This window comes from Raphanus sativus, chromosome 1 (assembly GCF_000801105.2).
Source record: "Raphanus sativus cultivar WK10039 chromosome 1, ASM80110v3, whole genome shotgun sequence".
NCBI classification, from domain to species: domain Eukaryota; kingdom Viridiplantae; phylum Streptophyta; class Magnoliopsida; order Brassicales; family Brassicaceae; genus Raphanus; species Raphanus sativus.
This window is the reverse complement of record NC_079511.1, coordinates 25,550,383-25,689,216: the sequence shown is the minus strand read 5'-3', so window position 1 is coordinate 25,689,216 and position 138,834 is coordinate 25,550,383. Positions and strand designations below refer to the sequence as shown.

The window sequence follows — 138,834 nt, the reverse complement described above, 5'->3', positions numbered from 1 at the left end:
CAAGGTGCAGCGAGCAGGTGGAGCGGGCAGTCGGGGTCGCTGGCTCGAGGTCGCTCCAAGGGATGAGGCGCAGCGAGCAGGTGGAGTCGCTCCGTATGGTCGCTGCAAAGAAGACGAGCGACCGGCTAGAGTCGCTGAGGTGGAGCCGCTCCAGGATGGTGAAGTCGCAGCGGGCGGTGGGAGTCGCTGGGGTGAGGCCGCTCCAGGTCATGAGGTCGGAGCGATCGACAGGACCCGCTGCACTAGGTCGCTGTGGCTTTGGTCGTTTCTAAATCACTCCTTTTGCCTCTTTTGAGTCCCCAATGCATCCCAAATGCTCCATGTGGTACTCCAACACCTGATAAAGACTTATGTATGCAAAATGCAACCTAAACATGCCTAAATCCTATTCTAGATGATCAAAATGCATGCGAATATGAAGATAAAACAATGGGAATATGCAAGACATCAACTCCCCCAAACTTGTTCTTTACTTGTCCTCAAGTGAACTTGCAAGAACTCATAGGGAGAGAGGTTTGAAGTTGGGAGCTCATAGCCAAAAGAAATACTTCCTAACACTCAACTTGACACCCTAAAGAAACATAGCAAGTAGCAAAAGCACACTCTCATGTTATACTCTAGCTTCTCTAGGCCTATCAATACCCTTATGCCTTTACACAAGATGCAATACTCATTAACCAACAAGTCTTCCTAACCAGCTCTCACATTAGTTCACACACACACACAAGGAGGATTCTCACAAATGGGCAGATGATCTCAATCATTTGGCTAGGTAAACAAATGGTCTAAAGTGAATGAAGAGAAGGGTTCAGATGCATCATTTAAAGTGGTTATCACTCAAGAACAAGGAGCTTGATCATTATGCAAAATTTATCTAAGATTAGAAGCAACTCATGCATACATGGATCCATTCTCATCATTCTACCCTTTTCCTAAGTGATTTCAAGTTCTACCCCTATTCACTTCATTTCACAACCCAAATAGCAACTCATTTTTCATGACTAGCCCAATGAACAAGCTATTTCTCTTTACTACTAGGGACAATTTTTGCCTAGGTTAGCTCTTCTACTTCTCTTTTCCCTTCCCCACTATCTTATTGATTCTTTTTATCATTCCCTTTTTTTTTTTTTGCTTTCTTTTTCTTTTTTTTCTTTTTTTTTTTTTTTTTTTTTTTATTTTTAGGGGGAAGGAGTCAAATAGCACAATCTAGAGCTTTCTTTTCTTTTCATTCTAAGGTCCCTAAAGCTTATCTTTCTCACTACCCAAACCCAAGATACAAACTCATTTAGGACATGCACCCAACCATCATCCTAGAAGCTAGCTCAAATAATGATCATATGCTAGCGAGAGATGAGAACAAATCCATGTCGCCTCCAATACTCTCAAGATTTTGCACATGACAAGCTATCAGAAAAGGCCTCACTCAAGCAAATCAATGTTGGCTTCAAAGAAAGGTAAGGGCTCAAGGGTGAAGGAGTTCCATTTGGGTTAACAAAGAGTGGTACAATGGACAAAGATAACCCAAATGTGAATGAGAACCATGATCAAGTATGCAAATGCCCATAAGTGAGAGAAATTAAGTTCATTTAAGCCTAGTTCAGATTGGAGCTGGTTTTCAGAACAATGTCAATGACAAGCAAGCACACAAGTTTCAAGAAGAATTTTCAAGGCTCGAAGCGTGCAAGGCTTTTAAGAGATGCTTAGGCTACTTGATATGCTTAACTAGGGTGTCACTTTGAGTGCTAAACAAGCTCTTTGCAAGGCATTTCAAATCATTGCTCCCTATGCAGATGGATGCAACCTATATGAATGCTTCTAGACTCAAACCTAAAGGATGCTGATGCAACTACATGCTTCATTTTTTTTTTTTTATCGGATTTTTCAAATTTTTTTTTTTTTTTTTTTATGCAAATAGATATGTACAATGCATGGACTCAATGCAGGACCATCAAAGCAAACACGATTAAATACTTGGTACCTCCCCCAAACTTAAGTCACACAGTCTCTGTGTTATTAAGCTGAGAGAGGTACCGAAAAGAAATCCTAAAAAAATCAAAGAAAAACTAGTATATACAAGAGAAGGTGACAGAGTACCTCCTATCGGTAGCGAGTAGAGCCAGATGGCTCGGACTCATCGGTGTCTGGCGGAAACGTGGTGTAGTAGCCGCCTGGCATGGTGCTGTGCTCCTCAAATCGTGGCTGGCTAGAGATCTCTTCGATCTCGATCTCCTCCTCAGAATCAGCAAGGGAGGGTGATTTGTTGCCCGAGGAAGAGGGTAGGATGGGTGGGTTTCTCCAGCGACGCTGCTGCTGCCTTTCAGTTAGAGGGAAGCCAAGGGCTGAGGGATTTGGTGGAGGCTGGGGTACTGGGTCGTCTGGGAACTCGAAGTCCGCTCTGCTACATCCCGCAAAACCTCCCCTAGTCAAGACATCAGCTATCTTTCTCAAGATCTTGGATGTTGACTTCGCTTTCCTCTTCGCTGTCTTGCTCATTTCCTTACACTTCTTCTTGAGCTTCTCAATCGTCCTATCCTGAGCCTTGTTCCATCTCTGGAGCCTACTGATATGATCGTGGGCGTCGCGAAGGGCACCAGGGGGAAGGGTTCCGGAGTATGGTGTGAAAGTGTAGCGACGCTGCCCATAGATTGGCTCAGCGCCCTCATCTTCCACTGGCTCAGCGTCTGGCATAGCTCTCCCCATAGTCTCTTCTGCTTCCGTGCAAGGGCCGATGGGATCAAGGGACCCGTGCTCACCAAGGAAAGCACCCGTAGGAATGATGAAGCTGACACCGCAGGGCCCATTTAGGTTTGTCAGCTCTCTGTTTGGGAGAACTACCTCGGCCTTTTTGCCCCCGATCTTGTAGTGGTATACGTAATCACCCTTGTATCTCCCACTAAAGTAAGTGGCTTGTCTCAAGTAAGCAGCATCCAAGAAGATCGGTGATGTCGCGTCGTTTCCCAACGAGATACCCTTGAACTCAAGCAAGGGTGTGATCAAACTTCCAATCCCAATCTTTGGTGAGGAGTCACCGGTGGTCCAAGCCCAATCTCTGTAGTGCTTAAGACGTGCCACAAAGAACCTGACCCATCCAACCTCTGAGTAGAGCTCCATGGAGAAAGGGAGCTGCGCGTGTGTGGCGTAGGGCTGAATGGCTGGGAAGAATAAGTACATGTCTTCATCCGTGATGGTGCCAACTTCCTTTCGTGGGTAGAAGATATGGACGAGTAACCTGTGTAGGTAACGCACTGAGGGATGCCTGATATGAGAGTTCTTGTCCTTTCCAGTAGAGCGTTCGTTACCACTGATCAGCTTCCAGAGCTTCTGGGGGAGGTTGTCGGTCTTCTCAGGAAAGGAGTACCTCTGGTCTGGAAAACCCATCACTCTCTCGATTTCTTTGAAGCTCATGGTGTAGCTTCTCCCATGCACTGTGAATGCGATCTTTCCCCATCCTTCCCTTGCGTGCTTGGTTTTGTGAACAGTGACGAATAGGGAGGAGAGGAACTGGCATGAAACTTCTTTGTAGAGAGGATATGCCATGGTGTAGAGCTTCGGCATCCTCAAATGAACCAGCATTGTCTCGATATCAGCTTCGAGACCCAGCTGTCGCAGCAACTGGATGTCTGCAAACCTCGTTGGCATCCAAGTCATCTCATTCTTCAGAACGTCATAGAGTTGCTCAACAGTTGGTTTCTTTTCTCTGTCTCTTTCAACCGCAACTCCTTTTCCCTTAGACGTTTTAGCTTTCTTTGCTGGAGCAGGCTCATCTTCACTTTCATAGTCGCTCTCTTCAATCTCAGGAACTGCTACACTCTTTCCCGCTCTCTTCTCCGCTGCCAACTTTTTCTTTTCAGCTGCTGTAGCTTGTCTCTGTGTCAACTGTGTTCCCGAGCCAGATGCGGGTGCTTTCCCTCGAGCGGCTTGCTCCTTAATCTCTTTCGCTGTCTTGCTTGTCTTAGTCATTGTACCTAAACACAAGACAAACTTGGAGAGGAGTAAGTTGAATGAAGCAAGAATCACACTTTTCAAATTCTCAATAGATGAAAGTTAAGATGAACAATGTGATTCTAGAGTCAAAAGAGTTTCAGCTCAAACTTCTAAACAACTTATCAAGCAAACCCAACCACAAACACACTTAATTAGAACCCAATTCGAAAATCCCCAAAGTCCATGAACCCTAATTTGCTAAAGTTCAAATTCAACTCAATTTCACCATGGAATCAACAACCCAACTTAATGTATAAGCTTTCCCTAGTCTATTTCACCACAATCAAGCAAGAAAAAGTCCAAATTTTGATTTTGAAAATTTAGGGTTCATGGACTTACGAAATTGGTTTCAAGAACACAATACCTTGCTTTGGATGGATGGAAAAGGTGAATAGGTGTGGGGAATTAGACTACAGGGGCGAAAGCTTGGATGTGAGTGAAAGAATGAGGTGATTTGGTGAAGATTTGAGTGAGATATGAGGTTTGGAGTGGTGAGAGCTTGAGAGAGTTTGTGTGTTTGGTGAGGGATGAGAGTGAGGGAGAAGATGTCGATGGGGGGGGGAATTGGGTAGGTCTAGGGTCGGGTGGTTCGGTTAGGTTGGTTAGGGTCGGTTCAATTAGAGTGAACCGGGTTTTCAGATCAAAGACTTACCTGACCGGAGGCCACAGCGACCGACCATACCCGCTCGACGAGGTCGCTCCGCAAAAGACGAGCGACCGGCTTGACCCGCTGGGAGCGAGGCGCTGCGGGCTGGAGCGACTGGGAGACCCGCTGCCCCTTGGTCGCTCCGCAAAAGACGAGCGACCGGCTTGACCCGCTGGGAGCGAGGCGCTGCGGGCTGGAGCGACTGGAGACCCGCTGCCCTTGGTCGCTCTGGACCTGCGACACTGTTCAAGTATTTTTTTTTTTTTTTTTTTTTTTTTTTTTTTTTTTTTTTTTTAGATGAATAAGTGAAAAGTATTAAAATGAAAATATAAATGCAATATGTGCAAGGATAGACATGGGACTTCCTCCCAAGTGAGCTTGTTTAAAGTCTCTAGCTTGACTTTACCTCCTTCGGGGTTAGGCCGGGGTGGGATCAGAAAGTGGAGTTGAGACTCCATCTTCCTTTGGTGCTGTGGCCATGTAGAGCTTAACTCTTTGCCCGTTGACTGTGAAGTCTCTTTCATCAGTACCCCACAAAACAATAGCCCCATAAGGTCTGATCTCCTTGACCTTGAATGGACCGGACCATCTTGACTTGAGCTTTCCTGGAAACAACTTCAGCCTAGAGTTGTAAAGAAGAACTTGGTCTCCTTCCTTGAACTCTCTCTTCAGAATGCTCTTGTCATGGAAAGCCTTGGTCTTTTCCTTGTAGATCCTCGAATTCTCAAAAGCATCCATCCTTATCTCATCAAGTTCATGGAGTTGAAAAAGTCTTTTTTCCTTGGCACTCTTGATGTCAAAGTTCAGCAACTTTACTGCCCATAGTGCTTTGTACTCAAGCTCCACTGGCAAATGACAAGACTTCCCATAGACAAGGTTGAAAGGTGTGGTTCCCAAGGGTGTCTTGTAAGCTGTCCTATAAGCCCATAGTGCATCATCAAGTTTAGTAGACCAATCCTTCCTTGTAATCCCCACAATCTTCTCCAAAATGGACTTGATCTCTCTGTTAGAAACCTCAACTTGACCACTTGTCTGAGGATGGTAAGGAGTTGCTACCTTGTGCTTCACACCCTTCTTCTTGAGAAGCCCTTCAATCAGTTTGTTAATGAAGTGGGAGCCTCCATCACTGATCACCACCCTTGGGACTCCAAACCTTGGAAAGATGACACTCTTGAACATCTTGGTTACCACCTTAGCATCATTGGTGGGACTTGCTATGGCTTCCACCCATTTTGAAACATAATCAACAGCCACAAGGATGTATTTGTTGCCATGAGATGATGGGAATGGTCCCATGAAGTCAATACCCCACACGTCAAACACTTCAACTTCAAGGATAGGGTTCTGAGGCATCTCATTCCTCTTAGTAATGTTTCCTCTTCTTTGGCATGAATCACATCTCAAAACAAAATCTTGTGTATCCTTGAACATGTGTGGCCACCAGAATCCTGCTTGTAGCACTTTTGCAACAGTCTTGAAGGTGGCAAAGTGACCTCCATAAGATGATCCATGACAGTGTGTAAGGATCCCTTCAACTTCTTCATTGGCAACCACTCTTCTGTAGAGCTGATCCTTGCAGAGAATGTAGAGGTAAGGCTCGTCCCAATAGTATCTCTTCACATCCTTGAAGAACTTCTTCTTGGCATAGCCCACAAGATTCAAAGGTTCTTTTCCTGTGGCTAAGTAGTTCACCAAATCAGCATACCAAGGTTCTTTCTCTTCAGTAGCTTTAACCTCTTCAAGCTTTCTACCAGTCTCACAAGCTGCCATTACTGCTCCAATAGCCATGATCTGCTCTTCTGGAAGTCCCTCATCAATGGGAACACCACATTCTATTTTCAGTCTAGACAAGTGATCAGCTACACCATTTTCAACTCCAGGCTTGTCTCTAATCTCCAAATCAAACTCTTGGAGCAAAAGGATCCATCTCAGAAGCCTCGGTTTTGCATCCTTCTTGGCCAAAAGGTGTCTCAAAGCTGCATGATCTGTATAGACAATGACTTTAGACCCCACCAAATAGCTCCTGAACTTCTCAAATGCAAATACAATGGCTAGCATCTCCTTCTCTGTTGTGGCATACTTCATCTGAGCATCATTCAAGGTTTGGCTCGCATAGTAGATCACATGAGTCTTACCATCTTTCTTCTGGCCCAAAACAGCTCCCACAGCATAGTCACTAGCATCACACATGATCTCAAAGGGTAGACTCCAATCTGGTGGCTGGACAATGGGAGCATTTACAAGCTCATTCTTCAACTTCTTGAAAGCTTCTAGACATTCCTTACCAAAGAGAAAGATCTCTTCCTTGCATAACAGTCTAGTGAGTGGCCTGGCGATCTTGGAGAAGTCCTGAATGAACCTTCTATAGAAACCAGCATGCCCCAAGAAGCTCCTGATGTCTTTCACTGTCTTTGGTGGAGCCAAACTGACCATCACATCAATCTTTGCTTTGTCCACCTCAATCCCCTTCTCTGATATCTTGTGTCCAAGAACAATCCCTTCTTTAACCATGAAGTGACACTTCTCCCAGTTGAGCACAAGGTTGGTGTCTTCACATCTCTGTAGGACCCTGCACAAATTAGACAAACAAGCAGAAAACAAAGATCCGTAGACAGAGAAGTCATCCATAAATACCTCCACAACATCTTCAATAAGATCAGAGAAAATTGACATCATGCACCTTTGAAAGGTGGCTGGAGCATTGCACAGCCCAAATGGCATCCTTCGATAAGCAAAGGTACCATAGGGGCATGTGAATGTCGTTTTCTCTTGATCATTGGGATGTATGGGTATTTGGAAGAACCCTGAATACCCGTCAAGAAAACAATAGAATGGATGATTTGCAAGTCTCTCAAGCATTTGATCAATAAATGGCAGTGGAAAATGATCCTTTCTAGATGCAGAGTTCAGTTTTCGGTAATCAATGCACATTCTATGTCCTGTGATGGTTCTTGTGGGTATTAGTTCATCCTTATCATTTTTCACCACAGTGATCCCACCCTTCTTTGGAACCACATGCACAGGAGATACCCATTTAGAATCTGAAATAGGGTAAATCACACCAGCATCTAAGAGTTTAAGAATCTCTTTCTTTACAACATCCTTCAGGTTAGGATTTAACCTTCTTTGATGCTCGATAGAAGTCATTGATTCATCCTCAAGATGTATCCTATGCATGCACAAAGTGGGTGAGATCCCTTTGATATCATCAAGGGAGTAGCCTATTGCTTTTCTAAACCTTTTAAGTGTTTTCAAAAGTTCAGCAAGTTCAGGTTCATTAAGTTCACTACTCACAATGACAGGATAGGTCTCATTAGGGCCAAGGAATGCATACCTTACACCATGGGGGAGTGGTTTGAGCTCCACCTTGGGTGCCTTAAGCTCGCTCCAGTCATCTTGCTGGGTGTTCTCTTGTTGAGTCACTGAAGCTACTTGATGGACCATTTGTGGCAGCTCTTCGTACTGACCCTTACTCTCAAACCCCTTGTGTGAATCCAGCATCATCCCATAGGCTGTACTCTCCAGGTTCTCAATCACTTCAGCCCCTTTCTCCACTGTCAAAGCCAGCTGTAGAGGATCTTCTAGAGACAGCTCTTCAAGGAGTTCATCAGCCAGAGCATCCATCTCTTCAATGTAGAAGATTTGTCCTTGCACAGTTGGTTTCTTCATAACCTCCTTGATGTCAAAGTGGAGAATGTGTCTCTTACCCAAGTGGAGATCAATCTTGCCTTCTTTCACATTCACAATAGCTCCAGCAGTAGCTAAGAAAGGTCTCCCAAGGATTAGGGGATCTTGAGCTTCTTCACCCATCTCAAGTACTACAAAATCTGTAGGGACTTCACAGTTTCCGACCATAAGAGGAAGGTCTTCCAAGATGCCGACAGGGTACTTCACTGAACGATCAGCCAACACCAATGAGAGTCTACACTTCTTGTACTGAGTGAAACCAAGCTTCTTGGCAACTGACAAAGGCATCAAGCTGACACTAGCTCCCAAATCGCAGAGACATCTTTCAAAAACCATAGGTCCAAGGGCACAAGGCAGTGTGAAGCATCCTGGGTCCTCTAGTTTCTTTGGAACATCAAGTCTCTGAATGATGGCATTACACTCATGAGTGAGGATCATCATACCTTGCATCTCCTTCTTCTTTGCAGCTACAGCATCTTTGAGGAACTTGCTGTATTGAGGAACCAGCATGAAAGCATCAATGATGGGCATCGTAATCTGAACTTCACTCATCTGCTTTTCAAACAAGGCTTTATACTTCTCCAGCAGCTGCTTCTTGAACCTTCCAGGGAATGGAAGTTTGGGCTCATAAGGGGGGGGAACAAAAGGATTCTCAGTTGCTGGAGCAGCAGCTTGACCATCTTTCACTGTTTGCTTCTCTTCTCCCACCTTTCCTTTGCCTTTGGCTTCCACAATCTTCTCTAAGATCTCATCATTGATCTTCTCATCCACAATCACAACCTCATCATCAATGTTGATGGCTACCCCCCCACCTTGTTTCTCAGCATCCTTGGTGAGAGTTGGAGGAGGCAACTGCTTGCCACTCCTAAGGGTAACAGCCTTCATTGTTTCTTTGGGATTTTGCTCAGGCTTTCCAGGTAGAGAACCTTGCTGGCGGTTTTGGTGAGTAGTCAAGGAAGCAAACTGGTTCTCCAAAGCCTTGAACTTGTTGTTGAGCTCATTGTAGCTACCATCAATCTTGTTGTGGAGATTCTTGAGTTCATAGCCAACATGCTTTTCACTTCTAGTTTGGGAGTCCAAGATTTGTTTCAGTAGAATATCTGTGCTGCTGGCTGGAGGAGCAGAACTAGAAGGATGAGCTTGCTGCTGAGAAGATGGGTTTCCTTTGTTGGGAAAACCTGGTGGAGGATTCTGCTGAGGCTGAGAGTTGCCTTGCTGGTTGCTCCTAGGCTGGTAACCATTCTGCTGGTTGTTTGGGTAAGATCGCTGTTGGTAGTTGTTGTACTGAAAATTGGGCTCCTTCTTGTACCAACTGCCATTGTTGTTGATGAAACATAGCTCTTCTTGACCCTCTAAACCATCAACTTCATTAGCACCAGGAGGTGCTTCTTGTGCTGGGTTACCAACGAAGTTCAGCTGCTCTTGTGTAGCCTTATCAGCAATCAGAATGTCGATCTTATCCTGTAGGGCCTTTAACTCTTTCCTCGTCTGCTTGTCATCAGTTCTATCTCCTCTGTCATGGTCTCCACTGTAGACTGCGTCACTCTTCACCATGTTGTCAACCAGCTCCTCTGCATCTGCTTCAGTTCTCCCCAAGAAGAACCCGTTACTTGCAGTATCCAATCTGGATCTGTACTTAGGAAGTGCACCCCTGTAGAAGGTACTCAGCAAGCTCTCTTTTGAGAAACCATGGTGTGGACACTGAGCTTGGTAGCCCTTGAATCTCTCCCAAGCTTCACTGAAGCCTTCCAAGTTCTTCTGCTGGAAACTGGATATCTCGTTTCTTAGCTTAGCAGTTCTTGAAGTAGAGAAGAACTTCTCCAAGAATGCTCTCTTGCAGTCATCCCAGGTGGTAATGGAGTCGCTAGGTAGAGACTTCTCCCACTGACGTGCCTTATCTCCCAGAGAGAAAGGGAATAGCTTGAGTTTGAAGGCATCCTCGGACACACCATTGGTCTTTGACAAACCACAGTAGCTGTCAAACTTGTCCAAGTGATCGAATGGGTCTTCGACAGCCAAGCCATGATACTTGTTGTTCTCGATCACGTTAAGGAGTCCTGGTTTGACCTCAAAGTTGTTAGCCTCCACAGCTGGGGCTCTGATGCCAAGCCTATGACCATTGATGTTGGGACGGTCATAGGTACCAATCGGTCGAGCAGGTCGCGGAGGGTGCTGAGGGTTGACCCCTTGACCGTTTGCAGGTGGATCCATATCGATATCCTGCTGAGCTCTTCTCTGTCTTGATATACCCCTTTCAAGTGCTCTGATGTCAGGTACAAGTGGAACTAGGTCTGATGTGCCCTTGCTCCTCAAGTTCATACACCTGAAATTAAAAGAGGGATGAAAGTGTAGAATCAGTAAACAGAAAAAGAAAAATGACTTAGTCTCAAGCAAGTGACTAAATCTTAATGTTTAAATCAACTCGGAATTTGGCAACGGCGCCAATTTGATGCTAGGAATTTCAAAGTTCCTAAAACAAATGTTGTAATATGAGTGAAATGTCGAACCAATTCCAAGGGATTCAAAGCACCAAGAATGCAAGTACTTCCTTAATCTAAGCGCAATCGAAGATTTGATGATTTCTAGAACCTAATAAGCAATAACTTAAACAATAAAAACAGTAAATCAATGAACTTTCTTTTATGAGAAAGGAGAACTCATGGGTATAGGAATTTAGACTTTGGGTGATCAAGCTCCGAACTAAGGATGGCAACAGTCAATCAAACTAATCAACCTTAAGCTTAGACACAATCTTAAACAAACTCTATGTCTAGATGAATGCTCATTTGCTAACATATTTCAGACATCAAATGTCTTTGGCTGAATAATACAAAAGCAATCATTAACAAACAAGTCTATTGGCTATCTTAACACCCTTAACAACAAATGCCTTTGGTAAAGTGTGTTAAGAGCTTAGGAGAGTTGACTCAGACATATCATCGAACACCTTGCGGGTGGGATATGTCTAAAGATCAACTTTTGAGAGGCCAACTCAATAGATGCATAACGATTACTCTCCTAGGCAAAGAATAAGGTTTGATTAATACTAAAACATCCTAGAACTAACTTAATCACCCTAAATCTTCCTAACCCATGAATTCAATGGTGGATTACTCACTAAGGTTCATGATCATTCTTGAACTCATTTTGAGTTTCAGATTGATCATAAACAGGGATGTGAGAACTGAATTCAACAAGAAAATAAGATAAGAACAAGAGAATCAATGATTAAAAGATGAAATCTCCAATAGTTTTTTGATGTTTACCAAGTAACAAAGATAGATCAGCCTTTGGTGGCTAACACAATACTTAAACTTAGGTTTTTGAACAGAAAAACGTGCATACAAATGACTAAAATGCCCCTGAGAAATGTTAATCTTCGAGCTGGAGCGGGTGCGGAGCGACCAGGCAGGGTCGCTCCGGGTGGTCGCTGCGGAGAAGACGAGCGAGCAGTCGGAGTCGCTCTCTCGGGGTCGCTCCAAGGGACAAGGTGCAGCGAGCAGGTGGAGCGGGCAGTCGGGGTCGCTGGCTCGAGGTCGCTCCAAGGGATGAGGCGCAGCGAGCAGGTGGAGTCGCTCCGTATGGTCGCTGCAAAGAAGACGAGCGACCGGCTAGAGTCGCTGAGGTGGAGCCGCTCCAGGATGGTGAAGTCGCAGCGGGCGGTGGGAGTCGCTGGGGTGAGGCCGCTCCAGGTCATGAGGTCGGAGCGATCGACAGGACCCGCTGCACTAGGTCGCTGTGGCTTTGGTCGTTTCTAAATCACTCCTTTTGCCTCTTTTGAGTCCCCAATGCATCCCAAATGCTCCATGTGGTACTCCAACACCTGATAAAGACTTATGTATGCAAAATGCAACCTAAACATGCCTAAATCCTATTCTAGATGATCAAAATGCATGCGAATATGAAGATAAAACAATGGGAATATGCAAGACATCAATGCGAATGAACAAAGGTTTGATTATTGGTTTCAATCCTTTAGACAAATCCGGATTTAAGGCCGGATCATATAGGAGAAAGGTAGAGCCGATTTATGGCTTACAAACCAAGAAGGGGATTTAGGATTTAACATTTTATTTTATAAGAATTTTATAATCAAGATTCATATAGATCTTTAAATATTTTAATCTGATTTGAGATATTTAGAACCTTTAGAGAATTACAACTTTTATGGATTCAAAATAATTCAGAATCAAGTTTCTTATGGATCAATGGATCACAGAAACAAGTTTAATATTATGGATTCATATAGATCCTTAGATTTCTTTTCAAATATAATGGTGTTCTTAGATTTTATGGATAGATTAGTTTACCATTTTACACCAAAAGAATCTGAATGGACCACCATGAGAGAGAGTTGATCCACAGATGAGCTTCTTGAGAGAGAGGTGGAGGAGCTGGCCGGAAAAACCATGAGTCGGCGGCGCGGATAGTTTATGCGATTCACGATGCGTCAGAGATCGGATCGACAAGCCGTCTTCGGCAACGGATTCTTCTCGTCTTGGGCTTCAGATTGATAGGTGGATCGTCGTCTGGATCCACAGGGTTTGAGAGATACGGCGGTTTAAAGTTGCGCCTGGATTTAGGATTTTGTGGCCGGAAAAGAGAGCTCCGGTGGAGAGAGATTGCTCAGGTAGAGAGAGTGTTCTCGTGCTGATAACGTGTTATAAACTAAAGAGAATGTGGAGAGTGATTTGTGAGAAAGTTGTGTGTATTTCTCATTAGCCAACACCACAATATATAGTGGTTTGATACAAGGGTTTACAAATGCTTTACAAGGAATAAAATCTACACATTGATTACATTGACTACATTGATGTCATAGAGAAGACTTGGTCATGGTGATATCTCCAAGGTTGACTGAGTCTTCTGATCTCGGTCCGGTTTGTAGATGAACCGATGTAGACCGGATGTAAACCTCCTTGCACTTCCTCTTGTACTTGTTGGACTTGTCTAGTACTTGGTTAAGTACTTGGTTATGGTCCATCCACACAATGGATTTTGTAACAATATGTGATTTCTTTAAACAGTCCCAAATCATGATCTCACTCTAAAGGATTTGAAACATAATTCATCCCAAATGGGAAATCTGAATATGTTATTGGTTCTAGAGTGGGATTCAGTACGAGATTTTAGACATGGAGTGTCATCATCTCGAGGGGGGGGGGGAATTAAAGAATCCTAGTGAGTGGAACAATGAGAATATTCTGTTCACTCGAAAAAGTACTTGATAAAGTAAATTCAAATAAGATGATTCCCATGATCGGGTGTAAACATGCATTTATGCATGTAATAGAGCCATATACAATCCAAAAGGGATGAAGTATATGGACTAATCAGAAATATGCTCGCAAGGTTGCTGGAAGTATATAAGCAGCTGATGGAATGAGATATGAGAAATGGATTATCATGAAAGTTATATAAGACAATCCATTCATAAAATGCCTGCCAGATATTTTGATAAAATAATGATCTCATATTCCAGCTGAAAATGCTCCAATAAGAAAATGTGTCCTAAAAGGACGATATATGAGTCTATGACACGCTAGAGACGTGATAGACCACTTTGGTTCCAAAGAGTCCTCAAAATGGAGCAAATATATGAATAGAGGACGAATCTCTTAAAGAGACCGTTGATATGGGTTAATGTGAAGTCAGGTACCTGGATAAATCATCGATGATGATAAAGAGATCTCGATTAACCATATCAGTACGAGTAAAAAGATGGAACCAAAGAGAAAATAGATTGTCGACAATAAATAAAAATAAAAAGCGCTATATAAATGTCGATCCTGAATCTACCTCTATATACGAGGATAGAGTGAATTGATTAGCCAAAGAGTGAATAAGGCAATCAATTTGATATAAAGATCGTTAAAAAAACGAGAAGGCTTTGGACTAGAAGTCCAAGCATATTTCTCCAGAGAATGAAAAGAAAGATGACCATGAGAAATGAAAAACGGCTTGTTCCAAGGTCACTGGAGAAATTTTAATGCAGTATATTGATATGTCTGGCAGGATATAAACGACTTGAGCTGCATCTTGATATTTAGTATTCCCTGGAGAATTAAAAATATTCTCGGGAATGATAAAACTCTGAAAGAGTTAGAACAGGCCGTAAATGAGATATCTGGAACCAGTAACTGGTGATATGTCTACGGAACAGTTTGCCGATTGCCATGAATTCCAGCGTTAGGAAAAGGAATTAGAGGAATTCCTAAAAGAGATTACATGGTGTACACAGTTGTTGTTACACCTTGATCCCCCTACAAATTAAAGAGAGTTGGAAGTTTAAAAAATTGTGCATTTGCATTATTTGGCAAATCAGTTACCAGATGCGTTCACAGATACGAAAAGAATGACAAAATCATATATATACCCGCTGAAAATATTCCATCAAGAGTGGTTGTTCTTGGGGAACAAACTGATGGAAACAAAATGAATGAACCTAGGGTTCAGTTAAAGAGGGGGAGATCAGCTGGTTCGAAAGATAAAATCCCCGAAAAATGTCTGAAAGAAGACATAAGTAGAAAAGTTCCAGAAGAACATGTATTGAAAATATATTGTTTAAAAGATTCTGGTAAGATCTTATATAAATAAGTACTTTGGAGATGCTAATGGTCATAAAGCATATAACGACGTCGCGAACATATATGTTCTCTCCAAGGTACATATTGATTTTGGGTTAATTTGTTCTAGAAAACCCGAGTTTGGTATGGTTTTGCAGATACATTCAAAGGCAAAACGAATATGGTTTTACAATTGGTGAAACCGCGGTCACATGGAGTTTCGAGAAATGATCATGGGTTTCAACTTTTTCGAAGCATATCGAATATGTGTGTGGTTAAAGTCAATGAGTCACCAGATACAAGATTCAAGTGGAGTAGTTAACAAGAAAGAGCCGACGAAATTTTTTGAAGATAACTCGGCTTACTTCACTCAACTCAAAGAAGGTTATATCAAGAGCAATAGAACAAAGCACATCCCTCCAAGATTTTTCTCGTACATTCGGGAGCTCGAGAAAAATAAAGAAGTAGACATCGAATATGTACGGTCATGCAACAATCCGGCTGACTTGTTCACCAAAGCTCTTCCGATTACAACATTTTGAAAACACGTCAATGGTATCGGGATGCGGCGTTTGCGTGACCTATAAAGAAAAGCTACGTCCAATACTCTCAGGAGGAGATTACGTCAGTGTACTCTTTTTCCCTCGTCATGGTTTTTATCCCACTGGATTTTTCCGTGACTAGGATTTTAATGAGGCACTACGTAATACTAGATGGATAATCAAAGGGGAGTGTTAAATAATGGTGATCATCCATCTGGCAAACACGTGTGATGACATTACAATTTATATCATTGTCATCAATTACACATGTCTTCGTATGTGTTAAAGAGAAGATGACTAATCTTTTCTTCTTCTAGTATAAATAGCTTGTACATGATACAACATTGATAAGTGAATACATCTCTCTCCTTTGCTCTTTATGACTTTCTCTCTCTCACGTTTTTGTTCTTCTCCAAAAACACCAACAAAATTATAATAAACATAAATCATATTATAACCAAGGATGCATTTGAGCTAATAGTTCACAACAAAACTCGAAATTTAAGTAATTTCGAATTTATTTAGCACAAGGAATGAATCGTATTAGGTTGTGGCATTAAATATAATATGAAAAATGATTGATGACTACATGTAGTATTGGTCATCATATGTATTGGTCCTCACATGGTTAACCATGCAAATTAAACTAATAAATATTTAGCTACACGAAGTATATATTATGCATAATAACATTCTTCTACTTTGTGATGTTATGTAATTAAAATCACAAGTTTAATTTCATTCATCCAAAAAATTGATGTTTATGACAGAGACCGTTTAAATTTCTCGTTTTATCAATTAAAATATTACGTACCTAATGGTGATTTAAGTAAATAAGATTTTGATATGTGTTTTAAAAGTGTAAGAATGTTTTTAACAAAAACTAACATTTTTATTTTAGTGTATTTAACATTTTTATTTAGTATATTTGAAAATAAAATAATTATATTAAATATAGAAGTTATATAAGATATTATTTTAGTTTTTAATTACTTTAATATGTTTTTGCTATGAACTTTTAATAAAATGTCTGTAATTCATTTGATTAATTGTGTGACATATTTTACTGAAGAATCAAGACTGATTAAGTGAGTGTGAATCTTCGCACTCGCTGAATGGTTGCACTGTCTGGCCATTGATTTGGGCAGACTTCAAGCTCCAAGCACTTAGGCTCAAGACATCAACATTCTGAGTTCCTTTGTTGAAAACAAAGAGATTTGCATTTTCTCCAATTGCTAATTTTGGATACACTCTCGAAGTTATACATACCTTGCCTCCTACACCATAACTCTCTACAATAGAGTGATCAATCTACAAATTCATAGAAAAAAACACTGATCATTTACGTATCATGATGCGTGATGCTTCTATTGCCACAAAGTCCTATTGCCACAAAAGACTTACCAAAGTCCTAAGAGAAATTGTTTCATGTGAAGGGTCTATTGCCACAAAAGCACCAAACGTGGCTTTATCATTTTCTTCATTCAACGAAGATCTGCATGCGAATGCCATAACAAAAAAAAAAATTAGCAGTTTATGTAAATACTCTAAATGTGTCTTTTAATTGATTTATAGAGATCACATACCTGCTTTGGTCACTGCACATCAGCACTACGTACTTGGTATTCTTGTTTGTACCATTTGACTTGAAGATTCTGAAGTAAACTGAAGTGTACTCCTCCATGTCATTTGATGCCAACACCATCAAACCAAATGGCCCCAAACCGGATTTAACCGATAAATCTTCCTGACTACAGATCCTTTGAGGGTCTGTCCAACTTGGTTCAATCACATCTGCTTTTTCCAAATCCTTCACTTTGAATGATACATCAACATCAGCCTGCTCAATACCAAAGAACGATTCTTATTTGATGTGGATTAATCATTATAAATCTGATGGAGTTAAGGATGGATTCCTACTTGTGCAGCAGTGACACCAGGAACTTGGATAGTAGATCCTGCTTTAAGAACCTTGTTGCCCCATTTGACTTGTGACTCACGCAAGGTCTCAATCTCTTCAATCGGCCATTGTAGTAGCTCATTTCCAGATTCACCAAGCCATATTTTTCTTGGAAATGACTGTTAAATTACGAAAATAAACCGGTTACTAGATTTCAGTGGATCGGATGCTCAAGACAATGTTCTAAAAATCGGTTTAGACAAATTCCACGATTAAAAAAAAAAAAAATTTTATCTACAACTATAGATTTAGACAGGGTCTAAACAATGGCTTACAGGGTAATCTTCTATAAAGCTTAACTATTAGATATATCTTGAACATTGGTCAGAAATTAACCTAGGGGAAAGTAAATGTTACCTGAAGACCAGACCAACCCTTCTCAATATCATCCTTAGCAGGTGAAGACTCATTAACCCAACCCCACAAGACCCTTCGTTTCTTGACATCATCGTAAAACGTTTTCGAGGCATAAAACTTCCCGTAGTCCAACCTCGGAGCCGAACCATCTTGCACAAACCCAAGATCCGGTACGTAAACATCCTTCTCACGATCGTAACTCCCAATCGTGTAATAATCATGCAACGTCTCGATCAAACTCACTTTCAGCACGTGCTTCACCTCACCAAACGACGACGTTTCCACACCTTCCGATCCGGTTAGCGAAACCGGGAAAAAATCAGGACATTCCCACATTCCGGTTAAGTCTTCGTGGTGAAGAGGCTTCGCCGCTTGCGTCCAGTTGAAGAAGTCTCTGCTCTTGTAAAGAACCGCTAATCCCCGACGATCGTCCGTTGAGCTTCCGACGATGACTCTCCATTCTCCGTCGTGTCCTAGCCACGCGGTGGTCGGATCTCGGAACCGGTCGGGGTTGATTCCGTTGACGGCGTTCGGAGCCATCAGAGGATTTGCCGACGACTTTGACCATTCTCGGAGATATGGATCGGAGACGTTAACCGGAACGGCGACGTTTTGGACTTGACTTTTGTTTTGGTCGATGCCGGTGTAGAGGATCACCGGTGTGCCGTTTGGTAGAATCGTGACGGAGCCTGACCAGCAACCGTTGATATCTGACGGTTGAGATGGACTGAAAGCTGGTGGCTGTGGGGTCCAGTTAACTAAATCAAGTGACGTGGAGTGACCCCACACGATTCTTACATCCCAGACGGCACCGTATGGGTTATACTGGTAGAAAAGATGGTAGATTCCCTTGTATACCATTGGTCCTACACAAAAAAAAAAATACGTATTTTTAGAAGTATATATTAAGAAAAATGAATAAAATTTAATAAAGAGAACTAACCATTAGGATCTGGAGTAGGGATCGATCATTTGGTCGTATCAGATTATCATCGAACATAACAGAGTCAACAGGAAATAAAACGACGTTAATAGATGAATAGAGATCAGATCAAGATGGGTACTGTACATACCATTCATCCAATTACTGGGAGGTTGAAAGTGATAACCGGTCCGGTAAGGTTGGTTGAGATCTTGGCGTGAAGCTTCAAGATCGATGATAAAGCTGCAGAGTAATAAGGACAGCAGTAACTGTGTTTTCCCCATTGTTGTTCTGTTTCTTGTTTCTCTCTCTCTCTCTCTCTCTCTCTCTCTCTCTCTCTCTCTCTCTCTCTCTCTCTCTCTCTCTCTCTCTCTCTCTCTCTCTCTCTCTCTCTCTCTTTTTGTGGTTGGGTTAGGCCTAGACTGTAGATATATATTAGTACCAGGTGTTAACAGCTAATCTTATATTAAACAACGACTTACATAGCTAATTAGATTGTTTATTTAACTATTAGAATTTGAAAAACTCGCATAATGTTCGTTTTCGACATGATTCAAGGGACTAATAATGTACAAGTTGGCATGTAATTCCATTTATAAATCTATTTATCTTTTTTTTTTTAGTAACACATAAATAAAATCTTTACTGTAGAAGCTGATTTGAGCATTGATTTCTAGTTATACTAGTGATAATTTTCTTTTAATTTTAAAAAGAAACTTCTTCTAACTCAATCAGTTTCTTTGTTAATGTGCTACTACTTTGGTTTTATAATTCCCATTTTGTAACTTGAGTGAGGGCAAAGACTTGTATTGTTACGGCTTGCAAACGTATAAACCAAAACATTTTTTTTTTACCAAAACATTAAGGACCTATAAGATATTTGGAAATTATTTAAGATATTTTTATTGATAGGTCATATAAACAACCAACTTTTTCATCTTTTTATTTTTTGTTTTTCCCTTCAAACTGAAAATCAAAAACTCTGTCAACAACTTAGTGTTTTTATTTTGTGGTTATCGGGAGTTGATTAATTATTAAGATTCATCATTTAAGTTACAACAGAGATGGAGATCCTATACAATCACTTAGAAAACATAGATGAGTTTTAAATCAAGGTTATATTACTATTTTCCAAACAAAGACTTCACCAAAATAGAACTGAAGCCAATATGTTGAGCGTCCTCTGTTTTTAGTTTGAAGAGTGCATGGAGGTTGAAAACAGTGCTGAAAATGCATTGTCGAGGAGACCTTCGATGGTCATATATTTATTTACCTCATACAACTGAGTTAAAAATATGGTAGATGCAATCAGTTGCAGGGAGAAGAGTAGTGTATGAATTCTGAATTATCATCTGACATATTATATCAATTTAATTGGCCGTAGGAGATCAACCGTATTGCTCTGTTTTATGTCTCTCTAACACAACGGCGACGGATGCTTCTCTCCGGCTGAATTAAAATAAAGAGTCGACATTGACTGAAAAAGATCAGAATCTACAAACGACAAATAAAGAAAACTAACTTATTGACGTTGGTAACAAACTTAACTTGCCCAATTGGACAGATTGAGGATTTTGACAACGCAGCGGGGAGAGCCTTCTTGCATATTCATGTACTTACTCCTAAATACCTTACAATCTATTCCATCTCACAGGCGTATTCACCAGCTTCGACCCCACTTCCCATTAAGGTTCAGTTACAATTTCGAGCAAAGGAGCTCCTCCTCTATTCAGATCTACCTGCACAATAAGAGCAATGAAACATTAAGAAAAAATAAGCTCTTTTGCAGGTTTTTTTTAAACCCCAAAAATCTAAAACCAAGAATCTGATTGCATAGCATATTTGCTTGAACATTGGTAATACTGTTAGCACATATAGTATACTATCAATTCTGGTCATGTCATCTTACATGAATGAGAAATCATATATTTGGAATTGTATTCTGCTACAGGAAGACGTGTGCACAAAAATAAGCGAAAGTAGAATGAACCAACAACTTGTCTTGTTTGTACTACGACATTGACTTTGCAAAAAAAAATTCATATTGAAACATTCTAAGGACGTCTTTAGTGCTTCATGCAAACATTCCAAGAGAAAAAACAAGTCAGTCTCGCTAATAGAGCACATGGTAGAACGTGAAATGTAGTAAGAGCAGGAAGACGTTCATCCCTTTCCATTACCCTAAATTTTAGTTTTATATATACAATAACAAATCACCCTTTTTCAAGCAAACACTAAGCATATATGACCCTTCATCAAGAATGACCACCTGCTTTGATACAATAAGGCCATAGTAATTAAGCAAGAATGGTACAAAGGAAGTTCAGAAGTGGTAGGTACTTAGCTACTTGTTCACACTATACTAACAGCCTGATTAAGCAACAATACAGAATCCGAGAATTTGAGAGGACGTTGCTGGTGTTTGTAGTTAAGCCTGAGTATAAGTCTCAGACATCAACTCGCCACAGCGATTAACTTTCCTTGCTTCCCAAGAGTTGAAACAGTTGCACGGTGGAAGAACAATGGGCGAGTGACACCGTTATCTAAGCTTGGTTCTCCTCCGTCAATTTATCTTTTATACCGATTAGTTTAAAAGCTACTTAACGCCGTGAATCCCAACAGACGCCGTGGATGAACAATGTCCAGACTTCAGATCAGCAAGAATGGTAAATGAGTTAGCCATTATACTTAGAACAAAGTTTCGATTTGGTGAGGATGGTGTTGATGGGAAGAAGACATACCTTTTTATAGGTGAAATTTCACAGTATTGAATGAGAGATGTTAATGGCGATGAACCAGTTATTCCCGTAACGTGGCAGAAACGATGAACCAACCAAACGACACGAAAGAGACCGACATACAGATCCCACTCGTATATTTGACACAAATAACCTCCATTGGAATTTCACCTAATGGCTCAGAATAAGGACCACCCTAGAATCCATCGAAGAAGATAAATGGTGATGAAGATCAGACGTCGCCATAGAGCAGAGAAGAGATACAAACCTAAAACTCCATTTCTTGGCGTCAATACACAATTCAAGCCCAAAAACACTATCAATCCCATCACGAAATTAATTCAGTGAAAGCTCTGCGTTTTGGGAGAAGTGGGACACGTGTCGCAACAGGAGAGCACAAATTTCCATGCTGGATCCTAGCTGTCATGCCTCCGGAGAAATTAAACTCTTTTTTATATATAAGAAAACTAGGATTAAACCCGTCATACGGGTGAAATAATAATATACAAATAATTTAAATATATTTAAAATATTTTCATTTATACCTAAAAAATAAATTAATTTTTATCAAGGATAGACACTTACGTTGGGATAGCGATTTTAGGACCTGACATGATTTCTTAGTTATTGTTCATTACTCCTTACTGTTATTCCAAAAAGTTGTAACTCAATATATTTTCTTTGTTTTTTGTTCTTAGGGAAGAATGATTATTACTCATTTTTGTGATAAACTGAAAGGACTGAAAACAATCATGTACCCATATTTTCATTTTTTTTCTAGCCATTCTCTTCATCTTACTGGTTTGGAAAAAATTATATGTTTATCCAAAATACAGTCTTTGTTCTATATTTCCGTCGCACTTGCAAACGCTATAACCATAGGATTGAATAATGGTATTTTTTTGCATTTCTATGTTTTTTTTGTTTATGATCATTGTATTGCATACTCTTATTAGAAATCGTTTTCTATTAAGTATGAATTAGTGGTCTGAGACTATTGGAGATAAAATGATTTTTGGGAGTGATATTCTTTCACCAACATGTGTACATGTGACTATTTCACCTTCGATAGCTTGTTTTGTCATATGAGTCATGATGAGTCTTGTTTCATTGCAAAAGCATTTATAATGATGTGCTTGAGAGCGAGATAAACAGTTTTCATCTAAAATATTTGAAAATAAAAAAATGTAAAACTATATATTTTTCGGATAAATGTTTAATTTAGATAGATGTTTAATATAGTTTCCTATTTCTAATTCTCTTACTTTTATATCAAATGTAATATTACGATATATGTTTAATGTCATATTTCAGTTTCTTATATTGTATATTTATTTCACTATAATTTTTTCACATAGATGTTTAATATAGTTTTTTCTTTCTTATATTGTACATATAACTAATATTTATTTTTATTATATAGTTTATTTACGTATCTAATATAACAATAGATGTTTAATGTATTATCTATATTTTTATATTGTATATTTACTATAAATTTTTCAGACAAATGTTGAGTTTAGTTTTTCAATTTTATATTGTAAATTTACTTATTATTTATTTTTCGTATTTTTTATATTTACTTATTCTAAATTTATTACTTTTATATCAAATGATAATATTATGATATATGTTTAATGTAACATTTTTATTTCTTATTATAGTATATTTAATTATTATTTATTTTTCTTATATTGTATATTTATTTATTTTAATATTACCGATAGATGTTTAATGTAATATTTCTATTTCTTGTATCTTTTTCTTATATTGTAATTTACTCATAAAAATATTTGAAAATAATAAAATGTAAAGCTATATATTTTTCAGATAGATGTTATCACCCCTTGGACATAATGAGCCAAAGAGAATGCGGTTGAGTACAGTTTTGTACATGTAGCTAAGAATTTACAACATAGGCATTTAACTACAAGCCTAAACAAGATCGGATCATATATATAGCCTATCCAAAACAGCGATTAGAAACCACGCGCCCTCAACTCTTTTTAGTCAAGATTAGGCGATTAGCTACTGAGTGATGCATTAACTTAGCTCTTCTCCCCTTCTTTGTTGTTGGTGTTGGCGTGGCTTGTTAGTTTGGATTGGAATTGCAGGTTTATACGAGCTGGGTTGTGGAGATTCTTCGTTTTCTTAGAGCTCTGGGTAACACTTTGCGATTGGAGGAGGTAGTAAGACTCGGGAGGTGGTGATGCTGCCCCTTTCTCTGTACAGGCTTAGAGGGCGAGTACGGTCGAGTTAGTTGAGAGCTATTAAGCATCCGTAGTATGTGTTGTCATGTCTATTTCTGGAATCCGGGTTTAGTTCTTTCCCAGTCCGGACCTAGAGGACAGTCCTTGAGCGGGAATGTTTCTGTCCTTCGGAGTAAAGCAACTTTTACAGGCAGTCGTTGAATCCACTTCCCATTGGCATTGTGTTCTTTGTATTCTAATTTCTCGGGTCTCTCCTTTCAAGCCCATCTCGGCTCAACCTTCCATCTGGCTACTAGAAGTCTGTATCGAGACTTGTTGTCATGTTCGCCCCAAAGTAGAACGGTTTCAAGTTCGATTGATTTCTGTTTCCATGTTTTTTACCTTTTTGCCTTGGAAGTAAGTTTTAAAGGTCTTATAGTTTGTTAATCACATCTTGTAAACCTCATCAGTTTATTTCTGAAATGATATTTACAATTTAGCAAAAAAAAACTACAAGCCTAAACTGACCTGCCTTCAGTTGAGCAAGGGGAAGAGGAAGAAGAGAGGTCGACTCCTAGGTCAAGCGCCTATACTTAACATAATCACGACTACGATGGCCGAAGCAATGATGATGAGAAATCGTGGTATTTCTAACAATTTCTCATAATTTAAGGTTTAGTGTACGTTTATATGTGATATAAGAAAAATACATATTGGTTTATGATAATATATTTTAATATATTAGAATATCAACATATTAAATATAATAAAATAAATAGTTGTGTGTTCTTTGCACATAAATATATTTATTTGTCACCAAAATTATAAAATTCCATTAAGTTGGAAACCATACAGATATTAAAAAAATTGTTTTTAAATTTGAATGAGCAACGGATGATACATCAATTTTCGTTGATGGATATTCATGTTTTAAGTAATAACTAGATCTTAATCCGCCCAACTGGGCGGGTCTTTATTTTTATGATATACTAAAGTGTATATTAGTTCAAAATTGTTAGATTTAAACGGATGTGAAAATATTTAGGAATAATTTATGGCAATTGAGTGTTAGTAACCTCTATTCTGTTTTCGTGGGGATGAAGTGTTGGATTTTGATTTAAATGAGAAGATCTCCAAGTGAAATCTTTCTAAAATTTAGGAACAAATATGTAAACTTCTTTTTGATAAATAATTATGATAATATATCTGAATCCAAGCAGGTGCGGCAAAGCCCATTCGTTTTAATGTGAAAATCAATTATAGGCCCACTCGTTTTAATGTCTAAATAATCAAGTATTATTGTGATACCAATAGGCCCAGTCCTCATTAATTATTAGTGTACTATCAAAGTTGCCAAACAATTTTTGTTAATTCATATCCTTGTATCCAAACAAAAGCTTAAAGTACTTCTACTTTAATAAGATAGATGTTCTATATTTCCGTCGCACTTGCAAACGCTATAACCATAGGATTGAATAATGGTATTTTTTTGCATTTCTATGTTTTTTTTGTTTATGATCATTGTATTGCATACTCTTATTAGAAATCGTTTTCTATTAAGTATGAATTAGTGGTCTGAGACTATTGGAGATAAAATGATTTTTGGGAGTGATATTCTTTCACCAACATGTGTACATGTGACTATTTCACCTTCGATAGCTTGTTTTGTCATATGAGTCATGATGAGTCTTGTTTCATTGCAAAAGCATTTATAATGATGTGCTTGAGAGCGAGATAAACAGTTTTCATCTAAAATATTTGAAAATAAAAAAATGTAAAACTATATATTTTTCGGATAAATGTTTAATTTAGATAGATGTTTAATATAGTTTCCTATTTCTAATTCTCTTACTTTTATATCAAATGTAATATTACGATATATGTTTAATGTCATATTTCAGTTTCTTATATTGTATATTTATTTCACTATAATTTTTTCACATAGATGTTTAATATAGTTTTTTCTTTCTTATATTGTACATATAACTAATATTTATTTTTATTATATAGTTTATTTACGTATCTAATATAACAATAGATGTTTAATGTATTATCTATATTTTTATATTGTATATTTACTATAAATTTTTCAGACAAATGTTGAGTTTAGTTTTTCAATTTTATATTGTAAATTTACTTATTATTTATTTTTCGTATTTTTTATATTTACTTATTCTAAATTTATTACTTTTATATCAAATGATAATATTATGATATATGTTTAATGTAACATTTTTATTTCTTATTATAGTATATTTAATTATTATTTATTTTTCTTATATTGTATATTTATTTATTTTAATATTACCGATAGATGTTTAATGTAATATTTCTATTTCTTGTATCTTTTTCTTATATTGTAATTTACTCATAAAAATATTTGAAAATAATAAAATGTAAAGCTATATATTTTTCAGATAGATGTTATCACCCCTTGGACATAATGAGCCAAAGAGAATGCGGTTGAGTACAGTTTTGTACATGTAGCTAAGAATTTACAACATAGGCATTTAACTACAAGCCTAAACAAGATCGGATCATATATATAGCCTATCCAAAACAGCGATTAGAAACCACGCGCCCTCAACTCTTTTTAGTCAAGATTAGGCGATTAGCTACTGAGTGATGCATTAACTTAGCTCTTCTCCCCTTCTTTGTTGTTGGTGTTGGCGTGGCTTGTTAGTTTGGATTGGAATTGCAGGTTTATACGAGCTGGGTTGTGGAGATTCTTCGTTTTCTTAGAGCTCTGGGTAACACTTTGCGATTGGAGGAGGTAGTAAGACTCGGGAGGTGGTGATGCTGCCCCTTTCTCTGTACAGGCTTAGAGGGCGAGTACGGTCGAGTTAGTTGAGAGCTATTAAGCATCCGTAGTATGTGTTGTCATGTCTATTTCTGGAATCCGGGTTTAGTTCTTTCCCAGTCCGGACCTAGAGGACAGTCCTTGAGCGGGAATGTTTCTGTCCTTCGGAGTAAAGCAACTTTTACAGGCAGTCGTTGAATCCACTTCCCATTGGCATTGTGTTCTTTGTATTCTAATTTCTCGGGTCTCTCCTTTCAAGCCCATCTCGGCTCAACCTTCCATCTGGCTACTAGAAGTCTGTATCGAGACTTGTTGTCATGTTCGCCCCAAAGTAGAACGGTTTCAAGTTCGATTGATTTCTGTTTCCATGTTTTTTACCTTTTTGCCTTGGAAGTAAGTTTTAAAGGTCTTATAGTTTGTTAATCACATCTTGTAAACCTCATCAGTTTATTTCTGAAATGATATTTACAATTTAGCAAAAAAAAACTACAAGCCTAAACTGACCTGCCTTCAGTTGAGCAAGGGGAAGAGGAAGAAGAGAGGTCGACTCCTAGGTCAAGCGCCTATACTTAACATAATCACGACTACGATGGCCGAAGCAATGATGATGAGAAATCGTGGTATTTCTAACAATTTCTCATAATTTAAGGTTTAGTGTACGTTTATATGTGATATAAGAAAAATACATATTGGTTTATGATAATATATTTTAATATATTAGAATATCAACATATTAAATATAATAAAATAAATAGTTGTGTGTTCTTTGCACATAAATATATTTATTTGTCACCAAAATTATAAAATTCCATTAAGTTGGAAACCATACAGATATTAAAAAAATTGTTTTTAAATTTGAATGAGCAACGGATGATACATCAATTTTCGTTGATGGATATTCATGTTTTAAGTAATAACTAGATCTTAATCCGCCCAACTGGGCGGGTCTTTATTTTTATGATATACTAAAGTGTATATTAGTTCAAAATTGTTAGATTTAAACGGATGTGAAAATATTTAGGAATAATTTATGGCAATTGAGTGTTAGTAACCTCTATTCTGTTTTCGTGGGGATGAAGTGTTGGATTTTGATTTAAATGAGAAGATCTCCAAGTGAAATCTTTCTAAAATTTAGGAACAAATATGTAAACTTCTTTTTGATAAATAATTATGATAATATATCTGAATCCAAGCAGGTGCGGCAAAGCCCATTCGTTTTAATGTGAAAATCAATTATAGGCCCACTCGTTTTAATGTCTAAATAATCAAGTATTATTGTGATACCAATAGGCCCAGTCCTCATTAATTATTAGTGTACTATCAAAGTTGCCAAACAATTTTTGTTAATTCATATCCTTGTATCCAAACAAAAGCTTAAAGTACTTCTACTTTAATAAGATAGATATGTATCTTTCTTATGCATTTTACCCTTTAGAAAGCTTAGAAGAGTTGAACCGGAGAGAAAATATTGGATAACATGTGTAAAATTATAATCAAACAATATATTGTGCATTATGGTTTAACACTGAATATGATTTTGGTTGAAGTAAGGGTACACATTTAATTCCTAATATTTTGATCCATACAATATTGTACAATGTTTTATCATTTTCTTGTTCCATTGGTCTGAAGAGATAAGAAAGCGCCATAAACAATTGATTGATGTTTACAATTATTTACTTAAGAGAAGAACTTTGAAAGAGATAGAAGATTTTGTTCAAATCGCAGAACTATATGATTCACAGCAAAAATATCACCCTAATATAGTTTGGTTTATCATATTGAGTATTATAAAAAGTTAAAATGATAAATGATTAACGTTTTGAGACTCAATGTTTGTCATTTTGTCGAAAGTAAAAGATTTTCAAATACGATCCAAAAAATGTAAACTTGTATGACCAAATAATTCTTATTATTATTTTAATACACCAATTCTTTAATTTTACATAAATAATAAATGTAGTAGTTCAATTTTTATTTACCGTTTTAATTATCAAATCTAGAATTATCATTTGTTTTACAATATATACAAATTTTACTTGTTGGTTGATGATCTCACATTGAAATAATGGTTGCGGTTGCATCTCTATCCTTTTATAAATCTTCTTAATCTTTTACTATCTTATACAAAGTTCGAGCTATATTTAATAACACCGTGATAATTTATTTTATAAAAAGTAGGGATGGGCAAATAAATTGAACCCGAAAATCCGAACCGAATCCGACCCGATAAAAATGAATCCGAACCGATCCGAACCCGACATAAATACCGAATGGACCTTATTTTTTGGTATTTCGGGTTATGGGTATTATCCGAACCGAACCCGAATCTAAATGGATATCCGATAGAACCCGAAACATTCAACTAGAAAGATTTTATACCATACATGATCTCAATTCCTAATATGTATTCAAAATACATTAAGATATATTGAACATCTAAAATACTTATGTATTACATAAAGGTTGGTGGTTCTATTACATGAAGATTGATGGTTAAAGGTGACTGTTGAATTTTGAAAATTTTGATTTAGATTTTGTTTTCATCAAACAATGTTTCTCATTTCATGAGGTCGTGGTTTTCGTTTTATGATTTCATTCATTTGGTTTTTTTTATCAATAAATATGTTTTCCTTTCGTTTGATTTTGAATTATCATGGTTGATGTTCGTTTCTTATTTTTAAATCGATTTTATTTATATTTTAGTTAAAAAAGATACAAAATAGGTATTTGAAGCCAAAACAAACTAATTTTACTTATGTTTTGATTATAAAGTAGGTACAAATCAGATATTTTTAACCCGAAGAACCGATTGGGATCCGAACCCGAAAGTACATTGGGTTGTACCGGTTCTTTGAAGATTTACTAACCCCGACCCAAACCCGATAGAACCCGAACCGGTCCCGAACCGAACTTTCAAATAATCCGAATGGGGCTGATTTTGATAAACCCGAAAAACCGAAACCCGATTAGATAAAACCGAAATCCGATTGGGACCCCGAATATCCATGCCTAATAAAAAGTCCATTCTTGTTATTCACAACTATATTTATCTAAAATTCATATTATTATTTATTATAATTAAATCCACAAATCTTAAAACATATATTTAATACTTTAGTTGTCAAAAAAAAATACTTTGTTGTCATTTTTCGAGCAACTACTTTATTGTCATATCAATATAAATATGTAGATATTTATTGTTAAAAAGTCAATATATAATTTTGGTTGGACATTATATTCCTTACACTTATCGAGAACCCTTGCAAACAGCTTGGCATTGACAAAATCCCGTAAGCACCCGTTCACAAACAGCTATACCAGCATATCCATATATCTTTGTACAAAAAGAAGCACAATGTGGATCACAAGACTTGCTTGTCTCAACTGGGACATGATACGTACACCTTCTTCTTTTTTGCGCAACTGCCATCGTTCCTGTTAGAGGTAAAAATCTTAAATTTTGTATGGAAGAATAACTATAGATTTTTTTCTGAAATACAGAACTTATTTAACAACAAAAATCTGCTTAATACATTTTTGTTTTAAGTATCATAAAGAAAAAGACACAGATATTTTTCTCAGTAAACAAGAAATGAGCATATGATTTGATCAAAATGTTAAATTTTTTTGTGAAAAATATTTTTAAGAATTGTGTTTATATTAATAAATACTACATATAATTTTTTGATGTTTTAGGAAAAATTACTGTAAATATTGGAAAAGCACAATATATTAACTATAAAATATAAAAACATTTAATTCAAAATATTTCATTACTTTACATAAGAACTATAGTTCATCCATACTATGAAAAATGGTTGTTAACATATTTGAGAGTGAAAGGAAAATGTAGAGAAATATATGATAAAATGAAGATACCTAAAATTGTTTTGTGATGGTATTTCTTCATCATCTATAAAGACTATACATTGAAAAAAAACTAAAAATGGACTAAAATATAATAAATAATTTTTAAAATACTTTAGGGATGATCTTTTTAGGTTTAACAAAAATCCCAAAAATATTTGACTCAGTTTCTATATTTTCTAGCCATCTAGGTATTTATGAATTTTACACAAAAATATAATTTAATACTATATTTTATATAGTAAAAATTTATTACATGGTGTTTACAATATATTAAATATAAAATTTAGAGGATCTAAGTATAATAATTAATTTATTAGAAGAAATAAACGCAATATATTAAGATGTAAATACAAACCTAGTGAGAGAATGATAAACATAAGTAAGAAGGGGAACAAGAGTTGGAGGGATTTACTCATCTTGGATTTTAGAAATGGATTGATATTGAATTAAAAATTTAGAAAGAAGATGAATTTTATTCTATTTTTTCACAAGATAAGGAGAAGTATTCTTACATATATACATAATAAAAATATCTAATTTAACATACTCACATTTTTATGTTCCGATTTAAACGAATCTAATTTAGAAAAATTCTAACGTTTTGGTCATATAATACGTGAAAGCTGTAGACTCGTTCGCATTCCTATAAATAAATGTAAGGATGCTTGTCATACGAGTGAACTTAACTTTGATGTTCTCAAACAATTATTGCTATTTTGAGAATTATGAATTTACTTAAGGGAATTGTCAATAAAATACTTTCTGAAACATTATTACTTAAATATACAGTTATTAGGTGGATGGTCCACATATAATGTAATTTATAGATTATACTCCTCTATTTCTAATTGTAAATAGTTTTGGTTAAAAGCGCGGATATTTAGAAATTGTTATTTATTAAAAAGGTATCATTTAATCAATTAATTCAACCAATTATAAAAAACCTAACATTATTTTATTGGTCACATAATATTTAATAAATGAAAAGTGCATTAAAATATGTAAATTACTTATATAATGAAACAAACATTTTTGCTAGAACTATTTACAATTCGAAACAGAGGGAGTATATAAGTTTATAAAAGTTATACAATTTGTATGTCCATTTCATAGGAGTTGTATGTATGTATAGTTTACGATTTAATGTATGTTTATATATGAAAATAAGAAAAATATCGAGGAGTTCTTTCAAAAATAACCTAGAAATTCAAGTCAATCCCAAAACCAACTTCTTTTTTTTTCATTACTATTCACCATTGAAAGTTCCTATTCATCCATATGTTTTGAAAATATTACAGAATTGCCATTATTAATTAATTTTTTAATTATTTCGAAAATGCTAAAAAAACCTATAACACCCTAAATATTTCTTCTTATTTATAACCATGCCATTATCATCAATTCTTCAACCACCATTAACAACCATTTTTAAGCTCTTTATACCTCTATCATTCAATTCTCAACCATTTTTGTGTTTCTAAATAAACAAATCTTCATTTTTTTCTCTCATTTCCTTTCCATTTTCATCTAAAAACTCAAATAAATTTTATTTTCATAAGTACAACTTCAAATTTTCGAGTGTTATCTTTTAAGGGTCGTCAAAGTTCCTTCTTTTTGCTCATATTTGGAGTTTGGACGGTGGAAACGAGTTTCACACCGCAAAAAGATAACTATTGACATAGTTTTCATCATATTTCAGATCTGTGTCACGAATGTAGACAACTTTGTACGTCTACGGCTATACGTAGACTTACATTGCGGTCTACAAGTCAACGCACATGTTAGTTTTGCAATTGACCAAAATGCTAAAAAACCTATAAAGTAAACTTCCTTGGAAGTCTACGACTTTTCCTTTGATAACAAAAAAAATAGCGCGTGAGCTTACCAAAAAGTCTACGTAAAGATGTTAGTTTTTTGCATTTGACCGAACTTTTGATTTTTCAAAGTAGATTTCTCAAACAGTCTACAATATGTAGACTGCTATGGAAGTCTACATAAGGTTTATTTTGTATTTGACCCAAACTTTGACTCCGTTGATTAAGTTAGTTTTGTATTTGACTAAAATTATAAAAAGTTGACCAGGATGGAAAAAAAGTGTAGATTTCTTATTCAATCTACTGAACTCAAGAAAAATAAAGTAGATTGCATATGAAGTCTACTATTGTATTTTGGTCAGTCTACTATTGTATTTTGGTCAAATGCAAAACTAACCTAGCGGATTAAAGCGTAGACTTCATATAACATCTACACATTTGTAGACGTTCGTGTAAGTCTATTTTTTGAAAGTCAACTAGGTCAACTGCAAAAACTAACCTGTTCTAAAAATAAAAAAAACTGTAAACTGTTTTTAAAGTCTACTTTTAACTGTAGACTGTTTCTTAAGTCTACTTTTTAAACTCAAATTTGGGATGAGTTCTGGTCAATTGCAAAAACCAACCTTTTCAAGATGTAGACCAAAAACAAAGTCTACTTGTATAAAATCACAACAATTTTTTAAATACAGATAGTAACCCGTGAAATTTGCTATTGCAAAAACTAACCTAAACTGTAGACCTATATGAGAGTCTACATTTTTAAATTGATAAGAAAGTCTACGTTATTGTTGACAGAAACGAAATTCTACTCTTGAAAATCTATAAAAAGTGAATTTGTGTATTATTCATAATATATTTTCAAGATTTTTTATTTGAAATTGTGTATTAGTTAATACTAATTGTTCTTAACTATTTTTAAAAGATAATCTTTTATAATTAGAAAACTATCACATTTTTGGTTTGAGTATGTAGTTAGCTTTACATGTGTAGACGTCTTTGAAAGTCTACGTTTATAATTTTATCAAACATAAAATTATTGTCACAAGTGCATTTTCAAGGTGACAGAAACAACATAAAGACTAGCAACATCGCAGGATCTATTAACTCTGCACTTAAGCCAGCCAGAGGATTCCCCATCCATCTCTCTGTCCTCACCGCGAGATAGCATATGCAGCATGTATGATAGTGCTTAAATTACCCAGTAGAGCTTACTCTCTCAAATAAGAGGTACAGCTGTAGTACTTAGGGATCGAATCACGAGGAGCTAGGAAACCAATTAAATAAAATCTACTAATCAATCCTAGGTGAAGTTGGTTTTAATGATGGAAATAAAAATAGCAATTCCTAAAATGAATAAGGTAGTTGCTCTAACTAACAATATGATGGGTTGTTTAAATGTGATAAAGAGTGCTAGACATAGGGCTTCTATTCAGAAATGGAGATTATAATTTCTATAAATGCTTTAACAAGTTGCTTGCATGATACTATAAATCTCAGCCGCTTAACTCTAGTGATGTATCACTGGTTAAATAATCTAGATCTCTGGCCTCAACTGTCGTATGTTGACACCGAATAAGAGTCAATTGACATCCTTTTGAGATATCGATCAATACACCTTTCGCTCAGCGATCGATTCACCTGTCGGGATATGATCGACGGCTTCTAGATATGCCTAGGCGCGAGCCGATAATGAACACTAGGTCTCAAGGAGGAGCTGTCGCTCTTCTCAACGGGAGACAAGCTAGTTCAAATGGATAATTCAAGATAATCAAAGATCCTAGTGATCTATGTTCTAGTTAGCTAATCTAGAACAAGCATAGGGTGCAATCCACTTGATGAGTACCACAACTTAGCAATTATAGTTTGGGGCTAATCCCACAAACCTATTTAAACCCTAGATCTAACAAGTAGACTACTCAGACATATCTAAGCAATTCATGACAATGGACAAATGAAAGAATTGCATAGATAGAAATAGGTGAAAATACAAAAGGAGATGAGAAATCTCTCCAATCTCTCAAAACAGAATAAAATTCTAGTCTCTCTCTCACACTCTCTGCTTTTCTCTTTAGCTGTCAAAAGCTTGCTTCTTTCGAAGGTTGCCGTCAAAAGACACTTAGCAGGCTTGGTGAAGTCTTGGTGAAGTAGTCGGCTAAACCATTTCGTCCTCGATATCGATCGACAACACAGGATGTGTATCGATCGATTATAATCTTCTAGTACGCGGATCTTCTCAGCTACATCGATCGACAACTCTGATGAGTATCGATCGATTATAATCGTAATGTTGACTTCCGACTTGGTCTTGAATGGTCAACTCGGGTGTATCATCTCTTGTACTCCAAAATGCTCCAAAACATCACTTTCTCACAAAATGCTCCTGAACCTGAAAACATACCTAACAGGCTAGAAAACAGATTAAATATATAATAAAATACTAGTATACCATGGTTAAAAACGGGTAAAATCCATGGTATATCAACTCCCCCAGACTTACTCCTTTGCTTGTCCTCAAGCAAAAACAGTAGTCTTTGGAAAATGTTTGAAAACAGCAGGAACTCAAAGATTCAAAATATTGAAGTCATCACTCTATGGGTTTGCCATTCATGTTTAAACATCTTAATCACAGAAGTTCATTATGCCTTATCCTAACTTAGCAAACAAACTCATCTAGTCAACAACTTAGCAAATCTCATCTGACATTCCCCTCTACTAACCTCATTTCTTAACATAAAATAAAAGTGCAGGCTTTACCTTGGGAGTATCGATCAAAAGACACATGGATTCAACTCAAACAAGTATCTGAACACACATGTAGTCTTCTATGATCCCTTTCTCCCCTCATTTCTCTTCTCTGAATCTCTTATTAGTTTCAATTTCAACAGGTTTCGATGCCACATAGGTCATCTAGTCCATCTCATTGACATTTGCATTGTAACTCATACATTTTTGGCAAAGTGTAACAAATAATGGGGTTTGGTACTCAACCTATCCCTCGTTTCCACAATGTGTGATCATCCTTGAGATTTAGAATACTGGGGTCGCAGGAGACACTCCTACCCCTCTGCCTCTCAAGAAATCATTTCAATCTTTTATAACATAAACTTAGATCTTTAGACGCTGAAGAGAGAGAAGGAAAGGAACCAGAAACACACAGACTTTTTACCTTCCAGACTTGTAAGAGGATTCCGATCCAGTGATTTCCAAGCCCCAAGACAAGCAAATAAATCAGTATTAGTGTTGGAGGTCAGCTTTGGTTCCTTCAAACAATCTTAGCTAGTGAATATAGATGACAGGTTGATCCACTTTAGCATCTTTAGTACTATCTGCAATCAGTAATTTAGAATGGTGCTAAAGAGTGGTGAGACAATCAAATATAAATCTATATCAATATTCCTATTTAATATTTATGCGAAAAATAATTTTGAAAAACAATTTGAATAAAAACCAAAATAAAAACACATATTAGTAAACTACCCCCAGACTTAAATTACACTGTCCCAGTGTAACACAGCCGGTGGTGAGGTAAATAAAATAAAACATAATTAATAAATATAACAAGTTAGAATGATTAAACATGATCGACAAGGTGTCGATCGATTCGTAGTGGTGTACGTCGATCGTTAGTAATGGTCGTGTGGTGTCGAGCGATATGAATGGTAAATGTCGATCGACGGAGTCATCATTCTACTCGGATCTTATAAAAACTGCAAAATAAATCCCAAAAATAAAAGCAAAAATGAAAAATAAATAAAATAAAGAAAAATAAAAGAAATCCTAATAGTGGGTTGCCTCCCACTCATCGCTTTGTTATAGTCATTTAGCTTGACTGTGGTAGGTGAGTGACTCATGGGGTGCAGTGGGGGTTGTTATTTGCTGGTGGGCAAACATTTCCCTCATCTTTGGACTCAGCAGCAGTGAAGCTTCTTGTGGCATCATCTGAGCCTGTCCTTTTAGGATATATCTTTGCTAAATTTGCTTTGATGACTTGCAACCTTCTGTCCAAATTTTCCATGTCTAACTGATGCTGATAGAAATCAAATCTTGAATGCTCAGGTAGTTCTACATGTTGTTCTTTGTCGTGCTGGTCTTGAATCTGTTGATCTTGATCTGCCAAGGATTCTGTATCGATCGATGCTACAACTTGTGCGTCGGTCGTTTCGCTGGGAGTTCTGTCGGTCGACTCAGTATCAACTGTGTCGATCGATTCTGAACGTTGGCCTTGGTACTCAAGATTTCTCTGCATACTGCGTATCTCATTCTTCAATAGACCAGTAGCTCTGCAAAGGTTGGTCACTCTTTCGTTGAGAGTGTCGTCAATGTCATCACTTCTTTCGTTGAGTCTTTTCTCCATAGAATTCATAGCTTCGTACAGCTCATTTTGATCTCATCAACTTCTGCTGTAGTGCATGCTCTCTTCGCTGGTGGTGGCTCGATGTCGATCGATATTGGTCTAGACCTGTCGATCGATGTTGCGTTTCTGTCACGAAGACCAAGATGATCTTGAACTATGCTCATGTCTTGTTGTAGCTCGTTCAGCTGCTGTGACAGTGTGTCCTGGAATCGCAGGATAGGTGAACTGAAATCGTCATGTTTTGTCTCGTATGTTTTCATCCTATCTTCCAGTGCTGCGAACCTTGTGTCGATCGACGGTGAAGATTGTGTGTCGATCGATGGAAAAGTAGCATTCTTAGCTTGATCTTTCTTACGAATTGATGCTAGCTCTTTCTGTAGAAGATCGATCCTCTTGCTTAACCATTCATCATTGTTGTTGAGAGGGCTGTAGACGTCTCCAATCCGTGTATTGATGTAAGCAACCTCCCATTCATCTTTCTTAGGTGATGAACATTCTGGTCGGTCCTTGGATGTAGTCTTGCCGATGTCGATCGATGGTACAGGTACTCTGTCGGTCGATATTGGTGGCGTAGCCTCCTTCTCAAGCATGGTTAATATGTTTCCAAGCTCCACTCTTATCTCAGCCATATCATTCTGGGAGTCCTTGTAACTGACATCCAAAGGCTGGAAAGTGTCTTCCACCAATGTGTGCATGTTTGCCTCAAGGTGTGCCTGAGCTCTCCATACATCAGTCACAATATCATCTATCTCCTCTCTACTGTAGGGTACTCGTGGTGGTATGTATGCATGGTAAGGTCGTGTGTGTACTAGAAGGCGTAAGCAACCTCTGTGAAAAAGGGATGCTCTATCCAGAATTCTCTTTACTTGCTCATTGGTAACATGGACGATTTCACCATCAACTCCTCTAGCATAGCCAAACTCATCTATATAGACACCATATTCATCCTTTGCTTCCCGTTTGAATCTCCTGGATCCATCAGTATTGAAGGCACGTCGTCCAAACTCCAATCGTCTGTCGGGCGATCTGACTCTTGGTCTGTCGATCAACCCGAGATATCCGCCGTCGATCGACGGTGATGAAATGATGTCGATCGATGGTGAACTCTTGGGTTGACCGAAGTGTTGAGGAATTGTATCCTCCCTTGTGTTGACGTTGTGGTTGTCCTGGACGTGAGCTAGGATGTCTGGATGGCTACGTTGCTGTGTGAACAGGTTCTCTTGTCCATTAGCTACTTGGAGGATGTCTGCTATGTCTTCTCTGGTTATGTGCAGAACTCTTCCATCCATTGCTCTTGCATAGCCATCTGTGTCCCTGAAAATTCCAAATTCATCAGGTGTTAGTGAAACGTTCATGAAATCGAGATTGAGCTCTGTTGAAGGCGTCGATAGATGGTGATGTGGTGGTGGCGATCGACGGTGCACATCTAGATGCACGGTTGGATCGATTGTTCATGTTGTTGCAGTCCTCCATTGATAAGTTTCTGAATGCTGGAAGCTGCTGGGTAAAAGGTGAAGAATTTTGAATTTTCGTGGCTTGAGTTGTCAACCTTTTATACCAATGTGTTGCCCTAATCGGTGAAATTCTGATTTTGTCCTTTAAGTCGTTCGGGTTAATATCGATCGATGTGATACTGGTGATGTCGATCGATGGACGATGTCATTTTGCTAGATGAAGTAGATAATCGATCGATGGTGGGAATCGATTTGCAAATCTATCATTCTCCAAGTAGTTTTCCCAAGCTCTCTCTTCCCAGTAGTCTGCATCATGTTCTTCACTGTGGTCTCCACTATGGGAAGAGGTGGCTATGTCTACTGCAAAACTCTCATGAAATCCGCTATCTGCCCAAATCCTTACTGAGTAATCATCTTCCTTTCGGCTGGATGGGATGGTGAAATTCGGGTAGCAATGATCTGGTAGATCGAGTTCATCATCTGGTGGGTCTCTGTCGATCGATGATCGATGTTTGTTGTCAATTTCCTCTGACTTGCGGGTGTCGACCGATGAAGTTAAGGTGCTGTCGATCGATCCCGAGTACTCTCTCTCGTACTCGACTTCACAATGACAAACTGCAATGATACCATATCATCTTCTTTTACCACTGATTTGGCCGGTGGTTTCCCAAGCTTGACAGGGTCGTAGTGGATGTCTGGATCTATCAGAGTCAAGCACATCCTGTTGGTGTTCATGTTACATATGGCTACTACTGTAGCCATAAATGCTCTTCCAAGTAAGAGGGAAGAGTTCCAATTTAGCTTGATTTCTAGGACATGAAAATCCGTAGGGACAATAGCGTTACCAATATGTACTTCCAGGTCTCTGATCAAGCCCCCAGAGTTTTTATGAGTGTAATCCACAAATGTAAAGATCTCTGGTGAAGGTTCTACTTGCAGGCCCAGATGGTCTGCCATGACCTTTGGTAAGATGTTGACTGATGAACCAGTGTCACATAGTGCATGAGGAAATTCAATCCCTTGTACTACACAGGGTATTGCAAACTTACCAGGATCACTCTTCTTCTGCAAAGTAATCCTTTTCCTCATATCTTCTCTGACATTGTCAAACCTTCTTCTAATGTCATTTTCAGTCTCCCTTGTTTCTCTGAAGAACATCCACAATCTGCTTGTGAAGTAAACCTCCTCAAAAGGTTTCTCTGGTGGGATTCTGATAACTCTCTTAGTGAAACCATCAATCTCCTTTTCATTAGCTTCCCTCTTAAGGTTCTTAGGAATCTTCTCCTTCCTACTCCTTAACCTTCTTCCTCCAGTTCCCTCTGATGTAGGTGTAGTGTCTAAAGGGTTACCAGTAATCTCTGTAGGGTTAGCTTGTGGTTTCAGTGTGGGTCTGAGTGCATTGATTCGGTTGCTATCTATCGATGGTAGTTGCACTCGGTATGTGAGAGGTGCGTGTCGATCGATAGGTGGAGAAAAGGGTCGATCGATACGTTTCTCGTCTTTGTGTCGATCGATGAGTGGCTCGTCTCGTCGGTCGATATCTTCGTAGGTGTGGGTAGGTGGGTATGGATGAGAAGCCGTGAATTCAGCATGTGTCAATATCCTAATCGCGTTGTAATCTGCAGTCGTATCCGGAAATGACATCGTTGGTGTCGATCGATGTGGACTAGTTGGTGTCGATCGACACCATTGTGATCCACCGAAACTTAGTGAACTTTCCACTTCAAAGTCTCCTTCTTGTAGCTTCTCCTGTTTCACCACTTTCTAGAAATCGTCATCTATAATGGCATTCATGTGGTGTTTCCTATTTCCTTCCCCTACTTCCTTAGAAGTTCCAATTCTCCTGATAGAGTCTTCAGTCTGGACAATCTGTGTCTCAAGTTTCTTAACTTGAGTGCAAATGGTGTTTATCCTTGTGGTCAGATTGTTGAAGACAGAGTCAATCTTCCCATTGAAGTCTACTGTAAGCTTCTGCTGACCTTCCAGAACTCTATCAATCATGGCATCAAACTTACTCTCCTGGGTGGGTGGTGGTGGGTTTTGGTAAGCTGAGTTGCCGTAGTTCCTTGTGTTGGTAAAGGGTTTCTGATATTGTGAACTCTGATTGTAGTTACTCTTCTGACCACTGCCAAAAAAGTTTTTGTTTCCACTCTGGTTTCCATATCTCTGAAATCCAGTCCCTCCAATGTAGTTCACATCTTCCTCTGTATCATCTTCTCTAGCCTCTTCTTCCTCATCTGAGCAGACTGGCTGCCCCAGAAATGCATGTAAAGCATCTATCTTGGCTCTGACTTCATTCATCTGGTCTTCCTCGATGGCTGCAACCGATTTCTTCTTGTCAGAGTCAGTGTTCTTGGTGCTGCTGCTGTTGGCTAGGTTCTCAATAAGTCTCATAGCCTCTATTGGATTCCTAGTGTTGAAGTTCCCCTCACTAGCAGTATCAAGAGCCATCTGATACCTCAAGACGATACCTCTGTAGAAAGCGCTTAGCAGCTGTAATTCATTGAATCCATGGTGTGGACACTCTCGTTGGAAAAACTTAAATCTGATCCACGCGTCTTTAAAAGTCTCACTAGGCTTTTGCGCGAAAGTGACGATTTTGCTCCTTAAGTCTTCAGCGCGCGCCTCAACAAATAAATTACGCAGGAAGGCATTTTTGATGTCGGCCCAGGATGTTAGTGATCCTGCAGGTAGCTGCTTGAGCCAGTGCGAAGCTTCTCCAATTAGTGAGTATTTGAAGAGCTTGCAGAGTAGGTAGTCCTCAGGGACTCCATCCATACGAATAGCAGTGATAAGATCCTCGAACCTCTCCAGATGGTCCATAGGATGCTCGTGTGATAGCCCAGAATAAGGTATCTGAGACACGAGAGAGTAGTACTGAGGCTTGAGCTCGAAGTTCAGCTTCTGAATCTCTGGAAGTAGAATAGCTGATTTGTTGGTGTAGTACTCGTCTGGACGGTTATAGTCTACCAACGATCGTGTTTGAGCTTCTCATGTAGCTTCAGCTTCAGGCTCAGGGATTTGTTTCTCTGTGCATCTAGCTTCTGACCTGTAGCATTACGCAGATGACCATCTTGGTCATACATGTTTCCATTCTCGCCCTGCGTGAGAATAACAATCGCGACCATGCTTCGCGGAGTAGTGTCGATCGATATACGGTTAGTAGTATCGAACTATGTGGATCGGCGAACGGTATTGGTCGACGGTGCTGTCTGAGTGTCAGTCGATTGTTGAACGTGGATGTCAGTCGACGGTAATGCGGTTCTGTCGATCGATGCGGAGCGTAGGTCTTTGCGGATTGAGCGTTCCAAGTTTGCAGGATCTTCTGAGAATAATAGTTGATTTCCCCTGTTGCTTCTGGTACTGCTGGGCATGTACCTGAAAAGACAAGAAAAATTTTAATCAGAAAGGGGGTAAAAAGAAAAACCTAAGATTAATAAGATTAAATCTTGGCGATCAAAGCTCCCCGGCAATGGCGCCAAATTTGATAGTGCTCAAATTACCCAGTAGAGTTTACTCTCTCAAATAAGAGGTACATCTGTAGTACTTAGGGATCGAATCACGAGGAGTTAGGGAACCAATTAAATAAAATCTACTAATCAATCCTAGGTGAAGTTGGTTTTAATGATGGAAATAAAAATAGCAATTCCTAAAATGAGCAAGGTAGTTGCTCTAACTAACAATATGATGGGTTGTTTAAATGTGATAAAGAGTGCTAGACATAGGGCTTCTATTCAGGAATGAAGATTATAATTTCTATAAATGCTTTAACAAGTTGCTTGCATGATACTATAGATCTCAGCCGCTTAACTTTAGTGATGTATCACTGGTTAAATAATCTAGATCTCTGGCCTCAACTGTCGTATGTCGACACAGAAAAAGAGTCGATCGACATCCTTTTGAGATATCGATCGATACACCTTTTGCTCGGCGATCGATTCACCTTTCGCTCGGCGATCGATTCACCTGTCGGGATATCGATCGACGGCTTCTAGATATGCCTAGGCGCGAGCCGATAATGAACACTAGGTCTCAAGGAGGAGCTGTCGCTCTTCTCAATGGGAGACAAGCTAGTTCAAATGGATAATTCAAGATAATCAAAGATCCTAGTGATCTATTTTCTAGTTAGCTAATCTAGAACAAGCATAGGGTGAAATCCACTTGATGAGTACCACAACTTAGCAATTATTGTTTGGGGCTAATCCAACAAACCTATTTAAACCCTTGATCTAACAAGTAGACTACTCAGACATAGCTAAGAAATTCATGACAATGGATAGATGAAAGAATTGCATAGATAGAAATATGTGACAATGGATAGATGAAAGAATTGCATAGATAGAAATAGCTGTCAAAAGCTTGCTTCTTTCGAAGGTTGCCGTCAAAAGACACTTAGCAGGAATATTTAAGCATTTCCATTAGGTTAAAAACTCGTCAGGAGCAATCTCGTAATTTGGTGAAGTCTTGGTGAAGTAGTCGGCTAAACCATTTCGTCCTCGATATCGATCGACAACACATGATGTGTATCGATCGATTATAATCTTCTAGTACGCGGATCTTCTCAGCTACATCGATCGACAACTCTGATGAGTATCGATCGATTATAATCGTAATGTTGACTTCCGACTTGGTCTTGAATGGTCAACTCGGGTGTATCATCTCTTGCACTCCAAAATGCTCCAAAACATCACTTTCTCACAAAATGCTTCTGAACCTGAAAACATACCTAACAGACTGGAAAACAGATTAAATATATAATAAAATACTAGTATACCATGGTTAAAAACGGGTAAAATCCATGGTATATCAATGTACGGCAGCATGTGCGCAATAGGCTTATGTCATATGTGTTGAACTTATGACTTGTATTGTTGCTTTGCATGTTGTCTTATGTACGGCAGCATGTAGGCAACATCTACACTTTTTTTCATCCTGGTCAACTTTTTAAAATTATAGTCAAATACAAAACTAATTTAATCAACGGAGTCAAAGTTTGGGCCAAATGCAAAACTGACCTTCTGTAGACTTCACTAGCAGTCTACACAGTGTAGACTGTTTGAGAAATCTATTTTGAAAAGTCAAAAGTTCGGTCAAATGCAAAAACTAACAACTTTACGTAGACTTCTTGGTAAGTTTACGCACTATTTTTTTTTGTTATCAAAGGAAAAGTCATAGACTACCAAGGAAGTCTACTTTATAAGGTTTTTAGCATTTTGGTCAATTGCAAAACTAACATGTGCGTTGACTTGTAGACCGCAATGTAAGTCTATGTATAGCTGTAGACGTACAAAGTTGTCTACATTTGTGATACAGATCTGAAATATGACGAAAACTATGTCAATATTTACCTTTTTGCGGTGTGAAACTCGTTTTCACCCTTTTCCACCATCCAAACTCCAAATATAAGCAAAAAGAATGAACTTTGACGATCCACAAGAGATAACACTCGAAAATTTGAAGTTGTGCTTATGAAAATGAAAGTTATGTGAGTTTTTTAGATGAGAATGGAAAGGAAATAAGAGGAAATGAAGATTTGTTTGTTTAGAAACACAAAAAATGGTTGAGAATTGAATGATAAAGGTATAAAGAGCTCAAAATGGTTGTTAATGGTGGTTGAAGAATTGATGATAATGGCATGGTTATAAATAAGAAGAAATATTTAGGGTGTTATAGGTGTTTTTAGCATTTTCAAAATAATTAAAAAATAATTAATAATAGAAATTCTGTAAATATTTCAAAAACATATGAATAGATAGGAATTTTCAATGGTGAATAGTAATGACAGTGTTTCAAAAAAAAAAAATAGTAATGAAAAAGGAGAGGTTGGTTTTGGGGTTGAATTGAATTTTTAGGTTGGTTTTGAAAGAACCCCTATTCTATTTAATGTTATTCCATTGTTAAGAGAAATATATTTTCTTAGTCTGAGTACGTTACTATCATTTCAGGTGTCTTGTTAAATCCCCTGTTCTAAAACTCGCCCGCTTCACCGATTACCCGGCCGAGAATACGTTGTTCGGAGGTGCATCGTGGCGAATTAGGGCTGCTCGGCCATATTAGGCGGTGAGACGATTTGTATCCGTCTTGTGCCGTTATCTGGTAAACTGGACGAGTTAATTTTGTTTTCGTTACATAGCAACTGAAGAAGATGATCACGTGCAATCATGTGTGTGTACAGATTTTTAATTTTTTTTTTTTGTTTTTGTATTCTTAAAGGCCCAACTAATTATCTTTTCTAGAAGTCCAGTTGAATAAAAGTGTAATTTTGTAGTTATGACTAGTTAATCGATTTATTTTAAATAAACATATTATCATTTTATTTTTTAACAGGGTTTTACTTAGGTAAGAAGTAGTTTTATACGTAAAATGTTAATTTTATATGTATATAATATGAAACCATAGATATGTATCTTAAAATGTTAATTTATTGGTATAAAATATAGTATTATACGTATAAAATACGAAAAATTCTTCCCTGCATACTCTCCGATTTTTTCCCGCTTTTTCAATAAATCGCTAGGCCCATGTGTACTGCACGCGTTAAATCCATAGTTTGATTCACTGAGATTCATGTGGATACATGTTCATGAATGTTTGGTGTAAATGACATATGAATGGGTTAAAAGACTCTCTAGGAAGAGAAAGTTTTCACAAAAGTAAACTGACAAAATTACTAGACAATTTATAAACGTTGTTCTTACGATTTAATACATATATATTTTGCCCTTATCCAATAGAACAATATCAGATCACAGTACTGAGTCTATTGATTCTCGAGTGTAATCCTAGATAGCTATAAAACTCTTATATAGACACTGCACCAATCATGTTTCATTGTAACAACCACTACTTAAAAGAGTATTTTTGAAGAACTACGGAGCCGTTCGTTTTGAAGGAATTGTTGATGTACCTATCTGTGCAAGTTGAACTTAAATACAGCCCGATCCCAGGGACTTGATTTCAAGAAAACTTTATTTATAAACATTGCACCAACTATGTTTCCTTAATTCTTTGTAGGGAAAGTTAAAAAGGTAAAAGTGAAAAAAAAGGTAACAGTAAAGAAAAAGAAAATGTGATAGAGAAGAGGTAGCAAACTTTTAACAAGATCAAATGGTCAATGACTCAACGATTTTATTTTTATGCACTTAAAAATAAATTTGATTTATTGATGATTAATTTTTTATTTATTTATTTAATTCTGTTCTTAGAAAAAAAAATCAACTTACATGAATTTTTTTGGTTATTTTATTTCTATTTAGACAGATTTTCAGATTAATATCATTAGCAAATATTATTGGGAGCTATAAATGTTAATTAATATTAAAATTAATGATATTTGGAAATCAAAATTGCATAACATATAATCAGACTGTAGAAAAATTATATTGAATTTACATAAACTATTTTTACTATAGTTGTTGATAAAAATCTAATAAAATATTACAAAGTCACATTTATATTTTAAATAATAAAATAATCAAAATATCAAAAGATATCAATCTGTTTATTTAGAGGAGATATAACAAATAATCAAAATAACAAAAGATATCAATCTGTTTAATAGAAAAAGTTTTAGAAAAAAAAAACAAATAAAATGTGTATTCAATATTGAAAAACAAAAAAAAACATATTACTACGTGTCAAAAATATAATAAATACTATGTATCAAAGTAAAAAAATTATATGTATCCGCGAATTCGTGTACAACCACCTAGTATAATACTACCTCCATTCCCAAAAATAAGATTTTCTAAAGTTTTCACATTTAATAAAAATTAGATTTTTGATCTTCACGTCCGTGAAGGTGTATATTTTTATAAAATATGTTATTTTCATGTCAATATTAGAGTTGGACAAAAGATTCGAATCTAAAAAATCGAACCGATCCAAAAAGAAGTACAAAATCCGAACCGAAATTGATTAAATATCAAAATTTGTTTTTTATCTTGTATATGTACTTATTCTAATTTTATTTCTTTTATATCAAATTTTAATATTACGATAGATGTTTATGTAATATTTATATTTCTTATATTTTACATTTAATTATTATTCCTTTTCTTTATATTTCATATTTACTTATTTTTTTAATAATGTCAGGTGGCATCTTTTGGGAAATATTACATTTAGTTTTTTTTAGAAATAATAAAAATGTAAAACTAAATGTAAAAAATTTAATACTACCATTTCTTATATTGTATATATTTTTATTCTAATTTTCGAATTTATTTATTCAACTTTTAAATATGAAATATTAATAATACATTATGGACATTTTAATGTAATATTTCTTATATTATATTTTTTTAAAAAATAGTGACATGTAGCATCTTTTTCGAAAAGTTTGTGTCGCTGATGTGGACGCTCCCTAGAGCTTCAAAAGCGAACTTTTTATAGTATAGATTAGATATAATAAATGTTTACAATTTAATTTACTAATTATTTTTCTATATACTTTCCAATAACTATCCACTAATAAAATTTAATCAATTCAAATATTCACAGTTAATATTTCTCAAAAGTATACAAAAGTACCTTTAAATATATAGGAAAACTATCTTTGTGGAACGGGAACGGAGGGAGTATAAATAAATTAACAATGTAGGAAGTAACCAAATGCACTCACAAATAACAATGACACTAGGATAAGATCCGCGTCTTGCGCGGGATGAAGTTGTTATTTTTATTATGTTTTGGAGAATGAAACAATAGTTCGGTTTCATTTAGATTAGGAGTGTTCAATCCGGATATCGGGTTGGTTTCGGTTATGTTCGGTTTTTACTGTATTTCGGTTAGTAAAATATAACTACTATTCTAAATCCATATTTACTTCGGTTCGATTTGGCTTATATACTGTCGGTTTTCAGTTTATTCGGTTTTATACCAAAAAATAATTATTTAGTTTGAGATCATATTATATATTATACGAATTTTAGAGTAATGTTGTCAAAAAGTCATTTATTAAAAAATATTATATATTTAAATAAAATAATAAAAAATGCTTCTATCATCTATTAAAATAATCAAATCTAGAATTAATATCAAAGCTCTAAATTTTGAAAATAAAAATAAAAGACAAAACTGAAGCATGAAATAAAAGCTTTTATATTCTTCCATATTTAGTGTTCATCAAATTAATATGTTTTCGATTGAATACAGTTCTGTTTGTTTAAAGATAAAAAAAAAAGTTGTAAAGAATTTCAACTAATTGTTGATCAAATTTATAATCTTTACTTCAATTTAGTTATTGTTAAAATAAAGCAAAAATATCAAAAAAGAAAGACTAAGAAAATAAGAAGCCTCAGTTGTAGTAAATTGTTACTTAATTATAATTCAAGTGATTCAAGTGATTTACAAATTATAATTATGGTTCAACTCATATAACAAATAGATATTCATGCGTCGTTATAAATATATACATATTTACATGTTTCAGTTTAATCGGTTATAAATCAAACCATATCCAAATCCTACGGTTTTTATAAAATTACATCCATTTGGTTACGACGGTATATACCAAAACAAAACCATATTATCTATTTCTGTTCGGTTCGATACTCTTCGGTTTAGCATATTGAACAACCCTAATTTGAATATTAGTTGGTTTTGGATTGTTTTTTACCATATATTAATATCCTATCGTAGAATTGGATTTTAAATTCATATTTTTTGGAACCTTACACGTGAATTTTATATTAAAAATAAAACATAAAATACATAGTTTGAACACATTTATGTAGAGTGTGAAAAAAATTATTAGAGTGTGAATGTTCATTCTTAAATAATTGTGAGACTGCCACATTCCATTATAGTGTGAATAAATTTCTTAAAATGTTTCTCCTTTAATATATATACTAGATTTTGACTGGCGCTTTCAAAGCGCGGATTTATTTCCTTTATTTTTTTTAAATTGACAAATATTTAGGAAATGTCATATTTTCATATATTTGTTTTTTTATAAAAAACTTAAGCTTTTTATCTTTCTTTATCGTGTTTCATTTTAAAAGAGTATAGCCACGAGCACAATATCCGGACCCGAAGAACTAATCCGAAACCGACCCAAAAATCAGGGTCCCGAACCCGGACAGACCCGGGGTAAATATTCGAATGAGTTCTAAATTACTATATCCGAAGAACCGGTCCCGAGCCCGATCCAAACCGAGAACCGAATGAGTACCCGAAGATATTCGAAATGTGAATATATATCTAAAAGTATATGTTATAATTATATTTATAATTATTTTAATTTAATATTATAAGTTAACTATAGTAGTTATTTTCGGTACTTTGAGTATTTTGGAATAAAATATGATAGTTTGAATAATAGTTTACCCAAAAAACTGTATAGAATGGATATTTTTGGTTATTTTTGGTTACTTTTGAGTAATTTGGATACAAAAATTTGAACCGAATCAGATACTTTGGTTACTTTGAGTACAAATAACCGGACCCGTTTTAGATACCTTGGTTATTTGATTATTTTTCAGGTTCTTATGCATGAGAACCGAACCCACCCGGACCCGAAATTTTATAATACCCGAATGGGGTTTAATTTCAAAACCCGAAAAACCCGATACCCAAAAGAACCAATCCGTACCCGAATGTGTATCCGAACGTCCAGGTCTAATGAGTATTTATGTTTAGAAAATTAAACTTTAATGAATTAAGTTGATATAACTCTGATAAATTAGTTTTATTATGTGCTCAATCTTTTAATAAAAAAAATTATATACTTTTAATAAAGATTTTTATGAATTCTTAAATTATATTAAAATAAAAATATAATAATTAATTGATTAATTTTTGTTCACTACACAAAATATTAAGAATGATTGAAAATAAATTATCTGAACTTGGAGAAAAAATAAGAATTGAATCTGATTTCTTAATTGGCCCAAATGGCCCAAGAGAGATGATGTGGGCAGTGGGCTGGATCCAAAAAAAAAAACCCAACATAGATGTGTTATTAATATTAGTTGATTGCCCTTAATGAAATATGTAATGTTAGTAAATAAAAGGGTATTTTTAGTAAAAAGATCAATATGATCCTGCTTTAATAGTATAGATACAATGAAACCTCTATAAATTAATAATTTTGGGACTACACCAAAATTATAAATTTTATTAATTTATAGAGATTATTACTTTATCGATATACTAATTGAACCAAAAACTCAATTTGAGATTATAAAATTATATTAATTTACATAGATTTTTAGTGTATATTAATTTATTGATTATTAATTTAAAGATGTTATACTGTATATAGGAGATATGTTGGGTTAAACATTTGTAATTGTAATTGTGTACTGAAATCTATTTTGAATTTATGATGAGTCTGATCAATTTGGGCTTAAATTTTTTATCACCATGTTTATATCTATAAAAACTGTAATATGGTCAATAAGTCATTTTTATTACAAAAACATGTTTTACAATTTTTTAATATTTAACTTTCACATCATTGAGAACTATTTTAATGATTTTAGAACCATCATTTTATTGTTTCCAAAATTGAATTACTTTGACTTTAGTCTTCCACATAGTTTTGAAAGCTTTCAACTGAACGAATAAAATTGATGCATCCAATATATATATATATAATATATATATATATATATATATATATATATATATATATATAATTTAATTTGAATATTTATAAAATAAAAATTCATGTTAATACAATTTTATAATTATTTGTATCTTATTATAACAAAACAAATTAAGCTATTGATCACAAAATTTTCAAAGTGATATATTCAAATTTCTAATAATTTATAAACGTTTTGAAAAATTCAAATAATAACATATAAGAAAAAATCTAAATGTTTTTATTATATAGTTAATGTGATTTTTAATATCTTTTAATAATATAAATAAAAAACTAAGATACAAAAATTGCTATCAAATATTCACTATTCATAATAATTAATTTTCATATATACATTAATTATATTAGCTAATTTCATAGCTTTTATTTAAGGAAAGTGCGAGATTGTTTTTGTACATTATTTATCAATTCGATAGTTAGTTTAATAAAAAATGTAATATAAGTTAAGATGGACCAATTTACTTTTCTAAGAATTATATATTTTATATATTATATTTTATATAGTTATTTATTAAATGAAACTTCACAATCATACGGTTCTATGATCATTTATATCGTTTTATAACAAAATATTTAAATCATTGATAACAAAATTTTCAATGTGAAAATTTTAATAAGTTTATAATTTATAAATGTTCTTGAAAACTCATTGAAAGATTTGAAATTAAAATATTTATGTAATCTTATATGGTATATAGTTTAATCTATATATTTATTTGTTTTATTATTAAATGATACTTTTTACTCATATGGTTTTAAAATCATGTGTATCTTTTTATAATAAAAGTGTTAAACCATTGATCATTAATTTTGAACATAATAGTTTAATAGTTTTAGTCATTATTGTCATTTTTTTTTAAATTCAAAATATAACATATACGAAAAATCTAAATTTTAATTTTATAGCTAATTCGATTGTTTAATTTATTTTAATAATATAAAATTAAACAAAAAAATGATGGAGGAGATATAAATTGTTATCAAATATATATTATTAGATACATTCATTGTCATATATATATATTAGTCATTTATGGTAATTTCGTAGGTTTTATTTAAGGAAAAAAAAATAGTAATTATATCTAGCGGAACAATCATAAATGCTTCTATCGTAAATATCATATCATATCATATAGTTTGACCAAAGAATGTATCTAGCGACATATAAAGTCGAATGTATCTAGCGACATATAAAAATCGAATGTGGGTTCAAAATCATGTGTATCTTTTTATAATAAAAATGTTAAACCATTGATCATTAATTTTTAACATAATAATTTTAATAGTTTTAGTCATTTATTGTCATTTTTAAAAAATTCAAAATATAACATATACGAAAAAATCTAAATTTTAATTTTATAGCTAATACAATTATTTAATTTATTTTAATAATATAAAATGAAACTATGGAGGAGATATAAATTGTTATCAAATCTTTATTATTAGAAACATTAATTGTCATATATATATATATATATATATATATATATATATATATTAGTCATTATGGTAATTCCGTAGGTTTTATTTAAGGAAATAAAATAAAATAGTAATTATATCTAGCGGAACAATCATAAATGCTTCTATTATAAATATCATATCATATCATCATATCATATAGTTTGACCAACGAATGTATCTAGCAATATATAAAAATCTAATGTTGACCTACTTATTTTTCAATTGAATGTAATTGACTATCTAATTGAGTGACACCTAAGCATTGGGGTCTTTTTTAATTATTACAAAATTGAGGTTACAATTTTTCAAATGTTTCTCAATTAATATATAGGAGATTTTTTTGGTCAGATATCATCATTGAGAAACAAGCGCTCAAACTACAGAATATAAAAACCATTCTTACACATAAAAAGAAACTAGATTTTTATGTAACAATTTAAAACGTACGAACATAAGTTTGTTATTGCATAATAGCAAACTTTTAACAAGATCAAATGATAACTCAATGTCCCACTCAAAAAGTAAACCTACTGGTAGTAGTTAGTGTTGTTTTTGTTGGTTTCTAACACCAACTTTATACAAATCAGTGACACACAAAGATGTTATTAGTTTCATTACTGGTACTCTAAACTTCCACTTTGGGTTGAAACATAAGAGGTTAAGGTAAAGATGATCATTACAGACCTGCGCTTGGGTCACCGGAGTTTGCTGCTACGACTCCTCCTTGGCCGGAGCTTGCTTCTTCTTCTTCCGGGAAAGCAACAGTTTCGCCATTTAAGTCGTCAACAATCTCGTCGATCTTTTTGAACTGGTATGGCCATTTGCTGTTGTACAGAAACTGCCTCAGATCAAACCTGTTGTCCTCTGGGGAGTAACTCTGCAACAAAAATCACAATGAGTTCTCTCTCGAGACCAGATTTTTAACATGATCACAAAGAGTAGTAGTGTACCTCAGCGTGGTAGGATGGTGTAAGGACAGTCATCTTGTGTCGATTGATCGAATAGTACTTGAAGAAGTACTTCACTTTCTCAGCTACTTCTGCTGGGCTTACCTTTGTTCCCCACTTGTAACATAGATTCTACAGACAAAAAAAGTCAGTTTCAGTGCATATCATGATTTAATGACATTTGTCTGAATATCAGAACTCAAACCTTGAACATGGAAACTGGGCCACACCGGAATATTTTCCTCATTCTTCCATACGACTGAAAGTTCTTCTATGTCATTCCCATGTCAACTTCATCAACCTATTTTTCACAGCTCAAGAATTTTAAATAGATACTTAGTTGGCTTTAGCTATAGGCACGCAAACAGTTTTGTTATTTACCTGAGTATAGTCAGAACGAATGGGCTCAAGCTCGGCTGTTGGTGGAGCAGCTTCTATGTCCGCCAAAGATTGATAACCGAGATTGGTTGCAGCCCATCTTAAGAATTCAATTGTCTAAACAAATTAGTCACAATATATATACATCATCACAGAAAGTAAAACCAGAGGATAACTGTAGGGATACCGCATCTAGATCCACTTGGGAAACAATGACTTCAACGTCCTTGAGTGAAAACTGTGAGCCTTGAGATACAACATGCATGCCCGTTTACAACAATGCATGCATATCCATCTACAAAAGAGTAGATAAAAATAATCACTTAAAATGACAATCTCAATCCTCCAAGGTTCTTTGAATATACCGTAGTATAAGCGGCCACCATCGCATCCCTGTTGATTACTGTACATATAAACCCCACCACGAGTGTGAGTATCCCCCATGAAAGCATTCAAGCGAATATCTAGCTTTCTTAGTTGGTGATGACTCCCACTTGCATTCATGAGGAGGGACTGGACTATATAAACTCTTTATAGTTAAGAGATAAAGAGCCTCAAAGAGAAGGGATCTGTGCTCAACCAACATAGAAGACAAGATTAGCCATGTTCGTTCAAGGGACTAAAATTTGTTCGTAATACTATTCTTCTGCACTGGTCACTGCAAAGGCTACCGGTCATATATTACATTAACCTTTTTTGTAATCTAAAAAAAAGTATTAAATTAACTTCCCCCGAATATTTTTGTATTGAAAGTCTAAACATGACAGCCAAATGATGAATTATTAAATTTAACTTCCCCCGAGTCTTTTCTTTTTCCGTGGAAGTATCTCCACCCTATATAAACGACAGCCAAGGACGTGTATACTCGCTCACATCACCAAAACATTGAAGAATGAAGAAGAGGATGAGACAAGTTGCCGATTAAAAGAAGATGAGAGACAAGTTGCCGAAAAAAAGTGTATACTCACTTACTGGATTTTTAAACTGCATAAAAATCCAGTAAAACACTAGTTACATAAGCTTCACATGCTCTACATAGTTTGAAAACATGTATAACAGACTCCATTTCAAGCACTCAAACCCTGGACCTTCAACTCTTACTCTTACGACACTGTTGCTCTCCAGATTGTAGTAACAAATGTAGAAAGGAGATTTTACTCCATACTTTGGGGAGCACACAACTTCATCTCTATCAGTCACTCCAACAATGTTTCCATAAGAAGCACGTAATGTCCTCCACGGAAGAGACTTTTCATAGACATGCTTTGACCATTCACGTTCCACTAAAACCCACACCACAAAGTGGTCATCATCATTATCAACCGCACCTAGTTTACCCTTGTAGTTTATCAGATTACATGATCTCCATGAGATAAGATCAAATATCTCAGACCTAACATCAAAGCAAACTATCATTTTCTTCTTGTCCACTCTTGTTGGATAATACAAAACACCATTGATGTTGCATTTCCCTTTACTACCAACTTCAGTTTGACCATTAATGCAACATTCTATGTTCCTCCACGATAGATCTCTACCTCCATTCTCTAACGTGAGAACTTGATGCTGAGGATCTTTTTCACCACACACCCATGTTATAGACAAGACCTTGAACTGTTTCTCGATTGGATCATACCCTAAGTAGACTTTTGCCTCATCCACTTTCTTAGTTGTCAGTTTAGGCAAAATCATAGACTCTCCTGTGATGGGATTAGAAACCACCAAGACTATAGAATCATCTCCGACATGTTGTTGACAGAACAATCCATTGACAGGGCCAGACAGTTTCATCCTATCTTTGATGGGCATCCTATGATGAAGAGTGGCTACAAGAGATGATGAACCTTCGTCTGGATTTAGATTTTTAGGCTGAGGTGACGTGTAGAAGAACAACTTTCCTTGATCGACCAAGATGAAAAGGAGCCTCGGTGGATCTGGAGGTTTGGTCGGGAACAACACCTTGTAATATGGACTGCGAATTATCGAACTCCAGAGCTTGGACACGCAGCGACACTTTGCCATAGACTTGGTCGACGACATCTTCGAAAAGATTTTGACGACAAGATCAATAGGGATCTTATCAAAGTACTCTCTGTTGTCTTCCAGAGATCGAACATTGTTTATTTGATCTGGTGCTGTTAGGTTTACCTCCGAGACCTGCAGCTTCTGATTTCTCATCATCCAGGCTGAGTCTTGTGCGGTTAAGTTTAACAAAAGGGTATTTCTCCACGGATCCTTCGGTTTCAGTAAACCCTATCTCTCTATGCTTAATACAAGGAACAGCTTGTGCCTTTATTAGGGCCCAATAAGCTTTTTAAAAAATTGAAGTGAAGATAAGACAGCAAGAAGACGAGTGTGGGAGGGGAATGAATTAAACACTTTTATGGTTGAAATAGTGATGAATATAATTGTGTATTTTTTTGTTCTTGTTAAATTGATTGGAAAGCTAATTTTATTTTATCATGTTTGTTTGGTGAAATTAATAAAAGATCCGTTTGCTGATGCAAATGCTGAGGACGCTGGACACATGTTATATTGTTTACAATGATTTGGTTGGTTGTTGATGCATTCCCATAGTCTGGTACGTGTGGAATGTTTCATTTCTTTGTGCTACATACATTGTCCTCTTATAGTTTTGGTGTTGTGAATTGCTCTAAGTTTCTGAAGCATTATATGTCCTGACAAAAGATGTTTTTTTCGATTTCCACTGCAATCAATACTTTGCTCTTTAAAACAGAAATATGGAGCTTTGATCATGCTCATTGGATAGTAACACTGCTGCGAGTGCAGTAGCATCCTGGTGACATTTTATAATGTCAAGCTTTTCTTTTATTTACAGCAGAAGCTTATTTTAAAGTTCTTGCGGTGCCTACTAGCATTTTTATTTTTATAATATTATGTGTATTTTTGTATGTTGTTGATCCTGATTGTGGATCCAACAAACATTTTGGTTTGGAATAAAATTCTGCGTAAAAAAGATTGAGTGACATCCAAAAACCAAAAACTTCCCATACCGGTTCTTGAACCATTTGCATCAGTACTAAAGATTTAACGTAAACCGTTCAGCATCAGTGTGTTTATCACATTGGATGGTGACGATTGTTGCATGAGATGTTTAATTTTTTTTTGAGGGAGGAGAGATTATATATTGCAAGAACAGAAAGAAAAAAATTGCATTAGATTGAAATGAAAAATACTCAGATGAGACATACAGTATGTTCCAAAGAGCTGGTGAATAATAATACTAAAAGACAGATGGGTCAAGAATCAAAATAAGAAGCTTGCGAAACAAGTAACTTTTCCTTCTTCTCCAGCTAACAACGGTGGTTTTCTTTTCTTTCTTCAAAGCAGGTCGGCGATTTTTGATGGAAGCTCCGCAACAACAACATTGTAGAAGTTCTGAATATCAGTAAGCATTCTCTCATCATCACGAGTCACAAAGTTAATCGCCATACCTTTCCTCCCAAACCTTCCACTTCTTCCAATACGGTGAAGGTAGTTCTCAGGCTGAGTTGGGAGGTCATAGTTGATGACAATAGACACTTGCTGCACATCGATACCACGAGCCAAGAGATCAGTTGTGATGAGAACACGAGAAGAACCAGACCTGAACTCTCTCATGATAATGTCCCTCGTGTTTTGGTCCATGTCTCCGTGAGTGGCCGAGACCGTGTGGTCACGGCTTCTCATTTGGTCTGTTAGCCAGTCCACCTTGCGACGTGTGTTGACGAAGATGACACTCTGAGTGATGGGTACGGTCTCGTAGAGGTCACAGAGAGTTTCGAGCTTCCAGTCTTCTTTCTCCACGTTCACGTAGAACTGCTTGATACCTTCAAGTGTTAGTTCGTCACGTTGCACCAAGATTCTCACTGGTTTGCTCATGAACTTCTTTGTGATCTCGAGAGCTTCCGGTGGCATTGTAGCTGAGAACACTCCTACCTGAATCTTTGGTGGGAGAAGCTGGAATATGTCATATATCTGCAAATTCACCACAAAGAAAAAACATTATAACCAATGTTCAAAAAATAGCTAGGCGGCTTATTAGGCGCGTCCCAAACATTAATATTGTTTATTATTTAGGCGCCTAGATAGATTTTTTTTTTTTGCCGCCTGGTAGGGTGCCTACTTGGTGCCTAGACCAGACTTTTAGAACACTGGTTATAACCAAGTCAAGATCAGAGTTCAAAACTAAAGAGGAAAGATTCAAACCTGATCCTTGAAACCACGGGAGAGCATTTCATCAGCTTCATCAAGAACAAACATCTTGATGCAGTCAGAGGGAAGATATTCCCTTCTGAGCATGTCAAAGACACGACCGGGCGTTCCAACAACAACATGGACACCAGCTTGGAGAATACGCTGATCGTCACGAACACTGGTTCCACCAACACAGACATGAACCTTGACCCCAAGGTAATCTCCTAGAGCACGCATGACCTTTTCAATCTGCTGAGCAAGCTCTCTGGTGGGAGCCAGGACTAGAGCTTGGCACTGGACAAGGGTGATGTCAAGCTGCTGCAAGACACCAGAGCAGAACGTGGCGGTTTTTCCAGTACCGGACTGTGCCTGCTGGATCACATCAAGACCGTTGCAAAAGGGTACGATTCCTCTTTGCTGAATAGCCGAAGGCTTTTCAAAACCTAGAAAAAAATCAAGAGAAGGAGCACAACACATTATGAGATAAAGCTAACAAGAAACAACAACAAAAAAACATGTTAGTAAGATTCATATTAAAAGAAAAAAAAGACCATCTTCTTCACTTACCATAAGCATAGATACCCCTAAGAAGGTTCTCTTGCAAACCCATGGCATCAAAACTCTCATGAACCTCATCATACGAGGTGAAGAACTCATTCTGTCCCTCCAGGCTGCACCTCAAATAGAGATACCAATTAGCCAAATACAACCAAAAGAAAAAAAAAACAAGAGTAGACAAAGTATTAAAAGTACAAATCTTAAAAACTTACACTTCATTGAGCCTTTGGTCAAACTGACGCGTATCAAACTGTTTACCTTCTGGTGCCGATCCTGCCATGACTATAACAAACAGACCGAGCAAAAAAATACAACTTTTAGATTAAAAAAGACAACCAAATAGCTTAAAAAATAACGTACATACAAGCATGTAACATAATAGCCAAACTTCAGAATCCATATAGAGAGGAAAAGAAGCATTAATATCTGAATTAATATATTAATGTCAGGAGAGAAACAAAGCTAATGGTTCATCCAAAATCATAGATACCATCCAAAATCATACATATATCTCTCCATAAAAGCATATAGTAACACAGGTTATGACCAAGTACAGATATAAAGGGTGTTTCAGCCACTAGTTTATTCATGTAACGTTGACCCACGACAAAGTATGGGTTTACACGAACCAATCACAGAGAGAGAAAAATTGGAAAAAAAAAAACAGATATTTCCAAACCTTGAGGTTGAGTAAGAGCAAAAGTGAAAGATTTTCTTAAGAGTGATTGAAATATTCTTCGTTGTTCGGATTTGAAACCGAATGGGAAGAGAAAGAGCGATTTCGAAGGAGACAGAGAGCAATAAAATTTTGAGTTGGAATGAGAGGGGTGTTAGACAACACATTATATAGTCCCCTCCAGGGCCGGCTTAACGTTTTCTTTTGTTAACAGTCTGGGGCCTAGGCAAAACTTTTTTTTTACCCTTTAATATTTATGTTTATTTAGGGTTTTCAATTTTTTTCTTGTTTCTATAATTTAGTCAGTAATATTTTTTTTATTTTGTGAAGAAAACAAACAATATATACACACATAAAATAGTTTTGGACCCCTTTTCAATTTTGTTTATAACTGTTTTTTTTTTGTTTTTTATGTAAAAACGTATTTATAAAAAAATTGAACCCCTTAATTAATGATTTATGGAGGATTCAGATTTGAACCAAAGGTGGTCGCAGTGTTTGGCCCCCTAATTAACCGGCACTATCCTTTTTTTTTCTTTCTCTACGGTGGTCTTTAGAGTTTCTTCTTTGACATTGTTCTCTTTTCTTTTTCTTTTTTCTTTTTTGTCACTAAAAAAGAAAAGGAGAACAATGCCAAAATAATTAATATATATTTATTCAGTGGAAATATATATGACTATTTAATAATATTTCGTATTATATTTTATGAGAAAAACAATTAATATATATTTATGAATTGAACTAGACCATATTTTACATTATGACAAAGCCATTGTTTTCAGATTTTGTATTAACTAAATTGTTTTTTGTTGTTAAAATATTGACATGTGGATCTATTTTATTCTTTTCATATTTGAAGAAATTTATGTAGTATATTTTCTTCTATAATTTTGATCATAATATTTTAGACATATTTTTATTTATTATTCCATTTTTAATATTTTTATTAGTTTTTTTTATTTTGTTAACGAAGTATTTTCAAACAGAAACAAATTAGTTACAATACTTTTTGTTTATTAAATCAAAAACTTTGCAATTCTTTGAGGTTTTGTGACACATCATTATGTGTAATGTTAGTATTCTTACTACCATCACACACATCTATCAAGAGCATGTTAGGATTTAATTGTAATAAGGATTTAATTCTTCCCTTCATTCTTAATTTAACACATTTCTATTACAGTTGTTATTTGTAACTAATTAAATTTGGTGAATGATAGATATTAAAGACTTCTGTAAAAGTAGAAAGAAATCTTTTATGAGGAAAAGTAATGTAGACTTTGAGAGAAAACAATTAAAACTTGATGAAAAAGCAATCAAAACTTGATGAGAAAGTCATCAAAACTTGATGAGAAAGTTTGGTCACTCACCCCAAATATAGTAAAAAGAAACAAAAAAAAAATCTTTATGAATTGAATGAACTACATTACAAAGTCAATGTTTTCAGATTTTGTACTAATTAAATTGATTTTTTTGGTTAACTTATTGACATGTTGATCTGTTTTATTTTTTCATATTTGAAGAAATTTATGAAGTAATATTTTCTTCTATAATTCTGATGAAAATAAATTAAACAAATGTTCATTTCTTATCATTCAATTTTTTAAACATTTTCTTCTTAGTTTGTTGTTTTTTTTAACAAAGTTACACGTTATTTTTCAAACAGAAATAGATAATTATAATATTCTTTGTTTATTGAATTAAATTTCTTTTAGAAATCATCTCTCCCTGCAACTTTTTGAGGTTTTATGGCATATCATTCTGTGTAATATTAGTTTTCCAACTACCATCACAAACAGCTAATCAAGAGCACACAAAAACACAAAGATGGATGATAAATCACTTATCCACGTCTCTTACTCAACAACTGGTCCGCATATCTAAAACTGAACCAAACCAGAAAGTAACGCTATTTACTTGAGTGGTTTACTGGTTTTACAATTGTGGTCAACTACTAAAAGTTCGAGTAGGAGATGGAAAAAATCACTGATCCACTCCGAATGCAAGAACCCAGAAATATCGAAACTTGCAGAAGTAAATATTTAAGTTTTATTTTTCAATTGAAAAAATAACCTCAAACGATTTACATTGGAAGTCGTCTAATTATAATAAAATATTGAGTTTTCTTTCGAACCACTTACAAGTAAGTAGTCCAAGAATTTCTGTCATAATCTAGTCAAATGCAAAACTAAAATCATAGACGACTTATTGGAAAGTTTTTTCTGATATTTTTTGAGTTTTTTTTGTTAACAAAGAAAAGTGAACGATTTCCATAGAAGTCGTCTCTTAAAACATATATAAAAGTCAATTGCAAAACTAACTTCTGCATTGACCAGAAGACTTCCGTGTAAGTTTTTTACTGCCAGAAGACTTACACGGAAGTCGTCTAACGAACATATCTGAAAAAAAAAACTGATTTCATAAATTCAACCAGTGAGATAACTTGTTTAGTACACATAAGTCTTCTTCAAGCACCCGAAGTCTCAATGGCTCTATGAACTATAAAAAAATAGAATCAAAATCTTGAATTTTTTGGATGAACATGGAGAGAAAGTGAAAGAAATTTTTATTTTAGTTCATAAGAATTGAGAAAGAAAAATATAATCGATTTGAGGTGCATTAAGAGTTTCAATTTGGTTGTTCATGGTGGTTGGTTTATTGATGACAATGATAATCTTATAAATATTTGAAAATGATGAGGTTCAGAGAGTAAAAAAAACCATTTTGAAAATGAAAAAAAAATTAATGACATTTTTGTGGATAATATGAATTTGTAAGGTATATAAGAAAAATGAAATTTCAAAAAAAAAAAGCATAGGTTAGTTTTGTGTTTAAATTTTGAGTTTTGAGTAAATTTTGGAAACAGCTATCAAATCAAATTTTTGTGGTACCTCTCGTATTATTTCTTGCAATTGATCAAATTAAAAACAATAATAACAGTTTTAACTTGAATCAAATGTAATCATATATATTCTTGACGTGATGATAATAATATCGTAAGAAGAGAACATGATGGTAGATTATTTACGGAGAACTTATTTCTACAACCTTAGAGGTAGGCCTGGGCACGGATCGGATATTCGGGTTTTTGAAGGTATTTGTGATTTGCTTCGAATGTTACGGATATCTGATTTTTCGATTTGCTTTGCTTCGGAAAAATACGGATATTCGGAAAAACGGATATCCGGAAAATAAATAGATATTTGCGGATATTCGCGGATACTTACGGATCTCTCATTTGTTTTGATTAATACAAATAATCTTAAAAATTTGATACAAATTTGTTTTGTAAAATATATTTTTTGCATGATATAAAAGATAAAAATTAAAAAAAGCAATGAATCTTCATATTTTGTAAATTTTTAAACTTAGTTAAAATTATAATAACACAAAACTTAAAAAAAAATTATAATTATCGTAAATATTTTCTCTTCTTTTTATGTAATACTTTTATATAAGTAATAATATGAATAGAATCTATCAAATAATATATTAGAATAATAATTATATAATTTTATACATTTAGAACTTTAAATATAATCAAAATATACATGTATTTATATATTGACGGATCGGATCGGATATTCGCTTCCCAAAATTTTAATATTTGTGATTTGCTTCGATTTTGACGGATATTGAATTTTAGTATTTGCTTTGCTTCGAAAGCTTACGGATATTCGGAATTTTCGAATCGAATAGCAACGGATAACGAATCGAATCAAATTTAACGGATAAAATGCCCAGCCCTACTTAGAGGTTTACCAACTGATTGTTCAAATAACTCCTAATTTATATGTGTCATGATTAGTAATGGAGTAGAGAAGAAGACAATTTCAATTGGTAGAAGAAACTGTCTCTTTGTCTGTAATTTTTATGTCCTTTAACTCCTTATTAAAGAGAGAGAGAGAGAAAGAGATTTTAGCCTTGCAATAATCGAAAAGCTCATCAAAATAAACACCGTTTCCATCATTGATTGTTGGTATAGTCTTAATGATCAAATCAGCATCAGAATACCTTTACAAAGAACGAAAAAAAAAAGAAGAGAGCGGGAAGGAATCTGTTCAAAAGCGTAGAGAGACAAAACCCAGGGGCAGTAGCATCATCATCTGAAGAAGACGAAGAACTTGCAGGATCATCCATTGCCACTGAGAAAAAATGATTGAACTTTCGCATGAGGAGAAAGAAAACGCAAATATCGTATTTATTATATAAGCATTTCAGACAGGGCCGTTACAGGGCTATTAATGGGCCTATATCAAGTACGATAAGAAAAAAGGTCAAATCGTAGTCAACTTTTAAACTCGACCGTAGGATGATAAAGCCGCCCTACTCACCAGTCACTGGCTCGGATCACAGATTCTCTTCTTCTCGGTAAATCAGAAGAAATCTTTACCTTACCTGAGAGAGAGAGAAACAAAATTAAAAATAAAAACCCTAACAGTCATCGCTCGTACCAACAGAAGAAAAAAAAAAAAACATTCTTCGTCCTTCCTTCCAAAGCGCACACACAGGGAAAGAGAAATCGGATCGGCTTTAAAAGCAGACTCCGATAAATGGCTTACGCGTCACGTATCCTCAATCAGTCCAACAAGGTTACTCTTTTCTCAATTCCATTTTCACATTCCTTATTGTGTTGTCTGCTTGCGAAATTGAATTTGTATTTGAATTGAATTCTGCGTTCATCTTATTTTGTAACGGTTTTTGTTTTTTCTTTTTTAATATATAGTTGAAGGATGTTTCCATTTTATTGAGGAGAGGGCACGCTGCATCAATCCGCTACTTCTCCAGCACTAATAGGGCTCCTCTGAACAGAGATGGTAATGTTTTGAAAATTTTGTCCACATTTACCTTTGTGTTGGGCTCTTTAAGACTCTCTGCTTGTGGTTTCTTTTTATTGGTCTTCAGATGCTTCCGGTGCCCGTCCTGGCTTCTCACCTGTGGAGAGGATGACCAAGTGTAGCACAGACATAGTTAGTCCTTACTGTTGTTCTCTGTAGTTCTGTCTTTCTCTTTGAGCCTATATTAAACTGTAGAGATTTATTCGGTCTTTGTATAGGTGCCATTGTCTATTAGTTTTTCAACACTAAGCAGTACAATGGGAAGGCCAAGACTTGGACAAGACTTTTCATGGTTTCATCTCTTACCCTTACTCTTATGTTGAACATGTGCATTAGCCTTTTTTGCCTACTTGTATTCTTATCTTTTTGTCCTAACTATTAGCTTCTCTTTTTTTTTTTTTCCGGCATGCCAGTTCGATGAAATCAGTTAGAGGATTTTCGTCGGGTTCAGGTAGTTTCCACCTTCTTCTAATATACATCTTTGCCTTCTCTAATTTATCTCTCTTGCATTGCCATTCACCTGGTTTTACATAAGCGATATCGAATTTATAATTGTCCTTGAAAAAAGTCATTCCGTTGAAATGCTAATTATGTAACTTTGATAATGTTTTAAGGGCTTCACTGCAAACTCCATCCTAAGATAGTTGTGTAGTGCTTAATGGTGTTGTGCTTTACATTGGCTCATTTTTTACCTAAATTTCTGAAAATTTGTTTCAGATCTGCCTGCCCACCAAGAGATTGGGATGCCTTCTCTCTCGCCAACGATGACCGAGGCATGGACCTCCTTTTACCTCTTGATCAAAACTTATGTCCGTTTGTCTATATGTTCTAATAAGCCACCTTTTCTGATTTTCAGGGTAACATTGCCAGGTGGCTGAAAAAAGAAGGTGATAAAGTTGCTCCTGGTGAAGTACTCTGTGAAGTTGAAACTGTAATGCTTATCTAGATTGTACCCATCTTGTATTTTTATATCCATGTTGAGAAATAACTCTTAACTATGTTCTGTGCTTTAGGACAAAGCAACCGTCGAAATGGAATGCATGGAAGAGGGATATCTCGCTAAAATTGTTAAGGCGGAGGGGTCAAAAGAAATTCAAGTCGGAGAGGTATGAAACTTTTCTGGTTTCTGTACAGTTATGTAATTATCAGCCTTTCTTGATTTTTGGGATCCATTTGTGGGAATGTGCACATGTTTAAATCATGTAAAATGTATTTTGCCTTCAAGTAGGTAATTGCTATTACAGTCGAAGATGAAGAGGACATTGGAAAGTTCAAAGACTACATCCCATCATCGCCTGCTGATGCAACTCCTCCTAAGGAAGAACCAGCTCCTCCTAAAACAGAACCAGCTCCTCCCCCACCAAAGGAAGAGAAGGCATCGCCTTCGGAACCAAAGACGTCCAAGCCTAGCCCACCTCCCACGGGAGATCGTGTTTTTGCTAGCCCTCTTGCAAGAAAGTTGGCTGAAGACAGTAATGTTAGTTTTCACAACGTCTAGGATATTATTTTTTTTCTTAATCTTCATGCTGGTTTATCTTCTCATTTTCTTTAAAATATACTTCAGGTGCCTCTTTCAAGCATCAAAGGCACAGGTCCTGAAGGAAGGATAGTGAAGGCTGATATCGAGGATTATTTAGGTATTAGTAACTCCTTGGCGCTTCCTTTTTCTTTCAGACCTTTCTTGCCTCTGTTTTACATTATTTCATGTATTATTTTGTCCTAATGGATCTTCTAATGGTTTCAGCGTCAGGTGGTAAAGAAGCTACTGCGAAGCAATCCAAGGCCACTGATTCTAAGGTTCCAGCTTTGGACTATGTTGACATCCCTCATTCCCAGATACGAAAGGTAAAAGCTTTTTGTAATCCTTGCGCAGTTAGTAACAAGTTACAAGAGGATCAAGGGTTCTGAAAAACTCTTTTTGACTGTATAATTATGACAGGTCACAGCCTCACGTTTGACATTCTCCAAGCAAACTATCCCTCACTATTACCTAACTGTTGATGCATGTGTTGACAAACTTATGGGGTAAGTATTAAGTTTCCGATGATTTATGTTTAGTCGTTGTCAATGAGTAAGCTTGACAAATCGGTTTTTGTATATGCAGTCTCAGGAGTCAACTCAATTCGTTCCAAGAAGCTTCTGGTGGGAAACGGATATCTGTCAATGATCTTGTTGTTAAGGTACATCTTACGTCTGTATACTAGCAATCAAGCCAATAGATCTTCTGAAATAACTTGTCGTCTGCATTTGTTTCAGGCTGCTGCGTTAGCTCTCAGGAAAGTTCCTCAATGCAATAGTTCGTGGACTGATGATTACATCCGCCAGTAAGTACATCGATGACAAACTTTTGAATATCTTTGGCTTAGCAGACATCTTAACCATTTTCTCTTGTAGGTTCAGAAACGTAAACATCAACGTGGCAGTGCAGACAGAAAATGGGCTGTATGTTCCTGTGGTGAAGGTGTGCAAAACACACTCAATATAACCACCGTTCACTGCTGCACACATTTCAGATTGCTTAATTATATCAATTGCTTGATTCTAGGACGCAGACAAGAAAGGTCTGTCCACAATTGGAGAAGAAGTTCGGTCATTGGCTCAAAAAGCAAAAGAGAACAGCTTAAAGCCAGAAGATTATGAGGTAAGAGAGTTCACTCACATACTCACTGATTATATCCATCTTTCGGAAAAAAAGACAGCTGATAATAATGTCTTCTTTCACAGGGAGGGACATTTACAGTGTCTAACTTGGGAGGACCTTTTGGAATCAAGCAGTTCTGTGCAGTGGTAAATCCCCCTCAAGCAGCCATTCTAGCTGTTGGATCTGGTTAGCTCTCTCTCTCTCTCTCTCTCTCATAACAGAAGAGTGCACATGTTACTATCTTCCCGAAGATCCAATAACTGATTGATGTAATGTATCTTAATCAGCTGAGAAGAGAGTTGTTCCTGGTAACGGCCCAGATGAATTCAACTTTGCTTCTTACATGCCTGTAACACTGAGCTGTGACCATCGCGTAGTAGACGGTAAAGTTTATCTATCATCATACATTCAAAATGAAATAGTTAAACCGAGTCTAATCATCTGCTATCTGCAGGTGCCATTGGAGCTGAATGGTTGAAAGCATTCAAAGGCTACATTGAGAACCCTGAATCCATGTTGCTTTAAGGGAGAAGGAACTACACAATGACCAAAACACGTCAAAGCTCATAGGAGTCTCTGATCCCTCATTTCTTTGTTTTAAACACTATGTACCAATTTAATTTCGCTGTGTTTTTTTGTACCAATAAATATGGAGGGTTCTAATTGATCATGGGGGATGGGTAAAATAAAACCCCATTGTTTATTTTGTTAATCGAAATAATATTTTGAGTTTTATGAATCAATAAAAGATAAAACCTCTAAGAGACCATACATTGTTCTTCTTTTGTTACTCTTTTAAGTACAGCAGGCGGTCATGTCTAACAATCGAGCTTGTTACTGTCTACAAACATATCCCGAAAACTCTCAAGTTTGAGCATTGTTTGAAGCTCATGAGTTGCATCACTTTATCAGCAAAATAGATCAAACACATGCAGCAATCATTATCATCGGCTTTGGTGAGCAAGTACCTCCCTGGAGACGTCAAGAATAAAGATGTGAAGCTCCTTAAGTAATCAGCTGTACAAGAGTATCTTGTCTTGCCAATAATGTTATGCATTTCACGATAAACGCTACCCTTCTCCCCAGTGTTTCTCTCACCCGCTCAAAAGAACTTTCTAGATCTCTCTCTCTCTCTATGACATTAAGGTATGTACCGTACTTGCTTTCTTTTCTGCGCTCCTTATATACTCTGCTCTATTGGATAGATTCGCTGACCACTTGACCTTACAGCTCACGAATCTCCAACAACCTTGCACATGGCTTTTTTCTTCACTTTTCTTGTGTGATAAGCAAAAACGCAGAGCATCAGCTTCTTAGACCTTATCCGAAGATGAATCTCCTTCTAGACCTCCACATAATCATATGTCTCGGCCCAATCCTTCTATCTTCAGCCGAAACCCAAACCCGGAAATACTAAACCATACACGAAAAATCTCCATCTTGTTTTTCAATTTCTGACCGAACAAAAAAAAAGTTTTCCAGCTCCTTTCTCTCTCTTCCAACAATTTACCTTGTCAAAAGAACAAACCCTAGATTGACGAATCAACCTAGCTCGAGTCGCTGAGAACCCTAAGACGACTTCTTCCTTCTTCAAACTTCTTTACCATTGATATAATTTTCATATGTATACATACAATAAAATGTCATGTCGGTTTCGGTTTGTATAGATTACAAATCTTGAATATGAAGACTGTTTTGTTTAATATTTTCAGCATAAACTACATAGTGAAACATGGGTTTGCCACTAATCACGAATATTGTACTAATAATCTTAAGAAAATATAGCTAAAATGCGAAATTTTTAATGTTATACTAGGTAGATATCCGTGATTCTGCGGGTCTGAATGTTTTGTAACAATATATTTATTGTAATTTTTTAAATATGTTTTTATCATTATCTGTTTTTTGTTAAATATTTTTGTAAGTTTTTTCTTTTTGAAAAAGATAAATATGACTATTTTTAATATTTTTTATTGATAATTATATTAAATTTGTTATATATAATGTTCATGATTAAGTTTTTAATAAAATTACTTAATTTTTGAAGGTATGTAATATTTAAACTTTTGACTTTTAAATAACTTGTAGCTAAAAGTTTTATGTCTTTAATAAGTTTTAAAAATTAAAACAATATAATTGTTAGTACATTCAATACATATTCATAACCAACATCATAGTAATATAAAACTACTATATCAATTCTATAAATTATTTTTGAAATATTTTATATAGTTTATAAATACTTAATTGCTAAAAAAGATTTTATGAAGCATTGTATATACTATATAAATAACATATTTAATTACCATAAATTAGTATGTGCAATATATTTAGGTCGTTTGAATACAGATAAAAGGTTGTTCTTGACTGATTTTCGCACTCATAAAGGAAATAAACGGTTTACAAAAATTGTGTGATTGTATTTTAGAAATCATATTATATAAATAAAATATAGTGTATTAAATTTGTTTTGCTGTAATTGAAAGATATAGTCAAACAAATATATTCAAAATAAATAAAACATTTCAATAATACTACCTAATTATGAACTATTTTTAGTCAATAGAACATATATCAGTCTGTGTTATTTAATTATTTTATGTAATTATCTAAGAAAATAGTTAGATATATAAAAAAATATTTCTATTACTTTGAAAAATATATATTTTGTATTGTTAAAATTATGAATCACATTTTATACAAATACATATATATATATATATATATATATATATCATCTAAGAAAATATAGATATAAATAAATATTTTATTACTTTAACAGTATATTTTATGTTATTTAAAAATATTTTTAAATTTAATTTTCTATTTTGTGGATTTCTTTTTTAATGAAATCATATTGTATATACATATATTTTCGGTTTTGAATTTTTTCTTAAACTTTATAAATGTTAATGTTACCTTTTTATTATATATGTTATTTGAAAAAAATTTAAAAAGAAATTAAATAAAAATTTAATAATAGTATTTAAATGTAATAATTTTAATTCATTAAAGATATCAATGTAATCAATCATTATAAGAATTAACGTGAGCGCGGCACGTAGGAAAGTGATTTCTCAAATAATATTATATATATATTTTTGGTCCATTAGAAGATTTGGAAAGGAGATCCACCTGTGAATTGTATCTTTTCTTAGAGATTAGCTTGGACTTTGGTCCGATATACTTTCAGATTAAACAAAAGATATCCTAGATTAAAAAAAACTAGCACAATAAAACAAGGATATTAACACTAATGATTCATCTATTATGGAAACCAAATCCCTCTCGTTAAAATTCAATATCGTCACATGATTCTGTAGATTTGACCATATCTTTTTTTATGGGAGTTTAAAATTTTCCAAAGGTTCATCGAATTTTCATTCCATGATCTCGTGTTAAATCATTTCGAAGATGGAAATATATATTCTATTAAAATAGAAAGTTATGATTTCTTTCATCTGTGATATTTTTATATGGATCATTTTTTAGAAAAATCATTTTATTAAAATAGAAGTCATGACTTCTTTTATGCGTGATATTTTTATTTGGACCTTCTTTTAAAAAAATTATTAAATGTATTTCCTTTATGCTAATATTATATCATCTTTTTAACTACTTTAATACTTTTGAGAAACTAAATACTTTAATCATAATATTTTTTGATATTTTTATTTTTTAAAGTATATATTTTAAAAATTCTAAAAAATTGAAAAGATTATAATAAGATCTTAATTGTAAAAATTGAATATAATACTTTCAAAAATTTCGTAATTGATAGTGAAATGTTTTCAGTTATATTTTATAAAATGAAAAGAATACAATTCTATCCTATTTTGTCCATTTTATAAGAATATCTATCATTTTAAAATAAACCATTATATTGAACTAAATATGATAAAAATATTTTAAATTAATAAGTTATTTTATTTTCATAAATACAAACCTTATTCTAAAAATATAATATTTTAGTAGAAGGGTTTAACATTAATAAACTATATAATACATGTATGAAAAATTAATTTATCTTAAACTTTTATATATATAGAGTAGTTATTATACAAAAAAATAAGCAAAAAAATTGCGAAAGGAAATCTAGCGCTTTGAATTATAGGTCGGGATCGTAATATATTAAATACAAAATAATTTTTAAATATTATGTTTCATTCATAAAAATTGGTTTAGTAATCAATATCAAATTCAATAGGACAAATTAAATACATAATAAAAAGAAACACATATATATGATGATGATTTAAAATAATTAATTAATTAAAAGCATTAAAACTATACAATTATTGTATTGAAATAATTATATAAACAGTTATATTTATGAGTAACCTTAAAAATTTACTAATCATGTAAAACAAATATATATATATATATATTTAATATACTAACAAATTTACTAACAAAATCTAGTTATACTTTAAAAAATTGGAATTATTCTTTTTTTTTGTGATTGGAAATATTATATTCTATATATATATATTATATACGGTCAGCTAATTCTTTTTTGGTACGATTGTTAAGATTCCAAGGCAATATATATAGGCATGTGCTTCCTTCTTCTAACATCTAAAACTCATAGCATCAAAACTTATATCATTCAAAGAATGGCTTTGACAAAGTTTCAACTTGCTGCCCTTTTCGTCTCATGTTTTCTCCTGTATGCTTCTCAATCAAAGGGTAAACCTTTTTTCTTCTTATTTTCAGTTCAATACCATTTTGCTCTTGAATATTTGGTACACCATTTTGCTCTTGAATATTTGGTACACCATTTTGCTCTTGAATATTTTCAGTTCAATACCATTTTGCTCTTGAATGTTTGCTACATAGTCTTCAAAAAAAAAAAATTGCTACACACGTTTCCAGTACAAGTTTTTTCTTAATATAAAAACATCAAGAAAAAGAGCAAACGTCTTCTTCGGTTCCGAGCCTCACTATATTTAGAAAAAATGTCCACAAAAATATGTAATTTCATGTAACCTAAAACGTATAAATATAATAATACTGGTTGTTTTTTTTGGCAAATGATAGCATTGAACACAAAACAAATCGGACCTGGAGACGAGTGTACCTACAGAGGCTCGTGCATGTTCAGCCAGGAATGTGGGAGTCGATGTGGACCGCCTGAATTCCCATCTGGAACTCTTGGTTTATGCATGGCCAGTCAAGATGGTTCTGAATATCTATGTTGTTGTACTCCCTATAGTAAACATTAGTTATAACTTTTTCTTTTGCTTAAATTTGGAACATTAGTTATAACTTTGGTTGGATTATCATTACGAAAAATTTAAAGGAAAAGTGAATTATAAAAATATAAACTCTTTAATACCTAAAATTTATGGATATGTTATTCCTTTGGCATATAATTTTATACTATGTACACTAAATTTCAATCATTTTTAAAAGTGTTCATTTTGAACTCAGTCTTTTGTTTCTGTTATCTATCTTGATAACATATGATGCAACTCATGTTAGATTGTAGAAATCCAAAATCCATTGAACTAACCGCAAACCATGTTGATTAACTTAAATCACACCAGTTACTGTTAAAATTCTAAAGATTTATTTTACCACACAAAAGAAGAACTCTAAAGATTTCTACACCACCTCACTAACGTGTATTGATTGGATCTCAAATATAATTAGTTAACAAATCACATTTTATCTTACCGTAAAATCTCAAAAAGGAAACATCCTTTAAGGCCAGAGAATTACACCTTTAAGTGATTTGTTTTGTTCACTAATTCATTGGTAACTAGGATAAGACCCGCGCCTTGCGCGAGATGAAGTTGTTATTTTATTTTATTATGTTTTGGAGAATAAAACAATAATTCAGTTTCATTTAGATTGGGAGTGTTCAATCCGGACATATGGTTGGTTTCGGTTCCGTTCATTTTTTCTGTATTTCGGTTAGTAAAATATAATTACTATTCTAAATCCATATTTACTTCGGTTCGATTTGGCTTATATACCGTCGCTTTTCAGTTTATTCGGTTTTATACCAAAAAGATAATTATTTAGTTTGAGATTATATTATATATTATACGAATTTTAGAGTCATGTTGTCAAAAAGTTATTTATTAAAAAATATTATATATCTAAATAAAATAATAAAAAACAAAAAATGCTTCTATCAACTAATAAAATAATCAAATCTAGAATTAATATTAAAGCTCTAAATTTTGAAACTAAAAATAAAAGACAAAACAGAAGCATGAAATAAAAACTTTTATATTCTTCCATATTTAGTGTTCATAAAATTAATATGTCTTCGACTGAATACAACTCTGTTTGTTAAAAGATAAAAAAAAAGTTGTAAAGAAATTTCAACTAATTGTTGGTCAAATTTATAATCTTTAGTTTAATTTAGTTATTGTTAAAATAAAGCAAAAATATCGAAAAAGAAAGACTAAGAAAATAAGAAGACTCAGTTGCAGTAAATTGTTACTTAGTTATAATTCAAGTGATTCAAGTGATTTACAAATTATAGTTATGGTTTAACTCATATAACAAATAGATATTCATGCTTTGTTATAAATATATATATATATATATATATATACATGTTTCAGTTTAATCGATTATAAATCAAACCATATCCAGATCCTACGGTTTTTATAAAATTACATCCATTTGGTTACGATGGTATATACCAAAACAAAACCATATTATCTATTTATGTTCGGTTAGATACTCTTCGGTTTTAGCATATTGAATAGTCCTAATTTGAATATTAGTTGGTTTTGAATTGTTTTTATCATATTTTAATATCCTATTGTAGAATTAGATTTTAAATTCATATTTTTTGGAAACTTACATGTGAATTTTATATTAAAAAAAAAACTTAAAATACATAGTTTGAACACATTTATGTAGAGTGTGAAAACATTTTTAGAGTGTGAATGTTCATTCTTAAATCGTTGTGAGACTGCCACATTCCATTATAGTGTGAATAAATTTCTTAGAATGTTTCTCATTTAATATATATATATATAGAAGATATGTTGGGCTGAACATTTGTAATTGTAATTAGGGACCGAAATCTATTTTGAATTTATGATGAGTCTAATCAATTTGGGCAATTAATTTTTTTATCACAATGTTTATATCTATAAAAACTGTAATGTGGTCAATAAGTCATTTTTATTACAAAAACATGTTCTACAATTTTTTTAATATTTAACTTTCACATCATTGAGAACCATTTTAATGATTTTAGAACAATCATCTTATTATTTTCAAAATTGTATTACTTTAACTTTATTCTTCCACATAGTTTTGAAAGGTTTCAACTGGACGACTAAAATTGATGCAGCCAATTTTGTTGCTTTAAATCGTTAGTATATATATATATATATATATTATTTAATTTGAGTAGTTATTAAATAAAAAATCATGTTAATACAACTTTATAATTATTTGTATCTTATTATAACAAAAACAATTAAGCAATTGATCACAAAATTTTCAAAGTGAGATCTTCAAATTTCTAATAATTTATAAACGTTTTGAAAAATTCAAACTATAACATATAAGAAAAAAATCTAATTTTTTTACTATATAGTTAATGTGATTTTTAATATCTTTTAATAATAAAAAAATTAAGATACAAAAATTGCTATCAAATATTCATTATTCATAATAATTAATTTTTATATATACGTTAATTATATTAGGTAATTTCATAGCTTTTATTTAAGGAAAGTGCGAGATTGTTTTTGTACATTATTTATCAACTCGATAGTTAGTTTAATAAAAAGTGTAATATAAGTTAAGATGGACCAATTTACTTTTCTAAGAATAATATATTTTATATATTGTAATTTATATAGTTATTTATTAAATGAAACTTCACAATCATATGGTTCCTATGATCATTCATATTGTTTTATAACAAAATATTTAAATCATTGATAACAAAATTTTCAATGTGAAAAATTTAATAAGTTTATAATTTATAAATGTTCTTGAAAATTCATTGAAATTTTTTTAAAATTAAAATATTTATGTAATCTTATATGGTATATAGTTTAATCTATATATATTTGTTTTATTATTAATTGATACTTTTTATTCATATGGTTTTAAAATCATGTGTATCTTTTTATAATAAAAGTGTTAAACCATTGATCATTAATTTTTGACATAATAGTTAAATAGTTTTAGTCATTTATTGTCATTTTTTAAAATTCAAAATATAACATATACGAAAAAATCTAAATTTTAATTTTATAGCTAATTCGATTTTTTAATTTATTTTAATAATATAAAATTAAACAAAAAATGATGGAGTTATCAAATATTTATTATTAGAAACATTAATTGTCATATATATATTAGTCATTAATGGTAATTTCGTAGGTTTTATTTAAGGAAAGAAAAGAAAATAGTAATTATATCTAGCGGAACAATCATCAAAAGCTTCTATCGTAAATATCATATCATATCATCATATCATTAATTCGGGGATAAAATTATTATTTTAATTATATTTTGGGAGAATGAAACAATAATTCGGTTACATTTGGATTAGGAATATTCAATCCGGATATCAGATTGGTTTCGGTTTGGTCTTTTTTGGTATTTTGGATTAGTAAATATAACTACTATTCTAAATCCATATTTACTTCGGTTCAATTTTGTTTATATACCTTCGGTTTTCAGTTTGTTCGGCTTTATACCAAAAACATAATGATTTAGTTTGAGATCATATTATATATTATACAAATTTAAGAGTCATGTTGTCCAAAAGTCATTTATTAAAAAAATATTATATATTTAAATAAAAGAATAAAAAAACAAGAAAAGCTTTATCATCTAATAAAATAATAAATCTAAAATTAGATCAAAACTCTAAATTTTGAAAAAAAAAACAAAACACAAGCACAAAGAAAAGTTTTTCTAGTCTTTCATATTAAATGTTCATCAAATTAATATGTCTTCAGTTGAACACATCTCTGTTTGTTTAAAAATAAAAAAAGTTATAAACAACTTCAACTAATCGGTTTTGTACATCAAATTTCTAATCTTTACTTCAATTTAGGCAATGTTAAAACAAAAAACAAAAAAAAAACCCGAAAATAAAAAGTCTCAATTACATTGAATTGTTACTTAATTATATTTCAAGTGGTTCAAGTGATTTACAAATTATAATTATAGTTCAACTTATATAACAAATAAATAATCATGCGTCGTTATAAATATATACATATTTACATGTTTTTACTTTGGATCAATTTTGTTCAGTTTAATCAGTTACAAACTATAACTCAAAACGTTTGTAAAAGACAGTTGCAATATAGTAAAAAAATACACCAAATGAAAACCAAAGCCTCTGTAAAAGGCTCTGCAATCCCTAATTTCCTTAAGTGCGTGCATGAGCTTTTTAGTAAAACAGACCAAACGCACCGATTAACAAAAATGTACGTGCATGAGCTTTTTAGTAATTGAAATAGACCAAACTCATAAAATGTACGTGCATGAAACAGACCAAACTCCTCATCCTAAACTACTCATCAAGTCATGAAGTCTTTATGAACATTATTAACGTCCTTGCGAAAATGTTTTGACAAATTATTTGGGATTATTAAAAAACCACACAAGTATTACACTGTCCGTAGGAAAATATTTTGTAAATGAGAATAAATACTTTTACATTGGCCCATATAACCATGTTCTTCTTGGAAACAACACAATCTACAAAACGGAAACATTTTTATATCAGAACACAAGTTCAATTGTCTGAACATGAATCCAGTCAATGAGTTTTTCAGTTTCGTCAAGCACGGGTTAAATTTAAACTTAAATTAAAATTATGGAAACAGAAGAAAATTAATCAGAGTACAAAGAAACAGAGGAAAAAATAAACAGAGAAACAAAAACAGAGTACAACACAAAGTACGAAGAACCCTAGAGTAATAAACGATATCAACTTGATACCGACAGGCTTACAATATTCTATGTTCCATTGATAGATTATCAACCTCGCAAGTCATCAACCTCTTGCTCAACAACCGATCCTCTTCGTGTCTGGTTTAGGATTCTTAGCAACCACATCTCGTTTAGAAGTCGTAGCAACTAATAAACGTCTTGCTTAACAGCACATCCTCTTCGTATCTGGTTTAAGAGTCTTAGTTTCATTTTTTTTCTTAACAGTTGACAATAAATATCTAAATTTAACTGCTCTTCTTCGATGTTCATGAACAGCTCGTAATCGATTTGCTTCTGAAAAGTTTTTGTCCGATTAGTAAACGTAAATAAGGAAACTTTGTGTTTTAAACACAATAAAAATTTTGAGAAGTTTTCTAACGTCGCCATGTCACCGTCTTTTTTTATAAAGCTTTCTGAGGTCGCCACGTGTCAATTTTAATGTGAACGCATTTAATGCAAATGCATCTCCTTTAATATATAGGGGATGAGAATCAAATTTATCATTCTTGAAATGCTATAGATTATGTTTGGTCTAGCATTCTTATATCCCTATATATTAAAAGAAAAGACTTTAAAAATAACAACCTCAATTTTGTATTAATTGAGAAGGACCCTTTTCTACGTGGTAAGTTTTTAAGAGGTCAAAAATCTTACGTATCACTTTTAGAGGAAATTTGAGTAAACCATAGTATCAAAATTAATTTGACCAAATGTGATATATGTCGCATATTTTATTTCATTATCATAAATCCGACATTTTCAATAGATTATCATCGCGAGGTTTGTATTTTTTTTTGCGACCACTATTAAACCTCTCATATATTACAAACCTGCATATATGTTCGAGCATAAGAATATCATATCATGGAGGTTATATATCAAGCATCCTAAACTAACAATTAAACTCCAAAATGAGGTTCTCTAAAAGAATTCAACGTTTACGGTTGAATGCAAATGAGCAGTCTCTATTTTATGATGATGGAGATAAGTGGGGACTGATTGTTCTATGACTTCATGGTAATCTTCGATAATTTAAAGTCCGAAATAAGGTTCTATAAATGCAATTTGATTTTTTTTTCATTTCGTGTTAAAGGTATAATTAGATATAGGTCAGTTTTTGTGTTAAATGTTTATTGGTAATCTTGGACAGTGAAGAACAAAAAAACTAAGAAATAAGTTCTTGAGTTGATTTCAGTTCGTTCTGCATTTGTATCAAATTGAATCGAATCAAAATAAATATAGACTGACGACGAAGATAATAGCTTTTATTTAAATTTAAATTAACCTTTACATAGATGTCTATAGGGGATTTAAATGTTCTAAAAATTATGTATATTCGATTAGTCTTGAATTGTCTTTAAATAATATAACTTTCTATTGTACTTCGGTATAAAATAATATCATATTAAGTTGCTTTGATGCATATGAGAATATTAAAAAATGGAAATTTTATATGATATAGACTATAACTTTTTCAGCAAGTCATAAATAGTTATTGCTATATCGATTATTAGGAAAATTATGTGCATCGAAAAGAATCATTTAAAGTATATTTCCCTTATAGGTTGACTTCATAGTAACTATTTAATGTTATTACTCAAATTAAGGAAACTCAAATATGTGGCCATTTAATAAAGTTTACGGCCAAGATAACTTATTTTTATGGATGTTACCTATATAAACAAATGGGTACTTGGCTCAATATAAAAAAGAAAATTTAATCAACAATATATTAACAAATGGGTACTTGGCCAATATAAAAAAAGAAAATTTAATTAACAATATATTATTTTATATGCTACGACTTTATTAAACAATGAAACAACATTTATTAATTTTTAGTCCATTTTTATTTAAAAAATGTCAATCGTCTTAAAAACATCAAATATAAATATATTACTAAGATTATTTAGGAAAACAAAATTATGCATATTATTCATTTTACACAAAAAACTTTACAAAATCGCCAATATTAAAATATAAAGCAAGATATTCGATCGTAATTTAGACTTCTATACACCAAAATATATTAATCAACGTATAATTAAATCATATCTATTTTTATATGTTAACCAAACAAATATTTATATTATACATTTTCGAATTTTTGTATATTCACTCCGCGCAAGGCACAGATCTTATCTTAGTAGGAATAAGAATAAGTACGAAAAAGAATGAATAGAAACAAAATCATATATAGGGCTGGGCATAAAACCCGTAACCCGAAATCTGGACCGAACCCGAACCGAAAAACCCGATCCGAACCGAATCCGAATTCTAAAAAATATCCGAATGGATCTTGTAGGGTGTTACAAAACATATCCGAACCCGAAGTGTTATTAACCGAACCCGAATGAATAATCCGAAAAACCCGAAAACCCGAAAAACCCGAAAAATATCCGAACAAACCGATCCAAATGTCCGAATTAATATATAATATAAATATTTAAAACATAAATATGTACTTCAAATATTCAATTTCATGTTTATTTCAACATGATATCTAACAATAAGTATCTAATTTTTTTAAAAAAATATCTTAAATACTCCATTATATATAAATAAGTATATATTTTTATATTTTTCTATTGAATTTTAGATTTTACTTAGGGTATATCCGAACCGATCTGATATAACTCGAATCCGAATGATATATGGTTACTTCGGGTATTAATCGAACCGAACCGAAACCGATGTGTTATATCCGAACCCGAACCGAACTTGTAGATTTACTAGAATGGGACCTAGAAGGTGTTACAAAATAGAACCGAAATCCGAAAAACCCGAACCGAACCCGAATGGGTACCCGAACGCCCAGGCCTAATCATATATATAATGAGACATTTTTGCTTCTCCAGAGACTATCCACGTCAGCAATTCTTAATGATGGTGGGGCCCCTTTGGTTTGTTTTGCTATGTTTTGGTCGTGATGGTTTGCGTTGTTGCGGTTCTATATGTTTATAATTATGTTAAACTCCGCGTTTTGTGCTATATTATTATCGTCGGGAAAATTGTCTTTTAAATCCTGAACTTTCAAATTTGGTTCAAAAAAAGCCTGAACTATTGCTCGAACCATTTAAGGCACTGACTTATTTTGACAAACCGTTTAAAGCCTCAAATTAATTTGACTAAGCCATATTCAATACGTCATTATCTCGGCTAACGACGCGATTAAACGGGGTTAACTTCCGTTTACTATTCCCGTTAAACCTAAGTTACATCGTTTTGAAATTAGAAAAACCTCTAAATTTCTATCTTCTCAAAATCGCAATCTCTAGTTTCCCAAATCAAAAACCCAATCAAAATACAAACTCTTGATTCAATTTCGGCGAGAATGATGAGAGACAAAGGGATCCCAAAGGATAAATTACCTTATCGACGAAGAAAGAAGAAATATGCTGAATCAATGAGTGACAGAAGTGGAGCAGAGGCTCGTGGAGCAGAGGCTCGTGAAGCAAGAGCAGCTGGTCGTGAAGCAAGGGCTCTTGAGGCAGAAACTTGGAAGTGATTGGGTTTTTGTTTTGGGAAATTAGGGATTGCAATTTTGAGAAGATAGAAATTTAGGGGTTTTTCTAATTTCAAAACGACGTAGCTTAGGTTTAACGGGAACAGTAAACGAAAGTTAACCCCGTTTAATCGTGTCGTTAGCCGAGATAACGACGTATTGAATATGGCTTAGTCAAATTAATTCTAGGCTTTAAACGGTTTGTCAAAATAAGTTTGTGCCTTAAATGCTCCAAGCAATAGTTCAGGCCTTTTTTGTACCAAATTTGAAAGTTCAGGATTTAAAAGACAATTTTCCCCTTTCCTTTCGCATTCAACTTGGCCGTCTCTGCTAATTTTAAACCTAATGATCTCTCCTCTCATCCGTTTTTTTTTTGAACACCGATCCTCTCATCCGTTTACCTCCTCTTTCTTTCAATGAATTTCTCTCCTCTCACCCTTTTACCTCCCCTTTCGTACAATGAATTTCTTTTAATTCGGCAATAATTGTTTTTTCACATTCAACCCAGTAACGATGTCGACCTCTTCGTTTCCTTCACATCAAATATACTCCCCCTGTTTCATAATAAGTGTCACTATAAGCTCATTTTCCTGTTACACAAAGAGTGTCACTTTACAATTCCAATATAAATTATACTAACTTTCAGCTGAAAATTAATTGCAAACTGCATTGATTTTATAAATAATTTTATTTATCTAAAATACTATTGGTCAAAGAGGTATAATTAATTACAATTTACATATATTTCAACAACTTTCTTAATCTGTGTGAAAAATGTCACAACGACACTCTTTAAGAAACGGAGGGAGTATAAACAAAGGAGAGGACACGATTCAGTTGGATCTTGAAGCAGAGTTCTCGAGTTTGGTTCTTGATATTATAGGGCTTAGTGTGTTCAACTACGACTTCGGCTCTGTCACAAAGAGTCCCCTGTGATTAAAGTTTTTTTATTTATTGGAATTGTATATTAGCAAGCCTGGTCCGTTCCCTTCTTGAATGTTTCTGCTGTACATCGCATGCAGTTTATGAAATCTTTTCGAGGCAGAGCATCAGTCAACTTTCTACTTCCCGTATTGGAAATTTCCTCCAGCCAAATGGATAGTTCCAAGGCAAAGAAAGTTCCAAACCGATCTCTAGATCTCAAAAAAAAAAGCAAAAGAGACAAGACAGGTGTTTCACTACTTGCTGCTCTCTTCAGTTTATTGTTCAGTTTCTGACTTTTTTTTTAATCTCTGTTTCTCCCAGGAAACAGATGCAGAGAAGCTCCAGAAACGTTACTACTCTAATCTCAAGGTTCTGCAATCTTTTATCTCTTGTGTCTTTACTAAACGTTATGAAAGTCTTTATTTTGTTTTCTTCGATTCAGAGGATGCAAGTCTTTTATGGTTCTTGGTCGACATGCCCTGTGTTGATATTGATGACCGGCAGACAAGATTATATAACTTACTGTAAGTGAAACTCTCCCATTATATTTTAGACAATAGCAACTGTTCTTACTTGGGTTGTTTACCTTCTTGAACAAGTATGCTCTTAAATGTCTTATTAACTGCTAAAAAGTTCATTTTACAGTTATTTGTATTTTTCTTCTTAACTTGCAGAATCTTGAGAAAAAAATTAGGAAAGCTGAAGCGGAGATTTATACTGTACTTGGTGAAGGTGCATGATAAGCTTGATAGGGTCTTCGTGCGCAGAGAAACAGAGAAGAGGAAGCAGAGGACCGTTGAGTGAAGAGGAAGGAGGAAACAATTCAAATACTTGTTTTCATTTAGAGTCTTTCAAATAAGCAAACACTCGATTTGAGTTAGAGTCTTTCTAGCTCTTGTTGATTTGAATTGTATAAGTGTCCGTTAGAGTTGTCAGTTAGAGCTCAGCTTAGAATTTGGATTGAGTTGTGATACTTGGAGAAGATCGTCTGGGTGAGGCCAGCGATTTCTCAGATCCAGATTCTGAGTTGTAATCTGTACTTCTCTCATTGATTTCGAATAATATACATACGGATTGAGTTTTCGTTACAAATCTATATCGAAACTCTATCAATTGGTGCGTGAGCTCGGCGTTCTGGCGATGGCGTTTACCGATGAGGTCGACGATCGGATTAACTCGATCGACAACACGGTTGCGGAGCTGCAGAATCAAGTTGAAGTGATCACCGGAGGATGGAAGAGGCTGACGAACTCGAACGAGGAGATGAATAATCGTATAGGTTCAGTGGAGAAGGAACTTTCATCGATGGTTCAGAACTTGAACAGACTTGAATCGCATATGATCGGGGACAAAGGGAAGTCAGTTGCGACGTCATCAACTCCGATGACGCAGGTACCGTTTACTTTTCCTCGTAACGAACCTGGATCAGATGAGTTAGGTTATCGGAATAGTCAGAACTCGTTTGCGAATCGTGATAGTTTGTTGAAAAAGATTGAGTTGCCTGTGTTTGATGGATCGCTTCCATATGGTTGGATATCGAGAGTGGAACGATATTTCAGGGTAGCTCGTTACGATGATCAACAGAAGGTGGAGATGGTAGCGCTGAGTTTAACAGGAGCTGTGGGAAACTGGTATAAATGGGAGAACGAGGAAGAACCTTTCCTCAGTTGGAATCAGTTCAAGCAGAGGATGTTGGACCGTTTTGCAGAATCAAAGGATGATGAACCGAGGAACAAACTGTCAGCGTTAACACAGACTGGATCAGTTCAGACGTATGTGAGGGAATTTGAAGAGTTGATTAACGTGGTTAAGGGGATCGATGAAGATAACTTGGTCAGCAGATTTTATACGGGATTAAAACCAGAAATGAAAGAGGTCATCAGAATGAAGGAACCTAAGGGACTAAGGAATCATATAGCTGCGGTTGTAAAGATGGAATCTAGCATGTTCTGCAGGTTGTTGGCTGGGGAATCACAGACAGAGCAGTCGTATTCAAAGAATAATAGTTCATGGAACAAAGCTAAACTGTCTGGAAGTGATCAACATCTGGATAAACTGAAGACAGCTGCAACTGAGAAGATTACAGCTGCTGCAGCAACTCGGCCAAGATTGGATTTAACACCAGAAGAATTGGCTGAGTTAAAACGTTTGAAACTCTGTTTCAAATGTAGAGCTAAGTGGTTTAAAGGCCATTTGTGTGGTAATCCTGCTTTACAAGTATTCACGGTGATCAATGGGTTTGAAGTTGAGATGGGAGAGTGTGCGCAAGATGAGGACGAAGAATCACAAGTCATTATTGATACTCAGTTGATGCAAATTTCACTGTTTTCCTACTTAGGAATGGATTCACCAACAACGATGAAAGTGAGAGGCAGAGTTGGCAACCATACGATGACTATTTTGATTGATAGTGGAGCGACACATAATTTCATTGCTCCTACTTTCATCAAGAAAGCTCATATTCCAACGATCAATAATACAAAGCTTCAAGTGTTACTAGGCACAGGCATAATGGTGCACGGCTTGGGCGTTTGTACACAAGTTCCATTACATATACAAGGTTTGGAGTTTGTGATAGACTGTATTGCATTGGAGCTTAGCGGAGTCGATTTAGTTTTGGGAGTGCAATGGCTCCGAAAGCTGGGACTTTGTGAAATAGATTGGGAACAACAAGAATGGAGTTTCGTGTGGGGTAAAGAGAGAGTTACACTAAGAGGAGAAAGTGACCTCCATTTACCCACCAATGCTCTGCAATCACTCTTTCCGGTCTCGGATGACTCGATGCAAGGTGTTGCGGATCATTGGTTATACACTCACAACGTTAGTGCGACCTCTTGTGAGATAACTTCCAGTGATATTTCTTGTTTGTTAGAAGGCTTTTCAAAAGTGTTTCATTTGCCTGATGGATTGCCTCCAAATAGAGGTATTGAGCATCAGATTATTCTTAAGTCCGGTACGTCTCCGGTGAGCGTGCGTCCGTATACGTACCCACAAGCTCACCAAGCAGCTATGACTACTCTGGTTCAAGACATGTTACAGAAAGGAATTATCAGAGCAAGTCGGAGCCCGTACTCTAGTCCAGTCTTACTGGTGAAGAAGAAGGACAAGTCTTGGCGTTTTTGTGTGGACTATCGAGCCTTGAATCAAGTTACAGTCGCATACAAGTTTCCGATACCAATGATAGACCAGTTACTTGATCAACTACATGGTTCGGTGATATTTTCAAAGCTAGACCTTACTTCAGGTTATCATCAGATCAGGATGCAGCAAGAAGATATCGAGAAGACTGCATTTAGAACTCCAGATGGACACTATGAATTTTTGGTCATGCCATTCGGGTTTACGAATGCTCCGGCTACGTTTCAAGCTCTCATGAATGAGATATTCAGACCGTATTTGAACAAGTTCATCCTGGTGTTTTTGATGACATTTTAATATACAGTCGCAGTGAAGAAGAGCATATTGAACACCTACAAATAGCTCGGTCGTTATTGGAAAAGCACCAACTATATGCTAACAAAAAGAAGTGTGTATTTGGTCAGAAGAGTGTTGAGTATCTGGGACATGTTATTTCTGCGGAAGGGGTTGCTACAGACAGTGCTAAAACAGAGGCTATGAGATTATGGCCAACTCCGAGGAATATCAAACAGTTAAGAGGGTTCTTAGGTCTCACTGGTTATTACCGCAGATTTGTTCAAGATTATGGGTCGTTAGCTCGTCCTTTGACAGACCTTTTGAAGAAAGATCAGTTTCTGTGGTCAACAAAGCAGCAGGAGGTGTTTGATGCGTTGAAAGCAAAGATGTTAGTTGCTCCAGTGTTAGCTCTGCCAGATTTCACACAACCTTTTATAGTGGAGACAGACGCATCAGGTTTTGGTATTGGGGCAGTGTTGATGCAGAACAAACGACCAATAGCATATTTCAGTCATGGGTTATCAGCTCGAGAGCAACAGAAACCGATTTATGAACGAGAACTGATGGCTGTGGTTTTGGCTATTCGCAAATGGAAACATTACTTACTGGGACGCAAATTTGTGGTTCACACTGATCAGAGGAGTCTCAAATACTTGTTGGAACAGCGAGAAGTCAGTATGGAGTATCAGAAATGGTTAGTAAAGTTGTTGGGTTACGAGTTTGATATCATATTCAAACCAGGGATTGAAAATGCTGCAGCCGATGGTTTATCACGAATTGATCATTCTGGTGAAGTAATTTCAAGCTCAACGTTACTCGCTTTGACGACACCAACTGCATTGCAACTTAATGAGTTGTATCAAGAGATAACATAAGACGAGTCTATACAGGATACTATTCATTTGATATTGCAAGGCAACACCGTTAAAGCAGGATTGACAGTGGCTGATGGTAAGCTATGGTATAAAGGCAGACTTGTGATTCCCAAGACTTCAAAGATGATTCCATTGATCTTATCAGAATGTCATGATGGTATAGCTGGGGGTCATTCTGGTGTGCTTAAGACAGTCAAGCGTATTCAGATGTGGTTTCGTTGGGAGGGGTTGTTTCGCGTAGTACAGCAGCACGTCGCTTCTTGCCAAGTGTGTCAAACGCATAAGTATTCGACATTGTCTCCAGCAGGATTATTGCAACCGCTGCCTATTCCAAATCAAGTATGGGAAGATTTATCAATGGATTTCATTGAAGGTTTACCTATGTCCTATGGCAATAATGTGATCTTGGTGGTTGTTGATCGTCTCAGTAAATACAGTCACTTTATGCTTTTGAAACACCCGTTTACTGCCGCAGATGTTGCGAAACGTTTCATTGCTGAGATAGTCCGCTTACATGGCTTTCCGAAATCGATTGTATCTGACAGAGACAAGGTCTTTCTCAGTCAGTTTTGGAAAGAGCTGTTCCGTTTGGCTGAGACGAAGTTGAAATTTAGCACTTCTTTTCATCCGCAAACAGATGGCCAAACAGAGGTTCTAAACCGTTGTTTGGAGACTTATCTCCGTTGTTTTGCATCCAGTCATCCGCATACGTGGTCAAAGTTTCTCGGTTGGGCTGAGCTTTGGTATAATACGTCGTATCATACGTCACTACAGACAACTCCTTTCAGAGTGGTGTATGGTCGTGATTCGCCAGCTTTGATTCGTTATGAACAGGGTTCAACGTCAAATGCAGATTTGGAAACGATGTTGCTGGAACGTGATGCTATGTTGGTGGAGGTTAAAAATCAGTTGGTTCACGCACAGCAGTTAATGAAGAACAACGCTGATAAACATCGTCGTGATGTGGAGTTTGAAGTGGGTACAATGGTGTTCTTGAAGCTGAGACCGTATCGCCAACAGTCCGTGGCTCATCGTGTTTGTCAGAAGCTCACTGCAAAATATTATGGACCATATCGAGTGGAGGAACGGGTTGGTAAGGCGGCGTATCGATTGCAATTACCAGCATCGTCGAAGATACATCCCGTGTTTCATGTTTCTCAACTCAAGGAGGTGATTGGTAAACATCATGTGGTTTTGCCATTACCGGAGTTGATCATTGATGAGGAGGAGATGATCTTATCACCGGATGAGATATTGGATTCACGTTACAATGACAAAGGCCAGTTGCAGATATTAGTCAAATGGAGCGGATTACCAGTGGAAGCAGCTACGTGGTTGGACGTTCGTGCGTTCCGTCAGCAGTTTCCATCGTATCAGCTTGAGGGCAAGCTGAGTGTTAAAGGAGGGGGTAATGATAAGCTTGATAGGGTCTTCGTGTGCAGAGAAACAGAGAAGAGGGAGCAGAGGACCGTTGAGTGAAGAGGAAGGAGGAAACAATTCAAATACTTGTTTTCATTTAGAGTCTTTCAAATAAGCAAACACTCGATTTGAGTTAGAGTCTTTCTAGTTCTTGTTGATTTGAATTGTATAAGTGTCCGTTAGAGTTGTCAGTTAGAGCTCAGCTTAGAATTTGGATTGAGTTGTGATACTTGGAGAAGATCGTCTGGGTGAGGCCAGCGATTTCTCAGATCCAGATTCTGAGTTGTAATCTGTACTTCTCTCATTGATTTCGAATAATATACATACGGATTGAGTTTTCGTTACAAATCTATATCGAAACTCTATCAGTGCACCTACTTATGAATCATTGAAAAAGCTAGAGTACGTTAACTTATAAATTATCTTCTTAGATCTTTCTTTTGGTCTGGTTTTTCATTAATCATTGACTGCTTTGCTCAATGCTTCGACCTGCAGGTAAATACAACTCATCGATATAGAATCCCTTCGTCTATATTCTCAGTTGCCTCTGCTCATCAGACGCACTCTTAAACCAGAAACATTGCCTGGTATGTATGAAGTGGCTTTCATTAAAATACAAGAAGCTTCTGTTATGAATTTATGATTATATGCAGTCTGTGTACAGAGATGACCAGAGAAAGACTTAGACCAGAGCTCATAAATCACTAACTCTCTATGTCTTTGCGTATGCAGGAGGATAGGTGAAAAGGAAGATGATAAAGTTCCAAAAGGGACTGATATCTTCATTTCCGTAAGTGGTATCTTTCTATATTAGTTTATCATTCTTCAGTGGAACCTGCTTTTGTTTAATTTTATCAGTTTTTTAACATTCAGGTGTACAATCTCCATAGATCTACATACTTATGGGATGACCCACAATAGTTTGAGCCTCAGAGGTTCTTAAGAACAAAGGAGAGAAATGGTATTGAAGGCTGGGCTGGCTTTGATCCCTCTTGAACCCTGGTGCACTTTTTATGATTAGAGAGCAGAGAAACATAGAGATGGTGATGAGGTTTATGCCTGATAACTTGGAGAACTACCTCTCGGATCTTTTACATGTAACACCAACACTTAGTGGCTCTTCTTCTGCATCTTCTTCCATATGTATCTCAGTTGGATGTGGAGGAATCTAAAGTTCATAGAGCATTGTCTAGCTTCTTCACTCGAATGGATGTAAATTTTCAATTCTGTATAATCAAACATTAATTTCTTATGTCGCGGAAACCGGTTATACCGGGTCTTTGGTGTATTTTTAAATCATAGTTTGGTAACCCCCTGCTTGAGATGCAAACAATTTTAATATTTTACAATTGTCAAGTCATTTGGCTAAACTCAAACGAATATACTCAAACAGCATAATATATAATTCATATCTTATTAAAGATATCATTCATATATCATGGAGATGACACTTAAATAGAGCAGTTAAACCATGGAATCAAGTAATATGTCTAGAACATGGTAAAGTACAATGAAATGTGACATGTGACATTTGCCAATACACAAATAAATGGGTTCTGCACTATATTACAAATTAAACATCTATAGATGAAACGAAAAATAAATACTATAAAAATAATGCTATGAAACGTGTTTAAAATTTGTGTCGGGTGACTAAAATCAAAACATAATTATTATAATATGTTTGATTAAGTTGTAAAGAATCTAAATGTTATACTGTACTTTTTGTCACTGAAATGTTATACTGTACAATGTTATATTTTCTGGAATTTGTACTATAAATATTAAGATGGGAAATCAGGTCTAATAACCAAAAAAATTATAATTCACTAACTAACCAAAAATTCACCCTCTCTCCTATTTTCTCTTCCTATCTCTTTCTACTCTCTCTCCCAAGATCTAATTTCCTTTTTTTGGTTATTTAGCAAATAAGCCCTATTTGAATGTTTTTAAAAAGATAAAATGTTATGTTTTAGATAAATCATTTATTTTTATTCAAATAAATTATATACACTTTTTATCTTAAAATTTTATTTTGTTGTTGTAACTACTATTTTGTAAATTTGAAAAGAAACAAACATATCACCTTGCCTATAGATTTAAATGTATTTGTGTTATCATTTATCATTGTATCATACCTGAATAAAAGATTTCCACACTATAAATTATAAATTAAACATCTATATTGAAAACAACAAATAAAAATCATAAAGAAATATGCGATTAAGCATGTTAAAAGTATTTGTTTAGTGAATAAAATCAAATATAAACTATCATGATATGTTGAATAAGTTGTAAAGAATCTAAATAGTTTACCATGTAATATTTTTGGAATTTGGACTATAAATTAAAATCTGGAAATTGAGGCATAATGGTTGAGTCTTACCTCATCATCTAATCAACTATAAGTAAAGACAAATGATTCAAACAACAAGCTACCATATACTAAAAATTAAAACCATTTAACTTGTCTCTCCTCATTTACGGATTCATCGCAGATACGGATAAGAATCCTCCGGAATATGCATCACGATCTACTCTGCGTAATTATTTCAAAAGTCGGTGCAATTTCACCCATATCTTACTGCAACACCAGCATTGCATTGCATGCAAAGACTTTACTTGACATATAAGGAACCGTTTGTCTATGAAGATGAACCTCTCACCGATTGTTAGAAAATCACATGTATCATCGTCAAGAACTCCTCGCTTGCGCGGGACTCTGCCCCTAGTAAAAAGAATAAAAAAGAATATTTATTATTTTTGTTTCATATTAATTTTGATAAAAGATATTTTTGTTCTATAATTCCTTAAATAAGGAATGACGAAGAATTAAATGCAGCAAAAGTTTTTCATAAATGATGTAATGTTTAAATAATTAATAGAAGTTAATTATTATAATCAGTTTTCTATGTCACCGTTTAAACTCTTAGTCCTGATTCTATTTCTTTAAACTACTTCAGAACACAATTTCAATATGAGAAAATAGTCTTGGTTCTTGGACCATTTTTCGGTGTTAGTCCCTCCGTCTCAATTTCTTTTCGTTCTGAAATTTTAAATCACTATCTGAAGATTACATACCTTTTGACCCTGCTGCAGAGAGGATGTGTATCAACCGAATTTAAAAGAAAAATTGAATTGAAATGCAGCTTGAATTTGTTTTAAACTTAATAGGTACGTATCTATGTATGTATAGGGCCTTGATTCATGTAACCACAACTATGAAGCGTTTTCAGATGTGGATAGTTATAATTTTAATTGTTATTAAAAGATGATTGGTAAGATCATCTCCAAAAACTCTCTTATAACTTCAAATATAAAGTTTTATGTATTTGTACAGTGAAATCTCAAATATAAAGTTTCACTCTACAAAACCTTATATTTAAGGTTCTTTACTTTCTAATCTTTTTACTTGTGTAACTTTCAAATAATATTAATAAATTTCATGTTTAATAATTTTAGTCTTATTTAATACAAAATATTTAATTAACACTATAATAAATATTTTACAAAAACTAAATAATGTTATTACATGATATAATAAGAACATGCATTATTTTGCATCACATGATTATTGAATGAACATGATATCAACGCACCAGTTAGAGATGCAATATTGGCTACATATTACAAATTGAAATGACAATAAACAAGAATGCTCATTTTCATAATATTTTGACTCAGTAATCTACAAATAAAAAATAAAGAAACTCACTTATAATATTTTTGTTGTACATTTTATAGTTATTGTAAAAAATATACTTTTAGTTAAGTTTTATTAAACATAAGGACTGTTATGTAAAGTAAAAACGTTTTAAGGTTTAATATAAGGTTTTTCTTTTGGAGAGAAACACCCTCAAACCTCATATTTGAAGTTTTGCCAAACCTTAAAATAATTGGGATTTTGAAGATGCTCTAAGTGCTGTGAATGCTTTCTATATTTATTTTCTCTTTCTAAAACCATTTTATTTTAAAAAAGAATACAAGCTACAACACTAAAACTTAAAATTTTAAATAAATAATTTATTTTATATTTATATAGTTTTTTGAAAAAAAAATGTTTTACCTTTCCATCTGTCCGCAACCGCAAACGCTTAGTATTTTCTGAGATTATTGTAGAACGCTAACAGCTGAAATCACTACAAAAGCTGTATTTACGGGTGATAACATAAAAATCAATCATACCCGTGATAAATTTCCGCCAACCCACAAATTAGAAAGAAACTATTTAAAAAAAAGTTCTAAAAATAGTAAAAATATTTATACCTAATCTATTAAAAAAGAAATACAAATTAAGACTAATCATTAAACTTACACAATATTTACAATATTATGCCACTGAATTAATTAATAAACCTAATGTTAAGTATTTATTGTATTTTCTTTATTTAATTAAAATTAAAACTACTACTTCATGTAATCTAGCTAACCAACAATTTACCATATTTTGATACTCTATGCAAACAATTAAAGATAAATTCATAGTATTGTTATTGCTTTTATATTGTAATTAAAAATATTCCTAATTGGAATATAAAATATTGACAAACACATACAAATTCTTTATTTAAATTCGGTGTAACAATGTAAAACGTAAGATAGACCAAAAAAGTTGAAAAAAGTAAGTAATGGTTATTTACGTTGTTGTTGTTGTTTTAGTACACTCAATCTCATGCACTTCATCTTGATGATGATTTGAATTTTGGGGGAATATATCGTAAATATATGTAATTAGATTATGCAGTAATATTAATAATCATGCAGTTGAATAGGGAAAAATATAATACTATTTTAAAACTACATACTTATATTTCATTACTTATTAATAATAAATTTATGTATCTATTTATTAGATTTAGAATACAATATTGTTTGAAAGCTATGTAGTTATATGTTTCACTATTTATTAGTAATATCTAAAAAGTAAAAAATACATAAAGAGTTATTTACATAATATATAATTAAAATATAAATTAGTATGTAAATATAATAGAGATATGCAGTAATAAAAGTTATTATGCAGTTGAATAGAGAAAAACACAATAATGTTTTGAAACTACATACTTATACTTTTCATTATTTATTAGTAACAAATTCAGGTATCTATTTAATAAATTTAGAATACAATATTGTTTGAAAGCTATTAGTTATATTTTTCATTATTAATTAGTAATATCTAAAAAGTAAAAACCAGATAAAAGAGTTATTTACATAATAAATAATTAAAATATAAATCAGTATGCAAATATATTATTTTATTTATATTTCATATAAATAAATATCCCAATGGAAATCGAAAATGATGAATATTGAAGAATATAAAGTATATAGCACCAAATTTTAAATAGTATATATAACATTTTTATCATACATTAAAATATTGGTCTATGAAAAACTATATAAATTTTATTTGTGCAGACGGGCATGTCATATTTTAAAAATCTTAATGAAATGGTTGACGATTCAAAACTAAAATAAAATTACTCAATATAAACTATAAAATTATTGTATTTAGAAAATTCATAATAAACAGTTATTTAATAAATTTAAATTATAATTATATACTATCATTTTTTTATAAAATCAATATTTATTTATAAATATGTAAAAACACACATGATATTTAAACCTGAATACCTCAATACCACTAAAACAGTAGTTAATTTTACTCTTTTTAATTATTCAGGTAAATATAATAATATACAGTTAGCAAAATGGTCTTTCGGACATCCATTCAAGTAAGGTTCGTTTTTTCAGATATTAGATTTTTTGAGTTTTGAAATTAGACTATGTTCGAGTATTATAAATCTTTTTGGTGACTTTTGAGTCGGATCCTCCTAGTCCGAATGGACTCAATTCTGATGTATTGTAACTTAAAAATATTCAAATAACTAATCTATCTAAAATTTCAAATATTTTTACCAAAAATAACCATATTATCCGATTCAGTTCAGATATTTTGTATCTAAACTAAAAATAACCTAAAATTACCAAATAACCAAAAATAATGATATTATCCGTTTGAGTCCAGCTTCGATTATAATGTATAGAAACCTAAAATATCAAAATAACCAATATAGTGACACATCTAAAATATATGATACTAATTATGAAAAACAAATATCAATTTTTAAAAAATCAAAATCAAAATCAAAACCTGCACGGTTGTGCGGATCAAGCTATGGTTTCATTTTAAAACAACTAAAATATAATCTATACTATTATTTATCAAGTGATTTTGCTTATTTTTCATCTTCTCCATAATTTTATGTAATTTTTTTATTTTTCATATTTCTATGATTTTAGGATAAGTCACAGTTTAATTAATATTATTATTTAAATTATATTTTGATATCTATATATTTATATTATATTTACGATAATTAATAAACATTAACATATTCTACTGATATATATATATATATATCTATACTATTATTTGCGAAGTAAATTTTCGCAACGGAGCTCCCACGTTAAAAGTTAGAATGGTTAATATCGATACTACCCTTAATGAATAATTTATTTATTTTTATACAATTAATCATTAAACATGAATTAGTTATAATAAAAACAATTAAAAACGTATTTTTTGATAAAAAAATTCATGTTATTGTATATTATCCAAACTAATATTAACTTTCAGTAGATAAATTTTAGAACATATATTTATTATGTAAAAAATTGAATTCTATTAAAAATCATTAAATAGTCTAGATAATTATAATTTTTTGCAACGGAGCTCTCACGTTAAAAGTTATAGTGGTTAATATCGATATTACCCTTAATGAATTATACAGTATATATATATATAATTATATAATCAAAAACGAAATTTATTAATAATATTATTTAATTAAAATAAGATAATTCTTATATATTGTGTCGTTATCTTAAAATAGTTTTCTATTATAAATGTTAAAAACTAGATATAATTAAGTGGTTAAAATCAATATTGATTTTTATTAATATTATTATTTTTAAAATAAGATAATTCTTATGTATTTTGTTTTTATCTTCAAATATTTTTCAACTATTAAAGTTAAAATAAGATATAAAAAATTTGTAATAATTAAGTGGTTAAAGTCAGTATTACCTTTAATGAATTTTGATATATAATTAATTATATAATTAAAAATATTTAAATAAGATAATTCTTATATATTGTGCTGTTATCTTAAAATTTATTTTTTCAATTATAAAAATATAAAACATATAAACTATTAATAATTAAATATTAACCAACTAAAACCAGTATGTATAAATATATATTCTAAAATATTTCTAATATGTAAATGTTTTCTTTTAAAATATTAACACAATTATAAACATATTATTAAAATGAAATTTTTTGTCATATATATAATTTGATGTTTGATTTTTTTTAAAAACATAATTAATAAATTACCGTGCTGACTTTTGAATTAATAAAATATAAACTAATAAAATATTTGTAAGATGATCAAGCCCGCCCGTGCGGGCAAAACACCTAGTATACTATTATTTATCAAGTGATTTTTCTTATTTGTCATCTTCTCCATAATTTTATGTAAATTTTTTATTTTTCATATTTCTATGATTTTAGGATAAGTCACAGTTTAATTAATATTATTATTTAAATTATATTTTGATATCTATATATTTATATTATACTTACGATAATTAATAAACATTAACATATTCTACTGATATATATATATATATATAAGAAACATAGTATTTTTCGTATACGAATCAGTGGGAGGAGATCATGGGGGTAGTAAGTGATACATCAAGAGAGAAAAAGAGTCTGTTTTGTATCAGGTATTCACTTCAAGCGGTTCTTTATGCAGTGTGGAGAGAACACAACAAAATCAGACATGGTGTAAGCTATTACCTTTGTCAATGATTAAAAGAATGCTTGATAAGGGAATCCGTAATAAGATCAGTGTGATGCTTATGAAGGAGTTCAAGGGAGTGGATGAGATGATGCAATTCTGGTTCAGTTCTAGGATGTAAAAGTGGTTTGTTGTTTTTTACTTTCTAAAAACAAAACGGTAAGCATCTGATGAAATAAGGCATTTTTTGAATAAATTTAGCATTCATTCAAAAAGAAAAAAATAGTATTTTTGGAAGTTTCATATGGTCTTTTATGTACATGAAGTATTTAGGGTGACAAAAATATCAATTACAATGCTAGATTATGTACAGCAACTTCCAACTGGAAGCCATTTTTCAACAAAGCCAGAACATCTAGCACAACCCTGAAACAAAAAAACTCAAAGACTTCAATGGCAATGCTCATAATACACACTTGCCTAATCATCAGTATATGAACCTAGATTTTTGAGGTTAAACTTCTAGAACTGAAGAACCACAATGAAAAGTTAAAGCCGAAGAAGGAAGAGAAATAACAACAGGAAGAATATGCTTACGTGACATGAGAACAGTGTAGTAGTTCTTGGCTTTAGCCCCATGCCATTGAGAAGGCATAGTTAACCACCAGTTTACCATCAAAGCCAAAGTTCTGCGAATACCAAAACCAGCACCACGTAAGCAATAGGCAGATCATTTCAAAGATAATACTAGAAACAGAGATACAAATGGGTGCGAAGTGAAAACACTTACAGTGTACAGATCGTTTACTGATTCATCAGGGTTTGGCGAGAAAGCGCTGTTCACATAGACAAACTTAACAAAGCAAACAAAACATCAAAACTAGTTACAATCAAACTCCAAAGATCCATACACACATACAAGAAGGAGAAGCTGTGTGTTTTACCAATGAGTCAGAATGAAGCTGTCTTCTAAGAAAGTCAATCACTTTAGCAAATTTATCAGTTACTGGAATCTGTTTACACGACAAAGAAACTAACTTATCAATCAAGAAACTTCATCGCGTTTCTGGAAGAACAGATCAAACAAACCCTAAACCTAAACTCCCATAAATGACGTGGAAGGTGAAGCGATTGAATACCTTGAATTTAGATTGTTTGAGTATTGGAGCGCCTCCAGTAGCTCTTAGATGTATAACAACTGTCATCGAAACAAAAACCCTAGAAATCATCAAAATGGATATCATACGAGAAAATCATCACAAAAAAAAATTGAATCGGTTCAAAGATGGATTCGATTGTTCTAATTTGATTAGATGAATCAAAAACTCACCTTTACGAACAGAGCTCGGGGACTCTGTCGCCATTGATTAAGAGAGAGAGAGAGAGATTGCTGAAGAAGGAAGACGTTACTCTTTTGTTTACGTCTGCTTTTGACAATTATGTGTTGGGCTTTAAAGCCCGGATTCAATTGGGCTTTTATACGAATTTAATCAATTTAAACTGTAAACAAACATTGAACCGAAGTTCGGTTATTGGACCTGACCCGATTTTAAACCACCTCACTCATTGGTTGTAGTCCAATTTGCATAAACTTATTTGTTTTACACTTAGAGATTCTCTATTCCTACACCAAGTGCAACAACAAAGAAATTATAATATTTTAGATTTTATTATTTTATTAGAGATGTTTTGATATAAATTTTAGTTTAACTAAAGATAAAATAAACAATTTGGCTAATCTATCTATACTATTAAAAACAAAATCCTATTTTAAAAACTTAGGATTCTGCCTCTACATTTCAATATATTTACGAGTTTCTCCTATTGACATTTAATTTAAATGTTAAATATGATTTATTGAAACTAAAAACTGAATATTCTCTATAGCAATAGTAATTAATACTTTCCATATTTTTGAATGATAATAATTTTAATTTTACGCATATTATACTTTCCATTTAATTTTAATATCATTTTTCATCTATAATATTATTTAAAAATAGGATATGAATATATACATGCAAATTAAAAAATAATATTATTATGTCATTTTTTACATAATAATGATACGCAAATTTTGAGTGTTCAAATTTTAAAAAACTTATCTTAAAATTAAGTTTTAGATATAAACATAAATAAAATACAAACTTATCATAGTTTATTACTAATCAAAAAAATAAAATAATATTTTCATATCGATAATATTTTTTTCCATTACCATTGTTTCATTTTCTTCAAATGACATAATATAAATCTTACTAAAGTCTAAATAATTATTTTTCAGTTTTATATAATATTAAGAAGTATTATTTAGTTTTTTGGTTTTCAGCGGATCATATCATATTGGATCTTAGGTTAATAGCGGATTTTTAGATTTTTACAAGGTTTTTTAAGATTATAATTATAATTCTTTTTATTAAATTAAACTGAATTATACACATATCACCGGATTTATTGATTCAATCATAGGTCTGGGTTGGATATGAAAACATTATTTGAAAATCAAGTATTATAACATAACAATTTCTTTTTGAACACAAATAGAAAAACTTTAAAATTATTTATTTTCTAATCAAAATTATAAATTCAATCAAATTTTATTAAAATAAAAATATATATGCGCTTTTAAAGCGCCGATCAAAATCTAGTATACTATTAAAACTGAAGCACGTTTGAGAAATAAAAATTACTCATCCTAATAACTACAATTTGTGCCAATCTATTAATAACCATTAAATAATTAACTACAAACAATTTGTTTTGTTAGATTTAACTTGCCAAACTTAAATAATTAAACACAAATCATTTATTTTGTTAGATTTTTTTATAATCAAACTTATCAGACTTACAATTATTCTCAAATCAAGTTTTACAATAAAATAAAACAATTTTATTTAAAATGTGACTACAAACTTTAAAAGTATATATTAATTTAAATTATTATTATTTCATTTCAATAAAAATATAAATTATAATTTTTAGTAAAAATATAAAGTTATTTTCAAATAAATGTTAAATAATTTTATGATAAATATAATTCACACATATATTTTTTAATTATAAGAATACAACAAATAAATTTTAATTTAATATTTTCTCAAAAATAAACATAAAAGTGAAATTTATTTGGCATATATAACATAAATCTATCTATCTTATTAAAAATAAATAAATTTTAGAAAGGAAAATAAATTTATTAATATACATAAACATAATATATGTTGATTTAATTTATAAGCAAATATATCAAAAATGGTTAATATAGTTAAAAGACGAATATTACTAACAATATGAGTTTTATATCCACGCATAATATGAGCAGTCAACAAATTCCTGAAAATTAAAAACCGTTGATCTATCGTAAATGTTATATATTACAAGTCGAACATACCCATAAGAAGAACTGTTTATGTAACCATTACATTCTTTTGTTGCGAAGAGTTTCATATATTTTTTTTTTTTTTTTTTTTTGTCATCAACAACACAGATTCATATAGACTCTGCACACCAAACTGGTAACTCCGCATCCATGTGAACGACGAAAGACGATTGTTGTCTAGCACTGCGTGCTAAACGATCCGCCATTGTATTCTCCGTTCGTGGTACATGAATAAGCTGTGAACTTTGGAAGCTACTTTGTAGACTCTTAATATCCTCCAGATAACTTGCAAACGCTGGCCACTCCTCTGGTTCTGAAACCATCTTCACCAACCGAGAACAATCCGTTGCAAACGTAACCTGAAACTGTCGCAAATTTCTCATACACTCCATTGCCCAAACCAAAGCTTCCACCTCCGAGTGTAGGGGTGATATACTGGCTCGAACATTTCGTGCCCCCATTAATCCCTCGAATCCCTCTAAAGTGCTATACCAACCCTGTCCCGAGAAAGAATCCTTATCCTTCCACGAACCATCAATGAAACACCATCTTCCTGGAATTGTGATAGGTTGATGTACCTGGTGCGGAAGATTTCTTCTTACATCTAATTCTTGTGCCGCAGCCCACATGGTAGATTCCGTTTCTGCCAATTTTAGTGTATCCAATGCATCCACATCCAGATTACTAAACACCTTATTGTTTCGTGCCTTCCAAATATACCATAGTATCCATACAAATTGATGATCATTCATCTTTGGGAGAACTCGCCAGAATAAATGATCCATATTTGTGAACAGTGCTTCCGTAGGAAAGATATCTGGATTTGTTGGTATCTTTGATAGTGCCCATACCTGCCGAGCTGGAGGACACTCAAAAAATACGTGGTTTAATGATTCCTCAGCGTGCCCACATCTATCACACCCAATATCCCCATGCAAACCTCGGGCTTTAAGATTCTTTTTCACCGCAATACACCCTGATACAATCTGCCATAAAAAGTGCTTCATTTTTGGTGGGCACCTCACCTGCCAACAATGGGCTTTCAAGCCATCCACTGTCGGGCCAAAGAGAAGTGGCGGTTTTTCAAGCCTGTATTATTAAATCAAACATCCGTGCGAATGCACGGATCAGACTCTAGTTTTAAATTATATTTAAGAATAAATATATACATATTTAAAATTATAATATTATATTGATATTTGTATCTATTTTTGGTTAAAATATAAATTTCTGACTAAAAAAATTATAATCATCAAAAACTAAAACTAAAAAATACTTTTAAATTATGTAGATATTTAAAGAAAACTAATGATATTACGATTAAATTTTTATAGTTTTAAAAAAAAACGGTGGAAATTTTAAAATATAGTAATCAAAATTATATAATTTTAAAAGTTGAGTGAAATAATATTTTGAAATTTATAAAATATTAATATATTTCTATTATTATATAATCTAATATCATATTTGAATAGATTTACTTTAATAATGAGACAGTTTTCAGTTACGTTTGCAATGGATTGTTCTCAGTTGGTGAAGATGGTTTCGGAACCAGAAGAGTGGCCAGCCTTTGCAAGTTATCTAGAAGATATCATTGTTCTGAAGAGAAACTTTAACAGTTCAGAGCTCGTTCATATACCACGAACACAAAATAATAAGGCGGACAGTCTAGCACGCAGTGCAAGGAAGCAACCGTCTTTTGTCGTTCATATGGATGCGGAGCTATCAGTTTGGATAACAGAGTCTATATGAGTCTGTTTTGTTGCTGTCAAAAAAAAAATACTTTAATAATGATGTATGAGATACATATTCTAAATACAAAAAAAAAATCAAAGCTAAATGTTTATATGTAATATTTAACCGTAAGCGATGTCTTCATTTCTAGTACGATATGTTATATTTTTAAGTGAAACTGATACTAAAGAAGACATATAAACAAAATGTGAAAACTTACTTTGCAAACAATATCTACTGAACTTGATCCTTATCATTTAATAACAAAAATTATGAAAATAGCACATAAGGAAAATATTTAAAATAACATAGGTTAAAAAATAAAATGATTAAATCATTCCAAATTCAAAGATTTTATTTTAGCTCTGTCCTCTAAATATTAAGCCTTATATAATAATCGATAAACATAAACTCAAATATAAAATTTATTAAAAATAAACTTTTAGTTAGAGATATTTTGGAAAAACAATTCTTGTGGGCTATTTGAAAAAAAAATGTTTAATGTTATCCTATGATATTTTCTAGGGAATTCGAACTTTAACTTAAATTTGATATCATTTTCCAAATCTTTATAATATTATTTGAGAAATCACTTTTCTATGAACCATGCTCACGTTAACTCTCACGGAGTTTATTGCACTGATACTCTTAATAAATTGATTTTATTAAATAATTGTCATTATTAAAATTTTTATTTTCTTTTTATTAATACATTACTTTTATAACCAAATTTTCATATAAAAGGCAATATCAAATTTTCAAATTGTTATCAAAATGAATTTCGTATAAAAGGCAATATCTATAAATATTTCTATTTTATTTTCATTTTTATTAATAATAAAATCATATTATGGTGGTTTACTACTAATTAAGTTATTATTATAACTTTCATTATTAATTTATTTTTATTAATACATTTCTTTTATAACTAAATATTTATAAAAAGAATTTCATATAAAAGAGAATATCTAGATATATTTTCGTCTTTATTTTAGTTTTTATTAATAAAACCATATTTTATGAAAAAGACATTATTTTTACTATTAAAATGAAAAGGTCTAATATATGTCAAATATCCTCTTTCTTAACAAAAAGAAAAAAGAAAAGAAACTATGTGATTATACCTTTTGGTAGTTATACAATTTTTTATTTCTACAAAATATCCGCACAGTTTTATGCAATTTTCTTTGCTTTTCATTATAAAGTCTTAATTCTAATACTATTTAAATGCATCAAATCATAAGTAAGCAATTGATTCTAATGAATCTAAACTATTAAGCTATCAACATAAATATAAATTATCAGCTAATCACTCATCGTTCACAAAATATCTTTCTTATTCATAAAACTATGTCTTTCCTTTGTAGGAACACAATTTCTATGACTTCCATCCGGAAATTTTGTTCTTCTTAAAGAAGCTGAAAAAACATTATTAGGTTTTTGAAAAAAGAAACACTTTAAAGAAGTTGTTCCTCTTGAGATGGTTTAGTTTGATGATAGACAATTTTAAAACTCATGTCTTTCAACTTCTACAAAACCTACAATTATAAAAAATCAAAATTGAAAAAAAAATCGTATTAATGCAATAAATAAAAGTAATGACTTGGTTAAGAAGTTTGAAAAATTTGGTAAAATTTGAATCCAAAATAATTAACACATTTAAATTAATTTTTACACTAGATTTTGTAACTTTAGAAATAAATATTATGGCCAAGTGGAATATATTTCACAAACAATTATAATAGTACAACTAAATAATTTGTAAATAAAACTTTTAATAGAATATATTGCACAAACAATTATAAAACTACAACTAAACAATTTATAAATAATACTACTGTAACATAAATAATACTACTTTAACTAAAATAAGATGAAAAGACAAAAACAAATACAACTAAGACTAATAAAAATTACCCAAAATTATTACATTTTGGTTTCTTAAAAAACAAAATATTCACGCATAGACACCGGCAAGTCACCTACTTTACATTTAAATGATAGTTCCTTTGATAAATATATTAAGTTTATGAGAAATTGCAAAAAATACCACATTTATAATACTATTTTCATGTTTATTTTAACTATTTTTACTCTCATTTTTAAAGAGATAAAATGACATTTATAATCTTATGGTTAACTAATCTAGATTTAGAGTTTAGAGTTGGGGGTAGGGTAAGTTTTTGGAATATAGAGTTTAGGATTCTATTAAATATAAAAATAAATAGTCAAAAAATTTTAAAAATAATTTTTTAATTTCAAAACGAAAATTTGAAAAGCAAATTCTAAAAAAGTTCAAAAAAAAGTTTATAAATTTTTTCGGATGTAAAAAATATAGTCCGAAAACATTAAAAAATTATCTTATATTTTATTTTATTCTTTATATTTTATTTCTTTTATTTATTTAAATAATTATTTATTATATATATAGAGCAAGGGTACATGAATATTTTGTTTTTTAATGAAGAAGATATTTTTGATAATTTCTCTTTAATAGTGGTAAACATCAATAATGGTACTAACAATTGGTAAACATGAAAATTGCCCTAAGTTTATTATGAAAACAGATAAAATTAATCATCCTAAATCAATCATGTTTAAGAATTATTTATAGATGTTTGTAAGTCCAGCCAGACCCTCCTAAATATTAAATTTTAAAAAATAATCACTGAATCTTAAACGATATTAATAAATTCTAACCTCAGACGTTAGGATATTTTTCAGTAAATATATTTTTGAAAATGATATGCAACATATTATATTTCAATTAATTTTTCAAAACTTTCTTCTTTCTGGCCAACAAAAAAAACCATTTTACCTATTTCTAAAAGATAAATATAGGATTTAATTACAGTAACATGGTATGATTAGTCGGTAAATGTGATGGAATTATGTGCTACAGTTGCTGTTAGACTCGACTGTTGCTATTGCTTAGGGCCGGGGTAGGTAAAAAATCAAACAAAACCAAACCAAACGAATCTAATTGAATCCAAACCGATCTCAACCAAACTAAAGTAAATGTCTAAACCATTTGAATAAATTTTTTTATTAACTTAAATCGTTTAATTTAAACCGAACAAAAAACTGAAGTTTTATTTATTTAAATTAAGTAAATATACTAATAATATTTAGATTTAGATATTTAAACATTTAACCTAAACACCTAAGCATAATTTTATACATTCCATTTCTTAATGAATAGTAGAAACACAACTAAAACAAATAAAAATATGAATCTCATATATTAACATCAAACCAAAAAAAAATTGCATATAATATTTATATTAGGTTTTAAGAAAATAATATAAAATTATTAAATACATTTTGTATATTTTTATTGTGATGTTCTATTTTTATTTAAATATGAAAAATAATGATTCAGTATTGATAGGTTTTATGTTTTTATAAAATATATTTTTGTAACAGAATTAGAATAAAACTAAAAATCGACTTGATTCAATTGAACAGAGGCAAACAAAATCAAACACAAACCAAACCAAACTAAAACTGAACAAAACTGAATTTAAACCGAGCAAAATCGTACACAAACCAAACCAACTTTAGATTGATTTTAGTTGAAGTTTTGTTAGACCCAAATAAATTAAACCAGACCGATCCTAAACCAAACTCAAAATTAAACTGAAATGCGGACGCCTACTATTGCTAGTCTTTATTCTACACAGTTGATAAACAAACTTTTGTGTAGTTGAAACATTATTTTCTTTGTCTCCATTTTACTTGTGGCATATTAGAAAAAGACAATTTTAATATTAATTAAACAGATAAAGATGAATTTGGACTTATTTATCAAAAAGATGAATTTGGACTGATCGACCAACAAACAACAACAACTATTATTTGTTCCTAATTTATCCAAAAGTTGGTGCATATGATTGATTTAACCTAATGTTTTCTCTGGATCCTTGTAAATGCAGCACTAATTTGAATTAGAGGACATTTTGTTCTATTTCATCGTGGAACAAGAACCCTAATAAAGTAGTACACATACTATTACTGGCACTTACTTATCTCATAACTTTTTTTATCCGATCTCATGACTTTTACACTTGGGAAAGTTAACAATTTAAAAAAAAAAAATTGGGATTAATGGAAGAATCTTTCTACAAGAATGTAAAACGAAGTGATGTTGATACGACGCTGTATCATCTTTCAGACAAAAGCTGCAAGTCAGTGATAATCATCGTCTCGGGCATCCAACAAAACATTCTCCTTTTTACTTTGTTTTTTCGGTTTAGCATATTTCACATTTGTCCCTTTTTCTTTTACAAAAATATCATTCAACATTTCTATTTGTAATACTGTTAATGCAATTATTAAAGCAAGTTTTTGTTGACAAATATAGCGTTTGCATCAAAATATATTGTAACTTCAAACTGTTGAATTACGACAAAAAAAAAATTAATTTCATTCATCAAATGAAGAACAAATCCTTGAAAATTAAAGGGAAAATTGCCAAAACAGAACAAAAATTCAGCATGGTTGTCCCTATAGTATAAAACCATCATTTAGTTGTCTTTTTAGTATAATTTTTTTCATAATCCCAAAACTAACCATTGATTAATCTAATTAAACACATTAAGCTAATAAAATTTTTTAAAATAATAATTAAAACGTTTTCAAATGGAAAATAAAAATTTTTTTTTAATAAAAATAAACTTTGTAAAACTTAATAAAAAAAAAAAAAATTTACAATTTTTTAAAAATAAAAAACGTTAAATCAACCTAATAAAAAACAGTTAACAAAGCTGTATTTTTTATAAAAAGTTTAAAATGTTTGTAAACTTTTTAATTTTATCAAAATTTTTAATAAAAAAATTAATGTATTTTTATAAAGTTTGTTTAAACTTTTTATTAAATTTTTTTTGTAAAGTTTTATTTTATTTTTATAAAGTTTACAAATTTTATATAGTTTGTTTAAAGTTTTTATTAAACACATTAACTAAAATAATTTTTTTAAAGTTAATTAAAAACGTTTTAAAAAGGGAAAATAAAATAAAAATTTTAAAATTTTATTTAATAAAAATAAACTTTGTAAAATAAAAATAATTTACAATTTTTTTAATAAAAACGTTAAATAAACTTATTAAAAACATTTTACAAAGTTTTATTTTTATGAAAATTTTAAAACGTTTTTAATAAAATTTTAATTAAATAAAAATTTTAAAATTTATAAAAATAAAAATAAAACTTTACAAAAAAATTTAATAAAAACTTTAAACTAACTTTATAAAAAAATATTTTACAAAGTTTTATTTTTATAAAAAGTTTAAAACGTTTGTAACCATTTTAATTTTATCAAACTTTTTAATAAAAATATAAATTTTAAAAATGTTTTTAATAAAACTTTTAATAAAAATAAAATTTGTAAACTTTATAAAAATATAAATAAACTTTACAAATAATTGCACCTAATTTCAAAATACCACATGTTGTATAGATATGTATCATAGAGAACAATAGTTTGTGAAAAAATCAAAAGAAAAACTATGGAAAAACCATAGATTAATGAATAAAACAAGGGAGAATCATTTTTAAAATATTTTGACAAGCAAAATCGAAAATAACACGTTTTAGGAAGTTAGAATATTTTTAGGAGATTTTTAGAATATTTCCTTAATTGAAATTTTCATTAATTTTTACAAAAATCAGGTAATCTTATCCGTAGAAGGTGCCTTCTAAAAGTTTAGAACATTGAAAAAAATCCAGAACACGCTTTCTACTTTTAGTAGACGGAAGAGTACATTTTAGAAAACACATTCCGCGAAATTTAGAATACTTAATAAAAGTAGAAGATGCTTCCGGACGAAAAGTAGATAGCTTTAGGATTAGTAGAATGTGCATTCTACTTTTTTTAGAAAATTAGTAAATAGTAGAATGTATGTTCTAAAAATAGTAGATGAACGTGTTTATTTTAGAAATCGCTTTCTACTATACCATTTTCTGTAGAAGGCACATTCTACCTTTAGTCGAACGTATTTTCAAATTCTTATTTATCAACTTTTTGAAAAAAAAAAATACCAGCATGTGTATATAGGTGTTTTATTAATTTTTTATATTTTTAATATATTTTTTTTGATTCACAAAAATATTTATTTTATTAGTTTTCAGAAATACAAAGGGTAAAAAGGAGAAAAATTAGACAAAAAATAATTTATACCAAAGGGACAACACCCTTGTTTTTTTGTTCTCTATTGGCAATTTTCCCAAAATTAAATACATAACTAGAGTTTTAACCCGCATACGGATATTTATAATTTTATAAATGTGTAACTTTGATATTATCATAAAATATTTAAATATATAATTTACATTTAGTGTTATATATTGTATAATTCTATAAATTTATTGTTTAGATTTCATATTCTCATGATTAATAAAATCATAAAAATTAATTATTAAAATTTCAAAAACAATTAGTAACATATTTTATAATAGTACATAAATTAAATGTTAGTTATGTACTATTTCATTTGTATATAATCAGTTTTAGATAATATATTGCTTTAAGTTTCAAAAAGTATATATAATTTTAAATAATAGTTTAACATATCTTAATAATTTGCATAAAATATTAGAACTTTTACCATTTTTAACGATGAGTGATAAATTTATTTGCATGAAAGCATTTTTAAGAAAATAGACTAATTTATCAATTTAATAGAAAGCCTCAAATATAATCCTAGGAATTTATGTTTATTTTGAAGTTTTGAATATTTCTTATGCTAAATTTTGAAACAAACTTAACTGAAAGTTTTTATCAATAATTAATTGGGTGAATTGACTAACTACCCATAACAACCACCTAAATTGTTTAGATTTCATATTCTCATGATTAATAAAATCATAAAAATTAATTATTAAAATTTCAAAAACAATTAGTAACATATTTTATAATAATACATAAATTAAATGTTAGTTATGTACTATTTCATTTGTATATAATCAGTTTTAGATAATATATTGCATTAAGTTTCAAAAAGTATATATAATATTAAATAATAGTTTAACATATCTTAATAATTTGCATTAAATATAAGAACTTTTACCATTTTTTAACGATGAGTGATAAGTTTATTTGCATGAAAACATTTTTAAGAAATAGACTAATTTATCAATTTAATAGAAAGCCTCAAATATAATCCTAGGAATTTATGTTTATTTTGAAGTTTTGAATATTTCTTATGCTAAATTTTGAAACAAACTTAACTGAAAGTTTTTATCAATAATTAATTGGGTGAATTGACTAACTACCCATAACAACCACCTAAATTAGTTAAGTACCTATTGATTGACATTAATGATTTTGCTCATACACTTTAGGCAATAAAAAGACTAAAAACTCCCTTGGTTTCTGACAAATCAGTAGATGAAAACACAGAGTGTCAGGCTTGGGGAAGAGTGATCGATGTCATATGTCTGCATGCTTCTCTTCCATACGTTTCTTTCCTTTGAGTTTTTAAATTAATTTTATGGATTTTCTTTTCATCTTGGTAGAAACTGAATTTTTTTTTCATCATTTTCATTTTTCATTCACACTTTTTTTTAAACTCAGATTTAAACTTTTATTTTTCAATTTATATAAAATATGTTAGCGAGTTAACAAAATATGTTAGTGAGTTAACAAAATTTATAACAAGATACAAAATTTTGTTAACATTAAAATAACATCAAATAAAGTATCACTAACATGATACAAAATTCGTTAACATTAAAATAATATCAGTTTTTATTGAATTTATGATAGAACTACATTATAACTCATCAATAATTTGACCATCGAACATTTTACAAAATATGATAGCGAGTTAATAAAATTTGTAACAAAATACAAAATTTGTTAACATGTCACAACATATGTTAGCGAGTTAACAAATGTTGTAACATGATACAAAATATGTTAGCATTAAAATAACATCAACTATAGTTTCGCTAACATGATACACAATTTGTTAACATTAAAATAACATCAACTTTGACTAGGTTTATAATAGAACTACATTATAACTCATCAATAATTTGACCACCAATATTTTACAAAATATCTTAGCGAGTTAACAAAAATTGTAACAAGATACAAAACTTGTTATCATGTTACAAAATTTGTTAACATGTTACGAAATATGTTAGTGAGTTAACAAATTTTGTAACATGATACAAAATTTGTTAACATTAAAAGAACATTAAATATAAAAATGCATAAACTTATTTCAAATTTAGATAATCATAATGAAAAACTTACCAGAAGCATAGTCATGAACTTGTGTGACTTATACATTTAATTCTTAACTAGATTTCGACCCGCACAACCGTGCGGGTAATTATTTTCATTTTTTATACATGTAACTATCTAGTCTACATTAGTGATATATAATTTTAATATTTACCAAATTATTAATATTTTTATAGCATTTTCAAATATAACAATTTTATAGCTTGCATGCAGTAATTTTTTTTTTCAAATTATTAGTGATGTCTCTCTTATTAAAACATGAACACTAATTAAAATATTACCTTCTTTGATATTTATGATAAAATCCATTCAAATTAATATTAACCTAGATATTAATTTCTTTAAAAAGTATACTTGTATTTTAGGTTTTGATCATACATATATGTTGTATGATTTAAATATTTGACTGAATAAATGTAATTTATGCTAATGACAAAAATTGGTATAATATCTATTGCATTTTCAAAATTTCACAAGATAAAAGATACAAAACAATCACAATAATGAATAGTATATGAATATGGTTTATATAAAAATAAATTTGATTATATTTTTGTAAACGAAACAGTCATATACTTCTATTATCGAAATATGAAATAAAACCATCTATTATATTTAATAACATTTAAAATAGCACTTAAAATAGAAACTAAATGCACTTTTAAAATAGTTTTGTAGACCTAATACAAATATTAACAAATCTTAATTGTTAGAGATCAAAGATTTAATTGAAAATGTTATATAGATTTATATCACAAACTAATACAAAATTGTACATGGGTTTAATATAATTACTAAATTAATTAGATACTTAAAATGTTTATTTTAATAAAAATAAAATATACATCTAGTCTATTATTAATGACAAAATTAATTAAATATTTAAAAGATTTGTAAAGTGAAAAACGAATTATAACATTAATATTTTAAATAAATACGAATATATATTTATATAGTAAATAAATAGATTTGAAAAGATTTTATTTGGATGTAATTAAGAGAAAATCTAGGAATATCTATTTATAATATATTAAGGAAACAAATATATATATGTATATCATTAATGAATGAATGAGTTGTGATTTCTAGTAAGAGTCCATTTTATTAAATATCACACATAGATGAGAAGTCATGACTTCTCTTTTAATATAATAGATTTGTAAACACAAATCTAAAGGATCAAACCCAAGAAAATAAAAAAAAATAAGTTTTAATGAAACTAACAAAGAAATAAAAAACATAAGTGAATACTTTAGAAAAAAATAGATAGCATATTGTTCATAAATGATAGGAGAAAAAAAATATAAGAAAATGAAAAATAGTTAGGAAAAAAAATGAAAGAGAAATAAGGAAAAGAAAAAAAATAAAAGGAGAAAATGAGTCATAGCAATCAGAAGGGTTCAATCATCAATCATAGTTGCTTCTAGGTCTGTGAGTAGATAGGTAGGGATGTTTTGGTCAATATAAACAGTGAAACATCAAGTGTGGTAAATCTCAAATTTGAACCTTCATTAGAGGTATAGAGGCCAATTTTCTCTAATTAATTTGACATATTATTTCTCAAAACTTAATGTAGCATATTTGTAATCACATCTTAAAATTTCACAGCACAGGTGACGTGAAGAAAGAAGATTATTATAGGGATCTAAAAAGAAGGGTTCACACGTGTGCACGCGCGACAACCAGTAGACATAAGAGGCCACCCGTCATGTTCGGGCAAAAGTCATATCCACTTGTTTTGGTCTTTGTATGTAGCTGCCTATCCACGTTGCCCTCTTAAATTGAAAACTCATACTCTGTCTCTTTCATTTTGTTTTCTCCAGAAATATCAGGTTTTGTTCACTCGGAAACCATCGCTATATCAGATGTTATGTTCGTAAATCGTAATACACACCAACCATATCATTTAAGACTCAAATTTGTTGTATTTGAGTTTGAAAATAGCTTGACGAACACATTACACATATGAGTTATTTTCCGTGTTTATATTCACCATTAATATTGTCTGTTTAGTGTTTCAACTCTATTGGTATGATAAAGATTTTTCCAAAATTATTCTACCTCATTTATCTAAATTGTAGGAAAAATATAAATTACAACCAGGATATGTATGGTAGCATTCTGGTATGAACGTGTTGATGATCACTTACTGTTATGGTTGTGGCATCATCCAAACTCAATTATGCTAATTATATAAGTACTTATCGTAAAATTTAAAGGTACTAAAATCAATGAGCTTGTAACATTGATATATATATATATTATAATTTCGGATTTATAAGTCCATAACATATATTGGTAAGAAATTTCTTACTGATATTGTCAAAACTGTAAAAAAAAAAAAAAAAGATATTGTCAAAACTGTAACATTTGATAAATATAAATGAACCATCCGATAGTAATCTAACTCCAATATATTATTAAAGTTTTGAGTAATAAAATCAAAAATTGCGTGCTACAAAAGCAAACGTAACCTAGGCCTAGCTATTGGAAGCTTTGTGTCTCATCGATCTGAAAATTTGTAAATCTACCTAATTATCTAATATATGTACAAATGTAACAGGGTTTACTCGAATGATACATCCAAACAAGCAAGATATATGCAGAACCGCGATATTGTTTTTGTTAGAAGTTTGAACAATTCGATCGCGCGCAAGATGTGTATCAAAACCATACACCAATCATCGCCTGCATTCTGATGGGTTAAGGCACAGTAAGTGCATGAGAATGACGAGTCGTGTCGTGCATGCAGGATGTTATGGGACATGGTTTGCTCCTAGAGTTCTCGACTATTAAATATACGTTAACTTGTGGTGTAGTCTTACGTATGATATGTTGCTGTCCAATATCTTTTTTTGATTGATATGTTCACCAACTTCTTGCTTGCAATGGTCCACCCGCAAACTGTAGAAAGACATACAAACTCTCATTTTGATTATGTCTTTGACGTATTATATTGTTTAGAGTGTTAGCTCTCTAATTTTCGGTACACATATTCTATTTAGTATGGTTAGCATAAGCGAGGTTTTCATGTATGCCACGGTTAGATAAACATGAATTTGCTGACCAAAAATCTATGTTGTTAATTTTGTCACTGGATTGGTATCATATTGATCAGTGATGTCAATCTATGTTTCTAGTGTGTCTTATGCTTCCTTTGTATAGGAAATAATTTAATGGATTATCCCTTTTTCTCTTCTCACTTGTTTTATACTTAAAGAAAGTGTACTTATTAAATTAACAATGTTTTAAATGCTTTGTTAGTGTATCATATCATGAGGCTATGATTAAGCTATTATTAAACCTTATTTATATACATGTACGATGAATTCATATATTCGGCGTCCGACTGAAGTGGTTAGAAGTTAGAACTATTGCTATACACGATGCATAGTAAAAAAATCATTTGTTGAATTTAACATGCGTTAGTAGGCTAGTTTTTTGAATATTATGGAAAGGGGTGGTAACTTATAAACATATACGAGAATTGCATGCCTCTATAACATAATTGTAATCTTCATTAAAGTCGCACTTGGGACAAAAACAAGTGAATTTAGCAAACAAATTGTGGTAAAAGAGAATCAAATTATTGGATACTCTTGTCCATGACATTTGAGACCATGTCTTTGTCACTCTTGTCCCCTATCTTATTTATCATGATTAATATTCAGTAAAATCAACTCAAATAATTACTTTTCTCATTAATTTATTATAAATTTAAAGTAGTTTTCACGAAAGCAAAACAACAGAAGCATTGGTAAGTGAATTCCTTTTTTCGAGGGGGGAGGGGGAGAGAGATTGTGGAAGTATGGTTACTGGTTAGTGAATTTTAAATTAAGATATGGTTGTAAAAAGAAAATAATTAAATTATTCTAACATAAAGTATATTATTACAAGTTAGATCTTAGAAGTTAAAACCATCAAATAAGAAAATTGCATCTTATTTTTCATGACGTCTACTTCGTAATTGATTGGTTGGTAATTCAATAAAAGTACATGAACAGAGTTGCTGTTATTTGCTCCAAAATGTTTAAAATAGAAAACCATTTTTTTATTATGCTTTTCGAGTTCAACTCATCTCCACTATGATGATCTTCATTCACCTCAGGCTCCTCTTAGATTTCGAATTTCTGTTTAATTAGTCATTAATTAATACAGAACTCACAAGTAAACTCAATTTATGAAAACACTAGATAATTATAATTAATCTCACTCAGAAAACTGTATTATCCCAAATTTAATTAATCCACCCCCAAACCAGTAAGTAATTAAGCAAACTAATTTTAACAATAATTAATGCTTCATCTGGAGATTATACGATGATTCGTGTTGGGACGAGTTGTTTCGTAGACGGGAAGCTCTTCTCGATACCTCTCGATGCCTATCGCCCATATATTATCCAACTCGAACAGGTCGGAGCTCGCGCAACTCGCAGCATCATCATCGTCGTCTTCTTCAATGTTGACGACGACGTCTTTACTCTTCTGGTAAGTTCTGATAAGCTCCTTGGCTGCTTCGATCACGCGACGATTCTCCTCCATAACTCGGCTCTCACGAGTTGACTTTTCGTCGAGGACGACGTCGTTGACGGGACAGAATCGAACAGACCGTTTCGATTTTTCACAAGACGAGGTCGTCGTTTTGGTCAAGCAGGATCTAGAGAAGGATGATGATGATGAGCAAGTGGTGGATGATGACGTGGCGGTTTTGTTGGTTTTCTTCTTTGTGTTGTTTCCCGTGGTGAAGAGAGAGTTAAGGAATGTGGCGAGGCGTCCGCCGGGAGAGATTGGCTGTTTCACTTTCTTCAAATCGCTATACATTTTCAACGCCTTCAATTTCACTTTATTATTATTATTATTATTATTATTATTATTATTATTATTATTATTATTGTTATTATAATTATTAGGCCGTTCGAGTCTCTCCACGGTGGTTCGAATCGGCTTAGGAGGAATATGGTGAATCTCCGGCGGGGAGGAGCGCGAGGAGCGAGTTCGCCGGTAGAAGGAGTCCGACTCGGAGGAGGAGAATCCGCTCGAGTCGGAGGAGCTGGAGCTCGAGTGCTTGGATCTAAGGAGATCGTCGGCGGTTTTGCGGCGGTTAAGGAGGATTTTCTCGAGGCAAACGCGATTCTCGTCGGCGGTTTTGCGGCGGTTAGCGAGGATTTTCTCGAGGCAGACGCGATTCTCGTCGGAGCGGTTCTGTTTCTTCCTCATGGAGACGACGTCGGAGGAGGAGGAGTCGGTGGAGCGGTAGATTTGGTCGAGGAGAGTGGAGGAGAAGGAAGGGTGACGGTGATCTCGGCGACGGTACTGGTTATCCCAAGGATCCATGAGATTTTATAGAGGAAGAAGGTAATGATAGTGTTGGAAATACTGGTGAGGAGAGAGAGAGAGAGAGAGAGAGAGAGATGAGAGAAGAAGCACGCTTTGTTTCTTCTCTGTGAGCTGAGAGTGAGGAGGAAGAAGAAAGTAGAGGGGTCTTATCAGCCAAATGTTTACTCATTGCCACGTGTCTTATTACTTTTCCTACCAGTATTTACTTAGGTGCCAGACTGGAATATAGTTGTTGGCAACATTTTTATTAATATATTACTGTATTTAACTTTTTATTATTTTTATTCATAAATAATTTTTTTTCCGACTAATATATTTGTATTAAGGGTCAAAGCCCAAAAATGACACAGCCCGAACCGAAAAAATACAAGGCCATATAGGTCCAAACACACATAAATAGAAGCCCAACATGAGGGCTATCGAACCGGGCCGCAAGCCCAAACCATTAACCACGCGTCTTTCCACGCGTCCTGATCTCTTCCCCTATCCACCACGCGCTAAACTCCACCGTTCGCGAGCCACGGGTCAGCCATCCACAACGTCGTCATCTAAAGGTCGGGATTTTCGCCGGAGAAGAACGAAACGACTAATATTTTGCCGGAACACGCCGTCGATAAATCACCGCACCCACTCGAACACCGAAAAGCTTTCACCGGAGAGCTTCCATCGTCAAAACGAAATCTCATCCGAGAAACATCAAATCACGCACCACGCGTTTGCTAAAACGATCTCCATCTGTCGGAGAGCTTCCAATCGATGTCGTCGAGATCTCTCCCCAAACCGCCAGAGCTTTAACAAACCGTCGGTCCCGTGACTACCCATCTTGAGAGAACCAGAACCGCCGGAGACGCGAAGCTAGGTAAGCCTTCGCTCCCGGAAACAGAAGTCGGCGACCACCGTCAAAGGAAACGGCACGGCCCCAGAGGCAAAGCCGGTCATCCACCAGACGGTGCTTTACCGGAACAGTAAAACCTAAAAACGAACATGAAAACTATCTAAAGAAGTCAAAAAAAGAAAAGGAAAAACGGAAAAAAACTTAAAAGCCGGACCGGTGGTGGCTGTGGGAACCCACCCGCCGGCCGGAATCGAGTTTCACGGCTGAGTTTTGGTTTAGAAAGAGGTTAGAGGAAAATAGAGAGAGAAAGCTCTACAATTACCCATACCAATTTTATTCATAAATAATTAACTTGGTAAGTCTTACTTTTAAGTTTTAACTAGTTAACCATGTGAGTTTTTCCCCCTAACCTAGCTTTGTGGGAAAATAGTTTTTAAAGCTTTCTATGGGTGATTATCTAATGAATAAGAAATAAACAAATTGAATACACAAAAAGTATGAATTATTTTAGCAATATTCTCATTAAAATTTGGAGAAAAAGACATTTACTTGTAAGTTTGGTATATACAGTGAAACATCTATAAATTAATAATGTTGAGACTACACTAAAATTATAAATTTTTATTAATTTATAGAGATTATTAATTTATCGAAATACTAATTGAACCAAAAATTCAATTTAGGACTAGGAAATTATATTAATTTAAAGAGATATTAATTTATAGATTATTAATTTAAAGAGGTTATACTGTATATACATTAGCATATAATGAAACACATGCATGTATCAATAATTTGAAAAAAAAACTTGATTTAGTTATTATAAAAAAAATGTGTCAACATTTATTATAAAAAAAATAAAATAATGAATTTTCTACTTTCAAAAAATGGTCAAGCTTTAAAAAAAAAACTAAAAGTGAATATACCCAAGCACTAAAATTAATAAAAAAACAGAACTTATATCTTGTTTTTAGATTCAGACTTAAGTGGAAACGATTTTTCTAATTACTATTTCGTATTTTCACTAGTTAAATTCACTTTGTTTTCTCCTGTTTTTCTTATTATATACATTATTCAGACCATTGAGATCACTCGTTACTTTTTTTTCTTCTTTATATCATTTACACAGCTTTATACACGATTTCATGAATGTGAAATCAAATTGTGACACGAGCATAACACTAATAGATATGTACAAACCAGTCGGTTACAAACCTTGATCATCGGCCATAACTTCAGCCGTAGTTAAAGTGTGGTTGCTCGGTGCTGATTAAAAGAAACTAATCACATATTTGCTATATCTTATTATAAAGAAGTCTTATGTTTATAACGGTTAAGCCAATGACAAGTTTTTTTTCTTTTTAAAAACAAAAGTTGTACGTGTATTTCATAACACAGAAAAAAATATAAATCCTCGAGTCATTACAGCAAATCCAGTGTGATACTTGGGTCCATTACAGCTTTTCTTTTTAAAATTTATATACTCGTGAATACTATTCTAATTATTAAGTACTATACACCAAACTGTTCTTACTGGAATTAGCAGTTTATTCAGTATGAGTATAACTAGAAAAAGATAATATATAACGTTTAAATATTGAAGTTGTCATTTACATTACTTTGAGGACTTTAGATTTCTGAGGAAATATGATCATAAAAGCTTCTGGCCGTTTAAACGTTCCAGTTCCACATATATGTGATGCACATTTTTTTGCTGAAAAGGACTAGAATCTAAATATATAAGAAAGATCATGTATGCTAGTACAAAAAGATTCAAAACTTAAAACTGTGAAAAGTACATACGTTATCTTTAGATATGATTGTGTAAACAATAATTGTAACGCATACACTTAAAATGAAGGCACAATTTGTCAAACTTCGAAGAGAAAAGCTAGGGCAAAGGGATCAAAAAGGTAAACCCTAGGGATATACATAGGATTCGCTTTGTATGTGAACCGCTTTAACGGTGTGATGTGAAACAAAAATGGCCAAAAGAAAGACTATAGAGAATGAATAGTCAAGCAATGCGGCTAAGAGGCTCAGTCACATAATTTGACCCAACACCACCACTGAGACACTCGTCATGAACAGATATTCATTATGTTGCAATGCAAGCCACTATACCTTGATACTATTGCAATTTTAACTTTTAAAAGAGTTTATTCACAAACTTAATTTGATTGTCTTCATTGTTGAAATCTCTAACTTGTATTTTATTTCCCCAAAAGTAATTATTAACTTTCACCACACGATCATGCTTTGAAATCATTCTATGTTCCCCAATTTGTTTCACGTTTATCGTTTCTTTTTCATAAGCTAATCAAACTCATTGTTATTAGGGCATGCATTTTAGTTGATAATTATTAGATCTACCACGTTAATTCGTACTTGATATATGTAGAAGCATTATCACTATCCGCTAATAAATACAATGGCTTATTTTCGGACAACTGGGGAAATCAACGTCAATCAAACGTTTACATATAAGTATATACATAGGTTAGGTTTCAAAAAAAGTATATACATAGGTTGTGATTGGCTACACATGATCCGCATATTTCAACGCGGTATTTGGAAAACCACACTTTATTCACCACTAGATATGGATCCGTGTGTTGCACGGGTTTTATTTGATGTTTTAATTCACGAACACATAAAAAGATTGGAAATATTTTTCTCACGTTAGTTCTTGGATTTTCAGTATATATTGGTGACATTTTAATAACAATAATCTGTTTTCTTACATAATTTTTGATTGATATTCTATTTCAATAATAATGGTGTTTTAAATAGTACATTGATATTTTTATTTTTTATAAATACTTCACTTTTTTATTATTTTTCAAAATAATATTAGTTATAGTTAATTGAAATATATAGAACTGTGAACTCTCTATATTGTTTATATTGTGTAAGACAAACTAAAAACGACACAATTAAAAATATTAATATTATATAACACCAGTGAATATGTTTTATCGATAGTCAGCTAAATGTCGAATATATTTCTAGATAAAACATCAAATTTATTTACTTTAACATTCATGGTGTGACTTTAACATCTTTTTCTATATACAACATTTTGTAAAACACTATTGTCGCTATGTTTTAAAAATTTGAAGTTCTCTAGTTATAGTGACTCTTGATAGTGCGACATATAATTGTAAGACTGGACTTGACAAATAGACCAACTTTTTAAGCTTTGAACTTAACTCTGGTTGATAGTCATTTCATAGAACACTCTTATAAAAAAATTGAAATCTTTTCATTTTAAAAGGTCATCTTGCATATGTCGGTATGAGACTTATTCTAAGAATACAAATCTGTTTTTCCACATAACTTCCGGTTAGGATTTCTGCTTCAATATTCATGTTCTATAGGCGAGTTATTCATAACATTATTCTATTGGAAAGTCTTTCTCTTTGATTTAAATTTCATAGTAGCATGATCTACAACAACATAACCAATTTTTATATGTTGATAAGAATAAACACACATAATCAAGCATAATAGTCACATTAACTTAGTCACAATAGCATAACAGCTGGACAAAATATCCGTAAATTTTGATTTTATCTGTTTCGATTTGAACCGAAATTCCAAATATATGTAACTCTACGAAGCAAAAAAAAATACTTATATGCAATATCTGTAAGAAACGAAGCAAATCACAAAATACTAATATTATTAAGAATGAATATTTGATCTGATCCGTTATATGAATACCTATACATGTATGTAAAGACGTATATATATATATAATTTATATAAATATTATATTATATATAAGTTTTATAGTACTTTTTAAATAAATTTATTAAGTTATTTATTAGAATTTTAAAAGTACTATATTTTTATTTTTGTAATAAAATGTTATTATTATTTTATCTTATTTTTGGAATTTATGATTTATTTACTAATTTTGTTTTCTTTTGGCGGATCGAATCGGATATCCGGTCGAAAATCTAAAATTATCTGAATATCCGGAGTACCGAATATCCGTGTGGCTACAGATCGAATTGGATCAAATAATTGATTATTATAACAAAATGGATCGGATCAGAATATCTCCAAAAATCCGGATATCCGATTCATGTTCACCACTACATCTATATGTTTAAACGGCTAAGTATAATTGTAACAATAACTAATGTATAATAGCATGACAATTATATTGTTTTTAGAAAAAGTTCAACATCAGTTTAATGTGAAGATCAGAATATCTAGTTATTTCCTCATGTGACACCACAAAAAAAAATAACACGCGAAGATGTGAAAAACATGCAAGAAAACTCACCAGATATTTTTCTTGCTCAATCCTGCAAAAAATTACTTTTTAAAACACAAATTGTTTTTATTATCTTCCTATATATTTTATTAATCATAAGATATTTTAACAAATGCCAAACTTTTATAAGGAAAATTAATATCAAATAATCTTTTAGAATTATCTTTTTTGGATTTTGGAAAAGGAAAATTAGTATTAAATAAGTTATTTAATTACTATCAAATAATATTTCTAAAAGAATATTATTAAGTAATTTTTAAATTTTCTTTTTTACTATTAAATAATTTCAAAATTCGTTTTTGTTTTTATTTTCTTAGTATATATTGTTTTAATCATGATATATTCTAAAACATGTCGCATTATTAAAAAAGGAAATTACTATTAAATAATATTTTTTAAGATTTTTAAAATGGAAATTTACTATATAATTAATTTCACCAAAAATCATTTTTATTATCTTATATAAGTATTTTAAATTATGAAATAGTTTAACACATATCACAATTTTAAATATATAACTGTCATGTGTCACAATCATGTTAATTAACAATTTTGAAGAACCAAGTTTCCTATTAAGTAATTTTAGAATATTCACTACAAGAAAACAGCATTTTGGCGAGGAAAGTTAACGAGGAAATATAATCCTCGTAAATGTACGAGGAACTTACGAGGAATTTACAACGAAAGAAATAAACCTCGTTATTTTCTCGTAAACTAACGAAGATAACATTTCGTCGTAAAGCCCACGTAACTTTACGTGGTCTTTACGAGGAAATACATTTTCCTCGTAAAAACCACGTAAAGCTTGCATTATCTTTACGAGGAAAACTGGAAATATAATTTCCTCGTTAAATCAACGTAAATTTACGTCACCTTTACGAGGAAATGATATACGTGAACTTAACGAAGAATTTTAAAGCACGTTTTTTTTTGCTACCTACCTTTTCCTCGCAAATTCATCGCAAAACTTCAACTACCAGATTCGAAAATTTTCTATAAATATGGAAGTTTCAACATCATTTTAAACACACCAACAAGAAAAAAAAAGAAAAACGTGAAAGGAAAAAAATGTCAGGCTCTGGGAATGTCTACGAGTTGCGGAGGTGGATGTATATGCATAGAGATGCTAACGGGAGAGTGACGAAAGAATACATTGCGGGACTGGAGACATTTATGCATCAAGCAGATTCCACACCGCTCGCCCTAGAAAGCGGTAAGATGTTCTGTCCATGTCGGAAATGCAACAATTCGAAATTGGCAAATCGTGAAAATGTTTGGAAGCATTTAATAAATAGAGGTTTCACGCCAAATTACTATATCTGGTTTCAACATGGAGAAGGTTATAATAATTATGATCAGAATGAAGCTAGTAGTAGTAATAACAATTTTCAGGAAGAACCGGATGCTCTTCATTTGCATAATGAACCTAGTTACCATCAGGAGGAGCAGATGGTAGATTTTGATAGGGTTCATGATATGGTAACTGATGCATTTGTAGCTCATGATGAAGATGAAGAACCTAACATAGATGCAAAAAAGTTTTATGAAATGTTAAATGCGGCGAATCAACCACTTTACAGTGGTTGTAGAGAAGGTCTCTCTAAATTGTCGTTGGCTGCTAGAATGATGAATATTAAAACTGATCACAATCTACCTGAAAGTTGCATGAATGAATGGGCAGACTTGTTCAAAGAGTATTTGCCGGAAGACAATGTGTCTGCTGATTCTTATTATGAGATTCAGAAACTGGTGTATAGTCTTGGGTTGCCTTCGGAGATGATAGATGTTTGCATCGACAACTGCATGATCTACTGGGGAAATGATGAGAAGTTAGAAGAATGTCGATTCTGCAAGAAGCCACGATTCAAGCCGCAAGGACGGGGACGTAATAGGGTACCGTACCAAAGGATGTGGTACCTACCAATTACAGACAGATTGAAAAGATTGTACCAATCAGAGCAGACTGCTGGAAAGATGAGATGGCATGCCGAGCATACTCAGACGGATGGTGAGATGACACATCCATCAGATGCAAGAGCCTGGAAACATTTTAACAAAGTATATCCGGAATTCGCTAGCAATATCCGGAATGTGTATCTCGGATTATGCACAGATGGATTTAGTCCATTCGGAATGTCAGGGAGACAATATTCATTGTGGCCAGTCTTTCTTACGCCATACAACCTGCCACCGGAGATGTGCATGCAACGGGAGTTGCTATTCTTGACCATATTAATACCTGGTACGAAACATCCTAAAAGGTCGCTGGATGTTTTCCTGCAACTACTGATAAAAGAGTTGAAGGATTTGTGGTCAACAGGGGAGAGGAGTATGACTGCTCAACGAAGACGAATTTCACGATGCGAGCGATGCTTTTGTGGACCATAAGTGACTTTCCTGCCTATGGGATGTTGTCGGGATGGACTACACATGGGAGATTAGCTTGTCCATATTGTAATGGAGCGACAGATGCGTTTCAACTGAAGAATGGGAGGAAGACAAGTTGGTTCGATTGTCATCGTAGATTTCTTCCCATTGGCCATCCGTACCGAAGAAACAAGACATTGTTTAGGCACAAAAGGGTTGTGAGAGACACTCCTCCTCCATATTTAACTGGAGAAGAAACTGAAAAGCAACTCGATTACTATGGAGTTTTGGAAACAGTTCCTCGTGGTGGTAATTGGCATGTTCCCCCTAATATGCCTGATTCTTACGGTGTTCATCACAACTGGCACAAGAAGAGTATATTTTGGGAGTTGCCATATTGGAAGGATCTTCTTCTGCGCCACAACCTCGATGTGATGCATATAGAGAAGAATTTCTTTGAGAACATCATGAATACAATATTGAATGTCCCGGGGAAGACAAAAGACAACATAAAATCAAGGTTAGACTTGCCGGATATTTGCTCAAGAAGCGAGTTACATATAAACAGCAATGGGCAAGTTCATGTTCCGATATTCAGATTGTCTTCAGAAAAAAAGTCGGTGTTGTTCAACTGGGTAGCATCAGAAGTGAAATTCCCCGATGGGTATGTTTCAAATCTGTCTAGATGCGTTGAAAAGGGTCAAAAGTTCTCTGGGATGAAGAGTCATGACTGTCATGTCTTTATGCAACGACTACTTCCCTTTGCTTTTGCGGAGCTACTTCCTACAAACGTACATGAAGCACTTGCAGGTACTATATTTATTATTGCAGTTATTTTATATATAATGATATAGTTTGAAATATATATGACTAATATGTGTATAATTGTTTTTGGAATATACAAGGCATTGGAGCATTTTTCAGGGATCTGAGCACCCGCACCCTTAAAGTAGAAGTCGTGGAACAGCTTCAAGAGAACATTCCCATCTTATTGTGCAACTTGGAGAAGATATTTCCTCCTGGGTTTTTTGACGTAATGGAGCATCTAGCTGTCCACCTTCCATATGAGGCATTGCTTCGTGGACCTGTACATTACGGATGGATGTATCAGTATGAGCGAGCCATGAAATATTTGAAGGGAAAAGCAAAGAACCTTGCAAAGGTTGAAGGTTCTATAATTGCTGGAAGTTTGACGGAAGAAACTTCTCACTTCACATCGTACTACTTTGCGTCAAAAGTACGTACTCGGAAAAGAGCTCCAAGGAGATATGATGATGGTGGTGTCGCGCCAACATACGCAGTTGCTGGTGTTCCAGACATCTTTAGCCAGACTGGGCGACTGGGTGGAAAATCAAAAGAGGTTTGGTGGTCGAGTGAAGAAGACGCTCATAGTTCACACACCTATATTCTACTTAATTGTGAGGATCCATTGATTCGTTATTTTGAAAGGTAACATAAATGGACACGTATATATAAATTAACACATATATATAATTGCCAAATATTAATTAATATAAAAAGTGATTTTACAGCCTATTTGTTTCACAAGTCGAAGAAACATTCCCTGGTATATCCACAACTGACGTAGACAAAAGGAAAGATCAACACTTTATAAAATGGTTGAAGAGTCAGGTATTAACTCAAACTCTTTATTCATAAATGATTTGTATTTTAACGTTCACTTTGTTTTTGCAGGTTGATTTTGACGACGATGCAGATTATCCTAAGTGGTTACATGAAGTAATTCAATCTCCACATGTAAAGGTCACCACTTCACAGATGTATTTCACACGAGGCTATACTTTTCACACATATGAGTATGGTAGACAGCGGGCAACCAGTAACTATGGAATATGTGTGAAAGGGGAAACCGATTTCTACGGTATCTTGACAGAGATTATCGAAGTGGAATTTCCAGGGATATTGAAGCTGAAATGCGTCCTCTTCAAATGTGAGTGGTTCGACCCCGTCGTCAACAGAGGTGTTCGGTTTAACAAATTCGGTGTAGTTGATGTCAATGGTGGAAGAAGGTACAACAAATTCTTTATTTGGCATACATGAGTAGAATAAGCTTATTTCTATGTTTTCTTTATTTTCAGGTACAACAAATTCGAGCCTTTCATCTTAGCTTCACAAGCAGATCAAGTTAGCTACCTTCCATACCCTCGGATGAGAGAATCGGGAATAAATTGGTTATCCGTGATCAAAGTTACACCTCGAGGACGAATCATAAGTGGAGAAGAACCACCATTGCAAGAAGAACAGATAAATGAAGTCGAGGAACCTGAACAACAAATTGATGACATTCTTCTCATTGATCCGCATAATCATGAGTATGAAGATCTTACCGACGATGGCACAGATGAAGCTGTTGAAGACGAGTTTAATGAAAATGATGATGTTTCTAGTGATGACGAAAATGTATCTGATTGATGTATTTGTGTTTTAATATGATTGATTTTCAGACTTAATGCATGTGATTCGATTATAAAAAAAAATATTGAGTTTGAGGTTTTGAATGAAAAATAAAGGATTGAGGTTTGGGATTGGAATATGAAGAGTAGAAGATAGGAAAGATGGTGTTTGTGGTTTGGGGTTTTTGATTTTAGAGGTTTAGAAAGAAAACCTCGTTAATTCCTCGTAATTTACGACGAAATAACGAGGAAAGTAGAAAAAAAGAAATACACGGGCCTCGTTAATTCCACGTAAGCACAAATCGTCGTAACGACCTCGTAAGCTTACGTGGAATTAACGAGGCTTTTTTTTTTTTTTTCCTCGTTATTTCCTCGTAGGTTTACGAGGTTTTAACGAGATATGTTGTCTAAACCCCTAAAACTCAAACCCCAAACCCCATCTTTCTTATCTATTTTGTCTAAATCCAAAACTCCAAACCCCATTAATAATTTTTTAATTTTCAAAAGATTATATTTTTAAATCTTCAAAAGATTATATTTTTAAATCTTCAAAAGATTATATTTTCAAATCTTCAAATGATTATATTTTCAAATCTTCAAATGATTATATTTAAATAAATAATTTGATTTTGTATAAGTTTAAATTAGGAAGAAGAGATTGATATTAGAAGTTAAAGAATTGTGGTTATAAATTTTGAGGTTTGATATGTTATGAATATATGAAGTAGAATATAAGAAAGATGGGGTTTAAGGTTTGGGGTTTAGAGTTTAGAGGTTTAGAAAATAACCTCGTTAATAACTCGTAACTTACGAAGCATTTACGAGGAACAGAAAGACGGGCCTCGAAATTTCATCGTTTTATTTGGGACGGGCCTCGCAATTTCCTCGTAATGTTACGAGGGTTTTACGAGTAACAAAAAGACGGGCCTCGCTAATTTATCGTTTAGTTTGGGACGGGCCTCGCAATTTCCTCGTAATCTTACGAGGTTTTTACGAGAAAGAGGAACACGGGCCTCTTTAATTCCTCGTAAACTTACGAGGAAATTGCGAGACCTCCGTAACTTATATATACAACCTCACAAACCTCACACTGTCCATTCCTCCCAACTTCCTCTCCACTTCCTCCCCATTTCGTCTCTAACTCCTTTCCCATTCCTCTCTCCTCCGAAAATGGTAATTTCCTCGCCCCCTTTATTAGTTTAGACAATTTAGATAGGTGGTTAATTTAGGTGGTTAGTTTAGAGAATTTAGATAGGTTTACGGATTTTATGTTTGTTAGATAGATTTTTAAATTATTGATGATAGCTTTTTAATTATTGATGATCATAATCTCAAAAAAATATATTTTTGCAGGTTCGCCAGCGCATGCTTACTGCTCACTACAGGGAGATATTCGGTGAGCCTGGTAGTCAGTTAGACCCGCCAGGTTCTTCTTCAGGTGCCGGCGGTTCAGGTTTTTCGGATCAGGAGTCTGTTCCCGAGACTCAGCATTTCTTCCCTCCGATTCCTCCTCCGATGGCTCAGCCTCAGCCGATGGCTCAGCCGATGGCTCAGCCGATGGCTCCTCCGGTGCCTCCTCCGATGGCTCCTCCTGAGATCCCCGCCGCTGTTCATCCCGATCTCATGGTGCCACCTACTGTTCCCTTCTCGCAGTACACTGTCGAGGATATTCTTGGTATGCCAGGCAGAGCTGGTTTACCAATCATAGACCCCGACAGACCCGACGGGACTTTATGGTAAGTGTATTTTTTAAATAATTATTTTAATTTATAACTTCATTAAATAATTTAAATTTTCATTTTTTTCCAGGTTTGGGGTTGACAATTCCCTTGCGACAGATGTAACCGAGACGATTAAAGGTTACTTCTCCATGGCGCATCCAAACTGGAAATTGACGCCGATCTACATCCGAAAGACGTGGTTCAAGATTTACGCTGTAAGTAATTCTATTAATTAATTTTTTTTTTTATTAACTAATTATTAATTTTTTTTTGCAGCAAAAGTATCATTGGTCCATCGGGGTCAGTGAGAGAGTGAGGAAGGCGTTTTACGAAAAGGCGCAAGTTCGCTTGTCGGACACGGTTTGCAACTGGAAGGGTGCCTGGATCGTCAAGGGGTACACCCGTGGCAAACCCGCTGAGCTTACCACGGATGTTTGGGACGGCCTCATCCGTTACTGGAAGGATCCTAACTCCATTAGGATCGCAAACATTTGTGCTGCCGCCCGTAACACGGTAGACGAGCACGGTAACGGCCCGATGCTACACTCTACGGGCCAAAAACCACATGCCGGTGTCCGTTTGAAAATGGTACGTAATTAAATATTTAATTATTATTTTTAATATAATTAAATATATTTCTAACAATTTTCTTAAATGTTTTTAGGCCAAAGAGTTGGGACGTCTCCCGACTCTTCCGGAACTTTACGAGCGGACCCACAAAAACAAGGCGGGCCAGTTTTTAGATGGCAAGTCCGAGCAAATCTACAACAACGTAATTGCTCGGGTTGAGGAGCGCCAGACTCAGCTGACCCAGCAGTCCGGCGACGGATTACCAGTTACCTTATCCACAACTGAAGTGGATAAGATTTACGAGGAGGTAAATTTTTTAACATTATATCTTTTTAATTATTAATTGATTAAATTTCCCTTTTAAATTTAACTAACAAATATAATTTTTTTGTTTTTAAGGTTGTCCCTAAGAAAAAGGGACGTACGTTGGGGATCGGTTCCGTCAATGATGTCCCGAGAGCGACATCATCTTATGCTCAGAGACAGACCGAAGAAGTCACTCAGTTGCGTTCCGAGCTGGGCGCGACCAAAAGCCGTGTGAGTGGACTCGAAGCCTTCATCGACGTTATAGCGTCCACAAATCCTGAATGGGAAGCTTTGTTGAGGAACATGAAACAACAAAATCCCATTCCAGGCGAGTCATCGGGCACACATAACGAGGAGGATGTTACGAGGAGGAGCGAGGAATTCTACGAGGCGATGAACGAGCCTTAGTTTTTTTAGTTTTTTTTCGGTTTATGTATTATAAAATCCAAAACTTAATTATATATAAAATATTTTGTTGCTTGTGAATTTTATTTAAAATTTATTTATAAATCCAATATTTAAATATTTTTATTTTGTTAAATTAATAATTATTATATTTATCAAATAATATTTTATTAATTCGAAAAATGGAAGTCTACGAGTTATTTACGACGAAAATGTTTCCGAGAAATTTACGAAGAAATGCTTTCGAGGTTTTTACGAGGAAAGTCTTTCGAGGTCTTTACGAGGAAAGGCTTTCGAGGTTTTTACGAGGAAAACCTTTCAACGATTCTACATCGATTTTACGAGGAAATCCTTTCAAGGATATTACATCGAATTTACGAGGATATGATTTCAAGGATCTTACGTGTAAGTAACGACGCGTGGTTCACGTGGTTTGTACGAGGAAACTAGGCGAGTGATTTACAAGGAAAGGGGGCGAGGAACTTACGACGAAATATTAACTTCGTCTTTACGAGGAAATCGAAACCTCGCTATGCTACGAGGAAATGGCGACGAATCCTTTTTTACGACGGACGAAAAACGACGAAAGGCTTTTCCTCGTTAATTCCTCGTAAACCTCCTTTTACGAGGAATTAACGAGGAAAATGGCCCTCGTTAATTATTTGTTTTCTTGTAGTGATTATTAAGTATTTTTAAAAAATTTCTTTTTACTATTAAATCAATTTTAAAATTAATTTATTTCAAAATTCGTTTTTTGTTATCTTAGTATATATATTTTATATCATTATAAATTTTAACCTCTTTAAAAATATTAAAAAGAAAATTACTATCAAATAATTATTTGCAACTATGTTTTGTTTAGGATTTTAAAATGGAAAATTACTATTAGATATACTTACAATTATTATATCAGATAATTATTTGCAACTATGTTTTGTTTAGGATTTTAAAATGGAAAATTACTATTAGATATACTTACAATTATTTTTTTAACAAAATTTGTTTTTGTTATTATCTTAATATTTTTAATTATAATATAGATTAACACATGTCGCAATCTTAAAAATTTTAATGACACGTGTCACGATCATGTTAATTAGTAACTTTGAAGAACCAAGTTTTATATAATAAGATGGATACGTGCATTACAAAGAGTTTTGTTTAATGTATTAATTTAATAAAAACAAAAAATAATAAATTATTTTGTTATAGTTTTATGATTTTTTCTGCATATATAAGATTTATATTATAATTAAAAACTCGTTTTCACACATAAGTTCAAGTTAATGTTTGCATTTTATAATCATGATACACATATTAATTTTTTTATCAATTTTGTACTTAAGACTAGAGAAAACACTATGCCTAAAAATTTAAATTGAAACCAACCTGCAATAAGAATTAGAATTATAAAAAAAATTTGGAAGTTAAATAATAGCAATCAAGTCAATGAAAATATTATACATTTCTTATGTACTTATTTAATATTTATTAAATAAGCTTTTTGAAAGGGGAAAAAACTATTTAGGATTTTAGAAAAAGAAATTAATATTACATAATTTAATACAATTATACTTTGTCTAGGATTTAGAAAAATAAAATTACTATCAAATAATTATTTCCAGTTAATATTAACTATTTCTAAAAGTTGGCATTTTCAATTTTTTTTTTCAATATCACTAATATCCTTACATTTTTCTTGTTAATTAATTAATTTTTAGTATCATATTTACCATTAAATGTTTTAATTAAAAATTACTATTAAATAAAATTTTAAAATTCTCTCTCGTCAGGATTTTAGAAAAGAAAAGAAAAATCTTATTTGGTTTAAAGAGGAAAAATTATGTCACACAATCTATTTTTTTTTAATTGACACATATCACAATCATATAAGGTGAAATAGTTGAAGTTATTTTTTATAATACTTTCAACACAAATTATCAATTAAAACGTAAAGCTAGTTAATTATAAGAAAATAAATACTTTAACAGCTTTATTTTATTTAGACTTTTAAAAAGGGGAAATTTTATGGATGTTTTTATACTCAGCTAATATTTTCAAAAATAATACTATTTTGTTCTGTAAAAGTAATATGTGGAACCTTAAACTTAAATACAGATGTGAAATATTTGTAGCCATTTTTGGTTATAATTTTTAACATACAACTTTCTGTTGAAAATGGAAAGTTAGTTATTTATAATAAAATAATAAGAGTAAGTTTACAATTTTCTTTTTTTAGGCTTTAAAATGAATATTATTTATTTTATAGTTATTTCTGGTCATGATTTTTATTAACTAATTTTTGTACTTGTAGGATCTTATAATTCATTTTTTGTTTAATATTTTTTCTTAAAAGTTAATATTTCTAGGATCTTATATTATATTATTATATAAGTTTTGGTTCATTAAAGTTGCTAATTAATACATTAAATATTGATAGTAATTTTTTTATTATAAAAATATAATGGTTAAAAGTTATTTGAAAGTAATTTTTTGAAGAAATTGTGACATGTGTCAAAAATATGATACAATTCTCTTTTGTTTAGGATTTAAAAGAGACTTAGAAAAAGAAAATCCTCATTACTTAAAATAATATTTTACGGTTCTTTTTAGGATTTTCGTAAAAGGAAATTACTATTACATAGTTTTTTAAAATTATATATTGTTAAAAATAGTTGATGGTAATTTTCATTTTTTTAATTATACAAAAACATAATTGTAAAAAACTATTTGAAATTAATTTTTTTGTCATCAAGTAAATTTTCTTTTTTACAAAAAATAGATTTTTGTTTTTAAATATACTAAATAACTATAAAAGAGAATATTTATTTTTGATATATGTAATAATCTTAAAAATTGATTGAAACATGTAGTAATCATCTAATTTAGCAACATTGAAGAACCAAACTTTAAAATTTTTAAAAAGAAAAAAATAATTTCAAATACATTCTTACAATTACTTTTTGTTTAGAAATTAAAAAAAATTACTATAAAATATTTTTTAACAATATATAGTTTTTCTTTTCTAAAATCCTAAAATAACCTTAAACTACCATTTTGTAATGAAAATTAGTAATTTTCATTTTCTAAAATCATAAAAGGAATTTTAAAAACTATTTTGTAAATGAGAATTTCTCCTTTTTATAGATCGCTTTTACTCTTCAACAAAAGAAATTTTTTATTTTTAACATATGTCATAATATTTAAAATTTATTGACACATGTCACAATTTTGTTAATTAGCAACTTTAAATAAACAAATTTGACAAATGTCACAATCATTTTAATTAACAACTTTGAAGAACCAAAATTTATATAATAAGATTCACGCTATTTTTTTATTTTCAACTCCAATTTCGGTGCAAACAGTAAAACAAAAAACGCACTTCAAAAAAGCTTTGCAAAAATGTACCGCGGCTATTAACCAGCGGTCCACTGAAATCCGCATTGGGTAATAACTTTTTATTATTTTTTATTTTTTAAAAAATATTTTAATACTAAAACTCTGTATAAAAATCTATTGGACAATACTATAAAATTCATTTTACACCTGAAAGAAGTCTTTGATTCAACTCTCTTAAATCATTTTTTTCTGAACTGACTCAAATAAATTGTTTTTATCTATGATAAAAAGTAAAACTAGTTATAAAATTAGTATTAGTACATTGAATTTAAGTTTTTTTTTTTTGCTAAACACATTGAATTTAAGTTAAACTCATAATATGTTTGATATCTACTAAATTGTGTTATATAGATTATATACACACACATATTATTGTTATACTGATCTAATTAATTATCTTTTAGTAAACTTATATAGTTTCTATGCATTCTAAATAAATGCAGTCAATCTTATTGTAGTTTATGAAAATTTATAGCGATGTGCACTTCTATACAAAATACATAAAATATAAATTCTATACTATTGTTTTTAGGTAAATTTTATTTAAATAAAAATATTAAAAATCTTTACTGTATTTTAAAATTTTCCTTTTCAAAATAATTCTAATTAAATTTCTATGCACATATATGTAAATTAAAAAAAAAATATTAAAAAATTAAAAATTATATTAAAAATTATGACATCATCCATTAACAAAAAAATTGTCATTATATTAATATATTTAATTTATATTATTATTTTTTATCAAAATCGCACTGCTTTTCTATCAAAACTGCACTATTTTCTATCAAAACTACATTTATCACGTATACCATACGAACTGCACGTGTACCGTGCCGTATTTCAATTCCGTACCGCTTTTATTATCAAATCCCCGTCAACCATTCGGACCCATATATTAATATATGTTCTATATATGAAATATATTTATAGGTAAGCGATAAACGATAATGCTTTCGGTTAATAAAGAAACATGTAAGAGTTTATAAGGTCTGGTAGAGAAGTATTTAATTTAGTCAGTCTTTTGCATGTGACTTCTACCAAAAGGTATTTTAAAACAGTTAGTTAACAGAAGGAACTTCTATGTTTATTTAATGTTCTTTTAGCCGCAATATTTTTTCTTTAATAAATTTATTGTGTGCCCCAACCCTTATCTTAGCATAATAATAGTGATTAAAATAATTAACTTATTATAATGCTAATAATATACTTTACATGCGCTATATCTATTCGTATTTATATTTAATTAACAAATTCCAATTGTAAATTGTACTTTACTAATGTTTTGTAGTTAAAATATATATTAAATTAAGATAAATAGAATTTAAATTTATGAAAGCATGTTCTAAAAGTTAATGATACTCATTTGCTGAATGATTACTTCGTGGGCTAAGATTTAAAATTGAAATTTGTTTTCTTCGACGGGGACGACACCAAACGAGTAATAAGGATAAAAAAATAAGGTGGATCATTTTCTTTTTAAAAAACTATGTCCACCTTTTTACAAAATTGTTTTTTGTTCTTGGCTTTCTATATTACTAGCATATGTAGATAACATATAAATACATGGATGAAATAAGTGGTGATATAATAAATTGCACTGATTGATAAGTTTAAGTATTTTCTAATTATATTGTTCAAAAAACAAAATAACTTGTTTGTGACAAATTCGAAAATGCAGTGTAAAATGATCGTCCCTTCGAATCCACGAAACAACCCACTCGTAGCACCTTCTTTTCTAACCGGACCCCATCCTCGTACACTTTTGCTATTCTTTTCCTTTTAATACAGAACAAAACAGATATTTACTTGTATATTATTCAAACTCCTATTCCTGTCGTAGATCAAACGAAAAGATTATATATATACAGATTCTCTCAAGATAGTGCTTAACGTGCAAGTACATAAACATGCTTATAACCATTAATTAATTTTTCTTATATTCACTTAGAACACTTTTCATAGTTGAGATCTTGTATCGATATTCCTCTGTATATGATTTATATTTATATGCCATGTTAATTTATTTTTCTCCTTATATGTTGGAAAAAGGAAATAAATTATTCCGAGTTGCAGAACCTGTACGTATATGTGGACTGCAGTTATAAGAAAATGACAGCTTCTCATATGATCATACTGAGTTTTGTGCATGCAGTAAAAGGAGAATCCATTATATTCAAACTCAAGAGACGTAACTAATATATAAAAAATCATAACAAAATTTCAACAAGTTAATTTTAGGTTTAAAACATTGGAAATTTTGGGAAATAAGAACAAGTAAATTAAACTATTGTCCTTTTAGTACAAAAATACATATAAATATATTTACAATGCAAAAAATTAAGAAAAAAATATAAAACATGAAATAGTCAAGTATATGTATATATTAAAAATATTTTTAGATTTAAAAATATGTGCAATGGTAAGTTCAAAAATGGGTTAATGGTATCTAATATATTAAAACAGAATCCTATTTTTTTATCTACCTAAAAAGTTCATTTTAAATTTTGGACTCTTTCAATTTTCTTACCTTATATATTATATCTTTACAAGTTTGTTATCATATACACGCTCACTTAAACTAAACCAACCTCAAATATACTTAAACCATCCGAAATATTATATACACGCTCACTTAAACTAAACCAACCTCAAATATACTTAAACCATCCGAAGTTAATTAATTGACATGTTAAGCATGTGACTTAAATTAAACCAAAAGCTAAGTTACTAAAACCATCCAAAGTTGACCGTTATATTATTTGCTACCATAATATCAAAAACATCTGGACTTGATCAATATATTTAACACACAATTTAAAATAAATTAGATATAAAAAGTAAAATATATTACAGATATAAATCATATATATATCAGTGCCAGTAGTTAACACAAATTTAAAATAAATATAACATAAAAATTAAATATATATTTCTTTGTTCAAACATACAAAAAATAAAATGCACATAAATCTTTTAAATAAACTAGACTTTTCTAACTTTTCTAACGTTATTAATAGAATTTCACACTAAAGATATAATCTATAGATTTTAGTTTAACGGATTTTAAATGGGTTATTCAACTAAAAATATTTATTAAATGTGATTTTTTTTAAAGTTAGTGAATACCATATATATTAACTCATATATATACACACATATTTAGCATAATATACTAAAAATATTTTTTCAAAGATTTTTCAAAAAAATTGTTTGGTTTTCGGTGTAGATTGGATTTGATATTGGATTTTGGATATAACACTTTAAGAACCATTCAACTATATAGGTCATGTATAATAGAGTATGAGACTTTCATTTTCGAGTCGATTCTAAATCACTATTTTTGGTGACGAATATTATTGACTAATAGTGTTAGGTAACTACTAAAAAAATGTAATATGTTGCAAATTTTAAGAATAAAGTTTAAAAATAAATTTTAAAATGCATATGGTACAAGTGTATAATTATGTAATTTGACATATTTAATATCATTACCAATATTAAATTAAACTAAATTAATTAATAAAAATATGATTACAAAAAATGAAAAAAATATAGAAATTAAATTTCTAAAAAAACAAAAACAAAAATACATCCGCCTTTTGAAAAGGCAGATCAGAATCTAGATTTGGTCCAACTATTTTAATAGAATATATTAAAATATCTTATTAGTCAGTTTAAGAAAAAATATTATATAAAGAAAAACAAATATATGACTAAAAACATGAATATAATTATTATTTTTTAAATGTAAAACAAAAAATGTACCCGCTCTCAAAAGAGCGGGTTAGAATCTAGTTTACGGTATTTATTGATCCTAATCATTATACTTTATGGCTCTCCTTCAAAAATATTTTAAATAAATACTCCATATATAAGTGAATTGGAGTTAAATTAACATTACATATATGTAGCTTTAACATTTCCTAATGAAGATGGGGTCAAGAAAAGCCTAATTGCCCATCATTTCCCCTTATAAAGGTTTCATTATTTAAAAGATATAGTGTCGCCTAATCAAATTCTAAACTCCCTAATTGATGAACCCCTAGTCTATATGCTTCTCATATCTCAGGATTTCTCTAAGTTAATCCCTAGCCAATCGTTGCGAGACACTAAGTACTAAGTAATAAGTCTAATTAGTGTAGCTTTGACTCCTACGATCCCATCACATATCATTAAGGACAAGAAAACAATTACTGAACCTTTGGTAAAAAGTTGAAACAAAAGGAGTATTGGTTACTCCAAATCGCTTAAGGAAAGTAGTTAGAAGTCCATAGAGAGTAATCATTTCTCAAAAGGGTAAGTGAGAGAGGACCAACAGGCACTTGATTAAGATTCTAGACCAGTTTTCTTAAACCAACTTTCAGTTTTCCATATATGTCAATAACACCATCGATTATATTCTTCTTGGCATCTTTGTCAGTAACTTCTTGTGAAATGTTATACAAAAAGATAACTAGAATTCAAAGTAATCAAGAAGATAATCAAGCTTCCAAAGTTATATTCAAACAATGTTTAGTTAGTTTAAAAGGTGGTCCATATTCTTAGTGTAGAAGAAAGCTAGGTCAAGCTCAGGAACCAATGTTTCTTTATGAAAATCCGGGAGAGTATATGAAAGAAATGTTTGGGGATCCCAAGAAAAGAAAAGGATGACACAGAACTCAAAGAAGAACAATGACAACTCAATCTTTTCCTCGAAACATCACTCAGGAAACATCAGTCTCTCTCTTTTCTCAAATCCCCAAAACAATCTCACTGAGAAAAGAGAAATAAAAGAACAGGGTATTCCAAAAGAAGCCAACACTAAAACGACCAACCACATGGTAATATGGTATTATAAGATTCTCTTCCAACTTTGCACACAATGATTTTTGGCTTAAGACAGAACTAGGGCACTGTTGATGGTATAAGGAGTGGGGACGAGACGCATTACATGGTCAAGAGAATTGATAATCATGTGTGTCTCTCTTTCAAGCTTTATAACGAAACAGCCTGCAGAAGAATATATGATCTATACAGAAGCGAACAGCGATTCATAAAGAACTTTTCAAAAAAAAAATGTATTAAAATTGATGGAGAATAAAAAGGTGTTTATTTGCAAATTTTCAACGAAGCTAGAGAACGATTCCTCCTCTCCATATTCATATTATGCTTTGAATTCACATTAAGAAATTGATAAACTTATAATACATGTAAGACATTATAATGAATAAACGAAATCATTTACGAGTTTTGGATATTTCGTGCGATATTTTAAATTCATCTTGAATAACCAAATAAGTGACCAACAACCAGTAAAATGGAATAAAGAAGATTTTTTTTTCCGGCTAAAACGAAGGGAAACGAATAAAGAAGATTTTAAAAGTCGATTTGATTACTTTCCCTGGATAAATTTCATAAATCTGCGTGTTACGGAACACGCTTAAGTTAAGATGGGCCTCGTGATGTTGGGTTAGCAGTTATTCAAGCCTAATAAATTCGTAAAATGAGAAAAACATCGAAAGGACCCATAAACATCCCGTGGGCCTAAACTTTCTATTTAATACCTTGAAACTACAAATTTTAGTCATTTTACTTCCCCCTTTACAAAGACAATAGTGAGCCCAAAAGATGAACATAAACAAAACATCTAAAGACACCGAATAAACTGATAAATGTGAGGTGTTCAAAAAAAAAAAAACTGATAAATGTGAATCAAACTCTCAAGTTTCCAATATGATTACAATATATTGTTTGTCAAACCATTATTATTTGGTAAATCAGACCCTAAAGAGTATAAAAATTGATGGAGAAGTAAGAAGTTGTTGTTCAAGATCATTGCAACTTCTCAACAAAGTTAGAGAGAGAAAAAATTGTTGTTCGCGATAATGTGATCCTCTTATTTGATTGCTTCAAGCATATTGCAGGGAGCACGTGGATAGCCTATTCACGTCGGAGACGGTGGCCGCCGGAGAAGTGGTGCTTTGTTAGGCATGTCCGTGGTGTGGAGTCGCATCTGAGGCATCTGAACAGCCCATTCACAGTTCAGTGGCATGTTTTGGTTGGATATGGAGACAGGTCTATAGCTACGGTTATTTGTTGCAACTGGGCCAGCAGATTATGAATCCAAATTTTGGGTTATATTTGTTTTTGAATTGATTAAACAATTGTAAGTTCTCATAGTTTCAATAGATTGGAAGCTTTTTAATGGGACATAGATTAACTATACATAATCTCATAGTGCGGTTTTACAAAGCTGAAAATGCATGCATCTTATAGTTACGTTGCCTTTGGATAAATAACCATGTTTGTTGGTTAGGGCCTACCTTCTTTTTGGCTTTGTTTTATGTTCTTGTTAGCTTCACCTACTGGTGAGTGTATATGCTGATCCCATAACTCTGTTTCTGATTACAATTTCAATAAATTAGTGTTTAGGAAAAAAAAACTTTTCATGTGATTTCCTAATAAAAACAATTTTATACATGGTAAAGACAGAATACATCCATTTTGTTATTGCTGCAAGTAGGTTTCTAAACATGAATTAAATCAAATCGCATAAACTTTGTCTAATCACTTGTTTTTGTTCAAGGTTTAAAAGACAAGAAAGTATGTTTTATCCCATAAAGAGAAAGAAAGTGTTTAGTAAATTCTATCAAGTCACAAGTACTGCTTTTGAATCCTCGCTCTGTTCTGTTCCCACCACACCCTCGCAAGTGTTTCCCCAAACTTGTCTCGGCTACACAACACAAACAACAACATTGTCTCAATCTGTTCAAAAATATAGCATACATGTAATGTAATAATAATACCACAACATTTACCTGAACCGAACACGTTTAAGCTCACGGCTACCATCTGGTAAAGCTCTGATTGTAATGTAGATACCAGGCTCGTCTTGTTCCACCCATTCAGTCTCCGTGTCGCTTGCGTTGCTCACCGATACCTCCTCGGAACCCTCATCTGCTGAGCTACTTCTTACAGAACCACCATCAATAGACGACGTCTCAGTCTTGGTCCCACTGATGCCAGAGAGCTTTGGTGTTGAAGCAAGACCAGCAGAGTCGTAACGTTTTGGCGTTTGGATTGGTTGCTGATCAAGTGAGTCAGATGAAGAGTATCCGATTCCTCGAGGTTGCTCATTGTTCATAGGTGGAGTTACAGGGCTATCCTTAGCCGACTGTATTTGCGAGCCCTGGCACAAGAATCTATTTAGTATTGAATGATTTATTGAAGCTAAGAGTTGGGGTTGGTGAAGGAAGCATTACCCCATCTTCAGATGCGGGAGGGGTTGGGAGTGGCTCCTCGCTCTCCTGATTGAACTGCTTCACGTTGTATAACTCCATGACCTTGTCGGAATTCTCTGTCCACCATCTTTGAGCTTGCCATTTATCAAACATCTCACGACTGCAACAAAGTAGACACTTATCAGCTTAGCGCAAAGGCCAAACATGTAACACACAAACTCAGTAACCTGACACTATAGGAAGAATCCATAAAAGCTAGATATACAAATCCTGTTGGGCAAGCCCAGACATGACAAGACAAATTCAAGATTTGTCTTTTGAGTCATTGTTGTCATAAACACTTTGGCCGGTCCTGAGCAAAACCTGATGAAATATTGACCTCTAGCCCTCTAATATTTTTAAAAAATTACATAGATATAAACTCCCAAATTTATATTAAAAAAATTATTGAAATCTTTACTAAATCGTCTACGATCCCTAACATCTCAGGACCGGCCCTGCCTATATATGGTCCTGATGAGGATATATTTACTTTCCAAGAGGCTGGGACAGCAAGATATAGATAGTCTGATGAGGGACACAAGTGTTCTCATAATTACCCAAAAAGCTGCTAATAAAACATAGATAAAACAATGGTACTACTACTCATGTGGCTGTCACAAGAAAACAATCCTCTAATAATAAGATAGCAGAAGCATCCTATGGTGACTGTGAGTAATGATCATATTTACCTGAAACGGATCCTCTTAAGATCATTGCCACCCTGAGGCAAAGACACAAAAGTGATGAGAACGCCAGGCTCAACTTGTGCAACCCACTCCTTAGCCTCATCCTCCTCCACAAACACTACAGACTCCGTCCTTCCACTCATAGAAGTAGGTGTACCTTCTTCACTCGAAAGCCCTTTCAGCCTAGACTCCATCTCCTTCCCCCAAATCTTAGGAGTCGAGGTTCCGGTCCCAGTCCCAGTCCCAGCTCTCTGGTACGCGTAGTGAAACCTCCCAGAATCCAAATCACCACCATCCGAATCAGCATAGTGATGATTCCGGTTGTTTGATGATGTCTTAGAACACGGTTTACAGCTTTTGTACGCTCCTGAAGCCTTTACTGCCATGTCTTTTAGCTGTGGAATGGAACAGTAGTAGTATAAACAAGAGTCACATGCTTTTTGAAACAAAAAGACAAGAAGAGAGTAACTGACAATACAGAGGAATAATAAAAAATGTTATTTTACAGATCATCGAAAAACATGGATTAAGACCGTTTGAGTCAAAAGTCATGGATTAATACTTTACCTGTGACGTCAGCGATTTAGTGGCTTGTTTGGTCCTTGGCGTCTCTGTTTCTTCTTCGTCTTCTTCTTGTTGGGGTCTAGATCCGCCATTGTTGGTGGTGTTAAGCTGCTTCGTACACGCTATACACGTCAGCATCGCGAGCTCTGAGATCAAAAGCAAAACGGGGTGGGGGAAATGGAGTTTGTGACGGCTGTTGAGTTGAGAGAATATATGACCGTTACGCACAAGCGATAAATCAGGGCACGAGATCTGTTTGATGAGACAAGAAATAGAAACAGTCTTTAAAGTATATATCAATCTCGCATTAACTGTCTCTCTCTCTCTTGTTTCTCTCTCCTCTGTCTTTAAGGCAGCTTCAAGCGACAGAGAGAATGAATGAAACACACAGTCTCTCTCTCTCTTCGCTCTCTCAAAAAAGGAAGAAGCTTTGAGATTTGGGATTTGAGTTCGTTGGATACTGCAACTTAAAAAAGAAATAAAGTTAAGCCACATGAAGTGTGGTCTACTGTGTTTCTTCTACTGATCCTCTGTGCCACATGCCTTACTCTCTCTTTTTTTTTCTTTTCGAAATTGTGTGTTTTGGTGCTTTAATTTATTTGATTTATCTATTAACGGCGTATTGGGCTGCATTATTAGTCTTTAATCATTTTATGTTTATGTTCATGGTGACAACAAAATGAAGAATATTTTCTTCTTAAAATCTGGAAAAGGGGAGAAAAATGATTGCTCCTAAAGTTTCTAAACCATGATTTATAATGATAGTGATTAGAGCGTGCAACTAAAGCACTAACATTTTTAATACTTATAAACTAGTTATAGTACATAGTATTAAGATTATTAAGTGTTTCCCACCTAAACCTCGTAATATCTTTCCTCACCCTTTTCTTCTCCTTGAAAGTTTAGCCCTTTGATTAATAATTTTGTATTGAGTTTGATATAAAAGCTACAAGTACAACTTCTAAATCATCAAGCAAAAAAGCTCATGTAAAGGTTGGTTTTTTTTTTGTTTAATGTGGAAATTATTCATACTTTGATTATCTAACATAAACATCTGAGAAATTCATATTTACAAAATTCAAAAACAAATAATCAATTTTAGATGAACGGGCCTTGTGGTCAAGTGGCAGTGGACGGGCCTGGGACGCTAACACGTTTCAGGTTCGATCCTCCTGCTATGCGAAACTAAGTCACATTGTTCTGTTCACCTAACGCGGATATGGGTCCATGCTTTAGGACCCATTTGAATGCCCAGGAGAAGGAGTCCATCCGCGGGCTTGCGACTCCCCCGGGGATTAGGTCTGGTTCCAATAGTGACCCGGGTTTAACCCTTTTAAGTTAAAAAAAAAAAATCAATTTTAGATCACAGCCTCTTAAAATATTAGTCTTTTAAAATTACTGGTGATTTCCTTTTAGTTTTTGTAATCTTTTTATAACTTGATTTTTAAACTATATCCAGGATAATCGTTTTTTTGGTGTTTCTATATATAATTTACGCAAAATTTATATGGAATAGATTATAATTTTTTTGAAGGATATGATGTATAAGTTTCAACAAATAAAATATCAAGTACAATTTTTAATATAAAAAATCAGTTTTAAATAATAATAATAGCTGACAAAAAAATGAAAAAAATATAGTAGCTTGATAATAAATTTGCGAGTAAGACATTGATAAAATTGTCATTAGTCTTTTCATTTTCTTCAGGTGTATAGAAATTGACTTTGTAATTCTGAGATAACTTTGTAATGTGTGTGATTAATAATAATAAACTAGATTTTGAAGCGCGGGTTTATATTTGGTGAAAATTTTATATAATCACATTTATATAATCCGTCTTGTATATGCATTTATATAACCCGTCTCATATATGTGTTTTATATCCGGGTTTATGTTCGGTTAAAACTATATTGTACATGTATTTTTAAGTTTTTAATTTTGAATTAGATATTTTAAATATAAATCAATATAACAGTTTTATAGTTTTAAGCGGTGTTTTGAAACCCGACTCGGACCTGCGGTTGAACGAATTACCGGTTTGTAACCCGGTATTTTTAATATTGTGATTTTTTCTAATGATAAGACAAATTCGGTGATCATAAGTTGGAAATTTGTTTAAAATATATTTATGTTTTTCAAAATCGTTCTAAATGATAATGATTGTTGTCAAAATTAATAATTTTAGAATTAGAAAACCGGTGGTTAATAACAGTATCAAACATGGAAA

General features: G+C 32.7%; 11 protein-coding genes, 3 long non-coding RNA genes and 2 other non-coding genes across 17 annotated transcripts; 7 read left to right on the top strand and 9 right to left on the bottom strand.

The window, feature by feature from the left end:
* Positions 1-4,852: 4,852 nt before the first annotated feature.
* Positions 4,853-16,233, bottom strand: LOC130496730 (uncharacterized). The gene has a single exon (XM_056989080.1). It carries the CDS (start codon positions 10,634-10,636, stop codon positions 5,048-5,050), a length of 5,589 nt encoding a protein of 1,862 aa, XP_056845060.1. The 5' UTR covers positions 10,637-16,233; the 3' UTR covers positions 4,853-5,047.
* On the top strand, positions 10,002-10,108 carry LOC130497922 (small nucleolar RNA R71). The gene has a single exon (XR_008936968.1). It is a non-coding gene; the product is annotated as a small nucleolar RNA R71 (small nucleolar RNA).
* Positions 16,234-16,386: 153 nt separating the features above from the next.
* LOC108808432 (beta-fructofuranosidase, insoluble isoenzyme CWINV3) lies at positions 16,387-19,032 on the bottom strand. The gene is made up of 7 exons (XM_018580598.2): positions 18,816-19,032; positions 18,686-18,694; positions 17,743-18,608; positions 17,346-17,504; positions 17,012-17,265; positions 16,830-16,920; positions 16,387-16,736 (listed from the first exon to the last, which is right to left on the bottom strand). The coding sequence occupies exons 1-7, from the start codon at positions 18,946-18,948 to the stop codon at positions 16,500-16,502; spliced, it is 1,749 nt and encodes a 582-aa protein (XP_018436100.2). The 5' UTR covers positions 18,949-19,032; the 3' UTR covers positions 16,387-16,499.
* A 790-nt stretch (positions 19,033-19,822) lies between these two features.
* Positions 19,823-21,721, bottom strand: LOC108833755 (uncharacterized). The gene is made up of 3 exons (XR_008935905.1): positions 21,406-21,721; positions 20,213-21,311; positions 19,823-20,113 (listed from the first exon to the last, which is right to left on the bottom strand). It is a non-coding gene; the product is annotated as an uncharacterized LOC108833755 (long non-coding RNA).
* A 31,573-nt stretch (positions 21,722-53,294) lies between these two features.
* Positions 53,295-54,374, bottom strand: LOC108849887 (putative F-box protein At1g55070). Its single transcript, XM_018623498.2, has one exon. It carries the CDS (start codon positions 54,321-54,323, stop codon positions 53,295-53,297), a length of 1,029 nt encoding a protein of 342 aa, XP_018479000.2. The 5' UTR covers positions 54,324-54,374.
* Positions 54,375-55,442: 1,068 nt separating this feature from the next.
* Positions 55,443-57,875, bottom strand: LOC108853607 (eukaryotic initiation factor 4A-1-like). Its single transcript, XM_018627020.2, has 5 exons — positions 57,718-57,875; positions 57,251-57,320; positions 57,048-57,151; positions 56,493-56,923; positions 55,443-56,261 (listed from the first exon to the last, which is right to left on the bottom strand). The coding sequence occupies exons 2-5, from the start codon at positions 57,316-57,318 to the stop codon at positions 55,626-55,628; spliced, it is 1,239 nt and encodes a 412-aa protein (XP_018482522.2). The 5' UTR covers positions 57,319-57,320; positions 57,718-57,875; the 3' UTR covers positions 55,443-55,625.
* Positions 57,405-57,520, bottom strand: LOC130497851 (small nucleolar RNA snoR98). The gene has a single exon (XR_008936873.1). It is a non-coding gene; the product is annotated as a small nucleolar RNA snoR98 (small nucleolar RNA).
* Positions 57,876-62,066: 4,191 nt separating the features above from the next.
* Positions 62,067-65,962, top strand: LOC108852020 (dihydrolipoyllysine-residue acetyltransferase component 3 of pyruvate dehydrogenase complex, mitochondrial). The gene is made up of 19 exons (XM_018625538.2): positions 62,067-62,306; positions 62,441-62,531; positions 62,620-62,684; positions 62,771-62,844; positions 62,966-63,003; positions 63,270-63,325; positions 63,409-63,483; positions 63,566-63,658; positions 63,781-64,029; positions 64,117-64,189; positions 64,297-64,397; positions 64,492-64,577; positions 64,657-64,732; positions 64,809-64,876; positions 64,947-65,013; positions 65,098-65,193; positions 65,277-65,379; positions 65,481-65,576; positions 65,648-65,962. The coding sequence occupies exons 1-19, from the start codon at positions 62,268-62,270 to the stop codon at positions 65,716-65,718; spliced, it is 1,617 nt and encodes a 538-aa protein (XP_018481040.2). The 5' UTR covers positions 62,067-62,267; the 3' UTR covers positions 65,719-65,962.
* Positions 65,963-69,737: 3,775 nt separating this feature from the next.
* LOC108849855 (defensin-like protein 275) lies at positions 69,738-70,497 on the top strand. The gene is made up of 2 exons (XM_018623471.2): positions 69,738-69,882; positions 70,234-70,497. Exons 1-2 carry the CDS (start codon positions 69,750-69,752, stop codon positions 70,416-70,418), a joined length of 318 nt encoding a protein of 105 aa, XP_018478973.2. The 5' UTR covers positions 69,738-69,749; the 3' UTR covers positions 70,419-70,497.
* An 8,955-nt stretch (positions 70,498-79,452) lies between these two features.
* On the top strand, positions 79,453-80,298 carry LOC130494973 (uncharacterized). The gene is made up of 4 exons (XR_008934272.1): positions 79,453-79,807; positions 79,883-79,930; positions 80,004-80,085; positions 80,236-80,298. It is a non-coding gene; the product is annotated as an uncharacterized LOC130494973 (long non-coding RNA).
* Positions 80,299-85,637: 5,339 nt separating this feature from the next.
* On the top strand, positions 85,638-86,625 carry LOC130494957 (uncharacterized). Its single transcript, XR_008934270.1, has 3 exons — positions 85,638-85,671; positions 85,765-86,059; positions 86,160-86,625. It is a non-coding gene; the product is annotated as an uncharacterized LOC130494957 (long non-coding RNA).
* A 6,686-nt stretch (positions 86,626-93,311) lies between these two features.
* Positions 93,312-94,531, bottom strand: LOC108854767 (ubiquitin-like protein ATG12A). Of its 2 annotated transcripts, none has more exons than XM_018628421.2 (6): positions 94,414-94,531; positions 94,223-94,281; positions 94,028-94,096; positions 93,874-93,936; positions 93,681-93,772; positions 93,312-93,509 (listed from the first exon to the last, which is right to left on the bottom strand). In XM_018628421.2, exons 1-5 carry the CDS (start codon positions 94,445-94,447, stop codon positions 93,713-93,715), a joined length of 285 nt encoding a protein of 94 aa, XP_018483923.2. In that variant the 5' UTR covers positions 94,448-94,531; the 3' UTR covers positions 93,312-93,509; positions 93,681-93,712. The 2 variants fall into 2 exon arrangements, with proteins under 2 accessions (XP_018483923.2, XP_018483931.2); XM_018628429.2 differs by having other exon boundaries at positions 94,223-94,301; positions 94,414-94,491.
* Positions 94,532-110,567: 16,036 nt separating this feature from the next.
* Positions 110,568-111,918, bottom strand: LOC108821458 (protein BIG GRAIN 1-like B). The gene has a single exon (XM_018594519.2). It carries the CDS (start codon positions 111,778-111,780, stop codon positions 110,749-110,751), a length of 1,032 nt encoding a protein of 343 aa, XP_018450021.2. The 5' UTR covers positions 111,781-111,918; the 3' UTR covers positions 110,568-110,748.
* Positions 111,919-119,229: 7,311 nt separating this feature from the next.
* Positions 119,230-121,744, top strand: LOC130496724 (uncharacterized). Its single transcript, XM_056989063.1, has 5 exons — positions 119,230-120,083; positions 120,179-120,722; positions 120,806-120,905; positions 120,969-121,303; positions 121,373-121,744. Exons 1-5 carry the CDS (start codon positions 119,267-119,269, stop codon positions 121,704-121,706), a joined length of 2,130 nt encoding a protein of 709 aa, XP_056845043.1. The 5' UTR covers positions 119,230-119,266; the 3' UTR covers positions 121,707-121,744.
* A 559-nt stretch (positions 121,745-122,303) lies between these two features.
* On the top strand, positions 122,304-124,770 carry LOC130496722 (uncharacterized). Its single transcript, XM_056989061.1, has 6 exons — positions 122,304-122,860; positions 123,041-123,423; positions 123,497-123,623; positions 123,685-123,996; positions 124,073-124,285; positions 124,378-124,770. The coding sequence occupies exons 1-6, from the start codon at positions 122,858-122,860 to the stop codon at positions 124,690-124,692; spliced, it is 1,353 nt and encodes a 450-aa protein (XP_056845041.1). The 5' UTR covers positions 122,304-122,857; the 3' UTR covers positions 124,693-124,770.
* A 9,730-nt stretch (positions 124,771-134,500) lies between these two features.
* LOC108841119 (protein Brevis radix-like 2) lies at positions 134,501-137,085 on the bottom strand. The gene is made up of 5 exons (XM_018613905.2): positions 136,610-137,085; positions 136,046-136,437; positions 135,336-135,474; positions 134,892-135,262; positions 134,501-134,806 (listed from the first exon to the last, which is right to left on the bottom strand). The coding sequence occupies exons 1-5, from the start codon at positions 136,742-136,744 to the stop codon at positions 134,728-134,730; spliced, it is 1,116 nt and encodes a 371-aa protein (XP_018469407.1). The 5' UTR covers positions 136,745-137,085; the 3' UTR covers positions 134,501-134,727.
* Between the last annotated feature and the right edge of the window lie 1,749 nt (positions 137,086-138,834).

Coding starts and splice junctions, on each gene's coding strand:
- LOC130496730 (XM_056989080.1), bottom strand. CDS start 10,636: ATGAACTTGAGGAGCAAGGGCACATCAGACCTAGTTCCACTTGTACCT.
- LOC108808432 (XM_018580598.2), bottom strand. CDS start 18,948: ATGGGGAAAACACAGTTACTGCTGTCCTTATTACTCTGCAGCTTTATC. Junction 16,921..17,011: donor ATGTGCAGTGACCAAAGCAG/GTATGTGATCTC, acceptor ATTCGCATGCAG/ATCTTCGTTGAATGAAGAAA. Junction 16,737..16,829: donor CAATTTCTCTTAGGACTTTG/GTAAGTCTTTTG, acceptor ATGAATTTGTAG/ATTGATCACTCTATTGTAGA.
- LOC108849887 (XM_018623498.2), bottom strand. CDS start 54,323: ATGTCGTCGACCAAGTCTATGGCAAAGTGTCGCTGCGTGTCCAAGCTC.
- LOC108853607 (XM_018627020.2), bottom strand. CDS start 57,318: ATGGCAGGATCGGCACCAGAAGGTAAACAGTTTGATACGCGTCAGTTT. Junction 57,152..57,250: donor GACCAAAGGCTCAATGAAGT/GTAAGTTTTTAA, acceptor TTTGAGGTGCAG/CCTGGAGGGACAGAATGAGT. Junction 56,262..56,492: donor CCCGTGGTTTCAAGGATCAG/GTTTGAATCTTT, acceptor GTGAATTTGCAG/ATATATGACATATTCCAGCT.
- LOC108852020 (XM_018625538.2), top strand. CDS start 62,268: ATGGCTTACGCGTCACGTATCCTCAATCAGTCCAACAAG. Junction 62,685..62,770: donor CCAAGTGTAGCACAGACATA/GTTAGTCCTTAC, acceptor GTCTTTGTATAG/GTGCCATTGTCTATTAGTTT. Junction 62,845..62,965: donor CTTGGACAAGACTTTTCATG/GTTTCATCTCTT, acceptor CCGGCATGCCAG/TTCGATGAAATCAGTTAGAG.
- LOC108849855 (XM_018623471.2), top strand. CDS start 69,750: ATGTGCTTCCTTCTTCTAACATCTAAAACTCATAGCATCAAAACTTAT. Junction 69,883..70,233: donor GTATGCTTCTCAATCAAAGG/GTAAACCTTTTT, acceptor GGCAAATGATAG/CATTGAACACAAAACAAATC.
- LOC108854767 (XM_018628421.2), bottom strand. CDS start 94,447: ATGGCGACAGAGTCCCCGAGCTCTGTTCGTAAAG. Junction 94,282..94,413: donor CCCGAGCTCTGTTCGTAAAG/GTGAGTTTTTGA, acceptor TTTCGATGACAG/TTGTTATACATCTAAGAGCT. Junction 93,937..94,027: donor AGCTTCATTCTGACTCATTG/GTAAAACACACA, acceptor TGCTTTGTTAAG/TTTGTCTATGTGAACAGCGC.
- LOC108821458 (XM_018594519.2), bottom strand. CDS start 111,780: ATGGATCCTTGGGATAACCAGTACCGTCGCCGAGATCACCGTCACCCT.
- LOC130496724 (XM_056989063.1), top strand. CDS start 119,267: ATGCGAGCGATGCTTTTGTGGACCATAAGTGACTTTCCTGCCTATGGG. Junction 120,084..120,178: donor CGTACATGAAGCACTTGCAG/GTACTATATTTA, acceptor GGAATATACAAG/GCATTGGAGCATTTTTCAGG. Junction 120,906..120,968: donor TAAAATGGTTGAAGAGTCAG/GTATTAACTCAA, acceptor TTGTTTTTGCAG/GTTGATTTTGACGACGATGC.
- LOC130496722 (XM_056989061.1), top strand. Junction 123,424..123,496: donor AGACCCGACGGGACTTTATG/GTAAGTGTATTT, acceptor ATTTTTTTCCAG/GTTTGGGGTTGACAATTCCC. Junction 123,997..124,072: donor CCGGTGTCCGTTTGAAAATG/GTACGTAATTAA, acceptor AAATGTTTTTAG/GCCAAAGAGTTGGGACGTCT.
- LOC108841119 (XM_018613905.2), bottom strand. CDS start 136,744: ATGCTGACGTGTATAGCGTGTACGAAGCAGCTTAACACCACCAACAAT. Junction 135,263..135,335: donor CTCCCGCATCTGAAGATGGG/GTAATGCTTCCT, acceptor TTCTTGTGCCAG/GGCTCGCAAATACAGTCGGC. Junction 134,807..134,891: donor CTTAAACGTGTTCGGTTCAG/GTAAATGTTGTG, acceptor TGTGTTGTGTAG/CCGAGACAAGTTTGGGGAAA.